This window comes from Ruditapes philippinarum, unplaced genomic scaffold (assembly GCF_026571515.1).
Source record: "Ruditapes philippinarum isolate M1 unplaced genomic scaffold, ASM2657151v2 ctg2444_1_1_1_1, whole genome shotgun sequence".
In the NCBI taxonomy this organism is placed as follows: Eukaryota; Metazoa; Mollusca; class Bivalvia; order Venerida; family Veneridae; genus Ruditapes; species Ruditapes philippinarum.
In genome coordinates this window covers 188,818-332,996 of record NW_026860393.1, presented here as the reverse complement: position 1 = coordinate 332,996, position 144,179 = coordinate 188,818, and the positions used below count along the sequence as shown (strand labels likewise).

The 144,179-nt window shown below is 33.2% G+C and overlaps 4 protein-coding genes across 4 annotated transcripts in view; all 4 read right to left on the bottom strand.

The window, feature by feature from the left end:
- LOC132759909 (sacsin-like) overlaps nt 1-13,387 on the bottom strand; it is a 14,716-nt gene extending 1,329 nt beyond the window's left edge. Inside the window, exons 1-3 of the mRNA XM_060751781.1 lie at nt 11,366-13,387; nt 11,021-11,128; nt 1-3,607 (exon numbers count right to left, since the gene is read on the bottom strand). The exon at nt 1-3,607 is cut by the window's left edge and continues 1,329 nt beyond it. Of these exons, the coding sequence (XP_060607764.1) occupies nt 3,446-3,607; nt 11,021-11,128; nt 11,366-13,387 (2,292 nt within the window). The 3' untranslated portion in view covers nt 1-3,445. The remainder of the gene's footprint in view (nt 3,608-11,020; nt 11,129-11,365) is intronic.
- A 239-nt stretch (nt 13,388-13,626) lies between these two features.
- LOC132759908 (sacsin-like) lies at nt 13,627-35,694 on the bottom strand. The gene is made up of 6 exons (XM_060751780.1): nt 35,466-35,694; nt 29,627-29,748; nt 26,237-26,353; nt 25,490-25,637; nt 23,709-25,265; nt 13,627-22,445 (listed from the first exon to the last, which is right to left on the bottom strand). The coding sequence occupies exons 1-6, from the start codon at nt 35,467-35,469 to the stop codon at nt 13,627-13,629; spliced, it is 10,767 nt and encodes a 3,588-aa protein (XP_060607763.1). The 5' UTR covers nt 35,470-35,694.
- Nucleotides 35,695-60,608: 24,914 nt separating this feature from the next.
- Nucleotides 60,609-99,560, bottom strand: LOC132759906 (sacsin-like). Its single transcript, XM_060751779.1, has 9 exons — nt 99,474-99,560; nt 98,280-98,339; nt 97,668-97,783; nt 95,007-95,129; nt 92,352-92,499; nt 84,506-86,083; nt 64,327-75,317; nt 63,961-64,080; nt 60,609-63,415 (listed from the first exon to the last, which is right to left on the bottom strand). The coding sequence occupies exons 1-9, from the start codon at nt 99,544-99,546 to the stop codon at nt 63,248-63,250; spliced, it is 13,377 nt and encodes a 4,458-aa protein (XP_060607762.1). The 5' UTR covers nt 99,547-99,560; the 3' UTR covers nt 60,609-63,247.
- Nucleotides 99,561-99,729: 169 nt separating this feature from the next.
- On the bottom strand, nt 99,730-134,897 carry LOC132759911 (uncharacterized). Its single transcript, XM_060751784.1, has 8 exons — nt 134,758-134,897; nt 115,021-115,639; nt 114,502-114,564; nt 112,167-112,574; nt 103,906-104,130; nt 101,065-101,154; nt 100,263-100,364; nt 99,730-99,755 (listed from the first exon to the last, which is right to left on the bottom strand). The coding sequence occupies exons 2-8, from the start codon at nt 115,607-115,609 to the stop codon at nt 99,730-99,732; spliced, it is 1,503 nt and encodes a 500-aa protein (XP_060607767.1). The 5' UTR covers nt 115,610-115,639; nt 134,758-134,897.
- Between the last annotated feature and the right edge of the window lie 9,282 nt (nt 134,898-144,179).

The following is a 144,179-nucleotide window of genomic DNA, read 5'->3' as shown; positions in this document are numbered from 1 at the left end:
TCTCAGTATAAAAAATGTTCAAAAAGCATCGATTTAAGCATAGCTTTAACCTAATGACATTATATAAATCATATATAAATCTATATACAGAGTTCAAGTCAACGTGATGCATGATTACAGAAGGTGTGCTTTTTACAAACATAGGTGTGTAAAAGAAAAAAATATCAAAATGAACAGTACCAACGAATTACAGACAAATCTAAAAACATTTAAAGTAAGGTTTTGGAATATGTTGAACTAACTTATATGTGCATAAAACGTGATAAAATGTATTTACATGCATGTCAATATTGATAAGAATAATTTGTTAACAATACTTAACAACAATATTTATCTACAGTAGTCATGTTGCATTAACAAATCTGTCTATCACACAATAGAAATATATGGTTACCTTCTCTTATACATAAATATTTAGCATACTTACTCAAACCCACTGCTATACTGAAGTCAATATAAAGTCGTATTGAAGTTATAAATAGTAAGAAAACTTGTCATATTGGCACATTGTCTATTGGGATTGACGGCTTTGTATTCAGTCAGAAAGAGAATAGCTGCATAAACATCATTTAAGTAATGAATAAGGTTCAACTCCTATTTACATTTTTATCTGTTTTTTTTTCTATTTTTAAAAAACATTTACGTTACCAGTTTTATTTTAAATACATTTGATATAATTAAATGACACAATGTGGTTTCTACCATTTGAGTATATATTTACAGTAAATATATATGTACAGTCACATGGAAGAACGCTGTGCCTGTATCCACGTGCTACTTGAAAATTATTATATATAGGATGATGTATTATGTACAAATCAAAAATAAAAGTTCTGTGCGTTCTGTTTATAACTATCTTCAAAATTTAACTTACACAATATTATCATATCATTATGAAGAAAACAACTGCAAAGCGGTGTATTACTATATAAATATTTGTTTAAACAAACAGATTGAAAATCAATTTCAAATCATATCAATATATGATGAAATTTATAGAATCGACTCTTGATGCAATCCTACATACACATTAATGATCACTATGTGTAAATAACATAAAAGATGATATGAAGGAGTCTCAATAATGAAATAAATCCTATGACATAATAATAAAATACCATGACATACAAAACAGCTACACCAAATAAATAATTGCAAAGCAAAACGCTCACATCTCTTACATATACGTATGATATGTACAATTGTACAATCAGTCATAAAAATATTACAAATAGGTACTGTCCTTCATAACAAATAAAGATACAATTCAATGCAAAACTGGTAAAATCAAACATTGTAGAACTATTTACATGATATATGGCATGTGAACATCGCTTAATATATAGTATTTAAAATAGTCAATAGAAAACTATTCTAAAGAAACAGCAAATCTTTCACTAACAAAATGTTTCCACAATTAAACAAACATAAAGATGTTCTATTTAGTAGTGTTCAACCTTGGCAAATTGTACACATAAAACAGGACTGTTTAAAAAACAACTAAAGTATGCGATTAATTGTGTCGGCTATCACTGACTCATTAGAGTTATCTGTAATATTCCGTGTGAGTTATCATTTATTTTCCGTGTAGGTTTTCTATGGTTACCAGTATGAGTTATCGGTAATAGATTTAACTTTACAAACTATGCAATTTTGATATTGGTTTAAAATTGTATAACTTATGCTAAAGTAGTTTGATTTGTTTTAAATAAATCATAGTGAATACATTTCATGCATTCAATGAATGTTAAACACAGACAATATAAATATGTCAAATTTATCAAGTGCCATCATGCGATTAAAAATCTATACATAAACATATGTGTAAAAAAAGATACTGCAAATAAATAGTAACCATTGTTTTTAAAACGGATGCTTTTTTAGATACTGCAAATAAATAGTAACCATTGTATTTAAAACAGATGCTTTTTTGTGTGTTTTAACTACTAAACTTTACAGTAAATAAATTATGATGAATTTCTTTCATAAATAAGACAATAATGAGCCTGAGAAGCGCATCATATGAATTGTTAATGATAGCAATATAACTAAAGTCACACACTAGAACAACATTATAACACTGGTCATATTGAAGCTATTTACACATTCAGTTGCAGAAAACGAAAAGGTTTTCTAAAGTATAAATAGTAAAATCCTATTACATTTAGAACAAAAACAAAAAATCCATTATTTGCAAAGTAAAACGCACACATCGTTTACAAATACGTGTGATATGCACAATCAATCAAAATAGTATATATAGTACAGTGTTTCTTTATTATAGCAAACATGGTGAAGTTACTAGTTGCTAATTCTCTTACAAATATTTATAAATATTATAATAGATGTACTCGTACTCATTTTATTTTAACTTTAAATATGCTCTTTACAATTACGAGTAAACCATGTATGTAAAATGAAGCCAAACTATAAATGAAATAAATATAAATATAATTCACCTTGAAAGCTAAATTATCATATTCTCCCCAATATATACAAGTAACCTAATAATCTATTAAAGATTTTCAAAAACATGTCTGAATGTAAAAACATATTATGTAATAAAAGCTTAGCTTTATATATGTAAAGTTGCAAAATTATAAATATTCATGGGGCACTTATTTCCGTCGTTTCCGTGGCTCACGGATTAAGATACAACGAAATGGCTTTATTTCATCTCATGTACAATAAATTTATTCAAATAAGTGATTTCATAGAATTCTTTTATGGTGTTCAGAGTATTGGAAATGAATCGTTTTCCAAACTCGTAAAGGACTCACATTTGCATCAAATTGTAACAAACTCAGATGGATTTATAAAAATGACTTATATATGTATTATATATAGGGGTAGTCTATATGTCAAAATGTAAGTAAGTATTCCGTTCTTGAATCAACACATTCAAAAATAGAATATACAAAAGTAACAAAATGTTTTCAAAACATAGTAAAAACATTATTGCAAAGTCATCAATAAAGCTATTTATACATTGCAGCAACAGTAAATATATACATAGAATTTGATGTACATTTATTGAATTATATAAGCATATATTTTATAACAAAAACTAAGTTGTGTTAAGCAAATATTGTTATGAAGTTAAGGACATAAAAATGTATCATTAAACTCTACGTACATGTTGTATTACATGTTTACATCAAACGTTTACAACCCATCAATATAACTCAATCTGAATATGAAAGAAGTGAGTGTAAATGAAAAAACAATTCATATGAACATTAAGGGAGTAACTTTCTTTTTTTTTTTTTTTTTTTTTTTTTAATGTTGATACATATCACATTGTAAAAAGCTTGTAATTGACATATCACTGGTGCCAATTAATATTGATCAAAGTCATTACTCTTAATCAGTTCAATCATATGCAAAACTAACATCGTATTAGTAATCCTCATATCTACTAAATACGATATATCAATGCTACAATTTAAATGTACTCCTCCACCATTTCCAGTATTTTCCGTGCTACTTCAATAGAAAACTCGGCATCGTCCATGCTGTAAATGTCTGAAGGTATTCTGGGACGCGAGAGCGCGTCCGGATATCTCAACCGGCCATGTGCTCCGAGTCGTGTCTCTAATAATGAAGCCTGTTTATAAAGGAAATATAAGAAATAATTATGTTAATGCCGTTGATTTAACCGCATATTACAATGCTACATACGTACTGTATCTTAATGATGTAAAATGTATAATACAGATGATTGAAAAAAACTGTCCATGCTTCGGTTTGTTTATACCAAGAGATATGTTACTGTGCACAGTAACGACTGTGCACGTTTTAAATTCGGGAATTGATAACCGTTATATTGTAGAGACAATTATTGACCATTGTCAAAGCCAGTACAGTGATATATGGAGCAGAAAAACGTGCGAAAGAGAAACTTCAGTAACTGTAAACAAGAGTGCTTATTTGTAACAAATAGTGAACTCTGTGTTTACATTGAATTCCAATAATTCGTGATGACTTAATGCTCAAATTTTCAATTTCTAATCTCTTTATGGACATGGATTTTTGCACTAAAAATGAATAAGATTAACAAGAGTACTCTACATTCTTATCTGCTTTATACATAAATAGCCAAATTATATGTGACAATGGTTATATATGTCTCTTATAAGTCTTAATTGATTGGTCGTTCATGGATTTTAAATGTTAAGAATTGTATGTACTGTATTTGTAAACGTAAGAAAGAGACTAAAAAACGAATAAACTAAAGTATGGATATGAATATTTTACATGTGTGTCAGATTTTATATAAAAGTCCCTATATGTATGTAGAAGTTTCACGGTTTAAAAAAATTGTGCAAGGAATACTAAGATCCCTTCCATTGTATGTAAACCAACTGTATCATCTTCCGGATATGGTGACGTCATTCCGTTATTTTGATACAGCACAATAAAAGTGTATACAATAATTGATGTTTACTGTAGTTTACTGGATTTTGTCTACAGAAATGATGAATTGTCTTTATAAATCAGCTTAAAAGCAATTTGACTTCTCTACTTTGGGGATAAAATTCCTCGTAAATAAAATAAAATCACATGTAAATAATCACAAAGTGCTATTGAAATCGGACTCAGCTGCGGGGTCAAATTATTTTACACATTTTATGTCATTTACAGGTACTGCAGGTATTATTAATTAAGGTAAATTAGGCCACTGAAAAGAACTAGTTAAATAAAAACCTTTCGAACATTGCCAATAAAATGTCAAAACCATGCTAGATTGTTTTTATGTTGACCCTTTCAATATCTGTAATGATCATGTATTATTTGAGTGATTACATATGAGCATTCTGTATGAACTTCTGCGGTAGCTCTGATTTGATTTTGCCAAATCTGTATCAAATTCTGTGATGTTATTTTATGAATAGTGTTACAGTTCCAATTTTTTTCTTAGGTCTAAGTAGGAGATAGTAAGTCATAATCAGGATTTTCTGTATCATCATTAGACTTTTGTTTATTTAAAAAACGTGTCACCTTGCGGCGAAATAAACAAACTGAAATTGTGAGTTCGTTCTCACAACACACATGTTTCTGAGCACATGCATGGCACATTACTTTTCCTTCCCAAATGTTATATTTTTTGTAAGTTAAATATTCATGAAAGGAAAAGAGACAAAATAATGCATGTTGGAGACACGTAAACTTGAATACACATCCTTTTTGTTTTTTTGTTTTGTATTGTTTTCTTTTAGGCAAATAATATTAGCAGCGTTGTTCAAAACAAATATTCTTATCACATTCAAAGCTATAAACACTGATTACTCGTATGCTAATAGTAAAAGTGAAATAATTTTACACGTTTTTCTTTCATCACGTCCTGTTTAATCAATGAGTTAACTAAATCACGACACAATATCCAAGAGATCATACAGTTGGTTTCCATACAGTGCCTTCGTACGTGTAGAAAATACAGTTCGGGCAAAATCTTTACATTCAATCTCCTCTAGTGACATTGTACTTACATATAAAGACCAGAATTATGCAGACCATACTTAGTCTCGTAATCAGATATGAGGTAAATGTAATCGTGTTAAAGTAATGCACCTATCAATATTTTGCCCGCCCGGGGGGGGGGCGGCGGGCTGACCCAGGGGAATTTGACATCTTAAAATGTTTGAAGTCTAAATCCCCACCCTAGAGACAACCAATTTTGTCTAAATCCCCACCCTTGAGCCTGCTTGGTGCATCAAATGCCCCGGGGGTAGGGGAGAGGGTAAATATGTAAGAGATCAATCAATAAATAAAACTGTTATCAGAAAAACAATGAAAAATATAAGTACAAAGGCTTATCATTAGGAAAATAATGAATCCAGATTAATGGGCATCTGAAGTAAGGTAGGTATAATCACTCCCAATGAGTATATATGTATCAATTTTAGTTTAATAACTTTGATAGTATCCAAATAATTAGACTTAGAAGAAACTTATAAAATGGGTATTTTCAAGTAATAAAGGGCATATGATTCTGAAAATAATGCATCCAGGTTACAGGCTTAGTATGGTAGTGGTAGTCCCACTAAATACCGTACCTAGTTTCAACTGAATATCTTTCATAGAATAGAATGTATGACTTAAAAAACTTAAACCAATGCGGGGACGGACACACAATCGATCGTATAAGCTCTTTAATATTTTACGTTATAGTTTAGCTACAAAATAAACCTACTACTCCACATGACCCGGTTTCTGTGGAGATGGTAAGCATGCTGAACAAGCTTAATTATAATTGAACCATATCTGTGGCCTCTTTGAGTGTTAAAACACTAAAAGTTGAGGACACCAGATTTGCAAAGACAGACATTCACCGATCATGATCACAATAGCTTCGTGCTCACAGCTCAGATGAGCTAAACACTTACAACACTTTACCTTCTTATTTTATTTTAACATTTAACACAAAAAGTCATTAAAAAGGACATTCTTCCTCCTCCTGCGGCCAAACCTGGACTCTTCCACATTTCTACCTGAAATAGAGGGCATTTTAATAATCTTTAAGGTTTCAAATTTATTAAGTTTCATTTAAATTGGACAAAAATGTTCTAAGATTTGACCTAGTGACTTAATTTTTGACCCCTCATGACCTAATTTTGAACATGTTCTAGATTTCATAGAGATGAGCCTTTACAATAAGTTTCATGAAGAATGGGCCAAAAATGTGGCCTCTAATGTGTTTGCATTCTTTTCTAAGACTTGACCTAGTGACATAGTTTTTGACCCCACATGACCCAGCCTTGAACTTTGCCGAGATTTCAGCCAAATAGTATGACCAAGTTTCATGGATAAACGGCAATTATAGCTCACCATGAAAACAAAGCTACAAAAAGAACTCACATAATTTTCTTAAGCTGGGTTGCATGGTATACTCACAATCTGGTGCAATCTCCTCAAGAGCCTGGATAGGAGCAGGAGCCTGGATGGGAGCTTGAGTCGGGATATATAGGAGCTTGAACTTTGATAGGAGCTTGAGCCTGGATAAGAACTTGAGCCTGGATTGTTTAAAAATGAATGGTTTAGTAGCACATCTTAACAAAGATTTCCAACATATATTTTTGATAGATAAAACAATAGGTTGTTTTTCATTCTATTGGAACAAAAATGGTACTGAATTTTGTTTTTTCGTTTTTGTTGAAAACACATTATTTTTTAAAAATTCCGCTAGTACTAAGTCTATCAAACTTATCTTGCAATTATGGTGGGGAATCACGTACGTGATATGGTAGTTCTGGCTTCCAAAACTTTATAAGCCGCTCTTTAACATTTTTGTTTTTTATCTGATGCGGCATTAAACACGTCATGTCATAGTATATAAACGGGTACGCTGAAGACCTTAAGCTAGTGATATGGAGACAACATGACATGGTATTGCAGCAATTAATAATCTTTCAGATTCAGGTGTCCATGTGAGAATTTTTTGTTTGGCAGAAAATATTTTGGAGTATGCGTAACTGACAGGACTTGCAGTAGCCCCCAGTGACATTATAAACAATATTGTGCTTTTTCAGGAGAATCCACCAATTCAAAATTTAAAGGAACATAATGCTTTTGTGAGTAAAATTTCAATTACTGAATAAACATATCATACTCATCCTCTTATTGAAGAAAATGGCTCATTTCCGCATTACTATTCTTCAGAAATTATTTTTTCATCCAAACATACCTCCAATTATTACATTTGCACTACATAAGCGCAATATATATTAGCGTATTTCGAAGATTTTCTTTCATGTCTTCAAGAAATCAAATGCAAATTTTTACATCAGAATTCTACTTGATGTCATTGGAGTGGGTAGTTTTTGATTTCAAATAAAGTTTACAAATGCATAATGGGACTTTAAGATACCATGTTACGTCAAAGGTCACCATATCAATGATTCCCCTCCTTATCAATGATAAAATACACATATTTAGACCACAGACGTGCAATACCCCTTATGTTTTGTATGGCTTTCAAAAAAAGATTTTTTTGGCCTCAGACTCATTTAATGTTGAGGCAATCATTTATGAAATTCAACTCATAATGTCATTGTGCCTGAATACCTTTTCAAAGACAGTGTCTCGGACGCCTTTGCCTTGCCCCTTTTTCTATTGGCAGCAACACTCGTCAAATGGTCCAACCAAATGTTCACCTGTTTAAATATAAATCAACATTTTAATACATTCATATTTATCAGATTAGAACATAGCCTTAACAATAGTTTCTGCAGATTCAATTTACTTTTTATTAGAGCAAGTCACGACCGTAAAGCAATTCAAGACCAATGAACTATGAAGATGAAACAGATAGCCAAGATTCAAAGCCTCGTTATGACAAGCAGTTAAAACAGTAAATGATAAAAAAACAATGATGGTAATACATCTGAAAAAAAGATATTATTTTATCTAGATCTGTTTTGACATATTTAAAATGCATTTTCTTACTTTATTAAAAATCATATTTTAACAAGGCTCACGGGAACTACTGACTTGGAGTCCCGTGACTTCAGCCTTTGGATTGGGACTCCCGTGCACGGATGTGCAGGGTGATCTGGATCTGCACTGGTCGCATAGGTGTTAAAATAATTAAAAAATGAATAATTAATAACATAATTCTGTGTGTATGTATTCAACATCCGTTTTGTGTCACTTGATCAGTTCATTCATACTGCAGTTAAAGGGATTATCTCAATCGATACAATATTTTCTTATGTAATCGTTTATATTCTACAGGCAAAGTGAACGTTCTTTTGTGGATTTAGTATTATTAATACGAGATATGTGTCAGTTTCAAGTGATGTCCAACGCCTTACAGACTCGCAAAATAAATGGATCTATTCGCGAAAACAGATGACAAACATGAATACCGCAGGCTCCACAAAGTGTCTGGGTATAGGTGAAAATAAATGAAGAATGCAATCCCTGTATACCTTTGCATATAAATCCAAATTCTGGGGCAACTTTCTCGCCTTATCCCACTATTTTCTCTACCGTAGAAAAATTTGGAAAGTCTGCAACTTCAAAAACACGAATAAAAATATCGCCGTGGTCTTTAGACGTTTCGCGGTTACTCCATTTTTATTTTGTGGCGTCGAAATTCCCGAGTCCCGGGATGTAAAAACCGGCCAAAGTCTATTACCCGGGACCCGGATTCCATAAGTTTGTCAAATTCCCGCCTGTCAGGAATGGTCTTCTGTCTTAAGCCCCGTGTATGCAAGCCGCCCCCCCCCCCCCCGGTAGGGCAACATATTGACAGGTGCATAATTGATTGTAATCAATTACAATTGGTGTGAGTAATCAATAGACATTGCTGACATGCTCGTAATGGTTTATCGCAATGCATTGGACATTAGTTAATAATATCCAGATAAAACGATACATAAACCAAACCTTTAATAGCTGCTATGAAATAACGTCACCATCTCAAAGTAGGGCCATTTTTGAACCCAGTAATATAATGTGCAAAAATCTTGGTAGAGGAACACTATACAATATTTCATGCCATATATCTTAGCTCTAGCCCTTAAAGTTTGAAAATATTCTACAGTAAAAACCCTCAATTAAAACCACCATTGGAACTGGACCAAAGTGGTCTTAATTGCGGGAGGTCTTAATTGTTGATATTCTTATCATTGCTTACATACATTATGACCATGGTGTATTTTTGTCATTTTGTTTGAGCAATAAAACAATATGTTTATTAACATACATAATACAATATAAGTTATAATATTTATTTATAACATTTTTATGAAGAAATTTAATATTAAATTCTCGTTGGTCTGGTGTCAATATTGATTATTTTATAATATACATCACCTATCATATGAGAAATTAATTCTTCACAAAATATAAAAGTGCTGAAAGCATCATTGAACCACAGTAACTCTAAAATTTATTTCCACACCTTATTTTATACAATAACAATTGATTAACAGTTATTGACACCTTGTAAAATCAAGTGTCATGCCTAAGAGCATTCAAGCAGATAATAACAACAAATCTGTAATCTTGGTAGGTGTTGACTTTTTAAATTTTTCCTATATACATGTTAAGAAAACACATAAAGCTCGGGCGGGGTCATTATTACTCAGGGCTATAATTTAAACGATCTTGGTAAAGGGTCACAAGATAATGGCTTGTGAAAACTATCTATATTCTAGGCCTTGTGGTTTTCTGGTAACTGTAAACGAAAACATTCTAAAGATACTGAAAGGACAATCTATTAATCCGCAAAATTTATCTTTGCCCTACAGATTGATAGGTGTTATTTGTAGAATATTAAGACACTAGATAAATGTATTCTCTTGTATCTGATCGGACAAAATTTGTGTGGTATGTATCAAATTAATATTGGCCAATATTCACCTAGAATATGATGGCAGAGTTAAAACATGTTTCATTTAACAATTGATCGGGCAAGAATTTGCAGTCAAGTTAACAGTGATATCCTTTTACCTACTGTTCTAAAAATTATTTTTGTCATCAAAAAGTCATGATTACCCATCTTACTTAATCTGGGAACTGTGTGCCAAACCGTGCTTTGTACGTTAATTGGAATTACCGTTAGAAGTCAGACAAGGTCTGGACAACGGAGCAACAATTATGTGAAATTCGGCATACGTTTAACCTCTCGGGAAATACTTAATTAAGTAACAAAATGATATGTATTTAAAACAATTTTAATGGACCTTTCCGGTTTTTCGTAGAGGAACATTTAGCCACACCTTTTCCATTCATTGCTAGGTCAACTGCTCACAAACAGTATCACAAACATAACCATGTGTTCTTTTGTGCAAACCAGGTCAACCAGTGACTATATCTTATCTCAGTGTAGCAATTGGATAACAAATTAGCCCTGTCAACACTGGAAAGGTCCATCATCAGATAACTATCAGATAACGGTTGATGTTCTTGGAACATACAACAATTTGTAAACTTACAAAAGGAATATGAAGAGGTAATGAAGCTTACTAAGGACTAGTTCAGTACAAAGCATTAATGATACAAAGAAATTTACCTGTTCCATCATATTAGATGTTATTGCTAATCTCGGAAGGAAAACCCCTTCAGGAACATTATTGGCATCTCTAGAATAATGCGCAGCTTTCAGAGCTTTCTCACAAACCTTAATTTAGAAGTTGAAACGTAGATACAACATTATTTTACAAACAACGTACGTTTTACTGGATTATACAGTATCAAATTAAAACTTCAATATAACAAACTGCTTTCATTTCCATTTCATTTGTTTAAGAAGGAAAATCTCTTTTCTTACTGTATTATGCGGAATATCATTATTCAGTTATTCTTTAATATCATTACTAGACTTACATATTTTGTTAGTTACATAACAGGTACTCACCTGATGACAAATATAACAAACCCAGTTATAAGAACTTGCGCCTGATGCAACAGGGAACATTTCTAAAGCGGCTTGAAAGTCATGTTTAGCCTGCCGTAACCACCGCTGTGCTTCTCCGTGGTCCTGTCGTTCTACAGTTGCTGAATTTGAATGGGTAAAATCCCCCGTCCTTTCCGACCTACTGTATGCTTCGAAATTATCATAATATGCTCTTGCATAGGTTCGAGCTCTCTTGAAAACGTTTTCATAAAATGCAGACGACGACTGTGAGAACTGTGATTTTCCTCGTCGCATTTCATCGTCTACATCATCCCCAAGTGGCTCGCCATTTTCAAGACGGCTTAGAATAACTTGGATATATTGAAATACTTTTGTACAATACTCTTCGTTGCCGCGATTTTTATCTGGATGCCATTCAAGGAGTATTCTTCTAACAATACGCTTTCGATCTTTTTCTGGCAGCTTCCATGCTTTTATCAACTTGTTTCTTATCTTTCTGCATTGCTCGTCGATTGGTATTTGTTGTTTTTGTTTCTTTCCTGTGTAAACTTCTATTTCATTCCCTGTGTCCCTGCGAACAAATCTATAAAGACGATAGATAGGAACTTTCTCAGTTTGAATATCGGACTTTCCCGTTTCTACAATATATATTCGCTCAAAGTTATCAGCTTCATGACCTTCATCGACATCTTTGACTTCCTCTCTTAATATTTTAACATAAATATACACTGGATTTTGTAAACCGTCGTCATCGTCTTCTAGTTCCATTGCAACGTGCTCAAACTCAAAATCTTGAAACGGAATGATTCCTTGCTCCAAGAAGGGGATGAATTGTTCCTCCACGTATGTCCCTGGTTTCGGAAAGTAATCTGGTAAAGTTGCTTGAGGACTTCCATATTGCTGTATGTGAAGGTCATCAAGAATACTATGTAATTTATATGGATATTCAAAGGATTGAATCAGCAATGTTAAATGAATAATTGAGTCTACATTTAGACAAGTTGTACATATTTTAAGCAAACTTATTATTCCATGTAAAATCTTTGGTATATCAACATTTTCTGATTTACTTTTATCGTTGAAAAAGAAAGTACACGGTCCAGATTGATTTCCGTTTTCTTTTTGAATATGGTGTTCTATTAACCTCTCAGATCCCTCAACAATTTTCCCTTTGTATTTCAAAACCGTTTTCAAAGCAGGATATTCAACAACAGTGACATTGCGTAAATTAGCAGCAATTTCAACTTCTGTTTTTTCGGGATCAAACTGATTTTGGGACGGTTTTCTTGCACTCTGGTGTTTTATTAATCGACACAATGCTGTTACCAATTCATTTGAATGCAAAAAACGCTCGAGTTTACGTGCTTTCTTGCTGTTTGTGATTCTTTGATGCAAAGAGTCTTCCATGCAAACTTCTTCTGTAACAACATCTGCCAATAGTACTGGTCTTAAATGATTGGGCCATTTAGTGCAAGCCTCTTCTAGTGACGGGCTTTGTATGTCTAAAAACGATAATTCGACACATAAGTCTAAATTAATTTTTCCCTTCAAGCGATGTTCGTACGTTTTCTTATTGGAAATAATTACTTGTTTTGAATCTTTAAGATACAGCTGTTGTGTAGGAATAAAAACGGATGATACCTCTTCTACGCTTGTATCTTCATCAAGTGGTAACTGTATCAGTCCCTTGAATGCACTCTTAACAATTGCCCTTTCCGGAACACTCATTTCGTTCTCTTTACATTGATGTTTTATTTTCTGAAGAATTGAAGCGTAGTGACAAAACATTACGGAACGCTTACAACCTATTTGCTGAAAAAGCTCATAAAATTGCCCATAGAACGAAGGTGACTTATATAAGAACGGTTTAATCTCTAATGAAGACGACAGTTCAATCACAATTTCGTTAACGCAAACAATGTCTTTTTCTTCTGGGAGATGTACGAATGGTTTTCCTTGCAGTGTAGAAACAAGGTGATCGTTTAATTCCTGGCTACTAAACCAGTCATAAATGCATGTCATTTTCTGTTTAACAAAACGGTCAGAAATATTGCCGTTCTTTAGCTTACTTTTAAAGCTTGGGATAATGTTTTGACAGTGCAAAAGAACCTTTTCTACAGGAGGTTTTTCTAGCACACCAAGCTGTTTTCTTATCTTACAATCAAGAGCATTGAAAAGATCCTTCGGACATAAATTGGAACTTGACCAACAAAGATCGGAATTGTTAGAAGAGATGGAGTCAAAGAAACAGATCGTTTTCCTCACATCACTGAACTGCGGATACACTTCATTAACGTGTCTTCTACAACAAACGGATATATAAACTTAACAGTTCGTAACTGAGCTAATGTTGCTGCATTCCAGTCATGTCCATTTCTTTCAACAAAACGAGCCAACAAAACTTCTGATTTCTTGCGAGTACTGTCTAAATAGCCATTTAAACTTAGTGACTCAACTTGTTTCGCAAATATTATCATCATTTCATTTGTGACATCCGTTTTTAGGCCAAGTTTCGTCAAAAAGGCTGTCCATTCAATAGATGACATATCTCTTGGAAGGCATTCGTTAGAATTCACCAAATATTCAAAGGTTCCGTTTGATGGATCATACAACTGGTTTGCCATCCTCATGTTACCGTCAACGCGTATAAAAGCAATGCTTTTTAGTTCTTTTATTATCTTAGACTGATTGTGCGTCATAGTGAACTGTTGTCCAAGTTTATCTCTAAGGTATTCAATATGTTTCATCCAATATTCTGATGGCATCGCTGTTAGCTGTGGTAAAATCTTTTGGCCATATACAAAATCTTCATCTGCCTTCTCTAATCCAAGGAAATCATACAAAGCAGAAAGGGGTTCTTTTTCTTGCAAAAGAATGATATTACAAGCATTTGCCCACTCTTGTATTCCACTAAAGGGCATACCTTTTGGCAGTACAAGGACATTTTTTGTTGTTGCTAGAGAAATCAATGTACCCTGCATTGTTAGATAAAATGGCAGCTTACAAAGTAAGGTAACAACTTCATGTTCAGAAGAGCATTTTATAAGTACACTGAGTTCCCTACCGAAATAGGACAGCAATTCAACTCCATCCTCGTTTGTCAAATTACTGGAAGCTTCCAGCTCAGATCTATGATGTGAAAGGCAACAAAGTAAATCATATGGCCGTTTCAGAGATGCTACTATATTTTCCATGGATTTTTTAATATCTTCCTTCGCATGACAATCATAAAATGCATTTGGATATAAGGTGGGAATGCGAAACTTTGCAAGGCAGCCGCCAGTTGTATTTCTCTTGTCATTATATGATAAATGAAGTATATTACAAATATCCTTCATTGGTATTAGCATATGTTTATTGTCAGTACCTATGCAAGGCAAAAAGGACCATCTATCAAGTAGTTTAATATTTTCTTGGAGTAAATCTGAATCGATGCTCCGCTTTTGGTAATCAGTGACTGAGGCATTTTGTAGCAACGTCTTGTCATCAATATTTGACGAGATGGAACATTCACCAAGGAAGTTATAAAACAAAGTGATCCACTCCATAGAAATTGAAGGACTAGTTTCATTTTCACTTTGTTCTTTGAATGCTATAGATAATCCGCTAGCATAAATATCTACGTCCATGCTGCTTGGAAGTAATCGTACAAAATCTTCAAATTTAAATCGTTTGAATATTGGTAAATCTAAATACTGTGAGCTTTGCAATAAGTTCAATAATTCCTCATGTATAAACATATGTGCACAATCCGGAAGTAGTTGTTTGTACGAAGAAATAAACACTGGGGAGTTTTCTGAATAAACTCGAAGAACTCCATCTGCTGTCAACTCAATTGGCAAACCTATCATTTTCTTACAAAATTCTTTGTCTTGCATTATGAAGTCCGTAAAAATATAAAGGTTTCGTGGTGTGATGAATTTTGTTTCAGAAATAATGCAACCTATAGGCCCAATCTCACAACTTTGAAATGCTTGGTCGTCAAATGATTTCAGAAATGAAATTACGAAAGGTGGACAGGAAGTTGGTATATTGTCAATGCCAGCTTTACACATTGCCAGTCTCACTTTATCCGGGGTTTCTACTAATTTCAGACCAAAAGCTTTAAGAAGTTTAACTATCAAACGAACGTCATTATATTTGTATACCATGCTTTTGTATACCATGCTTGCTAGTACAGTGTTAAATACTCCATAGTATCCGTCTTTGTTTGGTGCCTTTATTGGAACCCAAAGTACACTAAATCGCTCGTTTACAAATGTGCTTTGAGTGCTTATTTGTAAGTCTGACTTATTATCCAGTACGCATGGAAACAGTGCTGCGTGTATATCATGTACATGAATGTAGAATTGCTTTGAAACGTTTGTCCAAGTGTCCGATGTGCATTCTCCGGTAGGAAAGATGTTATGATATTCAAGAAGAGTCGTGTTTAACGCATGCCAGTTCTTAGCATTTTTAAGAAAAGGTGTTATCAAATCTGAAATATAGCACATACCCGATATCCATGCAGGAATTATAACACCGTTGAGTACGCAAGTATTCCATTTCATTCTATATCCGTCTTTCCAAAGATCCCTTCTAGCTTCGTGGTCAAGTGCGAAGTGTCCATTTATGTGAACTGGCAAACCAGTAGAAACAGGTAATGGTAGAAAACAGAATGCCCTTCCTTGAAATGCCACAGCGACCTCCTGCTCTCTCTTTTGTTTTTCACAAGTATCAAGGTATTGAGTCACATTTTTCAGATCATCTGACCGAATATATGATAATACGGTGTCATTCAAATGGATTGCTACACCTCCAGCTGGCAAAAGTCCAAGGTCGCCACTTCTGAATGACTCTTTTATTTCCTCAAAATAGTCCATGTCACCATGCATTCCAAACCTTTGAACTATTACCCAATGTTTTGCTTTATTCCGTGAGTCCTTAACGTTCATTTCATAAATGACTTCTTTCGGATCTCTCCCTAAATTGTGTTCCATGTTGCTTCTATTTGATTTATCTATATTAGAAACCTCTCTTTGAAAAGTCCATCGGTCTTTTTCCGATTTTTCTGACAGTTGAACTTCCACTGAATATTCTTCTATCATTTCATTAGTTGAAATATTTGATATTTTTATTCGATTGATATTTTTCAAGAATAAAACAGATTCAAACATTTCTAATTCAAATGATTTAAGAATGTCATCCATTTTAGAAACAGATATGATTTCGTCACTTATTTCGGATGACAATGATCGAAGTGGCAGACGAAAAACAGTACCATTGCCATCATTGATTAATTCACTGACTAGATATCCAAGCAAATGGTCAGAGAAATTTGGTTCAAGGTCAGATAATTTACACATCATTCCAGGTTCTAATGAAGTCGCTTGAGGAACATGCCTGCATAGTGGATCGAAAACAATCATCAACCCCTGGTCTTCGTCAAACGGTCCCTTTGTTATAAACGACGGTGTATCTGTTAAATGGTAAACTGCGTTGAAACCTACTCCATACTGTCCCGTTTTTGTAGGATCGTCATTTTTGCTTCCTTGTCCAAGATTATGAATTCCTTCAATGTCGTTTTTTGTGAAGTAACTGTTATTATAAACACATAATGATGGCCCTTGTAAAATCTCACAGGAGCTTTGAAAAAGCTTTTCTGTTGAATGTTGTCTATAATCTTTAATAAAATGAATTTCTGTTGCACCAGCATCATCTGCGTTTTGTAGTAGCTCTTTCATAATACTCGAGTCACATGGATATGCTTTAAGTAGGCCCTTTATTCTTGTAACAAGTTCTTCTCTTTGACCGAATGATATTCCAATTTTTATATCTTGATAGCAACGAAGTTGCTTCACTTTAGCTCCAAGTTTTTTAGCAACAGCTGGAAGTACCGACGGATGAAGGATTTTCATGGATGAAGTCGATGTATAGTTTTCATTCTCAATAACAAGCTGGTTAGTTGGCCAGAGAGTACAATTTGTATCTGGTGCAAGGATTTTGTTGTGGAATTTCGTTAAATCATCATAACACATTTCAAAATGTTGCATAGATTCGTCTAAATTGATAAGTAAGCTATTAAATGTTTCTACATTTACTACCTGCTCACCAACCTGACTCATTGATGTCATTACATTAACAATACGATCAATGCTAAAATACTGCTGAACACCAAGATAACTGTACACGAAACTTTTATTAATTTTGTCTATTTCGGGAAGGCGATACAAATGGGGTTTTACCTCATCTTTGATATTAAAAGCAACATTATTGGCTTTAAGAAGATTTTTTCCTATCAAAACAAATCTACAATTTTTTATCACATCTACTGCTTGTTTTGATACATTCTCTGTTTCAGGTTCTTTGATTTTCATCTCAAAATGTCTAAATATTTTGTCATGTATTCTTGCGACATCTTCAAATTGTTCTTCCGCATATACATATTCTTCTGAAATAGCATGCATCTGATTTGAAAGAATACTTAATGGCATTGTTTTGGGGCATTTGATACCAAACAATTGTAGAAGCTTTTCATTGTTTTTTCGGGTTTCCTTTAATGAAAATATATAACCTTCATCTAATATAGCACATACTATACCGGCTAAGTCAGCAGAACTTTGTCTAAATAAATATTTTGACTTTCCAAAAAGCACACTTTTACTGCTACCCGCATGCTTTTTGCAGCTTACGGTTGGACTAACAACCATAACATCAGCTGGTTCTGAATCTGCTTTCCATGAAAATGACCATCCAGTTGGTTTCGCCATTACAGGAAACATGAACAGGTCACTTATTGCGTCAATACATCTTTCATTTTTCTCAAACTCCTTTAAAACCTCTTCCTGTGCAAAATATCGCATCAAGTTTTCAAAACGATCTCTTGCACAGTTGCAGCATTTCTTTGCCAAAGTCAAAACAGTATGACATCTGCCGATGAGCAAAGAATCGGAAAGGAAAGCCGAATTCATTCCTAAATCTACAAGCTTTGCAAGACTATTTTCCTTACGAAATTCTTTAATTTTCACTGGAAATATTTCCTCATTGTCGCTAAAAAGAAGTGCTGAAAATGACGTTGGATGAATAAGATCACATGGTCTAGCTAGAGTGCTATTTGGCTCTGAAGGAATGCATTTAATAGTTCGCATTTTCTTTTTTACATTGGTACTTCGACATTTTAATGCAACATATATAACTTTGTTTCTTTCGCTTATGCGATTGACCCAGAAATCAGATGTAAGCGTTTCAAGAAAAGAAAGAAAGAATTCTTCATCAAACACCTGATTTGACTGAATATAATGTTCATGTTTTTTATTGCTTTGTTTAATATTTTCAAGAATATGCCTCGGCATTGCAATGAGAGATTTATTTCGCCTGGGAGGAAAATGAGACAAAACTTCGAAAGCCAATGCTCCAATATCACTTTCATGTAAATTTGGATCCAGAAACACTGTGTCTTCAAACGAAATCCACCTCTGATTGCTTTTAAATACTCGTACATTCTTTTTAATGATCGCCCTGTAAAATCCTTCTTTGAATGGCTGAACAATTGTAGCACATTTATCTGGCCACAAATCATAGTACTTATAATCCGCGTTCATGTTCAATTCCTCTTTAGCAAATGATTGAAGAAGGCGTAAAAACGCTATGACTAGTGCATCTTCCATCAAAGCAACATTCCAGGCGCTTCTTGAACTGCTTTTATCGTCTTCAGTAATCGAAGCAAGTTGTCGACGATCTGAGGTTACCGAAAAGCATCCATTTATATGTATCTGTAGTTTTGTTTTCAACGGCAGTGGTAAAAAACAAAATATATGTCCTTCATTGTAAAATCCACATGGAAGGGCATTTAATCCCTGTGAAGTAAAAACATTTGATTCGGAACATGGTACAGCAACTGCTGACAATGGTACAGCGCCTTCAGTAGACAACTGTTCATACATTTGTGAAGACTTGTCCATGCCAGTTGCCCATGACGTCATCCATTTTGATTCTATATTGTTGCAACTTATGTCGATTTCATTAAATAAATTTTGTGCATGATTTGTTGTATTTTGCTTAATAGATAACTTGTGTATTTCATTGAATTCCTGTTTACTTTTTAAGAGTTCTGGCATCCTTGCTAAGACATTGACATTTGTATGTGTAGAGAGTCCAACATCCCATTTAAAACTCGTTCTCTTTATACTGTAAATTAGTTTTTGATCAAGTGCAGATTTAGCGTTACCAGGAAGATGATGTAATTCTATTTCATGGACGTTTTGAGTAAAGAGGAGAAGGTTTCCCGCTGTTTTTAATAGCATATGTAGAAGTTTAATCATTTCATCGTGTGTGTATGACAATGATGATATGTGACTTTCTTTGGCCTGTTGCTCTGTTCGAAGAGGGAGTCTAAACAGCGATCCTTTATATTCTTTGAAATCATTTTGTTCAAGGTTGCATCCGAAAATACCAGAATAGGGCTTAAACTGGTCGATGTGCCTTGCCACAAGGGTCTTATTTGGAAGGCGATACTTTAGACCGGTACCTTTTCTCTGGAGCATGTTACCAAGATGTTTCTCGTGAGGATCAAAAAAGACTAATTCTGATCCAGACAAAAAGCTAGGTAAATCAGTCAAGTTATAAACAGAGCAAAAACCTAGACCAAATTTTCCTATCTTTTTTACGTCTGTCTGCTTTGTTGCTGCATTGAGTTTTGTTATGTTTTTCATGTCATCAGATGTAAACTGCGCATTGTTATAGATCCAAAGAGCTGGTCCTTGAAAATGCCTCATTCCTTTACTAAAAACTCTTTGTTTCATATCGGCGTTTTGTCTTTCGTCGTAAAGAAATTTCACAACTGAGGCCCCGGCATCATCAGCATTTTGAATCAGCTCTTTCGGAACAGAGAGGCCGTCGGTATATCCGTCACGAAGCAAGGCGTGTAATCGCGTTGTCAGCGGCTCTTGTTGGCCCCATTCCTCAATTCCTAATTCTTCAGCGTCCATTAATGCTTTTCTTGAAATAGATTTAACTCCAAGAGATTCAACGGTATTTGGTGAAATCAGTTCATGAACTAGATTAACATTCTCATCATTTTCAAAGTAAAAACTTGGATCGTCATCATATGTACATTCAGGAAGCGGGAGAAGATGTAAGCGGCTTGGATCACTGTCATATACCATCATCAGTATATCTGATTCTTTACAGGAACCTAAATACTGTTCGAAATTTGAACCTATCTTGCCTAATATTTTGCAAACAATGCTTCTGTCGCGTCGGACTGTCTCTTCATCCTGTATTACAATGTGAACTTCTTTAATTTGACCCAGAGTATCCAAGAGCACATCAATGTCCTGTCTGAGACGACAACCAAATGATGTGTATAACTGTTGCATTGTTTGAAATTCTGTCGGCACAAAGCAGAAATAGGGATATAAATCAAGATCGTTCGATTCATGAGCAACAATGACTTTACTGGCAGTGGCAAAGTCATACCCAGTCCAGACAATTTTTTCGTTTGTAAAAGAAATCTTGTTTTGCCACACTTCTCGATTGCGCGAGGACAAATGTTGATAAATTGATTTTATTAGTGGCAAAATCTCAAGTCGACTATGAACAGAGTAAGACTCACAAACAATTTTCAGTTGTGATAAAACATCTTGAATGGACGGAGCAGATTGCCATTTAAACAAGCTATTCATTTTAGACGAGGTACAAACAACAACTGGTTTTATTCCGCCAATAAGATGGCTATTACGTGATTCATTTGCCTCCAATGGAGTGCAGAGAATTTTGTGTTCAGGGTTCCACTTAACACACTCTGGATATGCTGGCACTCTCTTAACTTGCACAGGAATGCATGAGAGGTTTTCCAAACTATTTGCAAGAGTAAAACCATTTAGGCACTTTGCTTCAAGTAAAGTGTGTTGGGTCTGCAAAATATTCATCAAAACTGAGGCTTTTCTGAAGCTTTGTTCGCCACAAGTCTTTTCTCTTGACCAGGTATCGAGTGTTTTAGCTACCTTCAAAATAACATCTGCCGTTATATCCTTATAGCCTTTCAGACCTAAAAACCTTAGAATTCGAACTTTTTCGTCGCTCAATTTCTTCTTCGTCTCAGGTAAAAGAGCTTCCTCAAAAAGTAAATCTTGCAAATTTTGGTCTGACGGATCATATAAGTCGGACGCTTTAAATCTTTGTGTCCCAGCCCTAAGGAATTGAATTTTGGAAGCCAACTCTATAACATCATCATTTGTCTGAAATAAATGAAAGTTGCTGATAAAATAATCCATGAACTTTGGAATTTCAATTGTACTTGACGGTTTCTGAAAAAATGTCAGTTTTGCAACAACAAGATCTTCAAGTTCTAATTTTGATGCTCCCAAAGTTTCCAGCAAGCGTTCATATGAATGACTCGATTTTATGCACCGTTTAGTAAAACAGACATCATCTGGAAAGTGCAATTTTTCGTTTATATAGCAGTTAATTTCATCAACAGCAATATCAGTGCCTATGTCTGAGATTGAATTAACTGCTTTAAATATTTCAGCTTTCTTGAGAAACTGTACTCCTTCTTCAGTTAAGGCATGATGAAGTTTCGCAAAACAGGTAGTAAACACCGACTTGTCTTCCCATTGGCATCTTGAATTAAACAATTCAATGTGTTGATTTATGCATTCTCTACTTCCAATCTTTGTTAATAAAGACAAAATGCTTTTCTGGGAAGGCCAATAAAAATACGGTTTCGTTTTATCTCTTGGAATCCAGTCAGGTAAACTTTCTAATACTCTCACTCCCATATTTTCAAAACAGTTGCATAGTCCCTCTGGAAGTTTTTCGTTTTCAAAAGACTTAATTAAGACCATTTCTGAAAACGGTAAGAGATCGACGGATTCAGGTGCTATCCATGAACCTTTTGTCAACAAAGGAACGATATGGACATGTTTCAAATATGCTAAATAGTTCTTGTCAATGCAATACTTCCATGTCTTTTCCAGCCATTTGATTTGCAATTTAGAACGGTCTGTTATACAAGGGCTTGTTCCTAAGTTGTCCGTTACTGTTGATTCCAAAAAATGTCCAAATTCTACAGCCGTGAGTTTCTTAATTTGAAAAATACCTTTAAAATGAAAAAAAATATGCGTCATTGCAAATATTAAGAAAACACATAAAAGTAGAATACAAATTATATTAAAGGAAATTTCAAATATTTTGAGTCAGAACGAATGATTTAATATCTAGCACATCTTACTTACTGGTAAGCTAGTATTTGGCAATTTCATTTATCTGACCTGGCATTTGTACCAACAATTTACTATTCAATGAATCGAACTGTACTGGTCATTTAAGTGTATGTTACACGTCTCATAAACAGTCCTAAAATGTTTGAAAGGGCTTATATGACCATTAATGATTTGATTTATTAGAGATTCATCACAAATAGGAACCATTTCAACATTTACTGTATGAGACTCCAAATATTACATAGAAATGTTCTTTCTCAATAAACTATTTCTATCTTTGAAGATTCAAATTAATATTACTTACTTTTGGGGTTAATCACGGGAACTAAAAAAATCTAGCAGGAAATAACTCCAACCGCATTTTTTTTATAAATCAATGCTATCAAACTTTGTTATTTCAAGTTCAAGATACTACAAAATTATTCAGAAGAGATTTTTTATTCTAAAACATTGAACTTTTTCTCATGTGATATATTCATCTATGATGTTTCAATATGATATCTCTCATACTTTTTGAGTAACTCTTAGAATAAATGAAAATTACAAAGGATTCTAGTTGCATTTTTAAAAAAGATAAAACAAACATAAGGTTTATAGGCACTGGAATTTAGTTTTAATGCATGACTAGTTGTCTTCGTCTTAATAAGTTATACACGAGCAATGAAGGAAATCTTAAACCAGAAATGACAAAAGCAATACAGTTTATTCACATGGACAGCTATTTGACAAACAAAAACATAAGATCGGGGCCCCTATTTCGTTTTTATATAAATGTTTGCAAATATGATTTATTAAAAATTTGGGAAGGTTCTTTCCACGCTGAATGTTTACCCAAATCCGAACATCTATGCTGTTTGAGTTTGACAATTTGTTTTATTCTACGGGCATGAAAATTAAGTATGTAAGAGCAATAACTCCAAGATTTTACACAACAAGGGTTACAGTTATTTAATGCTGCACTTTCCTTAATAATGTTTCGAATATCTTTTGCCCCGTACAACAAGATGATTTCAGCATTCCACGCTAACAATTTTCTTGTACTGGAATATGAATACCTTAAAATGACTAGAGACAGTACAAGGCATGACAGACAAGGCAATATTTTGAGATAACTATATTGACACAAGTAAGAAACTCACCATTTGTACAGATTTCTTCAATATAGTGAGACAGCATAGACCCAGGTGATGTATATTTCTTAACAAATACTTTTTCCTGGCCCACTAGAATATCAACTTCTTCATCTGTTCCAATATAGATAACATCTGACTGTGATTTGAACGTCTTCCATCCACCATTCGCTAGTGGTAATAGTTCAAGGCCTTCGATCTTTTGATAATATCTTCCATCGGAGCAAAGATATAAAAGAACGTCCAATTTATCCGATTCCGACAGGTTTTTATATCCAGCATTGTGATGTAAAAGCTTTGCTAATGATTCCGGTGTCAGATCTTTTATACTCGCAAAGTGCTTTTGTAAATTGAGGAATACGTCCAAAGGCATATCTATGTGCATTTTGCCAGTCAGATAGAGGCAACGAATCACTGCTTTATGTACATGTTTATAATTCTCAGGCAGTTGATCAAATGATGCAAATGAAGCATCAGCAATGGTGACCCATGTTTTCTTGTGTTTTGAATAGAGGATTCGTAATTTCTTTATCTTTTTGTAAAGTTCAGATTCAAGAATTTTCCATCTGTTCTGAACTTTGTGTGACAGTGGTAAACATCTGTAAACGGCAGCAACAAGATCGTCCCTGTTTCCAGAACAAGTTGCCGTTTCTATGATTGACTGCACTAATCTACTGTATGCTTTCGGAAGTGCTTCTTTGATGAGACATTTGTTCCATAAGATATTTTTGTCATCTATCCTTTTACCTCTTTGTTCATCCGTTTCCCATTTCAAATGATGTCTATTTTGGCTTAATGCAAAAAAGCCATTGACATGCACCGGTAGTCCTGTCAGTTTTGAGCCTTCATGTGGTAACGGCAAGAAACAAAATACATGCCCTTCAAACTCATCATCGGGTTTACTTAAAGGTGAAGCTACGCCTACATATGGACTGTAACCCAGATCTTGATCCTGTATTAGCTTCTTAAAATCAGTGGAAGCGCTATTACCTATAAAGTAATTGACTATTTGCCATCTGGCACTCTCACAAATCCCATCTACAGTTGTCTTAATTGTCATTTGAAGGTCGACAGTAACGTCTTCACCTTTATAATCGCATGCCAATAGTTTTATTTTTTCCTTGAACTTAGATCTACTTTGCTTTAATTTACCAGTGTTGTCGTCAATTTCAGCTTTTGCCAATTCCTTAAACACTTCATCTAACCCAATTGTAGAGACAGAAATACATTCTAAATTCTTCAAAAATAGTAGTATACTTGATGCTTCTTTTTCAAATACGTCAAGTAAGTCTAGTACTTTTGCTTCATAATATAATGTTTCAGAAATTTCGGACTTTTTCTCTCTGAGAGGAAACCAAAATATTGTACCATTGAAATAAGCATTTTGTGCACAATCTCTATTGAAACCAAACATGCCATTGAAAGCAGTCCAAAATGATCCAGCATGTAACCCTTTGTCACCTAGTTTATCTATGTCTGCAATATTTATCATAGCATTTACCTTATCGGCAGGCTGCTGTGGATCTATCAGGAGCATTTTACTTCCACTGATAACACACGGGTAATCTGTTAAAAATGTACAGGACGGTAAAAGAATCGGTTTAAAGAGAATGAGTGTAAGATTAAAAGAGCTCATTATAATGTATACATTAACAATGTTATATGTTAAATAATCAGAATCATGCAAAACAAAGATAAATTTTGGACTTTTACATCATTTTTCAATTAACATTTATGCAAAAATGCATTTAGATTCAAAAGTTGAAATCAGATATGAAATTGTATTTTACCAGTGATATGAAAAACAGACTTGAAGCCAAGGCCAAATCTTCCAACTGTTAGAGGATCATCCTCTTTAACACTGCTGTAGATCATACGTATACCATCCCAATCTTTATCCTTAAATACTGCGTCATTGTAGATACAGAGTGATGGACCCTTTTTAAGTATGTAAAGAGTATATTATAAACAAGATATACAAGGTGTAAACGCTTGTCTGTTCTGATTAAAAAGGGCCATATTGCTTTCAGAATCATGCTCCTTTCATTTTCCTGATTAACCCTTACTCTGCTGTAACCGAAAGTAATTAGAATGTATTACCAGTATAGAGCCAGGCCAGCCTGTAGATACGTACGTTTCTGTTTGTAATCAAATAACCACCACGATAAATTGCAAGGTCATTTCTCATTATACCGTTAAGTATTGTCAAATACTAATGCCAAAAGTGTTGTATTTTCCCCGGTATCAATATGCATTGCTCAACTACCAACACAAACACAATAAAACGAAATGTCTGATTCCAAGAATTATGCTGATCCAATTAGTTAGAATATGGTACGTAAAGGATAACAAAAAAATCATTGGACTACCGCACAAAGAAATAAGATTAATATGGCCCTATTTTCTTCTGTATTAATTTGAATTTCGAACATGTCATCATACCACAATGCATTGAAATTACGAAATTTTCTATGCAAACAATAACGACTTTTACTTAGTTAAGTAACAAATATTTGCTAATTTCATTAGGAACTCACTTTAAAGAATTTGTTGTATACTGGCGTTTCAGCATCGATGGAATCGTTTATTCGTCTGTTATTGAACAAAATCTTTACTTCACTTGCTTCAGCATCTTCAGCATTTTGAATCAACTCCTGTGAAAGTATTGCTTTTGATGTATCTTTATCATAGTCTTTACATGTATGACAACTTTTCCTTCATAACAAATATATGGCGAATGCTAATGTTTTTTTTCTAATATGAAATTATTATAACTGAATAATTGCATTAAGATGGTCTCGATGATATTGATTATACAGTGTCAATGATATAATTTATATGGAATGGAAGAGAGCTAGCTAACATATACATAGTATAGAGTGTAATTGAGTTACGAAGAAATGAGGCAAAACAACGACTACTAGTATTCAATATTGTGTCCGACCTTACAATAAATAGAGAAAATTGAATAAATGTAAATTTAATACTTACTTTATTGAACGCGTTGAATAAAATCAAATTATGCGAGCCTCTGTCTAGCATAGTATTGTTATATTCAACGGGTTCAATAACTTTAGTATTGACTCTTGACTTTGCACGAAAACAATATTATATTTGTCACAAATCTAAAGTTAGAACGGTTTACAGCTTAAAAGAGTCATTTTTCGTTGACGCGCCTGTAATGTTACGCCATCATTAGTACGCTTACACGTCATGTTTGTATCAAACTCTTCGCAGTGGTTACTTCCCTTGATCAGAACTGTCACCGTGTCTGAGATAATGCACGGCAGCATTGTATATACACCGTTCTCTCAAATATAGACCTGTGTCGTACTACGCATCACTCACCCCAAATGAGGGTAAAAATGACTCCGACATAAAGATTTTATTTTATAAAACAATATATCTTTTCATGTAATTAAAAAAAATTATCACTGTTTTCCAGATTTTAATATTGCAAGTGCAATTGATAGTTCGACTGTGTTACTACTTATTCAAATATTCAAAACTACTTTCACTTTCGGTTTTAAACTAACAATGGACCAAATACTATCACTCGTGTTGAACGATATTGGGTTTGTAAAACCACTAAAGGATTGTCAGAAGGAGTGTTTGATGCAGGTCTTGAGTAAAAATGATGTAATGGCTATTTTGCCAACAGGGTATGGAAGAAGTTTAATTTTTCAAGTGGCCCCATATGCGTTGTGTTCTATCACTTCCGTGTTCAAGCCGTCATGTTAAAAGAAGTGCGTTCCCATCATGCTTAGAGTGGTTTCACACAGGTCATTAAGACCGGTTTCCACAATGTGCACGGCAGAGCATTCATTAATAAAGCTAGAAAGTCGTCATATAACCACCCAATGAAAGAAAAAACTGTCAGTATGAGAACAATGAAGCCAGTGTAGGATATCTACTTTACTGAACGTAAAGGTATATTTTTATTGGTATTCTGAATTGATTGGATGAACAAATGTTTATGGCTATAGTTCAATATATTTCAGTCTAACAATGATTGCAACCCATCTTTTGCATTTCTCTCTGGAGGTTTTTCTTGTGGTCTTGTAGCAAAAAAACATGTGTTTAAAATACATTATTTGTTACACTGTATAATCAGTTGTATCATAAGTGTTCTTTTTGTCCGAGTATGACTGTTGGATAGTACAACACGCAAACACAATTTAGGTCATATGTTGCAGAAAAAGGAAAGATAATGTTGGCTAACTTCAGGTGCTTTAAAGTTTAAGCGACATAAGGGGCCCAAACCACTTCATCTGTTGGAGCTAGGAGATTCATAAACTCATTCGAACCAATTAAGTCGCCTCTTACGATAACGCTGGGTTAAACGGTGGCTGCAATTCTGATGTCTCAACCCTTAAAGGCAAGCTCTCGGCCATAAGGAGGATAAACTCTTTACATTAATAAAAAATATCTTTTAGCAAATTTCAAAGATTAAATCTTTACTGTCATGGAAATAGGTTTATGTCAAAAGGGTTATTTTGTCCAAATATAAATAAAATCTGTGAATAAATATAAACAAAGTTATGACAGGCTAAGCGACATTTAATACCTTTCTGGTCAAGAACAATTATAGGTCAATGTCATATTTGAATTATTAAACATGTCAGTTTTCTTATAAGTGTTGGATTTTTTGTTCAAGTTTAAATCAAATTCGTTAATAAATGACAAGGCTATGTCAATTTTAGCAGAACTACTTATATGACCGGAAGTGTCAATGTCAAATTAAAGTCAAGGTCAACTTCAATTAAATCTTCTCTAATATTTTGTGACAAGGAAAAAGATTCATTTATTATAAAGTAAGCTAATAATAGCTAAAACCTGTGAAATTACATTAACCTGACAAGGGTAACAACTCCTATAGGCAGGTGCCTATATCTAGTCAGAGTTTTCGCCTCGTAGTGGGATAAATTAAGTCTTAGAGTAATTATGCTTTATATATCAAACCAGAGTGTAATTTCTGCTATCTCTCGTATACATAACGCGAACAGATTGCCAAAATCACACAACATTCTTCATTGATCGCAGGTACCGATCGAAATGCTACAAAAGCAATTGCAACAGATAATATTTCAAGTTTTATAGAGCTACATAAATTGAAACTACATAAAAAGTAATCAAAACACACTAAAAGAATGTAATGTGATATAAAGTCAAATTAATATTTTGTGAACATTCAATAAGCGGTACTCCTGTGCTCTCATGGCGGCATTACTTTTATCCAACGGGCATGATAACCAAACATTTTAATGAACCGTAAGGTTATGCTTCATATTCAATGTCTAAGCTCTGGTCATTACATGTTCTTTTTCTTGTATAAACTAAGTGACCGAATAGTTGGATACATTTTTTACGTCAAAGGCCTTATTCATAACTCTTGTAGTGGACCATGCTGCAACATACTAAGTCTCTAAGCTCTGGACATTGTTGTTTCAGGGGAAAGTTTGTTTTAGACATATTGCTATGCAAGTCTATGTAAACTAAATGATCCCCCGGGAAAGGCCGTATTTACCCATTACAGCATAATATTACTTTCCCGATTCAAATGTATAAATCTTTGTTTAAGTTGTAAGATCGTATACCTAAATTAGCATGGGGTCATGATAAGCTATTTACCGACTGCGTGAAGTTTACAAATACAGTACATTTATGTATTAATGCCAAGTTTAACATATCGTTTACCAATGTATCATTTTTTTTCAAATAATCTCTTGTAATAATGATTTAAATGTTTTACATGCACTCTGTGTATGCATGTGTCGGTTTGGTACATGCAACTCAAGGTCATCTTAAACTGATAACGCAGTTATACGTAAAGTGTGAAACACATTATAGATATATAAAAAAAAATGAAACAAACATGATTTACCTAGGGTAAACATTATGATAAACGTTTGTGGAAAATACACTACCTTCAAAATCTGTCCACCGTCCGGATACTCGGAGAGAATTCCTTTAAGTTGTTTGATTAATGGAGGTTGTTTCATGGACGAGAACTCAATCTCCGCATGACTTTCTCCACCACTCATTGATGCTGGAAAAATAAATTAAAAAAAGACTTGAATGACATAATCAATTACATGCATAAATATTTTTTTCTTTATAATAAAAAGAATACGTTGTTATAACCCGTCAGTTTTTTGTAATGTTAATATCCCAAAGGCCAACGAGAGTCATTCTAACTGTAAATGCATGTGTACCACGTTACTAAGTATATTTACTGTTACATAGTAACAGTACATTTTAACAATAAATATCTGGTAACGTGGGAATCAAATGGCCGCCATTTTTTCCCCGATTCAGTCTATAGTGTTTCGATGTCCACTACGAAGGGTAAATAGACAGCCAAATAATTCATTTGTTTGCAACCTATAGTGTTTTTCCCGCCTTAAATTTATTTTGGCTGAATAGTCAAAATGTAACCATCTGTTTTCATCGGGGGTTTACATGACTAAAAACATAAAAAGCAGACGATTAAAGCAGGAAGGAATATGAAGGGAATTTAATCAGTGAAACATGGAACGTGTGGTAGACAGATCTACAACACTATTTAGATGTAGGATATCGTTCACAATTGCACATTGTCAAAAATCATATTCTGGAATGGGTTATATATACACATATCATAACCATATAAATAGGTTTGTGTTTTGATTGTAAATAAAGCACAGCTTATTGTATGCCTGGTAGGTATCATCATTTGCTAAATGACTACAAGAAAAAGACACTTGTAGTACACTTACAACTTGCAAAATAAGCATAGTTGAGTGAGCTTGCATCAATGTTCAGACCAAAGGGAAAACGTGAGTGTTGCATGCGTCTTTTAAATGAATGAAATACACAACGTTACTGTTACATGCATATACAGAATTCACAAAATAGGTAACATGGATACTGTTATATATTAAGAGGTCTCCGCGAGACTGCGCACTCAACTATTTTTTATAAAAGGAACATAAAACAAGTTGACTCTGAGTTATGTAACATATGCTCATCGTGTTAAAAAATCAACACTTTAAGTGTGTGGAGTTTCCACCTAAATCCCGCATTAGTTTTTGGAGATGTCAACTTGCTAGCAGATTTTTTTTTTAAAAATGTGACGGTGGCGCCGATGCCTGGATGAGTACATAAGCTCTCCCTATTCTTCGAATAGTCGAACTAAAAATACATGTAGATAACCGCTACATAAACTTGCAGAAAATAGAACATATAATTGTCATAAAACGCATCAGTGACATTTAGAAAGTATTTTACTATTACATGTATTATTGGCATTAAGACATTAATATCAATTAGCCTTTTTAGAGGATTACTTTATGATGTTGCATGCCAAATATTAAAAGCATTTAAGCTCTAGGACTTGGGCTTGAGTGGTACTCAATTCTTAACACTTAATAGTGTTGACATCAATGATCCCATAGGACCAGAAAAATATAATAGCACTGAAGTGAAGTACAGGGCAACTTTTACAGCTGCCACACAGCACTTGACACCTGCTGTTGTGAAGTATAAAAATCTGGAAACAAAGTGATTCCTCGGAAGCAAAAATCACAACAAAATTACTTGAAAATTGCAGAGTCGGTTTGATTAAGTCTGTTACATGAGGTATAATGAATAAGTGCACCATCCCTCATGACCCCTAGCACCGGCTTGAGCGGTACTCAATTCTTAACGCTTAATAGTGCTGGCATCAATGATCTCGAAGGACCAGAAAAATATAACAACACTGTCATTTGTATGAAAAAGCTAACACACGGACGGACGAATGGACAGACGAAAGACAGACAACTTGGTGACAGGTGAGCTAAAAATCGAAAAGCCCCCTCGCAGGGCCCCTTCTTATCCTAGGGGCATAATTTGAACACTCTTTATAGAGGACCACTAGATCATGATTCATAACAAATTTCAAGGCGCTAGCCTTGTCGAACTGACAAGAAGATTTTCGCACGGACGTACGAACGACGGACGACAGACAACACGATGTCACAAAAGCTAACCTTGTCACTTTGTGACAGGTGAGCAATAAATTAAAAGCGAAAATAAATATAGACCAGATTTATATGTGGTGGAGATCGGGATTAGTATTTATTGTTCTTTTTCTTCTTTTTTAGAATGACAACTGTAGATATATTAAAGGGCATAATTTTCTTAAATATCACAGAACAGGATTATGCTAAAACGATATTTTTTCGTTTTGGGTGAAATATGGAATATATTTTCACGAAACATGATAAAATGCTGCATAATTTCAAGTGAAAATATATTCCATATTTCACGAAAAACGAAAAAAAAACCTTTTTATTTAATTTCATTATCAAAGAAAAATGGTGACGCGCAGTAATATATTGTGTTTTGACTGTTTTTGCACATGTTTTTTTTTTTCTCTGTGGCGTCACGTAAACAACGCTTTAAACGTCTGTACAGTGGTAATGACTGAATTAAAGATATTGGTGTTCGGATTTATTTTCTTAGACCATTTTTCTATCATTCTTGATAGTTTTCAAAGCAAAATTCAACAAAAAGTTGTTTTTTATTTATCTCTTTTTTTCAAACAAAATGGCGAAAAAGTCCCGTGTAATGAGTTTTGTCTCCTCCCACTTTCATATTTATATTTATATTTCATTTTTATTTGTAAAAAATATGAAATATATTTGACTGATATAGCACCATAATTCATGTGTAAAATTAAAAACACACTTGTTATTTAATTTATTATGTGGTTTATTTTTACATGTATTCACTTAATATGATATTAAAGTATTATTATGCCAAACAAAGGGTATACAGTGAGTGGGGTAGGTGAAAGTCAAAATAAAAATACATTTTGATAGAATTCCTTTTAATTTCATAACGTTATCTGAGCCGCGTCACGACAAAACCAACATAGTGCGTCTGCGACCAGCATGGATCCAGACCAGCCTGCGCATCCGCTCTATTACAAGTAGAAACACTGATAGCGAACAGCATGGATCCTGATCAGACTGTGCGGATGCGCAGGCTGATCTGGATCCATGCTGGTCGCAAACCCATTATGTTAGTTTTGTCGTGACGCGGCTCAATTTACTTCGCACGAACGTTAAATAACTCACAAAGTATAAAGGGATTTTTTTAGGCAGATGAATGATTTCTCCTAAACATTTTCCAATATCAACTTTGTCAATCACCATTCTTACATTCAATGTTTTGAAATAATCAGTAAATTTAGTTACACTTAACAATGAAAGAAAATGAACACAATGATACTTCAAACTATTTACATTAATGATAATTGGCAGCCGACCAACATTGATTACATTAAAGTTAATCTCTAAACAAATATCATGTGTGGTTAGTGTAGATAAATTTTCGAAAAATAAAGAAGCGGTTTTCTTAACCATTTTTTTTGGTAAGTTTCAATAGCAGGCAAATATGAATACAAACAACTTATTTTCTCCAATTATATTATGTTTATCTTAAAATGTAGATCTATAAAAGAGTCTCGTTTTACTTCGGTGACAATAATTTAACTTGCCAAAACAGAACCGCAGACATGCGAGGTTTTTGGCTAAATACATTTTTATTTTGATAGATAAAGGAACGAGATTTGATATTCTCGCGAGGAAATAATAGCGACATATAACATTTTTGTAGTATATTTAACTTTCATTCTCGCGAAAAACCAAACTATAGAATGGCGAATCTGCTCGAGGCCCTCGCGAGTACTAACTTTACTTGAGAGAGTTAGGTTTAATGGCCGTGATTTTTAACACAGGTGCAATGAATGGCAAGCTTTAAAACAGACACTTGAATATACATGATTACCAAGAACAGCAATTTAATGAAACGTAAAAATGTTATACATTATTGTCTTTTTTTCTTCACCAAATTTGACATGCAGTTAGTTAACAGTTGAAAATTGCGTCGTGATCCCATGTATTATCAGCGTATACGCTAGATTATCAGTTTAGCGTGTTTTAACATATTAAGAATTCAACAGGTTTCTTTGGTGGGAATGTTTGAAGATGTCATTTGCAAATCACTTAAAGAAAACGGGGACTTTTACCCTACACAGATAGCTGTATGGTAAACTCCAATCTACGAGTATTCCCGTTCGTTTTAGCGACAAAACAAAGATCACTGCGTTGATCCGTGGTGGAGGGGCAGTCGATCGTCGATTCAAACCACCACCCCAAGTCAAAATTGACTTTTGCATTACTTAGATTCAACAAAGAAGAGTAGCAAGGAGAAATATTTCACGTAGTAAATAGTACAAGAATCTAAACACTCGTTCAGCATTTCACTCGCCGAATTGCCTGAGCAGTCACTTTTAACCCCCTCAAAATATTTCAATGTTTGAAGAAACAAATCCAAAATTACCCGATTGTACTAGCTTTTCAATAATGTTTTCCTTATTTGCGTAACATCATTAAACCCACAGGGATTAGACGCTTTGATCTGCTATTATCCACTACTGATAAAAAAAAATAAAAAAATAAAAGACAATTCCAACATTTAGTATTCATAACAACAATAGCGTGACACTATTAGGCAATTTTCATAATACCTCTATAGTATTAGTTAAAAAAGGGTAGCATTTTCATGTTTACATTCAATGACATAACTCAGCCAAACTATATATTTAAAAAACACACTTGAACTCGATAAATGCAGTAAAGATATGCGCATGCAATGACGTCTTCCATGTTATGCAGTGTTTGATATTTTGTTTTATATGAACACCGTAACAGCCGGTTACTAGAAATAGGACACAATCTGATTCACGTGCATTGTGTACACCGGTCTTACCGATATTTGAGAGACCGGTGTGTATACAATGTATTCACGTAAACATTGATTTTCTACGACAGAATTGCTAAAAGGAGTCAAAGTTGTCTACGAAATGCCTTTTCATCTGCAAAACCTTTAACAATCGATGACACTCACCGTCCAAATATATTTGATATCGTACACCAAAAAAAAAAACGGATATTTTCTTCGTCATTTCCCATAAATTTACCCGGAATACTCTTTTTTTTTATCCTAGAACGACGATCTTTTAAAACGTTAAAGGTAGAGTATTCCGCGTAAGGTATTTGTGAGAAGAAGAAAATGTCCGTTTTATATTTCTTCGCGTAGCTGCGGTACAGAATAGATTTGAAGGCGAATTTCGTGGATGCCCATGAACATCTCCGAACTCACCATATGCATAAATATCTTCTAAATAAACACAATTAAATAATGATTTTAAGCGGAGAAAATACAACAAGGTTAACAAGTTTATTTATCTTTTCCCAGGAGGTCATAGACCCATGTGCTACAATATGCAAATGCAAAATATACAATATGGCAAACGTGCATCAATATCAAATTGACATGATCACATACATGCATTATAGTAGCACATTTTACATATGCACTGGAAACTATTTTCACCTATTATATGATGTTCATGCTTATAAAAGTTCACATTTTCGTCGTATGTGTCAATAGCATATATGCAGCATAAGATTTAAAAATAATGATAAGATGTGATGAAAATCCAATTGTAATGACTTTTGTTGTTATGTTTTAAATTACGTGTTTTTAATTGTTATGTTTTACTTAAATTTGATATACAATGAAACGCACATCACATATACATGTCTGTAAACAGAGCAAGTCATTTATTATTTAATATTTAACATATTAACCTTTTCTTTTTTGAAAAAAAAATAAACAACACCAACAACAACAATAAAAAAACAACAACAAACCAACAAAAATCAGACATACCCATGTCTATGTAAATAGAATCCTTCTTTACTTATTTCCTTTACATAATGCACGACTTTATCTATTTAAATATATAATTCCTTATAAAGAGATAACCCTTGCAACTTGCATAAAGTTACAACATAAAGTAATATAAGTAATAACCAGTAAATTGTGCAAAGTGCGCATTATTTTCCTTTTCGTTTTTCGAAAAAGACTGAATAATAAATTATGTTTTCCGAAAACGGTTGTATATTGCGCACGTGCATGAACTTATATGCTATAAATAGTTAACTTGTGGTCTACATTGCGTAAATCGATATGTAACTTATTTTATGGAACGCCTTAACTGCATCATTCTACTAGACGTTTTACTACATGCAGTTTTAGAAAAGGGAAAATATGCAACTATTTCATGCATCATTAGAATGGGGGAAAAACAAATTCACTTTTCCATGCATTTAAGAATAGAGCTATATGAACTCTATGTTTATTTAAAATGTTTCGTCATTAAAATGGACAAATACGGTAGTATAACACTCATCAATACTGTCACTAATACAAGCATTTGTAGAACAAAAAAGAAAGTTACTAAATAAACGTTACTGTGACATACATCATTAGAATGCAGACAATTGTAAGGGGGACACCCTGTTGCGTGCATCATTAGAAATACGGTTAAATGCATGATAAAATTTAGGGAAAAACATCTTGGATTCTAGAAAAGGCGAAAATGATAAGAAGGATATTTCAAATATTTGATTTGCATGGTGAATATTTTAATTGATAATTCAGAAAATAATAATAGATAACTGTCATGTGCATTGTAAAATAAACAATATAAACGAAAGGGCATTTCAGACACATACATTGATTACATTCGTCAGTAATAGCAGGGCGTAAACATTCTACTAATATGTAAGCGTATGTTGGTGGTGAAGATTCTTCTGATACTAATTTTCTTTGAACATCCGATGAAATCAAGTCAAACATTAATCAGAAAATTAACAGTCTGGTAGACAAAACTTACAAATTCTTCGCGTCGCACATGTAAGTTCTAACTTTTCTCATTTAATCAGTTACCAATAGTATGTTTAAATCATGGCGGCCATTTTTTACTGTGCAACAAAGTTTCGTTACTTTTACGAATTATTATTTGTATATAAAGCATAATATTTGGATGAAAAAAAACTGACGTAATAGAAAGTATAAACATTTAAAATGAAAAGCGAAATAATATACTCGGTACTTTACTCGTTATGGAATGGTGTCTGTATTGACTGATCATCAGGGGGAAGTAACCGCCATGGGGAGTTCAGATTAAACCAGTTTCAAAGAAAATAAAGGGGCATAACTTTGCGAAATAATATTGAATCGGATTATGGCACTTATAACTATGCATATCTCCTTTGTATTATTTGCTTTATTTATACATGTAAACAATATACATGTATAATATTATATTAAACTATTTACTTTCCTGATATGGTTTTAACATTACATTGCTCTTAACTTGATAGCCACTGTTACATCATAACATATCTCCTGACCAATATCATATACTGTTAAGTGTAGATAAAGTTTCGACAAATAAATTGGTAGGTGTTTTCAAGTGGCCAAAACATGATGCGATTGTAACTTAATCATTGAATATCTTGCTACATAAATGAGCGAGATAAACAACCTCCCGAAAATAAAATATGGCTATATTTATTGCTTTTTTATTTGTTGAGTGTGTGTGTGTGTGTGCGTGTGTTGGTGCGTACGTGTGTGCGTTGGTGTGTTTGTGTGTGTGTGTTTTATATTGTTTTTGTTTTGTTTTGTTTTTAGGTGGAGTGGGGATATTGTTTGCTTTGTTGTTGTTGTTGTTGTTTTATGGAAATTTATTAGATCAGTATTTTGCATAATATGAACTATGCTCACAGATAAGGTTAGAGTTGATAAAATTATTTAACATTCAAGAAAGATTGTTTTTCAAATCATTTAGTTTTAAATCATTTACTTGTTAACTTTATAATTCAAATTTTCTGCAAATTCCAAAGCTTCTCTTTGAGTATATTGTCTGCAAAACCATTCATAAACTTTGTTTAACCTGTCTTCAAACTGTCTACTTCATAGTTAAAGATATAAAGATGTTTTCTTCTTTTTTCTCTATTTTTAGATATCCTACTATATCCTACTAATAGACACTGGTTTTAGTTGTCAAAATATGTTATATGAGCCTGTAAAAAGGGGAGGTTATTTAACGTGCATGCATTTATCTATTTAAAGACGAAAAAATACACCATGATAATTTTTTTCTTAAAGTCACTTTCTTAATTGTTTAGGTCCAAAATTATAGTAAAAATACAAATAATTACGTCAAAAATACTTCTTTCTTATGCAAAAAATCATTCCTCTTTATATGTCATTTTGGCAATTTTGGCAAAAAAAGCAAAGAGGGGGTGTGCCACTAAAGATATTGTCTAATAATACCGTCTAGAAAAGAATAAAAGTTATAGTAATGAAAAGCTGATTCTTATTGGTCCCTATTGAGACTTTTTATCTTTAAATTGACTAGGTTTGTACGACATAGTGTCAATCATCATAGTTTAACCGAAATAGACTTTATTTTCCTTGGGATGCAAAACGTTTTCATTGGCTGTTTATTATCAAAGAGGACGCTTTCTGTTTTTGAGCCACGTCATGACAAAACCAACATAATGGGTTCGTTTTCAGTTTCACTACTTGTTAAAAAGTTTAGAACCGATCAGCATGGATCCTGATCAGACTGCACGGATGCGCAAGCTGGTCTTGATCCATGCTGGTCGCAAACCCATTATATTGGTTTTGTCGTGACACGGCTCATATAGAACTACTTTCACTCCGTAGTATGTCCGAGATTATAAAGAATAATAATTAAGCTGTTCCCGACTGATATGTTCTATCATTATTTGATGATATTTGAAATTTTCTATAACCGAAATTATTATTATGTTCAACTGCGTACTGTCTTTCACTCTTAGACTTTTTTTGAACGTATTAATGCTGAGATTTTGTCGTCTGTCACCAAAAAGTGCCTTCAAACTATAGGATTATATAACTTATATCTTGTCCTAGGATAATCTTTATTTACAAGGCAAAATGTATACCTTACATTCAGTGTTCTTTTATAGATGATTCACCATCAATTGACAAACAAATAAAATAAATTACCAAAATAAGCAAAAATGTATGTACCGACATAAATATGAATTTTATAGCAACTACAGGTACGCCTCGGAAAATCAGGCTTTATGTGACTATTTATGCGGGTATTGACAATCTGCCGGGTTTCCAGGTAGCTCCCCGGATACAGATACTCCTTGCAGCCAGTCCCGTGCATGTTTAGTGTTATAGATAAGGGGAAATGAACCTGTAATAATTAATGCTTGACTTTTTTTCTTATAAAAGTTATGTAACGTATCAATTTACAATTTACATCCAAATCCTTCCAAAAGCAAGTAACTCAATACTAAACGGAACTCTAAGCAGGAGCATCATCTAACGCAATGATAACAGTGTGTTTTTTTCTCTACATTTTAATGTATTTTCATTTCTTTTAAAAGTAAGTTTTGACTTTCTTTAGTTAGGCTGGTCAGTGTAAAAAAGATGCTACACATACAATTATGAGTAAGGATGTTTTCATAAAGTAATGTGACAGTGTATGACAAATAGTGTTATAATGAATACAAATATTTTTGCAAAATTACAACATTCTTTATATTTATCTTAAGTGAATAATTGTAAAGATATTTCCAAGTAGACTGATCAAAATGACAAACCTTAAAAATAACATGACCTAACAGTACCACTTTATAGTATGGGAATATCAATACATGTATATCCAAATAACCTGAAAAAAATATAACACTAAAATGAAACTAGTCCAACTAATTAGACTTGTCAAAGAGACACCGAGATAATTTTGGACGGGCGCTGTCTTTTTCCAAGTCCAACCACGAACTGCATTTTTATGCACGGACGCTTCCCAATTAGAAGTTGTTGGGAGCGAAAACTAGAAAAGTTTCAAAGAAACGGTCTACATTACCTGAAAGAGAATCGTTTTTTATGCAAGGTTCCAAATTATCATACTTCAAAGTCGAACAGAAGTCTAAATATTCCACTTTAATTTTTTAATCGTTGAAAATTATTGAAAGCGGCCATATTGGAAAGCGGTGTCATGGTAAAATTGTAAATTCCATGGTGTAACACAGGTATCGGCGGCAATCGATTGTATTTGCCAAGCTTTATTATACAATTTGTTTATGTTATTTATATGAATTATTGCAGGAATAACTCTTTTATTCACACACAAATATTTCAGCATTAAAAAGAGAATGTGAAAAGGAAATTCTGATAACCTTACTTAGAAATTAAATAGTTTATGATGTCCGATGTCAGATCATACTGCATTTAAGTCCGTTTAAATTGTCAAATTAGATATTATTAAGTTGGATTTTTTAACATCTGTGATCATTAGGTGAAATTTCTGAACTACCTTTTTATTTTATAGCCCTGACATGATTTCCCACATACGAAAATACAATGTAATTGTAGGTACATCTTAATGAATTATAATTATACTATACATGATGAAGCAAAGAAGAATTTCAATTTATATTACACTCCATATCAATTTCTAGTTGTTTTATCTTTAAAAGAAATTGAGGACGGTTGTGTAGGGGAAGAAGTTCAAAACAACCAAAATAACCTTAAAATTCTGAAGAAAAAAATCTTAAACTTTCAAACTATAAAATGGAATTTCAGACAGTCCTCAGTAAAATACAATTGTCGCACAGATATGACGGGGTTTATGATAAAAACGCAGCAAGCGGAAAATAAGTGACCGTTATTTAGACGTTGAATAGCATAACAATGTAAGACAGGTGGGAGAAATGTTAGAACGACTGTCGCAAAAGGACACCAAAACCTCTGATAAATTTAAAATTCCATGTTATCTAGTTCCCGCTTTTCATTGAACGGCACCTCGAATGTGTCACATTGAAAGTTCCATGATTACCGCCGTATTATGTACACATCTGTGGATGTTGATTAAAAATTTCAACATTATTATGTTTAAGTGATCAATTCTGTTTAAACCGGCGAAAGGGAGCACTTGCACCTACCAGAGCCGTCTTTGGCACTCATGTGTATTTATGTTTCGATTTTGCAGTTTCAGGCGTTTTTGGTGGGGGTTTTTTTTGGAGGGTGGATACATGTATGTGTTTTTTCTGTTTAATTTACATTTCTTTGCTTGCTTGCCGAACCTTGTATTGATAATCATTATCTGTTACGGTTCGGTATACATGTATACAATATGATAAACAAGATGAACAAGGAAAGGCGACGTTCAATGAACGCAACCCCAAACGACCCAGGAACAAGAACCATTGGCAAGGAACCCGGGAGAATCCTAAATTAAAACGGGACAGGGCGCAAGGGAGAGCACGGTCAGGCTTATCACTAAAATGTAACTGAGAAGGAAATCAAAGAAAATAAATAAATGAATGATTAATAGGACCACTAAGTTAACGGGCACAGGGGAAGGGGATAGGAAATTCGGGGAAGGGGGAGGGGGCGAAATAAAGAAATAAAACTAGGGGCAAAGGGAAGATACTTACCAAAGACGAGAAAACAACAAGGGACACAAAAAAAGTGTCACCAAAACAGTATGAAACAGGACCACTAAGTTAACGGGCGCGGGGAAAGGGGATAGGAAATTCGGGGGAAGGGGCGAAATAAAGAAATAAAACTAGGGGCAAAGGGAAGATACTTACCATAGACGAGAAAACAACAAGGGACACAAACAAAAGTGTCACCAAAACAGTATGAACAATAGCCATGTCAACATGGCCATCCCCCGCCGAATGTGTTTGCTCATTGGAAGAATGTATATGTAGTAGAGCAGAATAATTCTATTTTAAGAGGTCTTTTGGTAATGAAAACTGATGGCTATAGTGATTACAGATTTGAAACCTTTGTGAATACTGATGGCTGAAAATAACAAAGGGCAATTACTGAAAAATAATGCAGGGTAGGTTATCATTATTGTGTGCTGCATCCCTCCTCAGTAAAATCTATCCACCTATGAAGTTTCAAGTTGATACCTCAAATACTTTTTGAGAAAAAATTAAAGTATGAAAAAGAACAAAGGGCAATAACTCAAAAATTATAAAAGGTAGAGTTATCATTCTTGTGCAGTGCACACCTCCTGAGTCAGAGATCTATGCACCTATGAAGTTTCATTTTGATATCTCAAAGGCTTTTTGAGTTATGCTCTGGACAAAAATTAATTTTGAAAAATAACAAAGGGCAATAACTCAAAAATAATGCAGGGTAGAGTTATCATTATTAAGCACTGCACTTCTCCTCAATGAGATCCATCCACCTTTGAAGTTTAAAGTTGATACCTCAAATACTTTTTGAGATAAGCTCTGGACAAAATAGCATGAAAAAAAGGGCAATAACTCAAAAATTGTTAAGGGAAGAGTTATCATTCTTGCGCACAACATTCCTCCTCAATAAGATCTATCCACCTATGACATTTCATGTTGATATCTCAAACACTGTTTGAGTTATGCTCCACTCAGGTGAAAAATTAGGTATGAAAAATAACAAAGGGCAATAACTCAAAAATTATGAAAGGTAGAGTTATCATTCTTGTGCACTGCACACCTCCTGAGTGAGATCTATGCACCTATGAAGTTTCATGTTAATATCTCATAGGCTTTTGGAGTTATGCTCTGGACAAAAATCAATTTTGAAAAATAACAAAGGGCAATAACTCAAAAATCATGCAATGTAGAGTTATCATTCTTGTGCACTGCACTCCTCCTCAATGAGGTCTATCCACCTATGAAGTTTCAAGTTGATAACTCAAATACTTTTAGAGATATGCTCCGGACAAAAATGTCAGACGGAAGGACGGACGGACGGAAGGTCGGACGGACGGACGGAGACTATTTCTATATCCTCCGCCGAAATTTTTCGGCGGGGGATAACAAGACATACACCTTATACATTTATAAGTCTCTTAATCTGTTCATTTGAAAATTCTGATCTTCTCAATGACTTTTTTTTAATATCCTCTACTTAAAATTTATTTCAATTAAAACATGTGACCCTTCCTTTATAGTTACACAGCATATGGCTGGATCACAATAAAGTTCCTTTTTAGTAAATTAATAAAGTATGTCAAGAAGACATTTAACTTTATCAATAGGTTTAATATGGTATTAAATATCGGCAATCGGTGAAAAAGAGCTCTTGAAATATTATTTGTACAAATACTGAATAATTTGATTTGTATTTCAAATAGTTTCCTTCAATATTTCTTTTACGTTCTTAATTGTCATATAAATATGCATGTATAAATGAAGTCAGTATTTTATCCGAGAGTGACATTTGGCAGTCATTAGCAGTAAACAAGAAGGCAAACCACCAATTGATAAATGTTGAGTACATGTATTAAAATATTTAAAAAATATTAAACAACAGTACTTGTACGGAGCCTATTTGCGACCATTGCATTTTAGGTTAAATACAATGATACTTTTCAATAGTATTTAATAATGCACACATTTATTAAAAAATAATGAATAGATTTATTTCCCCCGATATTTTGTTTAATTTAATCTTCATGCGTAACCCACACTTACCTGCTAGACACACTGGTGGCTACTACCAGCTTTCACGGAATCGATTATTTACGATGACGTCATAACATGTCCGCCGAAGATAGAGTAGACAGTACAAATTTGAAATAAATCGCATGTATGCGTTAAGACAGGTACAATCTAATATTTTTTCTAGGAGAAGTTAGTACTAAAATTTATATTCTATTGATCTTTAGAGGTAATTGAAGTTACTTTCAGGTTTAAGCAGTAAAAATCAGTCCAAACTATCGATAGTGTTACCGGTAGATTTTCCGTGCGTAAAAATGACAGTTAAAATTAGGCGTAACGGTTTGACAGTAAGAAAAAAAAGTCTGTAAAATGGGTCAAACCGTTCACGCCAAATTAATTAGGCTAAAATGAAACATGCATCAGGCTTTGATGCTTTTAAAGATAAAAAATCCCTTCATAATCAGAACAACATTAATGTAATATAAATATACAAAATCGGGATTATGTGGGTTAAACCTAGAATCTTTTAAATTTTTATGAAGATGTTTATATTTGCTGCGCTTATATTACGCCTTCAAGCTCTACGGTACAATATAGATTTTTTTGTTGTTGTTCTTCTTTTTTTATAAAATAGAATCAGGCTTAGAAAGGTATAAACCATTAGAAAATGCTTTGTGATTGGATATTTAAACAGTCGCACATCAAATATATCTGATGTTTTAGATTGATAATGACAACTACCTGACATACTACCACGTGCTTCAGAGGATCACGTGATCGATACGCATGGTAGACGCCTGATTAAACTTGATTGTCAATATATCTGGTTACGTCATGGCACCTTGTTGCTTCCTTTATGTTTATGGTCAGGGATTATCATGATGTGGTTGCATCATGTTAATAGTATTTCATCTCTTTCTAGACTCTCATCATTATAAGTCATATATAAGTATCTCTAGTCTTAGTTTTGTATTTATAATTTAATTATAGTTTGTCTACTAGCTTTATTTACACAGTTGTATTATTGTGTTGTTAATGCTCATTTTTTGTGAAATTTGCTGTTCATAAAACTGACGCCCAAATGGACCTAGTTGAAAAATAAAAATTGAAACTTGGCAAACTGCCGTATTCAAAATTGTGGTGTACGGAAAAACGATCGAACGTCATTTCAGAGAATTGTAAGTATTGTTTATGATTTTATGTTGCACGAAGGGTAAGTTCTTATTACGGGTTGATATTTTTCTTCTACACCTTTTTTCATGAAATCCAAAGGGTGGAGCATTAAATTTTTTTTGGAAGTTCAACATTGAACAAATTGTCGATTTCCTCAGGGAAAAAGTTCTCCCGGGTTTAAAATATATATAATTATATTTTTGTAACAGCTTAGATCATTGTAAACCTGAAACAATCCTACACGAAACTACATTGTCCGATTAAAAAAACTTATCTGAATTACAAGAAAAAAACACAAACAATACTTACAATCAGCCGTTTACATTGGCCTTCCCCTCTATCTCGGAAATGCTCGTTCAGTCGTTTTTCCTTACACTTGTACACGGGTGATAGCTGTGTAATAAAAGTTATTAACTTTACTAAGACTTTCTCCATTGTGTTGTGTTATTATTGCGCAATTTATTGTATTCTTATATATAAAATATTGATGAAATTTGCGTATTTTCATTTTCCATATTTTCAATGTACACATTTATTTTTCACCGCAGTGAAACATAATTTCCGTATTTTCACTGATGTCTTGCCGAACAACTGTCTTCTAAATTCAGCCTATGCATAAACTATTAGGGGAAGTATTTCTAATTGTAGTGCAAAAAAAAAAAGGAAAAAATGTATGTAATAAACAGAAAATTCATTTTTTCCTCTAAACATCCACGATTTATTTTCATCCTGTTGAATATTTTAATGCTTCACGCGTACAACTGCCACTCTCAATATTTATTATCAAACCACTTAATGACCAAAGAAATGACGCAGTTTACATGATTAAATATTGATATTTTAAAGGAATAAATTAATATTTTGTAAATATAGATATCGATTATAAAATATTGTCGTTAAGGCTGTGGATTGACAATATACATATTGCATATCATGACGGGATATGTATTTTAGAATATTTCATAGCTGTTGATAAGGAATTATGTACAAATGTACGAATGCCTAGAGATAGAGACAAAATAGATGAAAAAACTTTGTATAAATAAGAAGGTAAGTTTATTTCAAATTCAAGTTTTTTATCTATCATTTTAGTGTGTATAACGTTGTGAGGCACATATCCAAGATGGCGGATAAAACTTTTCTGTGCGGCAATATCCTGATGATATGTCACAAATGTTTGTAAGCATATGGGGAGAAGGATAAGAGAAACATCTGAAATATATGTACCATACTATATGAATCGGCAAATGATTACCTTAAAATGGTATATGCTTATTATTCAAATATGAAAAAGATATAACGAAAAATTTGCAAAACCCATAAGCGATGATAAATGAACAAATATCACGTGATAATCCACACTGTAATATCATGCCAGGGACGGAATAGAATAATAATCTTGATAACGTACAGTAAATATTTATAACCTCCTTACTAAAGTTATTTTATATATACCCATATCATGATATAAACATGCATCTATAATTCCAAATATGATTTCATTTCATGAAAAAATGTAAATTATTATTGACAATATTCTCTGCATGCCTTGTTTTTTATGTAGTTAATACTGGCAAACGAAGGTATTAAAAAAATATTTTTCCAAACTGACAAAATTTTCTAATGGTTTTATCTATTTTTGCTCGTATGTCATTTACTAGTATATGGCTTTAAATCGGTGTTCAAAGTCGAAAATTTTAGCATGTTTCTGAAAAATTGAGGTGATAAATCGTAATTTTCCGAGAAAATTTACAAGACTAGAAGGTAATAGGGAGAGGGGATAAATGTCATTTTGACATTTCATGTTTATCAAAGCAGGGGAAAATAGTTTCAAATATATCAAGCAAATTGATTTATTACTGAAACTACAATGATGTTAATATAATACACATTTTATCTACAATTATTTTTGCTAACGCGAATGTGCGACAATGCATTTCAGCGGCAAAACTCAAATGCCTTTCTTTTCTCGTCCATTCGCGAAAAAGCTAAAATATGACATGGCGTTAATAATCCATCTGAACAACAGTGGCCTTGACCTTTGTCTTTCATATTTACACTAATCTTTCAGAGTATCAGAAGCTGAAAACGTTTTATTGTGTCGCCTTGAAAGAGGTAAACTTTTATGCAAATATTGGCGGCGTCCCAATAGGCTTGTCCAGAGCATAACTCAGTCACTATAAGTAGAATTGACTGTAAAATTGGTATGCATACTTCTTTCAATAAGCACAAGAATTGGTTCTCTGCACTTCTTATTTCTGATGTATTGCCCTGTTGATTTTCATACTAAATTTTGTCCGGGCCATTTCTCCTAATCTATGCAAGATATGGACTTGAAATTTCATAGGATGATAGATCTCGTTGAGAAAAGTGCAGTACACAAGAACTAGTACGTTGCACTTCGTGATTGTTTTAAGTTATTGCCCTTTGTTGATTTTCATACTTTTATTTTCCGGGCCATGTCTCCTAAACTATAAAAGCCATGGACTTGAATCTTCATAGGATGCTAGATCTCATTGAATAAAAGTGCATTGCACAATAACTAGCACTCTGTACTTCATGATGTTTTGAGTTATCGCCCTTTGTTAATTTTCATTCTTTCTTTTTGTCCACTTTTCCTAAGCTATGAACTGAAACTTCATAGTATGATAGATCTCATTGAGAAGAAGTGCAGTGCACAAGAACCGGTATTCAGTATTTCATGATTTTGGGTTATTGCCCTTTTTTATTATAACACTTTATTTTTATCCCGGCAAATTTTCCTACACTTTGATAGCTATTGACCTAAAACTTCATGGCATGATTGATCTCATTGAGAAGAAGTGCAGTGCACAAAAACTTGTACTCTGCACTTCATGTGTTTAGTTATTGCCCTTTGTTAATATTTATGCCTAATAGGCTCGACACTATAAGTTTGATTGACCTAAAATTTGATATGAAAGCTTTTTTCATTGACTTGAAGTGCAATCCTTATGAATCCATCACAGAGTCCTCCATTTGATATTTTACATGACATTTTGCTTTTGATAATATAACAATTTTATTAATCCTGACGTAACATTGTTACAATCAGTTCAAATGCCACTAAAGTTAAAGTTACATATACATTGCAAGGGCAGTGTTTTAAATAACCTATATTTAAAAATGAAAAAAACAACAAAAAACAACACTATCTGGCAGCTATACTGTTTACCAGGCAACACATCCGATTCTAGTAATCATTGTACCATTGTTATCAAATAGGACTTTTTAATCTTGGAAGTCTATTTCCCAATAAGTTCCAATGTATTTCCAGTATTGTTAGACTCTTTCCAGTTTGTTATCCCCCTGTAATGAAATCCGCTTGCGAGTATTGTTTGGAATTGTTCATCCGTCTGTCCTTATTTCCGGTCGTTCGTATTCGTTTTCGCAATAATTCTCGGCAACTACTGATTGGGATTTCATTGAAACCTTGATTAAAGATTTAATATTATTAGGAAATACGCACGTCATTTGCCTGTCCTGGTCGGACTATTCAACTTACAGTTTTCGCCCATGATCAGTTATGCAGTATGTATACATAGTCATATTTGGTTCCGGACTATTTCACTGCACCAGCTTCCTAGACTTCAACAAAACTTTATAGAAGCCATGAATGCCAAAAGGAGATGTATAAAATGATTATCTGTATGTCCTGAGCGGACAGTTCAATGCATAGCTATGGTCCCTGATTAATATGCCAAATAGTTCGTGTAAAAATAATAAAAAATGACCTTCCAATATACTCTATAACTGTATAAACGAGTTGTACAAAAAAGGACGTTTTTGAAAAGTTCGAAACTCAGGTTGCCGCGAGTGGGATACCCAACCCTACTCCGACATGGGAGGGGGAAGTATTGTTGAAGGATAAATCCAGGCTCAAGACCAGCCTACCTGGCATTAAACCCAAATTTAGCGGTCTAAAATTTTAAGTCATTTACGGATTTTGAAAATTATGAATGCAAAAAAGGCACAGATCTTTTCTAAAATAAACTCATTTCATATACATATATGCAAACAGAATGATAATATATAGTAAATTAAAACATCATTAAGTGAATGTGCTCATCGAGTTTTAAAAGTCCACGGATAATATTTATTTCGCTCATAAGACACATTTATACTTTTCTTCGGGCTGTTTATAACCCTGAAGAAGGAAACAATTGTAAAAAACATAAACCAAACTTTGTGTAAAATATAGTCAAAAATAATTCAATATTTTCTTAAATTTCGCATCTAAACGGCTTGACAAATAGACCTCGAATGCACGTTTAACTAATTACGAAAAACTGGTGCACTATTGCCGCCAAAACATAACTTCCAATAATTTCCTTATAAGGAAATGATAAGTTACGGTGTATGATTCCGACAATAAATACATTTTTCCTTGAAGTTTGCTATTATTGACTGTAACTATTTTGCAATCATTAAACTGATTGTTTTTTAATTGTAATTTTAATTGGCTATAACTATGTCATATATTTGTAGATTTCATTTTAACATTGAGAAGAGAAGGCTGAGCCTTGCAAATGATCGTGAGACAAGAGTGTTAGGATTGAAAACATTCATTAGATATAAAGGGCAAGCAATTAAGAAAAAACTTTTCCAATATACCGGCTGTATAGATTCAAGCTCAGACAACTGGAGGAGGTTAGAGAATTAGTTATGAATGACACTGAGCCTGTTGGTGGAATTCCTATTGACGAAAACTTTAGACATATCAGACAAATGTTAAAAGATGCTTGGACATTAGGTGAAACTGATCGGAAAAAGGTTATCAAACGTTTATGGCGGAAGTGGCATCCAGATAGAAACAGAGATCATCGAGAATATTGCGGCCGAGTGTTTAACTACATCCAAGAAATAGTGAACAGATTGGAGAATAAAGAGCAAATTGATGATGACAATTAAATGACACTGGTAAAATGCCTCCTGGTGTGTCGCGTTCAACATTTTGGTTTGGCAAATGAGGCACATTTTAACGATAACAAAGACAATTATAACACAAGTAGATGTAAACGTTCATGTAGGACTGATCTCTGGTCTTGCCATATTTGAATTCTTGGCAAACCAGGCTGCTTTCAAAGCCGTTTCAGTGACCTTCAAACAAATAAGCACAGAATTGTGTATGTACGAACAGATAAAAGTAATTAGGATTTCTTCTTAATGACTTAAGAAACAGAAATAGCAAAAGATAGAAGTTTATTTTCACATTTAAATTAGTTTTAGCATAAATTTATAGCCTTACTCTCAAAGAAATTAAATTTGTTATTTAAAGGAAAATTTATTTCAGCGATTTATTAACTAAAAGTTTGTCCTGATGTCACTTATATCACACTCATTTAAATTTTAAGTCATCGGCTATTGTTGTTTTATTAGTACTGGCATTTTCGTAGTTTTGAACAGCTTTTCATTGCCAGCGTTTAGCTTCCCCAGCTTGCTGTTCAATTATTTTCTCTGCTCTAGCATACTGGTAGGCAAAAAATATTGAAAATGATCTTCGTATTTTAGATGAAGTAAAATCAATTACTTTTGCTGTAATATATGTTGTGTTTTCTTTTTTTTGATTTCTAATCTGAACGTGTTCTTGATTTTTTACTGTTCAAAATTGTTGAGTGATTACGGCATTTCACATATAAATGTATGTATATAAACCAATTTTGTATGGAAACAAAATGAACATTTTTTTACGATGATGAAGAAAGAACAATTAATTTTTCTGTGATATTTATAAGTACTTTCTGTGAAGCAATGTGTTTCTGATATTTTTTATCTTGCTTATACAATAAATTAATTATTATATTTCATTTTTGTTATAAATTATATGTTTCACTATGAATAAGGTAAGTGCTGTCTCTTAATCTTTTACTGAATAAAAACATATTGATTTTAAAATGGCTATATATACAGAACTGTTTTTGACATTTTCTCACGTAGGGCACAAAATGGGCGCAATTTAACGAAACTATTGCCATTTGTTACAAGCGTAACACTAAGTAACACCTACGTAACGCATGTAAATTAAGTAACATTTGTAACAAGTGCTTGAATTTCTTCCCTTGCATATTGACACAATTTTGTGCCTTAATTTTTCATTTCAATCCAAACTCTCGTAACACTTGTAACAATCCTGTAACAACTATGTAACAACCTTGTAACATCTATGTAACCTTATTAATTCCGATTTCTGGCCATTTTCAAGGCTTTTGCTGTAACACATGTAACAACCTGTAACATTTGTAACAATTATCTGTGAAATTTTCATTTCATTCTCAACCTTCGTAACCTTTGTAACAATGCTGTAACAACTATGTAACGTCCTTGTAACATCTATGTAACCCTATTAATTCCGATTTCTGGCCATTTTCAAGGCTTGTTCTGTAACACTTGTAACAACATGTAACATTTGTAACAATTATCTGTGAAATTTTCATTTCATTCTCAACCCTGATAACATTTCTAACAATGCTGTAACAACTATGTAACAACCTTGTAACATCTATGTAACCATATTAATTCCGATTTCAGGCCATTTTCAAGGCTTGTATTGTAACACTTGTAACAACCTGTAACATTTGTAACAATTATCTGTGAAATTTTCATTTCATTCTCAACTCTCGTAACATTTGTAACAATGCTGTAACAACAATGTAACAACCTTGTAACATCTATGTATCCCTATTAATTCAAATTTTCTGGCCTTGTTCTGTAACACTTGTAACAACCTGTAACATTTGTAACAATTATCTGTGAAATTTTCATTTCATTCTCAATTCTCGAAACATTTGTAACAATGCTGTAACAATGCTGTAACAACCTTGTAACATCTATGTAACCTTATTAATTCCGATTTCTGACCATTTTTAAGGCTTGTGCTGTAACACTTGTAACAACCTGTAACATTTGTAACAATTATCTGTGAAATTTTCATTTCATTCTCAACCCTCGTAACATTTGTAACAATGCTGTAACAATGCTGTAACAACCTTGTAACATCTATGTAACCTTATTCATTCCGATTTCTGACTATTTTAAGGCTTGTGCTGTAACACTTGTAACAACCTGTAACATTTGTAACAATTATGTGTGAAATTTTCATTTCACTCTCAACTCTCGAAACATTTGTAACAATGCTGTAACAACTATGTAACAACCTTGTAACATCTATGTAACCTTATTAATTCCGATTTCTGACTATTTTTAAGGCTTGTGCTGTAACACTTGTAACAACCTGTAACATTTGTAACAATTATGTGTGAAATTTTCGTTTCACTCTCAACTCTCGAAACATTTGTAACAATGCTGTAACAATGCTGTAACAACCTTGTAACATCTATGTAACCTTATTAATTCCGATTTCTGGCCATTTTTAAGGCTTGTGCTGTAACACTTGTAACAACCTGTAACATTTGTAACAATTATCTGTGAAATTTTCATTTCATTCTCAATTCGCGAAACATTTGTAACAATGCTGTAACAAGTATGTAACAACATTGTAACATCTATGTAACCTTATTTATTCCGATTTCTGACCATTTTTAAGGCTTGTGCTGTAACACTTGTAACAACCTGTAACATTTGTAACAATTATCTGTGAAATTTTCATTTCACTCTCAACTCTCGAAAAATTTGTAACAATGCTGTAACAAGCCTTAAAAATGGTCAGAAATCGGAATGAATAAGGTTACATTGATGTAAGGTTACTTAGATGTTACAAGGTTGTTACATAGTTGTTACAGCATTGTAACAATTGTTACGCCAACTGGGATTGTAATGAACATTTCTACTTACTTTTTACGATTGATTACAAAACACATATAAGTAACGTTAAGGGTTACAGCCTTTATATGCGTTACATTGATGTTACTTACATGTTACTTAGAGTTATTCTTGTAACATATTAGAAGTGTTTCATTAAATTGCGCCCATTTTGTGCCCTATCTCTTTTAATATCAAACCGAGTATTTGACTTAATATCATTGCTCTCTCGACGGATCTCTTCTTTATCAGATTGCTGGGCTAAAAGCGGAATTTATGTTTCCTACTATGGCTGTTTGAAAACAATAATGATTTTCATGCTATAGTACACATTGTTTTGATATTGAGTTGTGATAGTTTAGTTTTTAATATACATTAAGTTTTTAATATACATTTATTTTTGATCATGTGTTTTAAAATATATAACAAAACCTGTTAAAGTGTGATAATTGTGTGTGTTGGTAAGGGAGACAACTCTTCGGTGCTTAGGACAGTAAATTGCTGTAATAATGTTGTGGAGTTGTCCTCCCTGAGAAATAAACAGGACCCTGTAATTCTGTTTTGAATGGGCTAGACATGTATTTTATGTTTGTATTTTATGTTTTACATATATATATTGATATAATGGTATCTTTCATTTCATACGTAACGAATTTTAAGAATTACTATTGCAACTTTTGCTAGTAGTGAGGTTTTGTTTGTTTGTTTATGACACCATATATTTGTGCCGCGTCACAACAAAACCAACATAGTGCGTTTGCGACCAGCATGGATCCAGACCAGCCTGCGCATCAGCGCAGTCTGATCAGGATCCATGCTGTTCGCTTACCAACTCTATAACAAGTAGAGAAACTGATAGCTGGTCGCAAACACACTATGTTTGTTTTGTCATGACGCGGCTCATTTTATATACAGAATATGACGGAAGGTCTTTGTATTTCGAGGATAATTCAGTAAGTTATGAACATTGTGTGATAATTTTTTTTTTCAATATCAGTCAATAGTTAGTTTTGAAGTCATAACTAAATATTTCTGTCTTTCTTTCTCATCATATAAATCCTTTTTATATTTCTTTTGTATTGCTGTAATTTCATCATGTATTTTCAGATATATTGTTAATATATTAATTTTTACACATTGATAATTTTCATTATACGTATTCATTTTTGTTGTTGTTGATTCTGTTGTTGTTCAATACAAAATTGTAAGGAAAAATTACTGTCTGATAATAAAATAATGTGTGAAGAAAAATGGAACAAATAAAATTTAGTATATTTCAAGGCTTCATGTCACTTGCTTTATAAAGGACTAGAGCATCATGAAATTTTAACTCAACTATTCGAAAAATAGTTGTGCTATCCTTCTCTGTTCGGTGTCAGTGTCCGAGTTGGTTTACCACTTAGGTTAAATATTTGGGGGCAAAGTCTAGCATGTACAGCTTTAAATTTCATGAGCAACTAAAATATTCACTTGTACCTTCACAAATGTTTTAAGATCCTTCGAAGTAGGAGATGTAAAAAGCAAATAAGTCTAGCATGGTTTTAGACAGAATCATAGACCATTTTGAACAACAAAATTTTGCTTTAATTTTTTCATGTAACATCATTGAAGATTAATAATCATGTGAATTGCAGGTATTCACTTGAAACTAAAAGCATGTCTTCGGGATCATAATTGGATGTCACTTTCCAAAACAAAGTTCCAGAACAAAATAAACATAACTATAAGGTAGGTTTTACTGAATCATGGCCCTTTTTAAACTTACTGAAGGTATTTACTTTAATCTTAATACTTATTTTAGTGACAATAAATGCAGGTCACTATCCATGAACCATTACGCTGACACTGATTTTGACTGATTATTAGCCCTTTGTGAGCTCGGAACATTCTTTGTCAAAGCAACTGTACTGCAGAAAAAAAGCCTAATAAAGCCTAATAATTAAAATTTGATTTTTAACATGGATTATTCACTTAAAACGGAAATAAAAGTCAAAACAATTAAGAATTATACTCGGAAATAAATTGAGAAGCATAATTTGTGCTATTCTAAGACTGATTTGAGTGAACAGCATTGTAATGCTTTTCACGTTTGCATAAGCTTTGCAGCTTTCTACCCGATCCCAAAAGGTACTTTGTAAGCATTGTTCACTTGTTTAGTGTTTTGTTGAATTCATATGTTTAAACCAAGTTTGGGTAATTTACCACAATTAGAACGATATGGGAAACAGAGAAAGTGAATTATTTGGGATTTTACGCATACATGTTATTAGCTAGACTAACAACTAATGGAACATTAATCTCGAAAAATTATTTGACAGTCTTTTATTGCTTAGTCTTCAGCACAATTGAAGGCATTGATTTGAAACCAAATACAAATGTATATGAGCCACGTCATGACAAAACCACCATAGTGCGTTTGCGGCCAACATGGATCCAGACCAGCCTGCGCATCCGCGCAGTCTGATCAGGTTCCATGCTGTTCGCTTTTCGGTTTCTCTACTTGTTATAGGGTTTGTAAGCGAACAGCATGGATCCTGATCAGACTGCGTGGATGCACAGGCTGGTCTGGATCCATGCTGGTCGCAAACCCATTGTGTTGGTTTTGTCGTGACTCGGTTCATATGTTTTCTGGATCATAAGGAGGTTATTCTCTGAATCTCATGAATCTAACATAGATTTAGACTGAGTAAATGGCATATAAGACTTTCCATACTTGAAAATAATCCGTGACCCATGATTTACAGGTAAAAGGACAACATTGGATAACAATAATGTAGAATTATGTAATAAAAAAAAGTTGAACTTGCTTAATTTCTATGTCTAATTTCTGAAGCTCATTTTTGTCGCGCTTCTATGCCCCCTTGTACCTTGTAGTAAACTTATATGCAATCGGTAATATCTTATAATTGTTTTTATGGTATGAGGATTTACCGAGCCCTAGTGGACAGAGGCAAAACGCCGTTTAAAATCTGTTTGATCTTCCTGTAAAATTAACAGGGGAAAACTATATACTTAAAACTAAATATAAGTGGAAATGTTATTGATAAATTTAACAATATAAACTGAAATCTAGGAATCTCATTGGCCATTCTAAAATAAGTGGCCTTTCTGAAAAGTTATAATTACTTTTGAGGAGTTCCAGAAACAAACTCTCAGATTGTTTAGTTTTCTCTTTCTAGTGAAGTTGCTCAGATATTAAAATTCTCTTTTCAGGCACTGTTTATATTTCTTCGTGAATACAAAAAAAATGAAATGATTTTTGCACGTTAAAGTAGTTCAACTCTGTCAAGTATCCTTTCTAAATACTTCTTGCTTAGGTTCAAATTATGTGATTTACGACATTTGATTTCAGTTGTTAATATTTTTCTAGGGGCCGTTCAGTATTTATGGGTACCAACGAGTACTCAGTTGTGGGCGAACAGTGTCGGGTATGACGGTTTTGACATAAATGTGCTTTTTGTCGTAGTATAAATCAATTTTGTAAAAAAATAATAAGACAGGTACCAATCGTTTAAGGGAAATTCAACAATAAAACATTGACAGTCTTTATCAAAAACCAAAGTCCAGGTTTTGTTATGTATGTTTCCTTGTCCAAGTTCAAATGAAATAATACTTAAACAAGAAGAATTTGTAATAGAGTTAACAAAATCTCTCCTGAGGAAATTTTACATGAAGCACACACAATTATTTTTTCAAAAATCTAAGATACGGATCTTGACTTTCAGAGAATACTAGATCTACACATGCAACAAATAAATTGGTTGTAGAAAAACATTAAGATTACTCGTGTGTATGTATCAATAGCGGCTATCATTTCAAAACGATATAATTGAGTATGATGGTATATTTCATAGTAAGGAGAAATAATTGAGGTATTTGATACTTCAAATGCCACCGGCAACCTGACATACATGTTAAAAGGAATACAATTACAGATGTACTGAAACAGATATTTGATTAGTTATAATACCCACATGTTAATTATTAATAGCAAAACTAATTGCAAGAATAAAATTATCAAATCATTTGTATATATCCCAAAAATTTTCGTATTTCATAATAAACGCATGATATTTTGTTTCGATAAACTAACTGTACGCAAGTTTTAGTTCCTTACGAAAACCCAAATGATGTCTGTTCTCTGATCATAAGCAATTAGTTACCAGTTAAGTGAAACGCAGTTTCATTTCATGAACAATTAACTATAACATACTTATAAAGATACGTATTGTTAAAGAATTCGAAAAAAGCCACACGGAAACTTTAGGACAGTTATGACCTGATTTGGAAAAACGCCTTGCCTGCTCTGATACAATGAATTACATTAGGTCTTTATAAGACTGAACCGGCATGTTTATGTTTCTTGTTTGTTTTTGTTTTCTTCTTCCTTAAAAATGATAGTGATGTATGTGTGGAAAATAACTTAGTTCTAGATAAAGCTTCATACTTAAGATTGTGAAATGTGTGTGACAAACCCTATTGAACGAAGGATTTGTTAGACAAAAGTATGGTTACGCACATGGGCCTTCTATTCTATTTTCCGTTACCAACAATAAATTCATTACAGAAATGGAATAAAAAAAACTCCAGTGCTTATGTCAACAGAAATTTTTTGTATAGTTTTGATCATTATTTCAAAACCACAAAACGTTCCCAATACAAAATCAATACAGGGCTTGCTATGTTACACGGTATATTTCGTGTCCGGTTCGTAATTTTTCATCAATCAAGGTATGTGGGCGCTTCTCGAATGACATTATATTTCCTTGGGCCTTGCTATGCTTTGACCTCAAAGTAAGGCCTCGTCCTTTGAGGTTTTGTGCCAGGTAATTTCAAATCCATTGAACAAGCAATTTCAAAATCCTTAGAAAGATAAAGATATTAAGGACTGGAAAGACCATGTTAAGCCTTGGTCTTAAAGGTAGGGATCCGGCTATTGCTCATGAAACATCGTGTTACTATCGTGAATATTTGTGCCAAGAAATTTCAAAATTCTTTAATACAAATTTTGATAAATTGAAGTAAAATTTTTGAAAAAAATATACCCTTTAACAGAAATGTAATAGTTTGACCCCAAAATGTGACCGTGACTTTGAATGTAGAGGCCCGGATGCAACGCATGACATGTCGTCCCATTACTGTGAACATTTGTGCCAAGTAATTTCATAATCCATTGAACGGTGATACAAGACATGCCCATGGGCTGAATGTCTAGCCCCCCCTATAAGCTTCAGATGAAGGAGAAAGATGTTTACATAGGTGAGATGTGCGAAACACATCCCCTTTATATCCACGTTAAAAAATATTGATATTGCATCAGCTTAGGTGATCTTTGTGTCTGATCCGGTGAAATGGTTCATGTGCATCACACGAAATCTCATAATGAAGATTTGTGCCTAAAAGCTCAATGTTATATGACAATTACTCCGTGCTCGAAGAAGTTAAGACATGGACAAGTTTGGACGCACGAGAGCACACGTAAACACGGAACAGCCATTGTGTCAACTATGTCGAGCTCAGCGCAAGCGGGCTCAAAAAACCTCTTATTACTAAGCAAAATACTTCAAAACAAGATACAGTGCGGACAAACAAATTTTGATATTTTTATTTAACATTTGACGTCTTGGGACTTTGATCTTCATTTTGCACAATACATCTAAACTCACCATAGAGAGTATTTGTTCTAAATAATATTAAAATTAATCCATGTAATTATATAAAAAATATACTCACATATAAATGTTCTATCTTGTTATTTGTGACATTTGACACTGAAGTAAGACCTTGACCTTTGCCACAAGCACTTGAATTTTCGCGCGACACTCCGCCTCACTATGGAAAACTCCGCCTCATTATGCATGTAGACGTTACGCTCCGAACTTTTTGGTATTGCTCACTTCTGAACTCTGGACAATATTTTTCTATTTAAGCTCTGGCAGTCATTATGTAAAGCTAGAAGGACATGCCAATGGTATGCACAACTTGGCATGGTCTGATCAATTTAGTAACGTTTCATCAAATCCCGCATGCAGCTTCATAGTGAATTTTGGGGGAAAATAGTCTATTGTAAGCCCTCATGGCCATTGTGCAGCAAAGCAGAACGTGCCTGCGATATAAACAAGCAGGTATGGTACTGATCACTCTTGTGAAGTTATGTCGAAATCCCAACAGCTGTTTGAACTGTGAAAGTAGATTTTTGCCACAGCCATTTTATGCAGCAGAACTGAACAAACAAGCGATACGCACAAATGGGGATGGTACTGATTACTCCTGAGGAGATTCAATAAAATCCCGCCAGCAGTTTGACCTTTGAAAGTGGAACAAGATGTTTCTATGTTAAGCTCTGTCAGCCACTTTGTACAGCGAAGCAGAACGTGCCCGCGATATATACAAATATGTATTGTACTGATCACTCCTGGGAAGTAATGACGAAATCCTGCCAGCAGTTTGGCCTACGAAAGCTGGACAATATTGTGTCTAAATACCAATTCCATTCATTAATAATTAAATTATAGCCGGTTAGAGAGAAGAAGACAAGAAAGGGTTTTTGTCGCAAAAACATGTCTACCCGTATGTACTCCAAGAATAAAATAGCGGCATGTAAATCCCACCAGCATTTTGAACAACTTTGATAGAGGACCTATAGATTATATCATATACCAAGTATCAAAGATCTAAGCCTTGTACCTTAAAACAAGAATATCTTTTAAGCTTTTACTATATATGAAAAAAATGAGAAAAGTAATGACCACCGGGCGGGCAATTTTGACCCCAGAGCTATAATTTGAATAGACTTAATAGTCTTCCAGACAACGCCTTATGCACAGTATCTATTCTCTAGGCCTTGTGGGTCTGTCTTTAGAAGAATTGTTTTAAATTTATTCTTATAATTCCTTTTGGTTACCATGGTAACCAGATTTCTGCATGGAATCAAAGTCTTTGAACAACTTTGAAAGTCCTTCACCCAAGAAACAATCCTTGTAAGTTTGGTTAAAATTAGTTTACTACATAATATAACACACACACACACAAATGAATCGGTACGGTGGCATAAAAATGACAAAGGTTAAAATTTTGGACGCCATCGGCAATGGTAACGTCAACGATAATGTGGCTGTAGCAATAACTTTTTTCTTCGAAAAAGGCGAGTTTAAAACATACTTCGCAAGCTGTCTACACCAAATCTGGCAATGGTACAAAGACATCTCACTTATATGATTAAGTGTTGTAGGTGGCCAGACATGTATATATATGGATATAACAAATAAACACATAGCTTACTTTTGTCAAACTTTTAATTTTGTAATATTGTCATAGATTCTAAACAACACAAAAGTAACTAAGTTTCAGAATGGGAAGTTAATTACATCTGTATGTATTTTAAAGACATTGTGAATTCAACTAAATAATTATTGTGATATTTTGTTTCATGGGTCGGCCTTTTAAATGATTATTTAAAAGTATATCCCTTGAAATAAAATTAATAACTTGAATGACAAAGCATGTCATAATGTTAAATGATTCGCATTAAAACAATTAAAGTATATCCCTTGAAAATATATCAATTTAAATGAATTATTATAATCAAAACGACATTTCGATGGACGAAAGGGCTCGCCGTGATTATGTTATATCGTAATCAAGTGTATCCCTCCGCATAGACATTAGTTAAATACAATTTTTAAGGATTCGCCTTTTTAAATAAAGTTTACCCCTCGTTTAGAAACAATTATAATAGATACAAATTATAAACTTAATACAAACATATCATTTGACTTATGAAAGGGCTCGCCTTTATTGTATTATGATATAATAAAGTGTATCCCTTGATATAACAACATTGATTTAGAATAATTCAGGCAAAGAAAATAAATCATTTACAATTTTCAAAGAACTCGACTTTGAATATAAACTACGTTTATCTTGAAGAAATAAAAAAGGATATGCCAGTGTTAACAACATGTTAATAAAACAAAGATTAAAGGTGTCACAAAACTAAGTCATAAATTGTCAGGAAATAATGTACCTTCTACAAGGAAATAATGTACCTCCTACAAGGAAATGATATACGTTTGTTAGAATATACTTGAAGTTTTGTTTAATCACATTTGACATACTGAAAGCGGTAATTGCATCTTCTTTTAGCTTTAATTGCATTAGTAGCAATTGCTTATTTCTAGATTTTATAACAAACGTATCATTTGTTATTGAACATAATTATAATAAAATACTACACATAATACATATAAAATATTTGTACATAGTATACAAGAAAATATATTTAGAGTAATGAACTCATGTCTTACATACACATTTAATTAATAAAGACGTTTTAAGACAATATTTTAAATGTGTATTGAAAAGGATAGGTGCTTCAAAATTTCAAGATGAGTAATGAGTAAATTTTGTCAATAAACATTTCAGAGTAGAATGTTTTCTTTTCGAAATGAGTGTTTATGATGGTCAGAAAAATAACAATCATAGATTCTAATCAATTTGTTTAGTAAAAATATCAATTGATATGAAAACTTTTATATAAATTCTCAATAATAGGAGACATACTTGTGTCAGAATATGACAGCCATCATAAACTCTGGCCTACAAGTGTATTTGACAATAAAAACACTTTAATGGGTGTAATGAAACTATGGCTGTACAATTATATTTCCCAATACATGATACTGGTGTAGACAAAGGCACAGGGCTAATAATTTTATCGTTTGCTTCAATGTTTTCCTTGGAATTCAAAGTTCAATTTATTTACAAAAATAGAACTTAAGCGTTAAAAATGCGCATGAAAGTAATTGATGAAGATAATTGGCCTAACTGTAGTGTTCAAAACAAAATTGTACATAATCGATATATGCAAAAGAATAAATATTAAAGAAAATCAATAATACATATAATGTACATTTAAGTTGAAACATTCAAGTCAATAAAAACTATACAGTAAAGCCAAATGCCTTTTCTCAACGCAAAGAAAAACAAGTACTTGACTATCAATACCACCATTGTTAGAGGACTAATCAATTAAACCATATGCATGTATATTCACAAACAACAAAGAAAGATAAAACAAATCATTACCTTTTGTGCAGTAATATAGGTGCATTTTTCCAAATCTATACTTTCTTCAGAAAAATGCCTTAATAAGAACAATTTAAACAATATTCCTGTACTTTTAACATGTTTTAGTCAATTTTAGAATATAAAAGTACAGCTATATCAACTCAAATATGAATTTCTTCTAAAAATGAAAATTATTTAATATACAATGTATACACATGAAGGAAAAACACTACAAAGATACACAGTATAAATATATAACTTACAGAGGATATAATTACAAAATAAATGGTTGTCTTCAAAATGGTAAAAAATCATCTGCTGAATGTATGAAGTGGTCAGTAAATAGAAACACCAATCAGCTTACTTTTAACCAATTTTAACTTCCCTTGGATAAAAAATAGTCCAATAGGTCACCTTAAATACAACCTAAAGACAACTCTTATCGCGTTTACATGTAAGCACACAAAATGTATATATATAGAAAATGCATCAATATTATGCTATGTAATATGCTGAATTTTACAAAAAAACATTTATTTATTATGTATCATCAGTATTATCAAAGTGTTAAAGCCAATATATCTACAATATATCTGAAGGCTCAACGAAGAACAAATAGCAATAAAAACATCTCGTGCGAAGCATGTTTATAATGAGAACAATAATACTATACAGCTTGGTAATGACCAAAAACCTGTCGAGTGATATTGATATGATATTTATCTACATAATGTTCAAAATTGACTAAACTTTCCCTAAAATGGAAAGCCATTCCGCCATATTCTGGTAATGAAATATAAGGTTTCATAAACAAATAAAAAAAACTTGCAACTACCAATGTGATGTAAGACATTTATGGTGTCATAATGACAAACAAAAAGCACTTCTTTATATTAACACTTAATAAAATATAACACATCAATATCAAAACAATGAGTGATGTAGCATGAAAAGAATCTTTACAAACAGCCAAAGTCAAATATATCAACGCTGCTTTAAGTACAGTAATCTGATAAAGGCATCCCTCGAGAGATCAATGATATCAAGTGACAAAGTAAAAATTGAAGACTTGATTTGATCTAATCAGACGTCTTCACATGTTTGACTGAGAAAATGTTTAAGTAAAATGTTTATCTACACGTGAAACAATATGCTGATGAAGAAATGTAGTAGAACAATTTTTATAGTGTACGTTTGTTACGTCGCTCGTAACCTTAATGTAATCTACAACACAGCAACTGTCAATTGAAAATGAAGTAATTTCCGTATTTTCTCAATTTAAGAAAATATGTTGTATACACAATTCGTTATAAAGATGTCTGAATGGTTTTATGGCCGTGCATAAATGGTTGTTTGCAATAAAACATGCATCAAGCAGCCTGGTAAATAAATGTAAACAACCGTTTAAGGTGAGCAATAAATAACTATCAAACATCTTGGTATTCAAACGTATATCAAATAGAAAATGTCAACAACAAAATTTTTTCTGTATAAAAAGCAATTTCAAAGTCATTTTAATTCAGCAAGAAATTAAAAGACAGTACTTGCCATATTCATAACGAAACACATAATTTATAACAAAAATAAAATAAGATAATTAGTCTACTATATAAACAAGATAAAACTATCAAAAACACATTGTTTTATCTTTTACAAAATATACAAATGTACTTGTAAACTATTACAACAAAATTGATTGCTCTCTTTTTCATCATCTAGATAATCAAGTTCTTTGCCGGTTTCCATACGATTAGGTTTCATACTTTATCAAGAAATACACATATTATGTGTGAAATGTCAAATGTCAATATTCACACAACACAACACTTTTTAAACAGCAAAAAACAAGACTTTCAGAAAAGCAATGTATACTATATGTACAGTCAATCTAAAGTCAACTCTAGTTCAATTCAATAAGACAGAACTTGACACATCCATCTTAAAATATCTCATAATTAAATGAAATGAAATGTTTACATTATAAACATGATGTTAATAACGAAAGACTGTAAAGAAATAATAATATATGTTACAGCAAAAGTGATTGCTTTTTTTCATTTAGATAACGAAGTACATTTTCCATTTTCATTCGATGTGGTTTAACAGACATACATTTATAGCCACCTTTTAACAGCATATTCAGTCAATTAACTCGGCTATTGTGTCAAGTATGCACTTTGTGATCTCAACAGCTTTCTCTGCCTTTTTACAATCAAACATTTCAGATGGTATTTGATGTCGTCCCAAAACAGCATCTGGATACCGCATGTAAGAATAGTCTCCAGTAATACGCTCCAAGGACGTAGCCTAAACGAATAAGGAATTGTGATGATAACAAAAAAAGTAAATAACTATGTTGTCACTATCTATGTGCACTTGTAAAATTATCATGCCAAGGGTTTGATAGCATATTTTTGATGTAGGTTGGCGGAATGTAAACAAATAAGATATCACATTAAATGTCTCAATTAATGCCATTAAAATCTCTACATCATTTTACATATAGGTAGATAACTCCTAAAGCATTATCTCAAAATTAAAAATTGACTATTCAAAAAGGCTAGCATTAATGTTATTTGCATGGAATTTAACGACTGTTGTTCAAATCCCGCTGCAGTCAACGTGCTTTTCTTTTTTTTTATTTCTTTGAACATTATTGTTTTATCTTTCAGATCTTACTAGGATAAGAAAAGGTGTTTAGTTGAAAGTATATGTATTTATTGGCAAAATGCTTAATCTTTTAACAAGAGTTGTTATGAAGGTAGCGCGCTCCTTTCTCACAAAACTTGATTACAGGTGTGATTTAAGGCAAACCATATTTCTTATGAAACTGTTAAAATATCTTAATTTACCTCGGTAAATAGTAATCCATCATCAAGACCATTGGCAATATTTCCCAATGAATGATCTTTTCGCCGAGCCATATTTGCATTTTTGGCAAACCAGGCTGCCTTTAAAGCCTTTTCAGCGGCCTTCAAATAAATAAGCACACATTTCAAACAACTATCAGTATGTACGTACAGATAAAAGTGATTGAGATTTTTTTCTTAATGACTTGAGAAACAGAAATAGCAGAAATGGTAATCAGTAAAATTGATTTGCACATTAGAATAAGTATTTGCATTTATTCCCTACTCTGTAAAAAAGTAAATTCATTTTTAAAGGCAAATTTATTTCAACGATTTATTCTACTACAAGTTTGTTTAGGAATAACATACCTGATGACACTTATAGCACACCCAGTTAAAGCTTAAGTCATCAGCTCCTGTTGTAATGTTACTTATGGCAGCTTTATAGTCCTGAACAGCTTGTCTGTGCCAGCGTTTTGCTTCTCCAACATGCCGTACAATTGCTTCCTCTGCTCTGTGATGGGCAAAATTGCCGGTACGTGTAGATCTATTATAATCGTCTCTGTTATCGTGAAAGTGTGCTGCAAGTGTACACCCTCTTCTATACACAGCATCACTTGCTGATCCAAATGTTGAACGCGACATGTCAGGGGGCATTCTTCCAGTGTCACTTGTAATTTCATCATCAATAATCTCTTTCTTCTCCAATTTTAGCACTATTTCATTGATGTAATTAAACACACGCCCGGCGTATTCTCGGTTGTCTCTGTTTCTGTCCGGATGCCACTGCATCCACAAACGACGGATAACCGCTTTTCGCCCAGTTTCATCCAATTTCCAGGCATCTTCTAGCATTTGTCTTACACGACGAAAGTTTTCGTCAATAGGAATTGAACCAATTGGCTCAATGTCATATGCAACTAAATCTTGAACAATCTCCTGTTCTTTTGGTTTGAATCTATACAAGCGGTATATAGGGACAGTAATTATCTCATCTTTACGACCAACGTTAACATCGTATGTAATATCGAGAACAGAAGCCCCGTGAAACCTTTTGTTTTCTTTCCAAATGTCAGCATACATGTAAACTGGATCAGTTAAATCGGTCGAGTCTTCAACTTCAAGTGCAACATACATATATTCATATACCTTAAATGGAGAAATGCTTTGTTCCAAGAAAGCGTGGAATTTCTCTTCCACATAAGTTCCAGGTCGAGGGAAAATCGAAACATTCCACGATGCCGGGAGGTCGTAGGCATCGATTTGTAAATTATCAAGCCTCCGACTTATTTCGGATGAATTTTCTAATAATCGAAGAATTTGCGACAGACAGATAGTCATTCGTTTACCAAGCCTGTTCTCAGTACATAAGTCAACCAATGTCAAGAGACCATGATTATCATTTATTAAGTCAGTCAAAGTCTGTTCACCTGCTTCTTTTTGGAAGCACAGTTCATACCCTGTGAAATTTACTTCATCTGCTGTATCATTTTCAAAAGATTTTATGAAACAGGACGCATTCAATTCTGTCCCTTCTATTTTTTGCCCTTTATATTTCAGGAATGTTTTCAGTCCTGATACTTTTGTTACTTTTACGCTTCTTAGGCGCTGCATGATTGCATTTTCAATACTGTAATGAAAGCTTTCGCCATCACATTTAAACTGATGCTTGACTAGGCGTATAATCCCTTCAACAACAGGGGCAGAACGAAGAGAATATTCTATTCGTTGTGCTTCTATACAGTCTTCCTCTTGAATATTGTCAGTTGAAATTTCTTCAACAATTTCTCTTGTCAAAACATCTGGCTGCAATAGTTTAGGCCATTGTTCGAATGGTAAAGCAGGATCCCTAACACAGTCTATTTTCAATTCCTTAAATCCTATGAAGAAATCTATATCTATCTTTCCTTCAAGTCGTTTCTCGATTTCATTGTTGTTTGAAACTGTCAATTTTTTTGATGGAACGAGAACTTTATTTCGATCAGGAATGAATACTTGTGCAACATTCTGCAAAGGCTCTTTTTCCATGTCTATCAATTTAATAATATTTTCAAGAGCTTTCTGCACAAAGAGTAATGTATTATAAGGAAGGGGTTTTTCCTTGTACTGTTGTTTTATCTCTGCTAAAACTGCTGAGTAATCGGAACACAGTGGGACTCTGTGTGAACCCAATTTCTGAAACAAATTTTCATAAGGCCCGAAACAGTTTGGAAGCTTGTACAAATATGGTCTTATTTCATCAACTTCGTTAAGGTTGACAACCACTTGGCGAACCAGTAACATTTTATTATCTTCTGGATGGAAAACGATCGGAGTAACTTTAAATTTTTGTTGCATTGATTCCTCATAGGACTTCTGAAACGCTGAATAAAGCAGTTCCATTTGAGATTTCACAAAAAAAGGTAAACTTGAAATATTGTTCTTTTCAAGTTCTCTTTTGAAGACTTCAGTCACGTTCTGACAATGTTGAACAATCCGATCCATTGGTGGATATTCATATATTCCAAGAAACATTCTCATGTTCTCAGAAAATGGTAAGTAGAAAATGAGATTTTGACTTGACCAGCAGAGATCCATATGTTTGTCTGATACTGCCCCGGCAAAACATATTAACAACTCTGCATTACCTGGCTGTTTTGCAAGAAATGTCCTTTTCTCATCAACTTTTCGAGGCACAACAAAGCGTATATTTTTCATTTTCGCAAGTGTCTGCTCTGACCAATCTCCATTAAAAAGACAATCGACAAGAGCACCAGACTGTTTTTTAGTTTCTTCATTTATGCGATTGTTGATCTTAGCTTCAAGGCTCTGTGCAAAGTCAATCAGCATTTTCTCAGTAGGTTTCATTATCATCCCTAGAATTTCTAAAAACTCGCGCCACTCGTGCCCTCTATATTCCTTTGGGAGAAAATAATCTTCAGACAGCATGCAAGAAAAGACGGGGTGACAACAGTCATATAGTTGGTCCACTCGTTTATCCTTCCCAATGACATGGATAAAAGGAATGGCTTTTAGTTGTTGAATGACATTTAACTGATGGTGATCAAACTTTTGACCAAGTGATCTCATTAAGAGTGTATTCTTTATATATTCAATATGTACTTTCCATACACTTCTTGGAACGAGATCAAATGTGGGCAATATCTTTTCAATGTACACTTCAATTACAGACTTCGTAGGAAAATTTAAAAACTTGTATAAATTTCGAAGTTTTTCAGTGTCTTTTAGAAGTAATATTCCAGTGTTTTGCGCCCAATCATTTATACCATCAGACGGTATGCCAGTTAGCAACACAATAACATGAACAAAATTGTCTATACTCACAATTTCTTTCTGGTGAGAAACAAATAGTGGAAGTTTTTTAAACATATTTTGCAAAGTAAGAGCATCACAATTCTTTTTCATCTGATCTATTGCACCATCAAAAAGGTTGAGAACTGAAACACATTCATCATGTGTTATTTTGCTCATTTGAAATTTGGGTCTGTAATAAGATAAACATTCAAGTAACTGCACTGGTCGCTCATATGATGGCAGCATCCTGCGTAAGTGAGAGGCTATTCTTTTATCAGGTTTCAAAAAACATGATTCATCTAGACATGGCACATTCAATTTTTTCGCAACCTTATTTAAAGTGTCATGTTGGGGCAAGTAACTTTTGTTATATAAACGATTTGAGTTGCAAAAAGGGACAAGCTGAAATACTTTTGCGGACCCAACATAGTGAAATGTTGGCAGGAAAGACCAATCGTTGAACATGCAAATATTTCTTTGAAACAGATTCTCGTCTAAACTTTCATGCATTGTGGTATTATTTATTTTGACTGATTTACTGTAAATAAAAAACAATATTCTTTCAATAATATTTGGTTTTATTGGAACACCAGCATCTTTATTCCAATCAACACACATTCCGGAAGCAAAATCTGCTGGATCAAATGTGTCAGCGAGTATTGAAAGTAAATTGTCTACTTCAAATGTTTTAATAACTTTTGATGTATGGTATTCATTCCGATTTACCATATAAATGATTTCGCTATGTACAAACTGGTCAGCTGATCCGATCAAAATATCACACATATCTGAACAAAACAATGGGGCATGTTTGCTGAAGGCCTTTAACAAACCATTGTTTGCGAGACATAGCGGCAAACCATCAATTTTGTCAGTAAAATTTTCATCGCGAATTATGTAATTCAACAAGCTCTGAAGGGCCTCGACATTTGATATCATTGTTTCTTCTAACCGACTGTTCATTTTCCCAATACGACAATGTGCTGCATTTTCGTCATCAAATGTTTTTAAAAATTTGATCACTGATTTGGGTGTGCATGATGGAATATATTTAATACCAGACTGACTTATAGATTTGCTAACCCAATGAGGTGTTTCAATGACTTTCATCCCAATTGTTCTTAACGTGTATAGGACGGAATGTGCATCTTTGTCTGTAAAGATTGGATGGCTAAATGTAACATGTTTTGATACAACATTAAAAGTGCCATCGAAATCATCATCTGATTTAGAAAGAGACACCCAATCCAAACCTATTTCATGGGTATTTTCTTCCGGTTGACTGTTGTCAATGTATGTTCTTCCAGTCGATGGAAATATATTGACTTCCTCTTCAATAACAATTTTATAAAAGTTACTTACAAACAATTTCCAGTTATTGTCAGAACTCTTTTCCCACTTTGGAAAGTATTCGTGATATCTTTCAAGGGTCTGGGCTATTAGAATTTTATCAAATATTTCAGTAGAATGTCTACAGACAAAGTTTTCCTTCAAATACTGTAAAGCTGTTATGCATGTCCGACTTAATAGTTCAGCTAATACAAAATCATTCCACGACTTTCGATCTCCTTCACTCCATAGCTTTGTTCTAGCTTTATCTAAGGCAAAATGCCCATTTACGTGAAATGGTAATCCTGTTGTTATAGGAAGGGGAAGAAAACAGAAAGCTTTTCCTGTGATTTTCTTCTCCATTATTTTTCTCATTTTATCTGTGGCAGGAAGGGAAGTATGTGTTTCATTTTCAGGCCAAGGCAAAGCTATAGCAGTCACAGGTGTTAGACCAATCGCCTTTGCCTTTAATGCTAACATAACACTAGATTTTTTTTCACAAGTTTGTTCAATTCCAAAGCTATTAACAATTAACCAGTTTTCATTATGGCCAGTGTTGTCTTCAATGTTGATCTTATAAAATGTCTCTATAGGCTGCATGCACAAATTTTGATGAGGGACATGGAGGTTACCTTTAGCAACTTCTTTAATACTTGAAAAATATTTTTTACGACATATATCATCTTCTTCAGATAGTTTTCTTTCCACTGAAAATTCTTCAAATAAATCACCATTGCTTACATTAAAAACTTTTATGCATTTAATGTTCTTCAAAAACAGAAGAGATTCAAACATGTCTTTCTTAAAGGACTCAATCACTTTATCCATTTTATCAGGTGTCATTACATTGCTACTGATAGGAGACCTATATCTTCGTAATGGAAGTCTAAATATAGTACCCTGTCCAGATGCCTCAATACTCGGGATAACTGGATATCCAAGAAGCATATTGGGAAAAGATTCTTTCATAAAATAAGCATCACATTTTATTCCTGGGTTTTCAGATGTAGCATGACCTTCTAAACAAGACAGCATAGGATCAAATATACAAATTTGGCCATCTTTTCCTAACCCTGGTCCTTTAGTGAGAAAAGATGGTGTATCTGTTAAGTGATATACAGCGTTAAATCCAATGCCATACTGACCTGTTTTGGATGGATCTTCACGCTTACTACCTACTCCAAGATTTCTAATACCATTAAAGTCATCTTCTGTGAAATAACTGTTGTTAAATACACAAAGCGAAGGTCCTTGAAGATCTTCTTTTCCAAATATCTTTTCATTATCGTAGGTAACATAGTTCTTTATAAAGAATATTTCAGTTGCGCTTGCATCATCTGCATTTTGTAATAGTTCTTTCATGATACTTGAATCACACGGATAGTCTTCAAGAATTCCAGTAAGTCTAGTTATCAAACTTTCGTTTTGTCCAAATGGTTCAAAAAATCCGGTAGAAAAACATTCAACTATTTTCCGCTGTTTAGATTTGACACCAAGTGCTCTTCCTGTATCTGGTGGTATATTTCCATGTAGAATATGAAGAGAAGCAGATGATTTGTATGCTGGATCTTCTATGACCAATTCGTGCGTTGGTCGTAAAAATCCATCTACATCTGGAGCTACAATTATCGCTTCAGTTTCTTTCAAATCTGAATAATGTATATTTTCAATTTTCATGCTTTCACAAAGATTCACCAGCAAGCATGACACAGTGTCTATATCAATGCATTTGCGGTATAAACAGTCTGTGTATATTCTTTGTAACACTGATAGAAGAAATTCCACCGTAAAATGGTCTTTTACTCCAAGTGCTTTAAAAACTTTTTTCTTCTTATAGTCAAATTCTCGCAAACAATATAGTTCAGGAATACACTCCGATTTCACCTGAAATGCAATCTTACTAGAACATACAAGTTCCTTTCCCATTATAATCAGCGGCTTATCACCTATTTTCTGGAAACATTCCATTTCTAAAATTTCTATTTCAGATTTATCAACAATAAGCCTTTCAAGCCCTTCATATACAGCTTTTGAAATCTTATCTAAACTTCTTAACTGCTGCTCTGGACAACGGTATTCATCTGATAAATGATTTAGCTGTTGCAAAAGTAATTCTAATGAGGGTTGTTTTTCCACACCTAGTAATTCAAACAAATTTTCGGGCAGAGCACATTTCCGTCTTAAAAGGTTTTCATGCACGAATAGCCCTACACTACCGATACATGTACTTAGACTTTCCCGAAACAAACATGTTGGTTTTCCAAATCGTACAGAATTCTCCTTCTGTTTTGAATGGTCGGTGCAATATGAATTTGAGACATCATCTAGTTTATCTGCTTTCCATGTGAATCGCCAATTAGGAGGTGAGTGTAGCACGGGCATCAAAAGAGTCTGTCGAAGCTCCCTTATGAATGCAATGTCGTTTTGTAGTTCTTGAATTACATCTAATCTTCCACAGTATTTGATTATTTGAACTGATCTTTCCAGAGCACAATTGCCACAATCTGTTATTAATTGATGTATTGTCTTGCACCTTTGCAAAAGCATGGCTTGTGTAAGATACTTATTGTTCATGCCTAGCGTGTTAAGTTTGGCCAATGTTTTACTTGTACAAAAGCCTTCTGATTTCAAAGGAAATTTCTCATCAGTGACATTAAACATTCCTGCAATCTCTGATTTGGGGCAAACCAATTCATTTGGTCTATGAAGCACATTGTTTGGTTCAGTAGGGATACATTTTGTAGCTTGCAATTTCTGAATTACCTTTTTACTTTTACATTGCATAGCATGCAGTAACATTTGGTTCCTTTGTGGCAATTTATTGTGCCAAAATACTGAGTCTATTGAGTTTAACAAATGAATCATAAGTTCTTCTTCATCTACCATAGATTTTTTGAAAAATGAATTGCGTTCAGGGTTCCAATTTTGGAGTAATGACAGAATTTGACCAGGCATTTCAATAATATGCTTACCAGTACTTATTGGCACAGACCCCAGAAAGTCAAAAGCAATATCTCCAATCATTTTAGTGTGTCTAATAGCAGGATCAAGATAAACTACTTCATCAAATGATACCCACACATGTTCTCCTTTGAAAAGTTTAATGTTATCTGAGATAAGCTTCTTATAAAAGCTGTGTAAAAACGCCTTGACATCAATACATCCGCTTAATGGCCATAACGAGTGATAAATGTAACCTTTAGGATTTCTTTCAGACAGATATGACAAGAGGTTAACAAAACTCTGAACAACAGAGTCTTCCATTAATGCCTGGTTCCAAGTGATGCCATCCCTGCTTCTTTTATCATCTTCTGAAAACCATGCAAGACCTCTTCTATCTGACCTGACACTAAAACAACCATTTATGTGCATATGCAAATCTGTTTGTACTGGCAGAGGCAAGAAACAAAACAAATGACCAACTCTGTAAAATCCTATTGGAACATCTTTAAGCACAAGAGGACAATTGTCTGTTTTATTTGTAAGTGGTATAGCAATAGCTGAAAGAGGAACTGCCCCTTCTTTAGACATTCTCTTTGAAAGCATTAATGACCCTTTTGTTCCCAGCGCCCATGAAACAATCCAGTTTGTTGCAGATGATCCTAAATGCTCAATGCTTTGTAATTTTAGCAGTACACTTTCATACAATTTTTGACTGATTTCAACATTATGGATTTCAGTAAAATTTCCATCATTTTCTAAGACTGCGGGCATGCGTTTTAATACGCTCTGTGCTGGCATAGCATCCGTTCCATTGGAATATTGAGTACATGTAGTTGTCTTTTCAACACTGAAGAGTAGTTTTGCTTGAGAAGGGTCAGTTGCATTTTCTGGCAGATAATATATTTGTAAAACCTTTACATTTTGTGTAAAAAGTAGTATATTTCCAGCGTTTTCTATTAATTGCTTTAATAATATTACCACTTCATCTTTTGAGTATGGTTTACTGCAAATCTCGCTTCTTGCAGCTTGAGAATCAGTTCTTAGAGGGAGTCTGAACAAAGTACCGCTGTATCCTGTAAAGATTTTATCAGGTAAATCACAACCAAAGACTGACTTATATGGTTTGAACTGATCTACATTGCGCCGAATTATGTTTTGTTTCGAAAGCCTGACTCTTAATCCAGTTCCGCGTGACTGTCTTGCCTCATCTAAATATGTCTCGTGTGGATCAAAAATGATCATATCCTTACCAGATATAAAGCAAGGGACATCTGTTAAATTGTAAACAGAACAAAATCCTAAACCAAATTTACCGATTTTGTCCTTACTTTCCGCCTTTGTAGCTCCGTTTAGTTTAGTGATATTTTGAAGATCCTTCTCTGTGAACAAGGAGTCATTAAACACCCAAAGAGCAGGGCCTTGGCAAAACCTTAAGTCAGAACTCAATAACTTTTCCGTCCGCTTTGCATCGTCATTCTTCCTTTCATCGTATAGGAACTTAACAATGGTTGCTCCCGAGTCATCTGCGTTTTGCACCAGTTCTTTTGGAACAGATAACCCATCTGTATATCCGTCTTCCAGTAGAGTCCTTATCCTGGTTGTAAGTGATTCATGAACACCCCATTCTTCTACCCCGAATTCTTCAGTAGCTCCAATTATCGTTTTCCTTTTCATAGATTTTACTCCAAGGTCTTTGGCAACAATTGCTGGTACAATTCGATTAACAATATACAGACTTTTCTCCTCCTCTTCATCAAGTTCATCTTGGTCTTCATCTAATATGCAGACAGATACAGGTTGTAAGGAAAGTCTTTCTGACAATGGACTTTCAACTAACATAAGCATTTTTGATTCTTCTACATTAAAACTTCCATCATTCTGTTTTCGTGCAAGACATTTTAAAATCCTTAAAGCAATATCTGTGTCATTTGATAATGATGAAGTGTTTATTGTCTCGGCAGACTCGTGCTTAAATTTTATATCCTGTAATGTGGTCAGTAGTAATTCATTGTTTTGTTCTAAATTACACCCAAGTTGCAGAAACAGCTCATTCATGTTATAAAACTCTTCAGGCACATAATAAAAGTAAGGTTTTAGATCTAGATCCCCTTCCCGGTTCGTAATTATTACGCTGCTTGGTTTCACAAAGCTATTACCAGTCCATAAAATATTTTCATCTTTCAGCTTATCGTGTAGTATTAAATACTTGCCTTTACTTTCATGTAAGTAATTGTAGATTTGCTGCGTAGCTTTCACATAATCTGGTTTGTAGTTGACTTTGTAATGCTGTCGAATATATGCTAATTGGTTCAATACTATTTCCAATGATGGATATTCTTCCCATTTGAAATATTTTATTACTTTTTGTGATGAACAATCAACAATCGGTACTGTAGCTCCTGCAAAGAGACTCAATTTACTATGTTTAGCTTCTCCAGGCTTACAAAGTTTCACATTTTTAGAAAACCACGGCATTCCATTTGGATAATTTTCAGGTGGAGTTTGAACCACTGGAATACACTGAATTGACATCAGAGCATTTCCTAAAGTAGTTGATCCGTTGCAATAATGGTCCAACAAACTAGGATTGTCAACTAAAACTTCCATGAATGCATCTGCTTTCTTTGACAAGTCGTCAGACTTTTGTGCATCTCCCATCCACAATTTTAATGAATTTGCAACTTTCAGCATGATACTACCGTTTATATTTTCTTTACTTTTCAGACCAAGCCTTCTCAGTGCTTCTAACTCTCTACCACTAAACTCAATAGATCTTTCAGGAAATAATGATTCCCCAATAAGTAATCTTTGAAGCAATGAACATGAAGGATCAAATAGATCCGATGGTACGTGCAACATTGTGCCCATTGTCAGAAAAGGTAGCTTTGCAGCATAATTACATATTGAGCTTTTATTTTCGAACAATTTAAAATTGACCAGGAAAAATGTCATAAAGGTTGTAACCTGATCATTACTTTTTGACACTTGTAATTTTTTAATGGTACTCAAAATCAAAGCTTCTAATGTTACAATGTCCATGTCGAGTAACTTTATCAAATGTTGATCTTCAGTGTCTACTTTTATACACAAGAATGGCAAATCGACCCCTACAGGGAAATTGATGTTTCCAGGAATAACTTTCTTAACTTTAACAACTGAACTATACTGACCCTCATCTTTCAATGAACGCACAGCTCGAAACAAGTGAAGCTTTCGGAACATTTCTACAAGCTCTGGTTCTAAACAGACCAAGGAAGATGCAAACTGGATTAATACTTTTCTTATCTGACCATCTATTTCGAAAGCTTGGTTCAATTTGAACACGGCATTTTCTCCAATCTTATTGTACACTTCACCAAACAGATAAATAATTTCTTCTTTTGTTGGTCGCTTGACAAAGTTTTGAATTGATTCAAACTGTATCCATTCTGGAAGGCTTGGAAGTACCTTTACATTTAATGCTTTAAGACATTTAACTAATCCATCATTTAGACTGCATTCTTTGGTATGTTCAATTTCTTTTATGATAATAAAATCTGACAGTCTTACCAGCTCAATAACATCTGGATCAGTCCAGCTTCCTTGAATCAGGATCGGCACTAGAGGTATATCTTTGAAATACTTAACCATGTCTTTTTTGACGAGTACACGCCATAAGTGTTCCAGCCATTGACTTGGTAGACTAGAAGTTTTTGTCCATCGGATATTTTCATTAGAAGCAAAGTGAAAGCGTATTGTTTCAGTAAGTAACATCTTCGCCAACTTAACATCTAATCTTTGAATTTGGTAGATTTCTAAAATGCATATTTACGGTGCATATAATTAGCAAACAGTGTCTTTATTCTAACAAGATATTATCATAGTATTACAAGCAATCCATAAGTCCCCTAACGGTAAGAACCCCAGCAACATTCTGACGGGCCATTGGTTGTTGAATTATGTCATCGAATAAATTAATGACATAAATGAACCTAAATTTTTTGAGTTCTTAGTTGGTTTATATCTTAGTAATGTGTTTAGTGTTCCTGCCAAGTAATGAAATTGTGTTTTTACAAGAAAAAGTTAGAAGATCCAATTTTCTCAGTATGGTTAAGCTAGAGTACTGAACCTTTTCCAAATGATTTGAGTGATAAAAAGAAATGTATATATGAAGTTTGAAGTAGATACATTAAGAAATGAATAAGTTATAAAAACCAAAATTTGATATGAAAATTGTAATGTCAAGGGTGGTAATTCTGATATTTTTGTGTTTGGGTTTTAAACCTTGCCGCCACATATGATGTGGTTGATGATCAGAAACGTATTTGAAATTTAAAGTAAATACATTAAAATACAAAGAACATATAGTGGAAAAGCTTAAAAACTTGAATCAGAAATCTAGAGGAGATTGCTGACCCTTTGCGAGTAGGACAGCTTTCAATATACACCCTAAAATCAAGATTAAGATGATGTGTATAATCACCATACTGCAATCTATCCATATTCTAAGTTTCATAAACATATTTTTACTGCTTTTTGAGTAATCAAAACTATTGTTACATTTGCCTTATTTTAAAGTTATTTGTTGCCATAGCAACATAATTTTTGAACATAGAAAAGAAAAAGACGTGCATATTTTCAAGACTGCCATCTTCCAATATTTCAAGATTCATAAAAATATTTTCAGTGCTTTTTGCGTTATTACTGGATCCAGTTTATGAGTTAAATTAGCAATATTTTCAGTCTATTTGTTGCCATAGGAACCAAACATTTCAACATAGGAAAAAAAGAAGATGGCGTGCATAATCTCCAGACTGCCATCTTTCCATATATTTAGTTTGATAAAAATATTTTCAGTACTTTTGCGCTATCGTGGAATCCAGTTTTTTTTAACAGACGGACGGAGGGTACACCTAAAGTCCCCATCCGATTAAACCAGTAGGGGTCTAAAATATAATCAAAGTGCTGCAGCACTGAATGCGACGGACATGCAACCGGAGAGACATTAAGGCTTTTTTTTTTAGAAAAAAAAACAACACAAAAGATATAACAGAGAAAATTTGTTCCATACAAGTTCGAGATTTGTAGAGCAATATATTTTATGTGTCCTAATCTGATATTCTACTTTCAATCAGAACAAGTCCAATTTTTTAAATACAGAATGAAATTTATGCCTCAAAAACTTTGGTCAAACTTGTAAGTGTCCTTATCGATTTATATTAAGAAATGATATGTAAATAGAAAAAAAACTGTCAACGAAATATTTCTAAAATAAAAACATGCAAATAAACTTCAATCATAATACATAATACATAAGAGAATTTTATTAAAATTGCTTCGTGTTATATCATAGTGGGCATATAGACAATAAAATATAAGTCATTTGTATTTTTATTTCTCTTGGATATGTTCCATTAAAAATATTTTTGGTTAAAATCATCAGCAATTAATGGTGTATTTTTTTAGATTTTAGTGTTCAGTTTCACACTAAATTCCATTTTCAACTTGTTTGCTTACAGAATTTCTTAAAGTATTGCATGTAAACAAAATAAGTATCCGCTGGTTTATTACATGTATAATGTGTACTCGTCTGAAAGTCAGCACAGATGATGCAGAATCTATTTTTAGAATAGTGTTATCTTCTGGTCGAAGGCTATTATAATCTCAAAACAGGTTAACTCATATCGTGACCTAGAAAACTATGTAAACAAAACACAAGAATCGGAAGTAGAACTCATATTATAACTTCCTTCAATAAAGATTGTCATGAAAGACTACATGGTGGTAAAGTGTTGAAAAACTCCCTTGTTACATGCATTATTTATAACACTAACCATTGTACTGTAGTCTAATTTATTAATAACTGCTGGATATTCAGCTAAACCCGCGGTATGAGTCACGAAAAGAGTTCTTCTTTTATTAATGCGCGAGTTATTCTAAAGTCACGAAAAACTTTTGATCTGTTAATAAAAATGTTTTGTTTAATGGGGAAATATTTATTTCCTGCTTATAATTTCTATGAAATATTGAGCTTACTCCTTAATTATAGCATAATTTGCTGTCCTACTTTCGACAGCGGTAAATAGTTTCAGCAGTTATTTGCATAATGGCGCAATAATACTACGGGGCTACAGCGTTTTTATCAATCAAATACGTTTATATTTTAACTTGGATAACTTAATTTGAAATTGAAAAGGCTAAATATGGAAATTTTTAAGATATCCCGACGAAGTATGGGAGTTTCATAGGATCAAATTCATGTACTATTTCGTGGGCGGTTTTTCGGTTGAGGACACATTGCGCGATTGTATCCGACGAAATCCCATGTGTAGATGACATAGCTCTGAACGCTCCTGAGGGCGCGTCCGTCGCAAAAATACAACTACAGGTATCGCTAAGGTGGTTCATACCCGCCACTTATGTGACGTCTTAGTGATCTGAGGTAAAATTTGAACTCGACTTATATTTGGAAATGTTATATCAGTCTTTTGTTAAAATATTTATTAAATCCATAGCCAAAAATTCACTACAGTAATTGATTTTAAGCATCAGCGACATTGACTCTAGAAGTCCTAAACGCAATCCAAACTAAGTCTACAAATAAGCTTTATAAATACTAAATTCGATTACATTATTCTTGACTGTAGTGTCCGGAAAACATTTTGTCTATATTCATTGAAATCGACATAGACCATAGAGGATCAAAAAGCATTCTCAAGCAAGGTCTTCAGAGGAACTAACTTTATATCATGTTTGATTAAATATATCGTTCCTAAATATAGAATTAAACCCTGGTTTTTATCCGGAATCAATTCTTATCAAGAGCTGTCACGCAAAAGTGACAAATGCCCCCGAAAAGGTTTCTTCAGCATTGCAGAAAGGTATTGTGAAAAAAAGATAATGAAAGTAACTAATTGCTTAATATTGTGAAATGAAGTGCTGTTTATTACAAACTTACAACCTTTGAAACTGGCTCTTGGATTCGACACATTTTCTTGATATTTTAGACATGTATGTTTTTTTAAAAATCTTTTATGCATGACAATGTAACAGTTTGGAAACTAATGTATACATTGTAACTCTTTTTATGAGCATAAGTACACTCAAATTTTAAACGTGACCTTGACCTTGGAGGCAGGAACATGGATCTCACACACAACACGTCGACCTGATGTGTTAGACTTTTGTGCACAGTAATTTCAAAATCCTTCCATGCATGACAAAGCTTCAGTTTGGACACAAATGTGTACATTCAACCTCTAACTTTGACCTTTAACTTTCAGGTAGTGATATAGGCGTTAGCCGCTACACATTGTCTGGATGCGGTGGACACATGTGCCAAGTTATTTAAAAAAAACCTTCAGTAACAACAAAGTAACAGTCCAGACAAAAACGCGTACATCCTTCAAATTATGAGTAAGACTTTGACCTTGGAGGTTAGGACATGGATCTTGGACCCGACATATATCTTTATGTAGTAGACATTTCTGATAAGTTATTTTAAAATATTTTTATACATTAAAAAGTAACAGTCAGAGCACAAATGTGTGTACCTATAGTCTGTTGTTGTGATAGCATGGACTTTCAAAATGTAAGTGTGTCCTTGACCTTGAAGAAGGGACGTGGTTCTTGTACGCGACACAACGAAGTGATGTGGTAGAAATTTGTGCCCAGTTATTTCAAAATCCATCCATGCATGACAAAGTTACAGTCTTGATATGCTTGTTGTGTTGACGCAAGGAGGACAAACGGACATGAGTTTTAGCCGCAAAACATCGTCTTGATGTGGTAGACATTTGCGCCAAGTTGTTTTAAAATCCTTCAATGCATGACAAAGTTTCAGTCCAAACATGAATTTGTATCTTCAAACTCTACGCGAGATAATGAGTTCTATCACACAAGTAGTGTGACCTTGACCGTTGAGGAAGGGATATGGGTCATAGACGCCACATTTCGTCTTGATATGGTAGACATTTATGACAAGTAACCTTAAAATCAAGTAACAGTCCGGACACAAATGTAAGTAACTATAAACTGTTATTGTAATAAAGTGAGACTTCAAAAATATCTCAACGCGACATATTGTCTTGATGTGGTAGACATTTATGCCAGGCAAGTTATTGTAAAATCTTTCGATGCATGACAAATTTACAGTTCGGACACGAAAGTTTTTACCTATTAACTCTAATTGTGATAATATAAAACTTCAAAATGTTAGTGTGACCTTGACCTTTGAGGTAGGAACGTCGTTCTACGACGCGACACATTGTCTTGATGTGGTAGACATTTGTGCCAAGCTATTTCAAAATTAAATCAGTGACAATTACCAATCACCTAGGGGCAAATCAATCCCCAGCAAAGTTTGATTTAAAAATCTCATTTCTAACGTGTATTTGCACATGGTAACCAAAAGAAATACAAGCTTTCTTTTGTTGCAAAGACCTCGCTCACCCTTAAAACTTTGGGATACGAACAACATATTAATAGTTGAACAAGAGAGCCATGATGGCCCATTATCGCCCACCAGAGGATATAGTCAACATGGTTAAGATGTCAATTCAATGACATTCCCTTTTCAATTGCAATAAACTTAAGTTGAGCCAGTTTTGTGAAGTGTTACCAAATTAATACTAGTATTGTTGTATATTTTCATCAAAGTCAACCATGTTGTTGAGAAGGCATTTAAGATGTATAGATGACATTTAAGGGTTCATCTTTTTTAACATCTGGTAGCCGTTTTGTTTAGCTAATCTAAAATTGCTATTTCAGTACACGACCTCGGTGATGAGTAGATGTCTTTTAACATTTTATACTAATTTATAACTCTGATAGATATCATAATCATTCGACATGAACCAATTCAGGAATATTAGAAAAGGACCACAAAGCGATCATTGTGTATAATTTTATCCAAATTCAACAAGTGACTGAGAAGTGCATGCCATTTAAATCATGTTCGTATTTTAAGCTCTAGTCACTATATTGTTCAACTGACCGAAACCATAATGAGCAAGTATTGGAAAGGACTATCTAACTACCTAATGATTAAAGGTGCAGTATATATTATGGCCAAGAAGACCCTATATTGCTTATCTGAGTAGCAATGTACACGAAATATAATGCTCTGGTGATTTAAAAATAATGTTACTGGACAAAACAAGAACTGTCTTTGGTAACAGATAAATGACCCAAAGCAGGGCCCCATGGTGGAACGTTGACGTTTGATTAGTATTAAAGGCATGGTTGCTATAAAAAGAGTAACAATTTATATAGAACAAGAACCTCCGCCGGGCGGGGGCAACGTTAAACTTTTTTTTACTTTTTATCAAAACAAACAAATAAACAATTTAAACAAATCGTTAAGAAAAAAATTAAAGAAAAACAGGAAATGTGTCCATAGGACACGGGTGCCCCCACACTCCACCGATTTGTCAATCTTATGTCTCTAGGTCAAATTTTTTTTTTGGCTACATGTGCCCAAGTTGAAAACTAAAAAATTTTTATTAAGTAAATGGCAAATACTACAAATACTGGGTAAAGCCACAAGAAAACCACAAAGTACACATGCTGACCAACATTCTTGTAAACTTTCAGGCCTACAGGTCACAAACTTTTTGAGTTACGTGCAACACAAGCTACATGTTGTAAATTTTTAATAAGTCAAGGGAAATTACTCTAAAATTACTAAATATATCCACACAAAAATACCCAGATGCACAACTACACATGCTGATCAACATTTCAGTAAGGTTTCATGACTCTAGGTCAAATATGTTTTGAGTTACGTGCGACACAAGTTGAAAATTGTAAATTTTACTAAGTCAAGGGCAATGACTCTAAAAATACTAAAAATATTCACCCGAAAATAACCAAGTGCACAACTACACATGCTGAGCAACATTCTTGTAAGGTTTCATGAATCTAGGTAAAATACTTTTTTAGTTGCGAGCGACACAAGTTGAAAATTAGAAACTTTTACTAAGTCAAGGGCAATAACTCTAAAAATCCTAAAAATATCCACACAAAAATATCCAGGTGTACAACACACATGCTGAGCAACATTCTTGTAAGGTTTCAAGACTTAAGGTTAAATACTTTTTAGTTTTGTGAGACACAAGTTGAAAATTAGAAATTTTTACTAATTCAAGGGCAATAACTCTAAAAATACTAAATATATCCACATGAAAATACCCAAGTGCACAACTTCGCACGCTGATCAACATTCCTGGAAGGTTTCATGACTCTAGGTCAAATATTTTTTGAGTTACGTGCGACACAAGTTGAAAAACAAAAAGGGAACAGACGGACAGACTGACGGACGAACGGACGGACAAGGATAAATCGAAATGCCCCCCCCCCCTATAGTCGGAGCACAAAAAAGAGCTTTTGTTTTTGTATTTTTTTAATTTTAATAGGTCTGTCTAGTCACGCTTGTTTTGTCCAAGTATGATTTTTTTCCATAAATAAAAAGTAAGATTAAGAAAATATAATCAAAATTCAATCATTTATCAATTAAGGTTTTGTAAAGGTCAATGTCATATCTAAATTATTCTACATGTCTGTTTGGTCACAAGTGTTGTTTCGTCAACTTATGAATCAAATCCGTACATAAATAACACAATCTGACAACTTAACCAAATTCAAAACTTTGACCTTGACAGTCGTCATTTAAAGCTCAAAGTCAATGTCAGTTTAACCTTTAGAGAGGTCTTGTCCAAACAGTTTTGTCAAAGCATGAAAAATGAAAACAGTCCAATGAACAGCCAATTTTAGCGATAATCAGTGAAAGTAAATTAATTTTAAAAGGCGTTCACTTTTTCTATTGTTGTTGGTTGGTTTGAGATTTACGGTGCTGTGATGTATAAAAAGTCATTGTGAACTTAAAGTTAAAAACTATAATTTATAAAGAAAATAAAAGCTATGAATATATCTGTTGTTTCAACTTATTTATTCAACATTAAACATCCGATGTAATGGAGATAAAAGATAAAATAATATAAAGGTTTAAAAGTTGTTATATATCTTCACTACAGACCTTTAACTTGAACAAACTAGGAAATGGTCCACGAAACAATGTTTGATTAAGCTCTAAAATTTGCAGAGCGGACAGTTTTAAGTGTTTACTCTATATACATACAGAAAAAAGCATGACACCCCCAGGGACAGAACTTAATTAAATCAAAACAGCTATTATTGTATGACAATCCTAATACATAAATTACCAATGCTTTAAAGAGTAATCAAATGTGCTACAAATACTGTAAACTGTGTTATGGGTTCAAACGCCAGAAGAGTCGAATTTTGTCCTTTTTTCCTTCATCATTATTTGTGTTTCATTCAGATCTCTTCTTGAAAACAAAGTGTTTAATTTTATTTATATAATTTTTATCGGTACTGACTGCCAAACTAATGCTATATTCATTTACAACTTTGGTACCTTATATTTCCAATTAAGTCTAAACAATAATAAGCAAGCAATTATCAAAGTATTGCAAACATTATACAAAAGCCCCCTACCAGTTAGAACCCCAGCAATATTCTGAAGGGCCATACTCATTTAATTATGCCATTCTGGAAGACATGAAAGAAATTCAATCTTCTTTGTTTGTCTATATCAAAGTTATGTGTTAAGTTTCCCTGCCTAATAAGGAAATAATGTTTATATAACAGATAATCAAAAGATGCAATTTTCTCAGGATAAATATGTATGACTAATGTTTCAACTTTTCTCTATTTTAAGTAAATTTATTTTTAAGTTCTTTAAAAGTGATCTAATGAAACATTTTAAGGGACAGAAAGACAAACGAACTGACAGACAGAGGGTATATCTTTAAACATCCCTTACTGTAAGAAGAATATAACACTTTTAAAAGCAAAAGTCTAAAACTAAAGAGGACATAACTCTGAAATAAAGAACAATTTCATACATGATGTGACTGATGACAAAGAACAATTATCTTAAGTCGAAAGTAGATACCATTTATATTAACAAAGAAGAAAATTAAAGAAATAAATATATAAATATAACAATTTTCTCAAGTTCAAAATTTAAAAAAGTCATGGAAACCAAGGCACTAGACTTATCAATCTAACCACATATGATGTAGGTATTGATAATTAACATATTTTTGAAATTTCAGGTAAATCCATGAAGAAATAAGCAAGTTATAGAATATATAAGGAAAGTTCAAAGTTTAAGGAAGAAGATAATTCTGGAAATATGGACGCAAAATTTATAAACCTTGTCATATCATTATAATAAGGGAGAAAATCCTTTAAGAAATGAAAACCGTTGAGTGAGATTTTCAACATAGGAATATTTAAGGATCCAGTTTCTGCGCTATGTTTGCCATATTTTAAGGTTGTTTGTAGCCATAGCAACCAAATTTTTCAACATAGGAAAAAAACAAAAAACAAAAGCATATTTTCCACCCTGCAATTAACCCATAGTTCAAGTTTCATAACAATATTTTGAGTACTGCTTGTGTTACAACGGGATCCAGTCTTGTGGACAGACGGGTGAACTTGCTTAAAGTTTTGTATTTAAGTGGCTACTGTTTTGTTCTCTCTTTTGTGTTTTAGCCACATAAGAGAAGGAAGTATCCACATATGAGCTAACTAAATGGAAATTTACTCTTTGGTCCCCCAAGTATCTATATGTTTGTACGAACGGACAGACGGACAAAGGGTAAACCTAAAATCCCCTGCGGTTAAACCGGAAGAGGACTACTTAAAACTGCATGGATAAAACCATTTAAATTTTGACAAGATAAACAAATATACTTCTGTAAATAATTAAGGCAATCTTTGAAAACGGCTTATCAATTGAGTAAATTTTAGGGATATTTAAAATAAGGCTCTCAATGTGTCCTTCAAGGTGTATAACAGACTTTATGTTGTTTTTTTCTATTTCAGTTCCTTATAGGGTCCATTAGGGTGGTCAAACCTTTAAAGCACTTTATAGTTAGTTATAATAATAATGAGTATTAAAACGTGACATTACCTGAATTACATATTTTTTCAATGAATTCTGTAAGCTGTGGTCCAAGTTTTGAGGATTCCATTACAATTCTATTCTCTTGGCCTGGAAACATCTTTACTTCTGCATCAGAGCAAAGGTAAACGGGTTGACTACCTTTTCTGAATTCAACCCACTTGTCAGAAGCCAGCGGTAATAACTCAAGGTCTTGAAGATGGGCAAAAGTGTCCTCATTTTTTAGTAAATAAACTAAGATATTCATTTTGTCCATGCCTGTCAATTCCTTATATTGTTGCTGTTGTTTCAGTTGAAAACACAATGTTTTTGGAGTCTGATCCTTAATGTATGGAAAATGTGCTTGCAAGGTATCAAACAAGGAAAATGGCACATCAACATACTGGACACTTATTTTCTGAAAACATCTCACAACAGATTCCTGCAGTGAAACATCACCTTCACTACTGGACAATGTCCTAAATGTTGCAAAGAAAGCTTTTCTTAAGCCGATCCATTCCCTTGTGTGCATTGCATATACCATTTCTCTTTTATCAAGATATTCATAAAGTTTATTTTCCAACTCCATCCATCTCTTGTGGGTCTTTCTTGGTGATGATTTACACGTTGGCAATGTATTATATACGGCCCTTATAGATATTTTATCATTTGAATTCTTCTTTGAAACTTCTATAATTTCCAAAACAAGTAATTCATATGCTTTTGGAAGGGCTTCCTCGATAAGTGCTTTGTTCCAAAGAATTGACTTGTCATCTATTGGCTTTCCCTCTTGTTCCTCGGTCTCCCATTTCATATGGTGTCTGTTTTGGCTCAATGCAAAGAAACCATTTACATGCACAGGTAACCCAGTCAACCGCTCACCTTCCTTTGGCAACGGCAGGAAGCAAAAAACGTGTCCCTCAAAGTCGTCTTCAATTTCTTTAAGAGGTGTTGCAACGCCAACATATGGGCTGTATCCTAGATTTTTATCTTGTATCAATTTTCTGAAACCAGCTGATGCACTTTCGTTTACAAAGTAGTTCACAACCAGCCATTCCTGACGCTCTTCTTTATCACCAGACAGCATATATATTACAAGGTGTATTGTAGAATGTATATCTGGACATTCAGAAGATATATTTTGGTTCTGAATTCGGTCCTTAAAAGCTTGCCGGGAAAGTCTTACAGAACCATTTTTATCCTCAATTTTAAGTTGGAATGTTTCACTGATTTTTCTGCTCTCGTCCCTTTTATTCAATGATATTTGCTCAATGCTTTTCAAAAAAACCAAAACGTTTGATGCGTCAGATTTAAATAAATTAAGCAGATTTTCTACTTTGGTTTCACTGTACAACGTTTCTGAGAGACGTGTCGGTTTCTCACGAAGCGGAAACCAAAAGAGTGTACCTTTAAAACCTTCGTCGTTCTGCAAAGTTTGTTTTCTAAAACAAAATGTATTCTCCAAGGCTAACCAAAATGTTTCTACATCGAATCCATCTTCCTCATACTCATCAAGGTCACACAAGTCTAGTGTAGCATTTACCTTCTCTGTTGGTTGTTGAGGATCTATCAGAAGTACTCTGGTACCGCTAATGACGCAAGGATGGTCTGCAAGTAAGTTTGAAATCTATCTTTAATCCGGAAATGAAATTGAAGCATATAACAGAATAAGGTTGCCAGTGTTTTACAAAATACGACCGTCATAACTTCTAAGTCTAAAAATAGTAAACAATTGTATTATATTTCAACATTTTATGACGACATAAATGATCATCACTCATATTTTTTTGTATATGGCCTTAGACATCTGCATATAACTTATATATATGACCCTTGTGCACAAGAAAATGTCTTACAATGTGCATTACATAACAATAATGTTTTGCATGTAGAAAATTTACTATGGACAATTGCACATCAGCGTTGTTTGTGCCGTGTGGAGGATGTAAAAAGTCGCCCCGTACATTCAATCAGAGATGTTATATTTCCGATCCTTAAAGATCGTTCAGCACGACATTATTGTTGTGCTTGTGGTAATTTAGATCATTCTATTCGGTTATTTTCTTGTTTGGTGGTTCCAGTATTCCTCACTTGAATACTGTTGAATCACCCTTAGGAAATGTGGCCTGCTTTTTGAATTTGTCTTTAGACGTCTTATCTGTGTTATGCATGTTTCATAACCTCTGATCCCCTTTCAAAATTTAATTTTATTTAGTACCGCACATTGTTTTGTCGTTTAGGGCACACGCATATTTTTACTTGGGGACCATATGCCGCTTTTCATGGAATGGCACTTACGTGTCACATTGCAGGTTCCATGATAACCGCCATATGAACACATCTGCGGATGTTACAAAACTCAAAATTGTACCAGTTCATGTTAAATGTTGAATTCTGCTTAAGCCGGTCCTAGGGGCGAGGACGGTAGTTTGCACTTGACAGTACCGTCCATGAACAGGCTCTATCAAACCGAGCCTGCAACATTTTCAATTTTGCCGTGTTGGGCTTTCTTTAGGGATTCTTAGTTTCGTTTCTCTATTTCTATTGGCCATTAATAGCCCAGTCAATTTGTAACAAAATATGCTTAAGTACTTCATAAAATGGGAAAAGCATGAAACTTGGCACAGATGTTAATAAAGGCAAGAGAAACATTTTGGGCATGGGACCTAATTTATATATGCCAAGATGGTTGCCATGGCAGCCATTTTTGAAAATGGCCGCCATTACATGGAATGATCACCTTTCTTTTCCAGTAGAGGCTATTTATAGTTACAATTATACTGGAAATTAACCCAGTTTACACTTAACATGAGAGATTTGTATTACTAATAATCAAAGATACTAGTTTACAATTATAATGCTATTAATTGTTTCTTTTTCTATGGTAACAAATTACTGAAATTACAAAACAGTCTATTTCAGTACTTCGAAATATTTTTTTTTTTTATTATTTTCTCATATTCAATTTATTTGTTGTAATCCTAAATAGACGATCATGTCAAATAAATATGAGATATAATGCTTTAAATGCTTTATGTGTAGATTGTGAGCAATTTACCATATAAGAAGTATTCAAATTGTAATGTCTGAATTTACATAATTTACAAACAGAATAGGATGTCTTAACATATTTCATTCCTGTAAATGCAAAGAAAGCTGGAAGTATTTATATTTCCTTCAGCTCAATCAACAATATTTTGCTAGCACCAAATATTACCTAAATTCCATGTTAAACAAATCTTATGATACTTTGAAAATGAAAGAACAAAAGCGTATGTATCCAAGGTGCTATATAGTGACCCTCATTAGGCACAGAATACACACACGGTCCTGTAGCCATTGAGCTCTCAGATCTATTAAATGTAACACCACTTTCATGTTGGATTATTCATAATTCAGTTTGAGAGTGATTACAACGTTAAAGATATAACCCAAATATTTATTTTCATGTTTTAAATGGAGACACAGGCAACATTTTCATTTCTTCGTTTTGAACTTTTCATTCATTAATCTGTGAATGTCCTCAAAATATATACACTTGACAGTCATTGGTGATTCTGTAGGCGGCTAAATTTCGTTTATATTTACGCTTCAAACTCAAAATATATAGAATTGATACCAAAATTCATGCTTGGACTTTTACAAATGTCATTTAGCGTGATTTAAGTACATCAGATAACTTGGTATTATCATTAATTTGCCTGCGCATTCCTCCTAAAGTTTTTTTTTTAAATTTCATCATTTACGTTCAATGTTAAATCTTAGATACGAGGATATTTAAAGAGTGTGTAGTTTTGCGCTTTTCAAGCTCTACGCATATTGAAATTCTTGGGGTGATGCTGAGTGTCCTATTTCATGAATTATAATGATATCAAGTATCTCTCTAGTTGACGGAATTCTATCTGAGGTAAGACTTTCATCTGAAGTTTATGTTAAACATAGTCCTGAAATGATTGACAGCCTTAGACAGAGATTTGATAACAATAACAACCGTGAATTAGCATACTTAATCAATCACAGGAATCTCAAAATATGAACACAACAGAGACCAACGTTCATGGAATGCAGTCCTGAAAATGTTAAGTCATATAAATTTGTTAATCAGGTTTCAACGAAAACCGTAATTGTTATGCTGAAGTCTAAAAATAGAAATTCAGTTTTCGCTCAATAGTTCGAGTTTGCTTTGGCCTATTGACAACAAACTTGGTGTATGGGTAGCTTTATCAAGAGGCATCTTGGGGTTGCTACCTTGGTGTTTGTGATTAAGATTAAGATCAAGGCCACTGTTGCACAAAAATAGAAATTCAGTTTCCGCTCAATCACTTGAGTTTGTTTCGGCCTATTGGCATCAAATTTAGTATGTGGGTAGCTAATATCAAGATGCAACTTTGTATTGCTACCAAGGTATATGTGCACAAGGTCAAGATCACTGTCGCTTAAAAAAAGAAACTCAGTTTTCACGTAATAATTTGAGTTTGCTTTCACCTACTGACTCTAAACTTGCTGTGTGGGTAGCTTATTTAGATATCTTGGAGCAAGGTCATTGTCACTTTTTTTGTTGTAGAACAAAAGTACAAAACTGGGATTGGTAGCAAAGAGCCTTAGTTAGGATATTTGCTCTTTATCTTTGTAAAGTTGCTCTTTGGGACATTTTTAACTGCAAAGAAGATAACCATTTTGTTTATCCTATTTGAGATTCGAAACTGTACTTAATCTCAATCATCATTCTCATTCTATTGAATTGTTCGTAATTACGTCAAATATCATAAAAAGAATTGCACATGTCTGATCAAATCTGTCGCAAAGGAACAAAACCTGCTTTTATAGCCTATTTTGGAATTCACGTTCTTGATCTTGATGATGAAAATCAATATCTTTTACTTTTGTCTTGTTTAAGCATGTCAACGAAAATTTGGAATTTGTTGTCAAGTCTGGAAACTGCTGAGCTATAACAACAAAATCAAGCACAAAATACTGACTGAGACTCTCAATAATTACAAACAACAAATTAATCACAAAGTCTGTTCTCATTAGCATGATCAAGAGCTGTCAGAATTAAGAGAGAAATACCCTAGGTATCTGATGTTTTATGGGCAGCAAGGCGTACTTATATTATTTTCAATGTCGCATTCGTTCTAAACCTTAGACTTGGTGACGTATCTTGAATCTTACAAACATTTGAGTCCCTCAGAAGAAAAACAGTGCCAAGATATGGCAAATTATCTAGCACGTTTTCCTTGCTCTGATTATAGCGCGGAAATGCCGAGTCTTCATATAAAGGGCTGTTGACTTTGTAATGTCTAAAATAAAAACTTTATGTTTATGTTATTTACAATAATGAGTTAGTGTAACTTCGAACTAAATTAGTCTTAAAAGTTGGCGTCAAGTTAGTAGTTAATCAATCGACAACCAATGTGTAGTGTTATTTAAAAGCAGTTATTTCATCAAAGGTGTGTCGAAATCTGAGTCTGTAAACTGCAAATTTCTACAAAATTATCATTCCATTTTTACACAACAAATGGACAGTTATGTACTTTCATATGAAGAAAAGGGATAGTTTAGAATGAATTTATTTTCTGTAACGCATACTTGACCGGAGACATAGATAACATCTACATATCTGCTTTGGAAAAATGTAAATAATATATGTCTGCCAGGTTTTCATTTGTTTTCTTTCACATATTCTAAAAAATGCACTTTTATAAAGTTTCATATTTTTATGATATGACAATTTAAATACCAAATGACTGTTAAAATTTAACACATGTTAGCTTATAATTCTGTTACTCACACGTTTTTTGCTTTATTCTTTTCACAGCGATCAACAAGATAAAATTGCAAGGCGTACACCTAACTTGACGGGCAGATGTTTAATTTCCGTTTGCTTGAGTTATGCTAGAATTTTTAAATACTTTTGTTTAATCTGTTTGATAAGTATTTCCTTGTGATAAATTAACATTGTAAACAAAAAGGAATGTTGTAAAAAATGATGTCTTAACATCTCTAGAAGACAGCGATGACAGACCTCTACAATATTTTCTTTCATCTGATTTCCAGGGTCGTGAAAACTAATGACAAACAGAAATAATAAAAAATGCTAAGTGTCATAGCTTTAAAAAGACAAAGCAATGTTTAAATACTAATTACAACTATTTTTCTGATGACAATACCCTAATACGCAGCTATCTATCAAGTTCTCTTAATAAAAACAGGCGTTTTGGAAAATTTTTAACACGTATGGCGGCCATTTTGGATTATCCCGCCATATTGGATTTTAAAAAAAAGGGTCCCATCCTCAATTTTTCTTATATATATCAAAGTTCATTTGTACCATGTTTGGTGCTTTTTCCCATTTTCTGAAGTATTTTTTCACAAATTGATTGGACTATAAGTGTTACTTTAAGCATTGACCCTATGTAAAATAGTATGCTCATGTCGGTATACGTTTACGTTTAGTAATGTTTAAAATCTGTAACTATGACAAGAGCGATCAATAATCTCATGTGTCGCCTTATGACAGCCAAATGAATGTTGAAGCTACTGTGAAGAGCAAAACACGATTCAAGGGCCATGAAATCATTCAAAAGAGAATTCCGTTTAATATTCACGAGAACCTGAGCTACCGATCAGTTCTACAAAGATACATTAAAATTCCATAATAAGGAGTAGCCCGGACAAATTCAAAAAATAAAAAATAAACATTACTTGTCCATAACTCTGACAAAAATCATTGAAACAAAAATGCCGATGATATGCACAACTAATTTTGAGAATGATCATATCTACAATTTGGGTGAAATTGCACCAGTAGTTTCTAAAATAAAAGATGTCCAAACAAGCTTCTGTGTAGCTGGCAACAAAAAAAAACACCTTTAACGCGTTAAATTATTCATGCAAAAACGAAATGCTTTCGTGTAATATGCACACCGATTAATCTTGTAAAGTTTCATTAAAATTGCTAAGTGGTATAAGAGGAGTAGTCCGAACAAACTAAAAAAAACATAAAAAGGGTCGTAACTTTTGCAGAAATCGTAATACCGGGAAATACCAATTATAGACACAATTACACTTTGTACTGATCATTCCAGCACAGATTTGATGAAATTACACTAGTAGTTTTTGTGCAGTTGTCCTGTATGCATGATTTTAAGTTCATTATAAAAGGTTTTCATTTTCTGAACATTTTTAAAGCACACACAAACACGCACGCACGCACCAACGCACCAACGCACGCACGCACACACACACACACACACACACACACAGAAAATATATATAACATAATAACTTTAATATTATATGGCTTTAAAATGCTTGTTGATTTATTAAAACACTAGCTGATGTAGGTAAATGTTCGAGCCGCGCAAGCATCTTTGAATTTTTTTGTCAAAACATTACCCAGCTAGCTTAAGGAACGTCGCTTGTTCTACTCAGGTGCTCGTTTGTAACGAAAATAAAGTACAAAAAAAACGAGGGTTTTCTTCAAAAAGTAACGCTGGGCAGTCGCCATATGTTTTATACTGGGAAAGTCGCTATATGACCTATACTTTTTGGGTGCAACGTTAAACCAAAAATACTTAAGTCCCATTAGTTTTTCTGATCTAGCACTTTTTATATTGTATTTTAAAGTCAAATTATTACGCATATCAATTGTTTTTAAAGCACAGTCTTCAATTTATGGACAGTCAAATTAAGTAACTGAGAATTTTCTAAGAAAAAAATTGTATAAGCTACGAATGTAAAACATGTCCCACAGAATATTCATAAATCACGTGTAATCATTAATGTAACATACATAATGTATGATAATGAGAGCATAACAAACATTGTAAGCATTCATTGTACGTTCCTGATATACAACAACATTATGTTTTACCTGTCATGTGAAAGACAGACTTGAATCCAAGTCCAAACCTTCCAACCGTTTTGGGATCCTTTTCCTTTTCACTACTGTATATCATCTGTATACCTTCCCAATCCTTATCCGTGAAAACTGTGTCATTATACACGCACAGTGCTGGACCCTGTATGTCACAAACAGAAAACGTTATGAATATATAGAATATAAATGTCTGGAAAAATAAATCCGTAAATAAAGCACATGTAAGTCACTGTAATGACCAATTTCACCAATTATTTAGATAGCTAGATACTAATAAAATAACATAGAACCTTCAATGTGACACGTTAGTGTATTTCCGTGAAAAGCATATGGTCCACAAGTATAAGAATGCGTGTGCTCTAAACGAGAAAACAATGGGCGTAACTAAATCCTAACATTGTGATACTAGTAATCCAATAAATCATCATTCTCATTATGGTCATCAGTTTTTCGGCTTTTCTATTTTTGACTGAAATATCAGTAGGGTGATGAATTTGATAAGACTTTTTGTTATATAATAAATATGTCTATACAAAAAGCACTCTCTCTAAGATTCCTTACTGCCAATTGACACGTCACAGATGGGCCCTTACACTCAAAAACAAGTACCTGTCAACGATACACGACACGGCAATGCGGAAAATTTACCAGGTTTTTATTGTAAATGAATGCTGTTGTGACCGGAACAACATTTATGCAAAGTTGAAGTGTCTCACTTTAGATATTAGTTAGTCACATTGAAGGTCACATGGGTTTTAAAGCACAGAGTATGTCAACGTTCGCCGTTTATCATAGAAAATACTCTTCAGTGTCGTCTTTGATATATTTATTCATATATCTATATATATACATGTATTTAAATTGACAATTTTAATAACACCTCACGTAATTTTTATTAGCTCATTATCATTGCAATTTGACATGCCTTCGACGGATAACAATAAAATTCACAGATTGAATTTCAAGAAAAGCTACCAACGATGAAGTCTTTATTGATAACAGTTACTCTTAGTTGTTTAGAAAACAAATGTCACATAACATCATCTAGCTAAGTCTTATCTGTGCACTTGTAGCGTACAAAAACGTATTTACTTATTTCGGCAAAGTGTCAAAAAATGAACGTAACGGAAAAAGCCAACTTCAAATGTTTTTTGTATTCCACTTTACTTACGGTGTGTATAAATGGCCATTTTATAATCGGTTAAATCAAGGCCTGGAAGTATTTTGCCAAGGTCCTATTAGCGCATGCATTACATAATTCCGTGTAACTGGTGTTAAAAAAATTATAGAAATAATTCAATATCTTTCGGACGCTTCATACATTATACATATTCATACATATTTGTGCTTATCTCCCCTCAACACGAGGGCATGGATTTTACAGCTCGTGCAGAAATAGAGATTAAATGCAAATTTAAAACGATTTATAGATATTTTTTGGATATATATATTTATAAAGGTAATTTCTCTATGCCGGCGAAGAAAAATAAACAAAACAAAGATTCCAAACGGAAAGAGAAGAGAAAAGAAATTTCTCCATTGTTTGAAGATACAATTACACACGAATCGAGCAGTATAAAACACAGTAAAACTGGTTTAACAGGTGTCTCATCACATGGCAATACGAGTACAAGCAACGATAACGGTAACGGTACAAAACGACAAAGAAACCTACAATCGGATTATTTTGTGTTTGATACACCAAATATTTCGGGCATCAATAATATGAATAATATGAGTTATTCACAATCATTTTAAGGACAGTACGTTCAGTCTCCATCGGGACAATTCCAGTTCCCGCAACAAAATCAACCACCGCAATGGTATAGAATAGCCTTAATTATTCAGAACATCGTCTCATAATTTAGCTATTGAATATGGAAGATATCATAATATTCCAAGAAATGAACGTTTTTGTGAAAATTGCCAATTTAATCAAATAGAGAATGAATATCATTTTTTAATTATTTGCCCGAAGTTCTCCGATTTGAGAAAAAAGTATCTTAAACGGTATAACTTCAAATGGCCGACTAAGCAAAGGTTTATCAATTTATTGTCTGAATCATCGTTAACTGTAATTAATGGTTTAAGCAAATTTATATATAATGCTAACATTTTAAGAAATTAATCCTATCAAATGTGATCTGTATTTTATTCATATGATTGTAAGGTTCTTCTGAAAAATCCATGTACTTGTGTGTTGTTTGTGTTTATATATTTCTTACTTGCTATAAACATGTATTTGTTTAATGCAATAAAGTTTTGAAGTTGAATTAAAAAACCCATAAATTTGATGACAATTCTTTACCTTTTATTTATTTCCAACATTTGAAAACTAAAACATTTGAAAACGAGGTAATTATGAATAACAAAGCTAAACAAACTTGTACATATTTTCACGGGACAGTTAGCATATAGTTGGATACCTTGTAATAATATAAAGTATGTTTAATGATATATCCAGTAAGGTAGATTATTTTATTGTTTTGTGATATTTCAAAGATAATTATCGTGTTTGAGACTATTTCATGTATTTAAAGTTATATAAACATATGCGTGGGGTTGAACAGACTCGCTACGCGCCGTACAACTGTAGACGGAATCTTAGATTAAAAGTTGTATTTTTAATTATTCCTCTACGTTTCATACCTTAAAGAATTTTGTATAATCAGGAGCTGTTCCTCTTTGTTCACTGACAAGATTTATTCTCCGTTTATCATGAAGAATTTTTACCACTGTTGCTCCAGCGTCCTCTGCATTTTGAATAAGCTCCTGAAAATGATTTTTTTATTTGTGAAATTAATATAAATATTTCTTTTATAAAACTATCGAGAAAGTAAATAATCAGGCACATAAAAAAAACCTACAATAAAGTGTGTTTTCTTTTGTTTGATATGGGTTATTTAATTTAGATTATAATCATAAATGCATTACTGTAAGATATTAGCCGATAAGTATTTCAAGGGAAAAAGTGAACTGTACAGTAATCATTTTGATAATATCAAATGAAAACTAGCATATACAGCCCCGCTTGTGTTTAAGTCTGAAATTTATTTTCTTGGAAAATTTAGACACATGTACTTCGACATTTGCTCAAAGTCACATAATAAATGAATATTCATTTTTTTCGGGAGAGGACAAACAAAATTTATTCTTTTGCCAAATGTACCTTAAATTAGCCCTAAAGTCACATAATAAAAGAATATTCATTTATTTTTCGGGGTAGGATACAAAATGTTAGACCCTTTAGGCCCACATATGAAATAAGATGATGAATAAGTTTGGTCTTGAAAACATATTATATGAAGAATCTTTAAGATGGCGACAATAGCATCCACGAGACAGTTTGCTTAAAACCGTTGTTTCGTTTATGAGCCATCTGACTAGTCTTTAAAATATATAGGTTATCAAATGACATTTTTATCTGTTTTGATTGCACGACGAAGAAAATAAAACAAGAACTATCACTAAATGTGATTAATACCCCCGCAAGACTGCTTCGGAAATGAGGAATTTACTAGTAACAGAATACCTTGCAAAAGAATTGAAATAGAGTTATGGTTGTGGGCAATTAAAGATAGTTGTGGTTCTTGTATGTTGCATTTCCTTTTAATGTGGTTGACCAATGATGAAGTTTTATTGAACTACTCTGTAATAAGGCCAGAAAGAGTTACGCTTCTTGAGCACTGCACTTCCTCTCATTGCGCTTGACCATTGTATGAAGTTAATGCATTGAATTCTAAACATTAGTTTTTAAGTTATGCACCAGACAAGAAAAGGAACAAAGGGCAATAACTCTACTGAAAAATACTGAAGATGGAGTTATGGTTATTGTACACTGCACTTCCTTTCATTGCCCTTGGTCATTGTATTAAGTTGTATTTAATTCCAACTACTAGTTTTCAAGTTATGCACTGGATAAAAAAAAGTAACAAAGAGTAATAACTGTAATTTGTCCAAATAGAGTTATGGTTCTTGTGCACTGCACTTCATCGCTCTGCCCTTGACCATTGTATGAAGTTTCATTGAATTTCAACCATTAATTTTCAAGTTATGCACTGGACAATGAAAAGTAATAAAGGACATAAACTCTTAAATGAGTCAAGAAAGAGTTATGGTTTCTGTGCACTGCGCTTCCTCTCAATATACTTGACCATTGTATGAAATTGTATTGAATTCCAACAAATAGTTTTCAAGTTATGCTCTGGTTAAGAAAAAGCAATGGAAAAGTAACAAAGGGCAATAACTCTATAATTACTCTGGACAGAGTTATGGTTCATGTGCACTGCATTTCCTCTTATTGTGCTTGACCATTGTATGAAGTTGTTTTGAATTCCAACCAGTACTTTTCAAATTATGCTCCGGACAAGGAAAATAACAAAGGGCAATAACTCTGTAATTAGTCAAGATATAGTTATGGCTCTTGCACACTGCACTTTCTCTTAATGTGCTTTATGATTGTATGAAGATATTTTGAATTCCAACCAGTAGTTTTCAAGTTATGCTCCAGACAAGGAAAAGTAACAAGGGCAATAACTCTGTAATTAGTCAAGATGGAGTTATGATTCTTATGCACTGCACTTCCTCTTGATGTGCTTGATCATTGTATAAAGTTGTATTGAATTCCAATCATTAGTCTTCAAGTTATGCTCCGGACAAGGAAAATGCAACGGACCGCTGGACCGACCGACCAACCTACCGACCCACCAACCGACCGACCACCGAGTGACTCCTATATACCCCCAAACTTCGTTTCGGGGTAATAATTATATGAAGGAGAAATGCTCTTAGATATTAACAACTTAATAATATAAAGACGTTCTGGTTGGTGTTTCGTATGAAGGGAATGTATGGATGAAAGTGAAATATAGTCTGGTATACCTAAAAGTCTTGTTTCAAGGGCTGTTGTGGCCAAGTATGAAGACAATACACCAAGAATTTAGAGTTTTGATCAAGGTCCAAGTTTGCGGAAGGCAACGGCAACGCCGACATGACTTCTAAAATACCTCTATTTTACTTTTTTATAAAATAAAGTCGAGCTAAAATGATTAAAAGATGAAAAGCGTTGCAAAAGTGGAAAGCGCTGCAACGCGTTTCACTTATATCAGATTAAGCATAGCACAAAAATACGATTTTTTTTATTTCTGAGGCTGTTGCTCATTTATCTTTTTCATATCTTCCTGTTTCAGTGCCCTAGTTGGTTTGTGGTAGAATTTAAGATTTAATGATTTTAGGTTTTTGGATCTCAGTGGAGTTCCTTTAATTTGATATTTTTTATATCTAAAATGTTTTAAATATGCATAATTTTACTTTTATAATTTGGTCATTATCAGGATATTCAGATAAAATTCCCTTCAGCTGTTTAATAAGCGGAGGTTGTTGCATTGATGAAAACTGGATTCCCTTCTTCCGCTTGGTGGTCGTCACTATAACGAAAATATAACAAAGTCATGTTAGCATAGCAAAAACACTCCGATCTTACTAAAAATGTATCATTTATAGTTCACTTATGAAAAGATAGCAAGTTAAACAGAGCGACCTTTCTTTTACACCAAAAATATTCGTAAAAGTTTATTGGCTCTGAAATTGACTTAGCTAAGAAATGCATGTGCCTTAATGGATATGTACTTGCTTAAGATTATCTAATTATGTCTTTATTACTGTTTAATATTATGCTACCATTAGCAAATAGTGCTTCACTTGTTTTTTTGTTGTTATTTTTGGGGTTTTTTTTGTCGTTATATCTTTACAAAGTATAAGTAATATTTCATATAAGAAGAATCAAAGACATTGGTATTATCTAACTGTTTTTATCTGTTAAGGCCTTGACACTGTCGTAAACTGTTACCTTTATTTCAGTCTGAAATATTTGTAAGATGAGAATGTATAAATGCATTCAAATTCATATTAAGTTCAACTTACACCGTTCTCCAGATGTATTGTACTTATACTTCTTTGCTGGACTAGCTGTATTCTTCACTTCTTCATTTTTAAAAACATAAAATGTATAGAATTAGAAATCGACTCTATGTTATATAAGCTTCTCTGTTCGTTAAAATGATAATTTATACACTAATGTCACTAACACATGGTAAATCTTCGATATGGCAGTTCACTTGAGGAATAATTGTGTGTATATGTAAAATTCATTAAGTCTCAGACATATAACTTGTTGGTCATGTTAAAATTATGGATTTAGAATATGTGAGATGCATATCACCTGATGACAATAGTGCTGAATGCGGCATTTTGTCATAAGGAAGCAACTGTTACAGTAACAAAGTAGCTTTTTGGCTCCCATACACATTTTAATTACTATAACAGTACAACCTGTCAAAACGTGAATTAAACAAAAGATTGTCTAGCTATATTACCAATGATTATTTTTTGGACACTGTTACAGGACACTAAAAAGAATGTTCTTGAGAAAGTCTTTTTAGTCTTAACGGGCCTTTAAACATAGTAAATATGAACGATGACGAATACACTATTAACAAATTTGATTTAAATTTTAGAATTCGGGATAGTATAATGGCGTTTATCAGAATTATCGCATAGATAGCGGTCAAGATTCGTCCACATCAATATTATTCCGTTTGAAGATCGAAACTGTCCTAGCAGTTGGAAGTTTGAGGATGCAGTTCCTGTTTGTATTAAATGTCTTGACATTATGACATTTGGTATTAATTTCTGGTATTTTGTATTTATTTCAGATATTAATTAACCCAGAAAGTATTTTTGTTGTATTTTTAAGCACCCGAACTATTTCAAATTATTGCAATAATATTCAAGCAAAACAATGAAATTGTTCGAAATGAAATATTGGAATACTTTTTGTATATGCATTTAAAGCTTCTGTTAAAAAAGAAAACAAAGAAAAGTGTATTCAGCATCATACATTTATACCATATGTAATACAATTACCTTTGAATATCTATATTTCTTTCCCAAAATAAATAGAATTTAACAAACTGTTTGAGTATTAAAAGTGCAACATAATAAAAATAATTGAAAGTTATTATTCTTTTTTTTTACTTCTTTAATAACGATTTTACAAAACATAATATATTTTAAATGGGAACGAACTTACAAAAGATAATATCTTAAGTATTTTACCTTCATCAGTGTATCTGCCAAATAAGCGCTTTCTTGAATGACTAGATTCATATTCAGTCATTTCCTGTGGCATGGTTGTAATATCTGCTTCTTAAACAGCAAAATCAATTAGGAACTATCAAAGTGTAAAGATGATACTATAATTATAATAGCCAATATTTTTTAATCTGATAATGATAGTCAATATAGCATTTAGTCCTCTAACAAAAGCATTTATAAATATATTTTAAATTTATTTCTATAACAGGAATATACCTTATTGAATATGTAAATTAGCAAATGCTGAAAAATTACACCAATATCAGCATATCAGAATATGTTTAATTTTAGACTATCTTTTGAATTGTTTAAAAACAACCTTTCCAATTGCCTTTCTGAACATATCCTCTTCTATAGCATGAGTCATTAAACAATGTGCAAATGTAAACACGGCATTTCCTTATTTGCACTAAGTTACCTGGCTTTTGGCCAAAGATGATCCACATTATAGCAACCAATTAAAAACCTTGCTGAACTATTGCGTCAGGATATTAGACTGAAAATACTACTTTTATCGTGTTAACAAGGTTTTCCATGTATGGTCCTAGTTTGTAACCCTATATGTCCAACATTTTAAATTCATAACAACCTTTCAAATGCGATGTAGAATTTGACCCAAGATAACCCATAATAGTACTTGACCTAGATTTAGGAGCAAAATGTCTGACATTTTATGCAGCATGTGTCATTAAACGAATACCATACACTGTAAAATGATCTTACTTAATCAATACAGAAAATCATTCATACCTTTTTCTTGATATTTGTCCTCTTCAGCAACCGGAATGATATGCTCCACTTTAACATCCGAGACATCCATTAATGGTTTTAAATGTTCATCTGAAATGAAATCTGAAATTTATATTACATTCCATCTGGGTTTTTTTTATATGTCATTGATCTAAATGGAAACTTTTCCGGTGGTTGGTATGTTGCGATTCGATTAGTCCACTTAAATGCATGGGGGAAAAGAGAGGGTCACGATATATCTCTCACTTGATTATTAAAGCTCTTAATGACAATGAACAGTTTGTATAATTAGATATGAATGAAAAGCACATTGTGGAAATATGAAACTGATATCATAACGTTTATATTTTAATCTGAACTAGTGCAAATGTAAACACGGCATTTCCTTATTAAGGCTAAGCGACCTGGCTTTTGGCCCAAGATGACCCATATTTAAACTTGATATAACAATCAATTTAACAACCTTGCTGTAAAATTATCCTGGAAATTAGTCTGAAAATACTACATTTATATTGTTAACAAGGTTTTCCAATATATGGTCCTAGTTTTTAACACTAAATGGCCAACCTTTTTGACCAATATTTAGAGTATTTGAGCTAACAATATTGCCTCTAGAGTGTTATCTAAGTGTTTCCATAACTTGGGTTGCGTGACGTTAGTATTTGACCCAGGATTACCCATAATTGAACTTGACCTAGAAATCATAGAAGCAAAATGTTTGCTATCTTATGTATCGTAAGTCATAAAAGCACCATACACTGTAATATAATTTTACTTAATCGATACAGAAAATTATTCACACCTTTTTCTTGATATCTGTCCTCTTCAGCAACTGGAATGACATGCTCCACTTTAACGGCCGAAACATTCGTTAATCGTTTTAAATGATCGTCTGAAATGATTTTTGTCAAATTATATGAATACTTATGAGTTGTTATAAATATTTTATTGATCTAAATTGAAACTGTTTCGGCTGTTGGTATGTTGTAAGACGTTAAGTCCACATAAATAAATGGGGGAAAAGATGGGTTATGATATATCTTTCACTTGATTATTAAAGCTCTAAATTACAAGGAACAAATGAAATAATTAGATATGAATTAAAATCAGATATATTGTAGAAATATTAAATTGCTATCATAACGTTCATATTTGAACCTGAACTAGTGCAAATGTAAACACGACATTTTCTTATTGAGGCTAAGCGACCTGGCTTTTGGCCCAAGATGACCAACATTCAAACCTGATATAACAATCAATTAAACAACGTTGCTGAAAAATTGCCAGGAAATTAGATTGAAAATACTACATTTATATTTTTGTATTATATGGTCCTAGTTTTGGAACCCTAAATGACCAATATTTGAAGCTCATAACAACCTTTCTGACCAATGTTTAGGGTATTTCATCTGACAATATTGCCTCTAGAGTGTTATCTAAGTGTTTTCAATAATTTGGATTGTGTGACGTAGTATTTGACCTCAGATGACCCATAATCGAACTTGACCTAGAAATCATAGACGCAAAATTTCTGATTCATTACATGATATTTCTACTGTAAATGTAATCTCTAGGGTTTTAAGAATATTATTCCATATTTTGGATGTCTGACCCTGTTTATTACCCAAAGTAATTACCCAAAAATAGCTTGAAATCCTTGCATCGACCATTCTGACATATTTCAAGGATATTTTGTCTAAAAATCTTACCTTAATAGTGTTAACAAATTTGTTCAATAAATTGAGTGACGTAGTTCTTTACCCCATATGATCTACAGTCAAACTTAAGCTTGAAATCATGCAATCAACCTTTTTAAACAACTTCAAAGAAACTTAAGCAGAAAATATTACCTCTTAGGTGTTAAGAGTTTTCAATATTAGGTTTGTTTGACCCTAGGTGACGTATGTTCGAACGTGAGCTAAAATATCATTGCAACAACTTTCTGACACATTTCCCAGATATTTGGGCTGAAAATTTTACATCAAGGGTGTTGACAAGGTTTTCTTAATATTTCGGCGGTGTGATCTATGATGAACCATTTTCCATTTTAAGCTAGGAATAATCTGAACAATTTTCTAGATATTTAGGCTCTTGAGTGTAAACAATGTTTTTACATGATTGATTAATGTGACCTAGTTTTTAATCCCAAGTGGTCAACATTCGATCTTGATCTAGAAATAATGGAGTAACATTTCTAAAAAAAATTCAGGATATTTGATCTGAAAATCTTTCTACTAAATAGTAAACAAGGGCTAAAAAAACATCTAAACAATCTTTCTGCAAAATCTCTAAGATATATGGGCTGAACTATGCCCTTTTGAGTGTTAACAAGATTTTTCCATATTTGGTAAGAACCAGTTTTTAATCTCAAGTGGCCAATATTCGATTTTGACCTAGAAATCATGGAAGCAACTTTTTAGACAAATTTTCAGAATATTTGATCTAAAAAAACTTTCTTCTAGATAGTTAACAAGAGCTTGAAAACATCTAAACAATCGTTCCGTCAAATTTTCAAGATTTAGACCGAAGGAGAAGCCACATGTGTTTATTGCCTATCGTAACCTAGTTTTTCATCAGCACTGGCCCATGTTTGAACTCCACTCAGCAAATCAATAGGATAAAACTCATGACTAATATGTTCTTATTTTATTTCAAATATAAAACTTAACCTAAATGAATTATGTGAAATAGCAAATATTGAAAATTTGCACCAGTATCACCAGCGCAAACGCTAATTGAATATGCTGATTTAAAATTATCTTTTGTAAAGTTTAAAAATATAGCCTTTCCAGTTGCCTTACTGAACATATCTTCTTCTACAGCATGAGTCATGAAACAAATACCATACACTGTAATATAATTTGTAATCGATACAGAAATTCATTCAACCATTCTGACATATTTACTTGATATTTTATTTGAAAATCTTACCTAAAGAATGTAAGTAAAGGTTTGGAATAAATTGGCTGAGAGACATAGTTTTTAACCCCAGATGACGTATATTCGAACTTGAACTAGAAATTATGCAATTAATTTTTCTGAACAATTTCAAGAAAACTTATGATGAAAATGTTTGGGCTGAAAATATTACATTTTGACTATTGATTTAAGAAGGTTTTTCTATATTTCGTAAGTGCTACCTAGTTTGATCCCAAGTGACACATATTCGATCAAAGCTACTTTTCTAACAATTATTTAGCATCCTTGAATTTTCTTCTAAATAGTAAACAAGAGCGAGCAAACATCTAAACAATCTTTTTTCTGACCGCTTTCCAAGATATTTAGACAAAAAGGTGTTATCAAAAATGTTTATTGGCTAATGTGACCTAATTTTTCATCCGAAATGACCCATGTTCAAATTCTGCTGAGCTATTAATAGGACAAAAAGTCCTGACTAAGTATGGTAACAAATGAAGCAAAAATTATGACCACTAGAGTGTTTACGAACCAAATTGTGACCGAAGATAAACGACTTACGCAGAACATTCAACGATCCTTAACTGAGCTAACATAGGTGAGCTAAATAAGCAAACTTAAGAATGTAAACTCATTGCCTAGACAGCCTGAGTTTTATGTTGGTCAGGTCTATGACACAATGAGTAACATTACAGTGGTTCATGTCATAAAATATAAAGAATTGCACCTGATTGTCTTATTTCATCTTGAACCCCACTCAATCCGATTGATGGTGTCACTGTAATTTTTGTATTTAATTCATCAAAAACGGCTTCTGAGAGTTCATTTAATCTGTTTGTAGCCCCGCCATCTTCAAACATTGACCATAACCGCTTCATTCCATCTGTAGTTTTAACCTCTATCGGCATTCTAATAGTTCTTTTATAAACATTTTCATCTGATGTGCCAGAGCCTAAAATAGTTAATGGTGATCATTGTATTCCAAAGTTGACTTATATGACTTATTTTTTTTAAACAATGCCGTTCTAAATGTCAACAAATAATTTGTTTTGTCGTTTCAACTTTGTTTATCTTGCCATACTTTCTCACTTGATTGACGAAAATTCCGTCAACCAAAAATATGCGTCAAATTATTCTGGTATTTTACGTTATGAGAAATATCACTATTTAAAAATAATATACAACAAGTTTGAGTAACATAACGAACACACAACTTATTAGCTAACATAGAAAAAAGTACATTTGACTTCTATGCACTTTTCAAAATATACAGAAGACCTCAATGTGATTCTTAAAGAAGAAACTGATTGCGATTTGAAAGAAACGTGTCGAGTTGGTCAAATAAAATTGCTTCATGCGTATTCATTTTTGAAGACAATTTGCAATACAAGTAAAAATAATTGCCTGATCTTTATTGTTAAGTTAAAATCAAGTTCATTGTTGACAATAAATAGATTTAACAAGAAGATTTACCATATATGAACTGACTAATGACTGAAGAAGAATAAATTTGATATAAACCGCGATTTATAAATAGGAAGGTGCCTCATGAGAAATGTTCAAACTTTAAACGCAAATAAGCTTTTTTTACTCCATAACTAAAAGAGATATTTGTAAAACAATATATGCCATCCTCCATTATCGTCAGCATGTCAAAAAGTGTATGCAATTTTGCTTGGAAATCGTTTTGCCATGCAAGGTCAAAGTCACCTTGACATTTGAGTCCTCGACCCAAAATTTAAAACGGATTTTCTACTGCCAAAGACAAATGCATAAGTAAACTTTGAGCAGCAAATACCCTTTGGTAAAGAACCGTTATAACAGTCAAGAGAACCGTTATGACAGTCAAAGTCATTATTTGACACTGCAACACTAAGATCAATAAAGGTCATCTACTGGCCAAAGCCAATGCACCTTTGAAGTTTGAGAGCCGAGGGGCGATGGGATGTTGAGACAAGAGAAATGTGACCTTGACCTTCGACCCTTTGACCCAAAAATAAAAAGAGGTCATTTACTGGCCGAAACACATGCATCTGTGAAGATTCAGAGCCAAGGGCATTTGTGTTACTTGTCGGAAGCTATTTTTACGCACAAAATCAATGTGACCATGACCTTTGACACAAAAAACAATAAGCGTCACAAATGCGCCTGTGAAGTTTGGGGAAAAAATGACCAATGTGTTATTGACTTTTCAAGTGATTTTCCGGATAACGTTTTAACATACACGAGCAATGTGGCCTTGACCTTTAACCTGTTGACTCCAAAATAAATACGATTGATTAACTAAAAAATGCAGATTTGAAGTTTGAGGAAAAGGACGAAATTATTCCCTGAAAAACATTTTGTTATGTAAGGTGAATGTATCCTTTACATTGACCCTTTGACCCAAAAATTGAATAGTGCGTATTTACTGGCCAATACCAACATAAATGTTAAGTCTTAGAGCTAAGGGCCCATGGGTTGTCCAGTTATTGGTCGAAAACCGTTTCTACATACAAGGTCAAAATGACCTTGATTCTTGACATTTTGACCATAAAATCATTAAAAGTTATCTACTGGTCAAGTACAAATGCACCTGTGAAACTTGACGGCCAGGGTCATATGGTTTTTGAATTTCAAATCGGAAATTGTTTAAACATACAAGATCGAATGACCTTTACCTTTGACTCTTTGACATCACAGTTAAGGGCCTAAGGCTTAAAGGCTGATGATTGTCTAGTTTTGAACCTGTTTTCACATACATATTGACCTATGAATCATTGGCCAAATTATCAAAAGGGTTCAAGACCAAGGCACCTGTGAAAGCTGAGGGCAAAAGCCAATGAGTTGTGCAGTTATTGAACGAAAGCCCTTTTTACATACAAGGTCAATCTCACCTTGACCTTTGACACATTGATGCCAAAATCGATAGAGATCATTAACTGGCCGCCTAGACCAGTGCAATGATAAAGTTTGATAGAAAGTGGCCTATTAGTTGCTGATTATTTTCCTGAAACTGGTAAGACATACAAGGTAAATGTGAATTTTACTTTTGACCCCTTTTTGACCTTTGATCAAAGAATCAAAAGGGGTCATATACTAGCCAAAGCCAATCTACCTTTGAATGTGAAAGGTCTATTGCTTAATGGGTTATCCATTTTCGGAATCTGTATTGACATAAATGGCAAAAATAACCTTGATCTTGTATCATGACCAGTACCCATACCATGTTTGAAGTTCCGAGGTACATGCGTTCTTGTACTACTTCACAACAGCAGGTGTCAAGTGCTGTGTGGCAGCTGTAAAAAGTTGCCACTTCAATGTTGTTGTTTATTTGTATTTGTATTTGCAAATTTTGTACCGCTCAAGCTGATGCTAGCGGACGTTAGGGACAAAGCACTTTTCTTCATCCCTCATGTGCAGACTTAATGAAACCGAATCAACAGTTTTCATGTAATTTTGTTGTGCTTTCGAGAGATCACATATCATCCAGATTTTTATGTTATTCGTCGGAAACGGTTTGGTGTACGGACTGCCCAACCGACTGATCGACATAAGCAAAGCAATAAACCCTCTTCTTTGAAATTCACTTCGCATTAGACTTTCAGCTATTATGATTACATTTTAAAATAAGTACAATATATAAGAGACCACTGTGCCTTATAGATTTACAGTGTACAATGCTATAAACTAATGTAACAAATGTAATTCTAAGAAGTGCAAATATTGTAACTGTTTATTCCAAAGGTATACTTGTATTCCTGTAGGTAATATACGAAGAGTTTAAACAATTTTTAATACGGATATAGGTTAAAAGTCATCTCATTTTATTTATGTGTTATCATAAAATGCTCCAGTTGTGACATTCAGTATGTTCTCTAAAAATTAGAAAATATTTCTGTAAAGTGATATTTGAAGCAAATGTATTATTCTGTTGTATCAACAATTTAGAAAACATGGCCATTCGTTTAAAAATTTACTATTAAGCCAGTAGAACAAATTATTTAAGAGTCTTTCAGATTGTCTAGTTTTAAATAGAAAAGAAAACTTGGCCCCTCTCCCATTTTTACTGCACCCCTTCACCCTTACAGCCCGTATCCCTTTAACTCCAATCAAGGCCCGTTTTGGTTTTTGTTATTTCACACATTACGTGTCCCTCACCTTTTGTCGCCATTGTGTCAACTCCCGGTTTTTGGTTTTGTTCCTTCTGGGTGCCCTTCTTGGTTGTGTCGGGGGCTGCGAGCTGTGAACGTTGCGTTTGCCTTGTTGATCTTTATTCTTGTTTTTATTTGTTTGCCTCTTAAATCTTAAGATAAACAACGGCAACATTGTCGCTAAATACGCCCGTCACAAAAGCTTTTGACAGAGATGTGGGCATTATAGATATGCAAATAGAAGATATGCTATGAGCAATATCCGCACAATATATGGGTATATTATCATCTCTAGTGACCTTGACCTTTCGAAGATTAACCTAAATTACATGTGCCACACTGATAGTAATGGAAATTATCATTTGTGTTACAATTCATCAATAAATATTGACTAAATGGTCCCTGTATACGTCTTTTGTTTTTATCCCAGTTTTGACCGTTCTGTGTGACTTTGGTATTAGGGACCTGGATTTTGGGCGCAATACTCAGCATCACAATGGTGAACATATCTTATATGCAAAGTTAAATTAAAATCCCCCAATGAATGATGAACTTTGCTCCGAACAATTTTTTTGATGACCTTTAAGTGTGAACGTAATCTTTAACCTAGAGATATGGTTAATGCACGTGACACTGCTTCTAAAAGTGAAAAAAAACATTTCTATGAAGTTTCATTAGAATACCGCCATGCGTGTAAGAGATATGCTCCGGACAAATCTGTATATTTCATCATCTTTTTATGACCTTGACCATGCATATATTGACCTATATTACAAATATCACAGCCGTAATCATAATAATCACCATGTGCTATATAATCCCTCATTAAATGATGATTAAGTGGTCCAAATACACATTTTCATATTTTTATTTTAAATTTGACCCCTATGTGTGACCTTGACCTTGGCTAAAGGGGCTTGAATTTTACATGCAACATTCTGCCTTACAGTGATAAAAAATTGTGTCAAGTTATATCGAATCCATTTATGCTTGTAGAAGTTTTAATCCGAACAAGCATTTTTCAATGAGCTGTAAGTGTGACCTGGATCTTTGACCTTGAGACCTGGTTTATACACTGCTTCTTATAGCAGTGGACATTTATATGAAGTTTCATTAGAATCCCTCCATGCATGTAGGTTATATGCCCTGGACAATATCTCTTTCAATCATCTTTAGTGGTGATCCTTACCTTGCATATATTAATTTAAATTACATGTTTCAATACACACGTCGTGATGATAATGACCATTTGTGTTTCAATCCCTCAATAAATGATGACTTAATGGTCCGAATACACATTTTAATACTTTTATCTAAACTTTGAACCATATGTGGGACCTTGACCTTGGCCGCAAGGACGTGAAATTTGCTTGTGACACTCCGACTCACAATGGTAAACATTTGTGCTCAGTTATATTTAAATTCCTTTATGAATGTACAGATTTTGCTCCTGACAAGCGTTTTTAATGATCTGTAAGTGTCACTTTGACCTTTTACCTAGAGACCTGGTTTATGCGCATGACACTGCTTCTCATAGTGGTAAACATGTATATGAAGTTTCATTAGAAACCCTTTATGCGTGTAGAAGATATGCTCTGGACAAAATCTCTACAGTTTATCATCTTAAGTGACCTCGATCTTGCATATACGTATTAACCTGTTTCACATCCCGTAGTGATGATAATGACACTTTGTGTTCAATCCCTCCATAAATTATGACTAAATGGTCCGAATAACATTTTCATATTTTTATCTGAACTTTGACCCCTATGCACGCAACACTGCCTTACATGTGTGCCAAGTTATATCAAAATAGACTTGGTTCATGCACGCGATACAGCTTGTCCTATTGGTAGACATTTACATAAAGTTTCATTAAAATACCTACATGCGTATAGGAGATAGGTTCCGAACAAAATTGACCGGGATTTGATTTAATGCTTGTCGTTGTCGGATTGCTGAATCAATAGATGACTTAACGGTTAAATGGTGTCGGTGCAAACATGCTGATATTAGTGCACTTTATCATGGTAGCATTGAAGTATTTATCATGTATAATATTCTATGTGGGATACAAAGTTCTTCCAACTAGAAATTATATATTAGCATTACACTCGCAATTAGTTTTAGTTCCGGTTGAACAGGCGGCCAGTATCATAGTCATTGCATTATGTATCCATTATTGAAATGTTTTAGGAAATAAGCTTAACAGTACATTAATAGTCCAACCCTGCCCGATGATTTATTTTTATATTGCTATGTGAGGGATTCCATTTTACTCGCTAGTATCACAAGAAATTATACATGGATTTAATAACACTGCCAGATGATACTCTTCATGTAAATTACCCTTCTTTTGATCAAATGTATATACATAATCAGGTTGAATGAAATAAACACTTAACTGCATCATTTTGGATTTAAACATTTCTATCCTTAACATTTCTATAGTAACTAAAACCTGTGATAAAATTGGTGATTTTTATTTTAATATCGTTAACGTTAACCATCCACATTAATATAGAGATGTTCCTCATACATCATATTTTTTATACATGTATTTCTAAGTGAATTAGATTTGCAAGGACGTGCAGTCAAGAGGATGATTTTGATATTCACAATCCATTTCTTACAAGATAAATTCTTCAACAAAGCCATCGCTGTCATAAATTTTGTAAATATTTAACTAAGAAATATCATCGTAATCCAGATATAATTTTAAAATAAATTTAAAATTATTTTATAACAAGGTATAAGGAAACCTAATTTCTTGGGCGGCGTGGTTTATAAACTTGCTAGGGTCATAGATAATAGCATTATTTCTACTGTCTTCACCAAAATTTATCACATGCTTGTTGAACCATTTTATACTTGAGCCATAAAATTTCCTCTTTTTTATCTGGCGGATGAAGTGGAACTGTGGTAAAACGTTCTTAATGAAAGCTTTTCGGTCTAAATTAATTTACCTTTTGCCTTCTGTTTTGCTTTTGCAGGTCCTTATAGGTAATTTTCTTGTCGCTTTGCCTACTTTTAAGACAGCGAGTGATTTTGTTATGGTTTTTGGGCTATTCATTTCTGTTTATATTTTCATGGTCATTTTAACTATGATTTACCCATGGCAATTGTTTCGTCATATAGGTACATATTGAAATCAAGACTCATGAAACTACTTAGTAGTGTTATTGCTTATGATCATTCCAAAGCGGTACTCCTCTCCTCAATATTCCTTTACATGTATGTCTTGTGTTTTGTTACATGTGTTGTTTGTTGACATGTTCTTTGGTGTCTTATATGCTTACCGCTAACGAAACGTTTACAAGAGTAAAAGTTTCGTTGGCGGTAAGCATTATCTTCCCATTCTCCCTATTATCCAATTTAAAGTCCCCTATTTTAAACCTCAACAATGTTCCTTTGATTCCTGTATCAATTCTTTACATTCTTATCATTTCACATATCAGTGACATGTCTCTCCCCTCCTTTGTCCACTTATTGCCCTCTCCCGTTTTTGATCCAGTGGCGTCTTGGTGCCCTCCTTTTGTGGCTATGCTGTGTGCAGGACCATGATTTATATAATTTCTGTAGAGGCTTGGCAATGCTACATGTCAGTGTCATAGAAGACGACTTAAATTCATTATCCTACGATAAATTACAACTTATCCAATCAGTATAATTAAATTTAAATTCTCATTTTGAATGCCTATTTTAAATTCAAGGAAAACAATAACTTAAAAAGCAACTTGAAGATTCAATTTTGAAAGTTTTTCATAAACATTCGTTGTATTCTTTTATTATTGTATACATGCAGGCTAAGGTGATGGTTGTATTTTGCAGAAAATATGTTTCATCTTGTCTTTTATATGATGCAATATTCATGTATTGAAAGATTTAAACTTAACAAAAAATGTTATCATAATACTAGCAAGGTAAGCAACATTTAAGAAAGAACATTTTGGTGTCATTCTTGGCAAATCCTAATTTAACCTTTTACCGCATAAGCATATTATGAAAAATGGCCGTTTTCATTGAAAAGCCTCCTGTAACAAGTTCAAACTGCTATGAAACTATGAAAAAGCTTCAATACTGATGAAACTTGGCACAAATGTTGACGTGACCAGGGCCTCATTAACAGCATGCTAATTCGTAGATTTCCTGTTAAGATGTCAATGGGGACGCCTCAAAATTTGCGAAAAATCTCTATTATGCATTGTTTTTTTCCATCAAAAAAGATTTTAAAGTGCTGCAAATTCTCAATGGATTGAGATAGAGTAAAAGGCTTTTCAGCGTTGGTTACTGGTTACCCTAGGATCGTCCTGATGCCATTTTTAGCCTGTCACATGTCCAAAAAATGTTTGTACCATTTTGATATGGGCGGCGCCGAAAAAATGATCACTTTTTAACAACATTTCTCAAACGAAAAACAGTGTTTGGGGCCTAAATGGGCATTTTTTGAGGCTTCAAAAAGTGGGGGCAAAAAGCCGTCAATACACGTTTATATGAGGTAAAAGGTTAAGCTTAAGAGACACAAGTGAAGGCCGAACCAAGCGATCAATATGGTCTGAAAGATCAGATCATTATGACATGCGTAGTGTTACCTGGTATTTGCACTTGAATGTAAACTCAAATGAACACAATTGTGGTCAATATATATTTATGTTCATGTTACCTTTCAAAAAAGATCATCCAACCCTGGCATTTTATGATACATGTATTTATCATGCCAAAGGACAGACAGATAGAGGAACGATAAGACTTTTGTCTGTTTAATATCCCCTCATTTTGAGTTTATCGGCGAAAATAGTAAATTTGTATTCTAATTTAAGCATCTCAAAAAAATAGTATAAAGGTGCAGACTTACTTAGTGTATCTAAGATAACCTTCAAGCATTCCAAGGTCACTTCCGCATTAATATTGATGTGTTCGCTCTTAATTCGATGAATTGTTTTTAGAGAGATGGCAAGCTCTTGAAGAATTTTCTTAAAAGTATCACTGTGCAAATATATCAGGATTGTTTGCAAACCGAGATAAGAACTACATTTGAATTTCAATATGATGCATTTATGCTCTGCTGGAAGAACTTCTACGTCAGGCAAGTTTCCAATATCTTCAAGCATCTTGTCAACAACTTTGCGAATCTTTGGATGATCTGTATCTCCACCTGCTCTTTTAATTGCTTTGTTTAAAACTTTTGTGAGTATATCCTCAGCAAAGTCTATGTCGGATTTTTCATTAATAGCTCCACTCAAAGTTAACTTTGCATCTATCACTGAAAGAAGATGTTCAAATATTGAAATAAATAATATAAGAGTAAAAAACATTTACAGAAAAATCTCAAGATCTTTCAAAATACTCTAGTAGGTTGTCTTTTGGTTCTAGAATTAGTCGCTCTCATTGTGTAAAAAGATATGCATTTATTACATGCTTTCCGGTGTTTTTTAGAAATATATCAGTGAAATACAAAACTGATAATTTCACTGTTTGAAACATTGAAATTATCAATTTGATAATTTCAATGTTTAGAATTTAAGCCCATTACGTTGTTTCAGTGAAATACCAGCATGCACAGTACTGGAAACCAACTTAATATTCCAAGGGATCACTTTGTTTCCAGATTTTTAATAACATGACGTCGTAACTGAAGTCACGTTGTATTATTATTTGGGGCTTTTCATTTAGTATTAGGTTATAATGTCTTTTTAAACGTTTCTTTGCATATATTAAAAATAAAATTTGTTTAGTTTAGTGTAAGATCGAAAAATGTTTCACCTCGTGAACACCAAATTTTCATATTTCACTAGTGGCGCAATATGCCTTTTGGTGCTCACTCGGTGAAATATATTCCGATCTTATACTGAACTAAACAAATATCCTCTCTATAAACAACCGAAAGGAGCATTACAATATTTACCAGTTTTAATTTCCCGTTTAATATCGTTAACATACTGTCAAAATTTAACAAGAGCACCGCTAGGCGGAGCATTATATGCCCAAAAGTGTTTTTTAGTAAGGATGAAGCATTTGTAAGACATGGGAATTAGCTGTTTATCCTGTAAAATTTTACAACTGTAGGTTGATTGATACTTAAGTTATTAATAATGACCTAAACCTTTGACCTTGTGACCCTTTAAATCAATAGGGTTCTTCTACCTTATATGGACAATCATCTTAAGAAGTTTGAATATTGTGGGCTAAATGGAACTTTAGTTCTGCTCCGGAAACTGTTTTCAATTTTAAGGTAATACTGACCTTGACCTTTGAGCTTGTGACCCAAAAATCAATAGGGGTCTTCTATCTAATATGCGCAATCATACTATGAAGTTTGAATATTGTGGGCCAAATGGAACTTAAGTTATGCTCGAGAAACTGTTTTCAGTATAAAGGTAAAAGTGACTTTGACCTTTGACCTCGTGACCCCAAAATCAAAAGGGGTCTTCTACCCAATATGGACAATCATCCTATGAAGTTTGAATATAGAGGGCCAAATGAAACTTACGTTATGCTACGGAAACTGTTTTTGGTTTTAAGGTAATTGTGACCTTAACCTTTGACCTAGTGACCCCAAAATCAATAGAGGTCTTTTGCCCAATATGAACAATCATCCTTTGAAGTTTGAATATTGTTGGTCTTATGAAACTGAAGTTATGCTCCGGAAACTGTTTTAAATTTTAAGGTAATATTGACCTTGACCATTGACCTTTTGACCCCAAAATCAATAGGGGTCTTTTACCCAATACGGATAATCATCGTATGAGTTTGAACATTGTTGGCCAAATGGAATTTAAGTTATGCTCCGGAAACCAAATTGCTAACGGACGGACGGACGGAAGTTCTTACCAGAGCTACATTATGGGGTTTTCTTTTGTTATTTCTTTTGTTCTTTTTAATCCCACAATGCAGAAAATAACCCCACAAGAGAAACGGAAGGAATGACATCATAGACATCTATTGTTATGAGTACAATAGACCAAACCCCATAATGTAGCTCTGTAGCTAATGTAGCTCTTTGTACGGACAGACAGACAGACGGACGCCAGGGGGTATAACATAATATGCCTTTTCGGGCATATAAAAAAGATAGAAGTCAAAACAATACTGAGAATGTAACTATGTAATCAGTAATAAAAATCTATTAGGAAATAATCTATTCCAGAATTGTCATTTTCATTTACCGTGATATTATTATCTTCTCATACCTGTAATAGTTTTTGTACTTTGATCCTCTTTTTTGAAAATAGAGTCCAGTCTAGCCATGATTACTGTAAAATATGACGACATATAAGATTAAATAGAATTTTATTGTGTGTGATTTTCTTCCAAAAGAGAACATAAAAGATTATTGTAGAAGCTTTAAGGAAACTTGAACGATAGTTCAAAAGATTACATAATCTAATGATCGCTAGCCGCATGGGTTCAAACCCCGTCAGGGGCAAGTCGTTGTTTCCTTGAGCAAGAAACTTTACACACATTGCTCAGTACTGGTTCAATGAATGGATTCGAAAGTGTGTCTATAAGCTTGTAGCTTCCTACACAATCGAACTAAAATAAATTCTGTATTAATCAAGATAACAATATTTCATATACAGATACTGTTTCATAACTGTTGAAAAAATGTAATATTTTTCCTGTGAATTCTTTAACCTTAATGTTGAAGATAAAATTTTACAAAATGTGCTCGAAAAAATAACGAAAAAAGTAGGGATAAAAGGTACTACCATTCCTCGTTTCGAGTATACACTTTTGAGTGTCGTTCAATTTATCAAGAACCACTTGGAAAAGGTCCTCTTGATTTTCTAATTGTCTCTTAAGTTCTTCCGGATTGATAGGATCTACTGTGCATTCTTGTATAATGGCGTCACATTCATCTTTCTTGTCATTCCCTATCGAACTTGACAAAGATATGTAAGCTTGCTCTAACCTTTGGCGTATATCATCGTAATCATCGTTGTTTAGTGATGAGGATGCAGTATGAGCATAAACCTCATCTCTTATATTCTTAATTGTCTTTAAATGATCTTTCTGGTCATCATCAAGTGTTTGTTTGAAGATTGTTAGTAGAACTGTGATAAGCATTGCAATGTCCCATACTTCAATATCTGTCCCAACACCTCCTTGAGGAAATAACTTTTCTCTCTGCCTTTTCACAAATTTATGATGAAGTTTCTTTTCCTTATTTTTTAGAAGAAGGTCAATGCCATTGCCAGTCTTCTTCACTTCTATTTTCAGTGTTTCTTTCGACATCAATGCACCCCCTTTAAGCAGCAGTAATGACGCTCTTATAAAGTTTTCGTCTTCTTTCTTCATTATTCTGCTGTCGTAGGCCCACGAGTCAATCTTAAATACACGAATGAGAGCATAGTGACATACCGGTGCATTATATAATCTAAATAGAAGCGAAAACTATACTAAATCAAACTTCGGAAAAAAAGATAATCATAAACAAAATAAAATATAAAAGCAAACAAAAATATTTTACAGTATGTATAATTTTAAAGTTGATTGTTCATTAATTTTTGTGATAAAACTTTGAAATTTTGTATAAAATATGCATAATTAATTTATTCATTCAAAACCAAAAAATACGTAAACTTATTGAATTGAAGCATAAGAATTATATGCATGTATCACTCAAATGCATTGACATTTATGTTTTAACTTTTAAGTAAATTAAATATGAAACCCTTGTCGGCGTAAATTTGTAATTTTGTAGTCTCAGTAACTTCTAAGGAGGTCACCTATAGTGAATTAAAAATGAAAATGAAATTGCTTCAAGAATGATTTTTCCAGCTCCAAAAACCTAATAGTACTCTAATGCTGCTGAATATACAATAACACTAATTACATACTGTACACTGAGACAAACCAGGCGTAGAAGAAAAAACATATTTCTTATAAATAAAAGTAAGGTCTTAAGAAAGTTTTAAGTTTGTAATACGTATCTTTAACAGTATAGTAGCCAAAAAACATAAAAGATCAATATGAACTATATTAATAACTTTTAAAAAACCATTACGAACTATGTTGGTATCATGCATCGTCCTATTTTTAACAGGCATATAAAATATATAAGGGGGGTCAGTATACTCTTCCGTAGCTTCCTTTATCAAATACAAATGTCTTGACTTTTCTCGTGTCACTACGGAAACGTATAGCGACCACCCCTACATGTTAGTTAAAACAGATATTTTTACAATTTATTTAATACATATTATATACCTAACCAATTTTTACAAACTTATTTGATCTGAAATATTTATCTAGTTATATCTACCGCCCCTGCATTTTGGTAAGAACAGAATTTGAGACAATTTATAGAACACACGATATATATCTGACCAATATTTACATTGTTATTTGATCATGAATATATATCATTTACTCAATCTGCTGTTAATATTGCTGGATTAAAATTTATGTGAAATTCTTCAGTTCATTTATATGTTTTAGTTATAAATACTTGAGGTTTTTTATTCGCATACCTCTATCATTATGAAATATAATTTAACATATTTTACAATTTATATTTGATAATGAGGACAGAAAAATCCTGCACAACACAAAGCTTTTTTAAAGATTATATATGAACCATTTGAATGAGGCTTTCTGTATTTCAAAGATTAAGGAATGTGACTCCTCCATTACGCGCGCAAATATGGCAGGTCGGTTGTCTTATCAGAAATCTAACCGAAATATTTCTCTCCATCACCAGCATAATTATATTATCTTTATTATCAACTGGTTGGTTAAGCCTTTTTTACATAATCTTTATCATGTAACATCCTCTGTACACGACAATTTTAAATCAATGAGTAGCAAAATTGGTGGAAATTATCATTTTAACTGCATATTATATATTTTGCAAAAAAAGAATTTTTTTTCCTAAAAAAAAATTTAATTTATCGTGCGCTTCATCACCATAACATTTGATTTTGACCGCATTTTTGTAGGTTTCTATAAATGGATAGACTTATGTGATGTGTGACATATGGAAACGTATAGCGACCACCCTTATATGATATATATCAAATGACTTTTTTATAGTTTTATAATATGTTTGTTAAATGTAAACATGCTTTGAGGAAAGAAATACACAAATGTACATATTTAAAAAGATGTAAGTGTTGTTTTTTTTTCATTTTGTCTAAAAGTTAAAAGTAGTTTATCTGGCATTATAAGATACAAAACGTACGTTAGATTACGAAAAATTTACGTATTTTATATGATTTACAACATAACTTGATTCAATTGCTTCCTTTATCAAATACAAATGTCTTGACTTTTCTCGTGTCACACATCATATAAGACTATCCATTTATAGAAACTTACAAAAGAAATCATCATAGTATTGCAAGCAATACATAAGTACGGAAACGTATAGCGACCATCCATATATGATATATATCAAATGACTTTTTTTTACAGTTTTATAGTATGTTTGTTATATGCAAATATAATTTGAGGAAAGAATTACATATTTAAAAAGATGTAACTGTTTTATTTTTTTAATTTTGTCAAAAAGTTAAAAGTAGTTTACCTTGAATTATAAGATAAAAACGTACGATAGATTACAAAAAAATACGTATTATATATGATTTACAATATAACTTGATTTAATTGCTTCCTTTATCAAATACAAATGTCTTGACTTTTCTCGTGTCACACATCATATAAGACGAAATATCGCTTAAGCTTTGGGATCTATGTTCCTATAATAACATCAAGTGGTCGAATATTCCTTTTTATATAATATTTATCATGTACCATCCTCTGTACATACATTTAAAATGGTAAATTTGTCGGAAGTTATCGTTTTAAGCTATATATATTATATATCTTACAAAAATATAATGATTTCTATGATAACTAATTTACATCAGGTACTACTTCACTGGCTTATTTTATGCTTATTAACAACTAACAGAGTTTGTCTTTTTTTATAATCGTTATCATGTAACACTATCTGAAGCACAATTATTTAAACATTCCTTAATCTTTGGAATACAAAGAGCCTCAACAAAAAGCCAATCAAATTTTTAAAAAGCTTTCTAATGTGCGAAATTTTTTCTGTCCTCATTATCAAATATAAATTGTAAAATATGTTATATTATATTTTATAATGATAGAGGTATGCGAATTAAAAACCTCAATATATAAAACTAATACATATAAATGAACAGGAAAATGTCACATAAATTTGAATCCAGCAATATTAACAGCAGATTGAGTAAAAGATATATATTCAAGATCAAATAACAAAGTAAATATTGGTTAAATATATATCGTGTGTTAAATAAATTGTCTTAAATTATGTTTTACCAACATGCAGGGGCTGTAGATATTATTAGATAAATATTTCAGATCAAGTAAGTTTATAAAAATTGGTTAGGTATATAGTATGTATTAAATAAATTGTCAAAACTTCTGTTTTAACTAACATATAGGGGTGGTCGCTATACGTTTCCGTACATAAGTCCCCTACCTGTTAGAACCCCAGTAACATTCTGATGGGCCACTGGGCCATCTCTTTTTTGCAAAATATATAATATGCAGTTAAAATGATAATTTCCAATTTTGCTACTCATTGATTTAAAATTGGCGTGTACAGAGGATGTTACATGATAAAGATTATGTAAAAAAGGCTTAACCAACCAGTTGATAATAAAGATAATATATGCTGGTGATGGACAGAAATATTTCGGTTAGATTTCTTATACTAAGGATAAATCAAAGTGCTGAAAGCACTGGGTGCGAAGGACATGTAAAGGGAATTGCATAAATGCTGTCAAAAAAGGACCAAGGTTTTTTTATTATTTACAAAGGGCAGCAAAATTCTATGCCTGAGTTTTATGGAGCTTAAATAGTAACTTCTAATTATGACTAAAGACATGTAAAGGTTTCATATGAATATCTTCTGTTTTCTTTTGAAATTTGATGTTATATGTTTAAATGAATACCACAAGTATATATTTGTTGTTCTAAAGATTGATTTTCTTGCAAGTTTTAAATTAAGATTTTTTTACTGACCTAAAAAAGGACTATTACTCTGTTAAAATGATTGTTAGATTTATGGGGTTCAGAGAGTAACCTCCATTTATAATCCTGAAAACATATACAATAAAATTGAAAGAAATAAGCAAGATTAATTTGTTTCAAAATTGTCAATTTGTTCTGTCAAAAGACTATGCTAGAGTTATTGGCTTTGCAAATTTTATTACGGACGATCTCAATAATATTTGTGAAGTTACAAGTAAATATTTTAATTGTTTATGAAGTTCTATGCTTTATAAGCTGAACGTTGCCCCAAAACCTGTAACAAAAATGGTATGCCAACGCGGACACTCATGACACCAAGATGAGAAGGATAGAAGGACAGTTGGGCTAATGTTTCCATCAGGCTCCAGTCTTTTTTTCATATACAAGTGACATGAGACCTTGCAATATTTTAAATTTTATTTGTTCCGTGTTTGGTAACACAGAACATTAATAAGGAAGTAATATTTTCCTCAAGAGGCAAGGCATTTATAACAGTGCACACATATTATGCAGGGTATGAAATAGGTCAAGATTTGTGAAGGGAGAGAATATCATTCGAATAGACTTACTCTGTTATTACAGGGCCGGGCCATAAGAATTCGTAGGGGGGGGGGGTATGTTTGAAATGACCAAACTCCCCCTTTTGATGAGGGAGGGTCTGGCGGTTCTCCCAGGAAAATAATGATATTCATATGTTACCTTATGGCGTTTGGTGCATTTTATTAGCACATTTTGAAACTGAAGTGTCTACATAATTTTCACAGAAATGATCTTTCTGCAAAACTGGAAGAAAAAAACTTAATCTACATGTATGGGAAAGCTATGACTTTTAATGAACTTTCCAGAGGGTAAGGTATGCTTAACATTAACCCTAAAAAGCGTGCTTTAAGATTAAAATAATTTAAATTTACATCACTTGCGCTTCAGTATTAAAAAAATTGCTGAATATATATACGAAAAAATCATCATCACATTCAATATCCAATAGGGGGCTATTTATAGTTCAAAAGTAAATGTATTGAGATGTACTACGAATAGGTTGCTCTTTCATTTAGTATTATCAAGGCGCATAAACTGCATCTACACTGACCAAGAGAACTAATTAGTGTCTGCATGTATGTATTTAGTCTAAGCCATAGTATTTAGTCTCGACTAATTGTAAAATGGACAGGAAACTCAGCTGGGGTCCAGGTTCAAATAAAAAAGGACTTAGATTTATATCATATTTTACTCTCAATGCGCTTTGTTTTTTTATAGGAAAACAATTCAGGCCAGGGTGTCTGGGAAGGGGGCTTCAGCCCTTCAGCTCCCTGCCGTGTATCCGTGCCTGATATTATCACATAAGTCTATTTAATATGGAAAAATATCATAAATAAATGGTCAATTCAATTTAAATTTTCCATAAAAATGTTCAATTTAGTCTTATAGCTGAACCGTACTTTAATATCTTGGTTACAAACTAGTACGTATCGTATTTGTCTAGAATATAGATCGAGGTCCAGTATGACTTACTCCATGATGCTGGAGGAAACATACTTTCGATTCTTTTCTTTCGCTAATAAAGTTTCTTTTTAATGTCAGTCTACCGACTACGGTTTAAAATAATAAAAAAATAAACAATATCCGATTTCAATGTTTTAATAATTTGTATGGGTCGTATTTCTATAGTTAATAAATAATAGTTCGCTGAATAAATGGTTTATGCATGTTATAAAGAAGTGTGCCACCCGTGAAAAAAGAACTGTCTTTGAAACCAAATCTCAGGAAAATGTACAACGACTGTTTTGTCTTACTGCCTGGATAATTGTTCTCTTTCATGTTTTTTTTTCTTCAGAATTTATATTTTTCCGCTAATCTCTACTGTTTACATTAATATATTCACTTATTCGAAAACCTAGAAATAACTCTGTTTATAATGGAAGATGCTACGACTGTTTAATTTTATTGATTTTCATTATAAACAATTGTTAAAAAATTTGCGATAGATACCGTATAAAAGAAATATTAATAATTTATAAACACATCAATTATTTTCACATTAAACGGTAAAGTAATGATAGAAAAATAGAAATATCATGTTATTGTGTTATGTTCATCGATTAAGTGTAAATTTCCCGCAGCTAAATCCGTAACGTGCCGGAATCCGGTGTTTAGCTAGGTTTTCCGAAAGTAAAGGGATATAACTCGGTCGTAACATTAACCGTAGTACGTACTTCTACACAGTATACACTACTTTTAGTTGTTTTAACACATGCGTAATCGTATAATTTACACATTTTTTGCAAATGAAGGAAATTAATATCTAAACACATTTTACATGAAAATACTGCAGTTTGATGCTTGATCTGATCGTCGATAAACTAGGTCAGATTAATGGGAAAAAGACACTTAATCACCCGGACAATTCAAGCCACACCCAACCCTCAAGATACTTCAATATTGAATATTTTTATCGCTTCTAACATTATTTATCGTTCAACACAAAAAAATAAAAATTGAAAATGTGTCTCAATCAAATTTCTTAAAAAGATGAGTGAACTGTCTGAGGGTTAAGTGTCTGCAAAATGGCCAAAGTTAAAATGTCTGAGGAGTGACGTGTCTGTACAATCTCATTGATAAAAATAGTGCTTCTAAGCGGAGGAATCGTTATTTAGAAAATTATTTCAGTCACCACAAAAAGATATTTTGGCACATATTTTTCACATAATAGTTACTTCCTAATGTTTTTACTAACATTTTTGCTCTATATTAAAATGTACTATTACTATTTTCTATATAACTTGTCGTTCTACTTTTTCTGCTTACGACTTTCATTCATAAAACCGTGTTTGGCTGTAAATCGGATTGGACAAATTAGGTCAAAGTAGTGCAATTATTACGATATTTTCTCGTTTATATGATATTCATTTGTTTATCTTTTAAGTCAGATAACTAACGGTCTTTGCAATCAAACTGGAACATAAACGCTTTTCGCATATTTCGACATAATGGGTGTGCTTTAAATGATTAAATCGTGCACTATTTGTTAGATGTTATTCAGTTCGGGACACTTTTTTTATTGTAGACGTCGAAATTCCATGTGTAGATGACATAGCTCTGAACGCGCCTGAGGGCGCGTCCGTCGCAAAAAGACAACCGATCTGCCATATTTGGGTGCGTGATGGAGGAGTCACATTCCTTAATCTTTGAAATGCAGAAAGCCTTATTCAAATGCTGAATATATAATCTTTAATAAAGCTCTGTACTGTGCAGGATTTTTCTGTCCTCATTATCAAACATAAATTGTAAAATATGTTATATTATATTTCATAATGATAGAGGTATGCGAATAAAATACCTCAAGTATATATAACTAATACATATAAATGAACTGAAAAATTTCACATAAATTTTAATCCAGCAATATAAACAGCAGATTGAGTAAATGATATCTATTCAAGATCAAATAACAGTGTAAATATTGGTCAGGTTCAAGAAATTGTCTTAAATTCTGTTTTTACCAAAATGCAGGGGCGATAGAGGTAACTAGATAAATATTTCAGATCAAGTAAGTTTGTAAAAATTGGTTAGGTATATAATATGTATTAAATAATTTGTCAAAAATCTGTTTTAACTAACATGTAGGGGTGGTCGCTATACGTTTCCGTAGCATTTAAACAGAAAATATGTATACATGTTATCATAAATAAGTAAATATGTTCAGAAGTTGCAATATATATTGTATACGTTTCATTTATTTTATCTGTTTTAATCTAAATAACAAATATATATCAGTCGTTTTGTAATTCACACTTTTCTAAATTTTTCATGTGCACTTGTCAGTTTCTATAAATCGAAATTCTTATATCAGGAAATCTTAAGTTTATTGGCTCTTTAAATACTTTATTCAATGAAAACACATGGATATGCATTGTTACACATGAAATAAAAATATATTTTCATGACCATCAGAAACTATCAGAAACTGAATTTCTTACATCATATTTGTATACACAATATCCAATTTTCAGAGTAAAACTTTAACAACTGGTGTGTATATTGCATGCGTATTCACTATCATTAACTACGGATTTATTAGTCCACATTAAAGTCAACATGTTATATCACCGCAGTCTCAGCAGATGTCTTTTATGCAAGCCTTGAATCAGCGGCCACACCAGGTATGTCAACGATATATATATAACGACCATCCCTATATGATATATATCAAATGACTTTTTTACAGTTTTATAGTATGTTTGTTTTATGCAAATATGATTTGAGGAAATAATTACATATTTAAAATGATGTGTTTTATTTTTTCATTTTGTCAAAAAGTTAAAAGTAGTTTATCTTGCATTATAAGATAAAAACGTACGATAAATTACAAAAAATACGTATTATATATGATTTACAATATTACTTGATTTAATTGCTTCCTTTATCAAATACAAATGTCTTGACTTTTCTCGTGTCACACATTATATAAGACGAATATTGATCTATGTTCCTATAATAACATCAACTGGTCGAATATGCCTTTTTATTTAATATTTATCATGTACCCTTCTCTGTACATACATTTAAAATGGTAAATTTGTCGGAAGTTATCGTTTTAAGCTCTATATATTAATATATATCTTACAAAAATATAATGTTTTTTATGATAACTAATTTACATCAGGTACTACTTCACTAGCTTATTTTATGCTTATTAACGACTAACGGAGTTTGTCTTTTTTATATAATCTTTATCTTGTAACACTATCTGAAGCACAATTATTTAAACATTCCTTAATCTTTGGAATACAAAAAGCCTCATTCAAATGTTTCATATATGATCTTTAAAAAAGCTTTCTATTGAGCGAGATTTTTCTGTCCTCGTTATCAAATATAAATTGTAAAATATGTTATATTATATTTTATAATGATAGAGGTATGCGAATAAAAAAAACTCAATATATATAAAACTAATACATATAAATAAACAGAGAAATGTCACATAAATTTGAATCTAGCAATATTAACAGCAGATTGAGTAAATGATATACATGTATATTGAAGATCAAATAACAAAGTAAATATTGGTTAAATATATATCGTGTGTTAAATAAATTGTCTTAAATTCTGTTTTTACCAACATGCAGGGGCTGTAGATATTACTAGATAAATATTTCAGATCAAGTAAGTTTGTAAAAATTGGTTAGGTATATAATATGCATTAAATAAATTGTCAAAAATTTTGTTTTAACTAACATATAAGGGTGGTCGCTATACGTTTCCGTAGTCAAATTATATAACATTGCCTTATTAAATATCAACAAATACAGTGACTAGTGATCAGTTTTCCCGGCTTGATAATATTGACAAAAAACTGTCCACACTTAATTCTATTCAAGCGACAATAGACAATTTTACCGTTCATTTGGACAACTTAGATCAAAAGGTCATCGCCATTGAAACAAAAATGCCAGATATGGAGCAAAGTTGGGCTTTTGAATCGAAACGTGTCGATGATATTTGCCAGAAACAAAAAGAACTAGATGATTAAGCATTTAAAATGAAAAGGCTTGAAAAAGAACAAAAAGAAAAAGAGAGAGAAATGCAAGCAGATATTCAATATTTATGAGAAATAACTTGTTATTTTACGGTATTCCAGAAGAGAAAGATGAAACAAATTCCAGCTGTGTAGATAAAGTTCTGGAGGTGATAGCGATAGAATGAAAATTGCAGATGCAAAAGATAATATCAAATTACACCGCGCCCATAGAATAGGCAAATAAAGGTTGGACAAAACTCGACCGATAGTCGCAAAAATTGCATTTTTCCCTGACAGAGAAAAAGTACGCATAAACTCAAAATCACTTGAAAAACATACGGGGTGAGTGAACAATACCCGAAGGAAGTCTTGGAAAATAGGAGACGACTTTTTTCCGATCATGAAAAAAGCCAGGAAAGAAAAAAGGAAGCATTTCTGAGGGGAGACACATTATACATAGATGGCATGCTGCACAGAGGAGAGAATGCGCCGGTCAAGAAATAGGACAATCGTGAGAGTGACCTTAAGCACCGTGTATATCCAGTAACGCAGGAATGTGCAAATAATGCAGAAATTGTGCAAAGGTAACGCAGAAATTGTGCACTTTAGGGGCTAAAACGAGCATCGCGATAAGTAAATGGACTAATACTTTTTACTGTACACCAAATTGGAAGAAATAAATAAGCGCATACAGTTGCTGAGACATTATACTTTAAACCTCATCAAAATTATTTTCATGAAAATGTTTATTTTTCAAGATCATTCGTGAAAATGACGACCTGACAAGCGTTTTGATGGCGATTTTTAGTTTCGTTGATATCTTTAAATACAATAACGTACATATAACTTTCTGATTTTTTTTATATTTGGTGTACCTGAGACATTTTCCAATCTACTTAAATCCACTTTTACAAGGTAACGCCGAATTCGTGAATTAAGCACTGAAGCAACGGCGGTTATCTCATTAAAAGTAGCTAAATTTTATTTTACCAGCTTCCTTCTATTATTATATCACACTTGTAGTGTGACAAATGTCTTAGGCATGCAGAATTAAAAAAATGTTTTAGATGTGTTAAATGTACATATTTATTTGACGAAAACACAAAAGTCACCTTCAAAACGGTGATCATGTTGTCTTTCTCACGAATGGTCATATTCCTGATAAAAATTGTAATGCTGGTTAAAGTATTATGTCGTAGCAACCGTATGTGCTTATTCATTTCTTTAAATTTGATTTAGAATACAAAATTCTGGTTCGTTTACTTACTGTGTTATTCGTTTTGGCAAAAGCGTTGCACAGATTCGGCGTTACTTTTACGATAATTGTATATTCCTGCGTAACTGGATATGCACGGTGTTAAGTGTCTTTTTTGAAGGTTAAACGAATGATAAGCGATCAAGTAGTAATTTTAGTGCCTTTATTGGAAATTATGACTTAATAGTTTTAAATGAGACTTGGTCTAATAAGAATTCTGTTCTTGATCTAAATGGATATAAATTATATCGTTCATATCGTAAATACCAAAACAAAAGAGCCAAAAGATGTAGTGGTGGTTTTTTTAATTTATCTAAAAAAACTCATTAGCTAATTAAAATGAAGTTGGCTGTATTTTGTGGGTTAAACTTGACAAAATACATTTTCGTTTAACAGACGACATTTATTTATGCTCAACTTATATTGCACCTAAAAATTCGCCAATACACAATATTTACGATTTTGATATAGAGGCGCTAGAGGCGGATATTCAGTGTTACAAAGAACAGAACAGAAAAGAATATTGGCAGGCATTAAATGCAAACAATATTTATAGCCATGCAAATATAAACATGTAAAATGGTGCATACAAACTTTACAAGAAGGAAAATAATTAACAATTTCGATTTAACAAATATTTTCAATTTGTTTATAGATATTCTAATTCCTTAATGGGAGTGATATCATTGTCTTTCTCTGAAAGCCAAATATAAAAATCGATCTAATTTGTAAATAGATCTTACAGAATCTGTTGAAGTAATAAACTTTTGAATAGATGGCCATCTGCAAAAATACGTGGTGAAAGTTTTGATTCGTAACTGTCTGTATTTAGGACAAACAAATAAAAAATGATAAGGATCTTCAACCATATTCATATTACATTGAGTACAGTATCGTTGTTGTCGGTCAGTATTGTTATATCGTCCAGTTCCAATGGATATAATCTAAACTTTGCAATTGTAGTTTTATATTTAGTGTCCATGTTTAACTGCAGGTACTTCTCTGTTTCAAATTCGTGTTTAAATAAACAGTAGTGAGATAACCTATTAGAATTATTAATTGTAGTATACCAAGATTGCTTAAGGATATCTAATATTCGCTGCTTAATAATTACATAACTGATATCATTGGGATTCTGACAAAGCCAAAATTTCCTAATCCTATTTTTTTCTTGCAAAGCTTTAATATGATGTGCCCAATTAAGACTGTTGTATGAATTTCCATTGTTTGCTTCGTTTTTCAACATTTCATATATATTTATAATTAATGGGTTGTTTGATTTTAAAACTTTTATCCAATATTTGATAATTATCAATTGCCGTGCTGTTTTCATGGGATATCGCCAAAGTTCACCATACAAGCCGAATAGATTTGTCGATCGTTTTACACATAATAATTTTCGAAGGAATTTACAATGTACTTGTTCAATGTGGTTGCCATCATGATACCCCCAGACTGATGCATTGTAATTTTATATATAACCTACTAAACTGTCAAAGAGACGAACTTTTTCTTTCACCGGTAATTCAATTTGATTAAAAACTATAAATAGGTTATGTAGCGCAAATGATGAATGTTTTGATATTCTAATTTGTGTTCTGTACCGAGATCCGTTTTTCCTAAATGCTTAAATGATGGGACTACTTCTAACTGTGCATTATTAAGAAATATATTACACTGAGTATGTCGACCACGTTCAAATACCATAATTAACTTTTGTTTGATTCGTATAGATTGTTAGTCCCCACGTTTGACAGTACTGGTTAAGGTCATTTAGCATAGACTGCAGTGTTTCGGGTGAGTGCGCAAATAATGCCGCGTCATTAGCGAACATCAAGAGGAAAAACTTGAGTTCATTTATTGTAAATATTCCTTTTAAATTGGTATCAATATTTTGTAATACATCATTAACGAATAGTAGAAACATCAGGCTTGAACTTGGGTCTCCTTGTTTCAATCCTATAAACGAGTTGAAAAATTCCGACATTTTGCCATTATATCTTATACATTGTTTAACGATATTATACATTCACTCTAGAGCTGCAACAAATTTTGAACTGACTTGATAACTTAAAATTTTTTCCATAAGAAACTTCTATCTATACGATCAAAACATTTTTCAAAGTCTATAAAGACGCTATAAAGTTTTTGCTTAGAATTTAAGGTTTTTGCAATAATAGAGTGAAACAAAAATATACAATCAGTAGTGGATTTTCCTTTTTGATGTTTAATATTCAAGTTTTTTCCTGTGTCCAACTTGTAAGTCTATTCATCAAAACTTGCGAGTATATTTTAGCTATCATAAAAATGAGAGTTAACCCCCTATAATTTTTTGGGTCCTCAATATTATCTCCCTTGAAAATTGGTGAAATGATACCCACTCCCCATGTTGCTGGATATTCTCCAGTAGAAAATAAACGATTGAATAATTTAAGTGTAAATGATGATGTTATTTCAAACGAATGTTTATATATTTCAGCAATAATTTCATCAAGGCCTGCACTTTATTAATATTTGAGAAAAGAAGCATTTCTTAATTCATCATAAGTTATTTCTTTGTCTAGAAACTGGTCGAAATTATTTGTATTTACATTTTCTTTTTGCTTTTTATTTTTATTTGAGTCCAATAATTCTTTAAATTGACTGTAAAGGTCGTCTACAGTTAAAGTTTGCGCTTTGCTAGTGGGTTTTTTATATTGTCGTTTAATATTTGACCAGAATTTCTTTAGATTTTTTCTTGCGATCTCCGAAATTTGATGTCTTTGCAAATTTTGAAACTTTCGCTTTTCCGTCTTTTTCACCTTCCAGTAATTAATTTTGGCTGATAGAAAAGACATTTTGTATTCATTCGTTTTACGTGTTTAAGATAGTTATTCCTCGCGTTATTTAAAGCCTTACGTGCACTATAGCAGACGCCATTAAACCAATCTTGCTTCTTTCGAAACGAAATACATGTATGCAAACTTTCAGTTGGCACGAAATACTCGTACACTGCACAAATATTATGACTACTGCATACTTCACACTATACAAGTTTAAACTATTATTACCAGTATATTTAAATTATTAGATATTATTAAAACAACTACCATTTTTATAATTAATTTGGATCTTCAGTAAAATTGAAAAAAGGAAACAAAAAAGGGGGAAAAATAGACAACTTGTGAGGCTCGAAATCGTGAAAACATTTTAACTTGTATTGCATCCCAATGACTTTACTAACTATGCAATCAAGACAATTAAAATTCTATTGTTTATCTAGTACTATATTCGCTTCTAAAAACCATGTTTTACCTATTCAGACTTTTGTGTACACAGAAACTGCAACGTCACTCTCACGTTATCATAGCGGCACAGTGCGGTTTGTTTCTTTACTAGATTGCATATCACACCGTATTACCGGCGGCAGTGATGGCAGATCACTGCAGTGATGGCAGATATCTGAAAATAACCGATCGATACAGGTAGGTTATAAATTTGGTTGGTTTAATTATATTACACAAATACGGCCCATTTCATTGCTATAAAACTATTGTCCATTGAATGGAGAGACTGTAAGGTAATTTTGGACTCGTTTTTTTCCTGTTTTCAGACTATTTTGAGCAGGTTAAAAGTGAAAACCTTAGAAAAATCCGTGAAAATGTCTGTTTTCTGTTCAAAATATCTCAAGTTTTAAGTAAATGGCAGTATTTCCTGTTATCAATATAGACGTTCATCCATTGGGGTCACGCAAGCCAAATATCTACCCCGTGAGTCTTTTCTTGAAAGTTTTACAGACGCTCAATCTTGTCCGGTCGAAGAAAAAATGCTGCCGTTGTAGGCAGATACATATTATAAATGCTGCCGTCGATGGCAGAAATACCATGAAAGTGGCTAACATTCTGACAGAAAATCAAGTTCAATCTTTTATCAATTCCTCTTTTCTTTGCGTCCTTTTAGTCAGAATTGAGACGTTAAACTATCATTTCTAATATTTTCTCAAGATAGAAAAGTTATTAACCCATTACCCCATGAGCATGTTGTGAAAAATGGCTGTTTTCATTGAAAGGTCTCCAGTAACAAGTTCAAGTTGCTATAAAACTATAAAAACTGCTTCAATACTAATCAAACTTGGCACAAATGTTGACTGGACCATTGCCTTTGTAACAACATGTTCAGTCTGAAATTTCCTGTTACCATAGCAACTAGGGGACATCTCAAAATTGCCAAAAATCACTATTTTGCGTTTATTTTTTCCATCAAAATTGATTTCAAAGTGCTGCCACTTCTCAATGGATTGAGATAGAGTCAAAGGCTTTTCAGCATTGGTTACACGTTACCTTATGATCGACCTGGGGCCATTTTTAGCCTCCCACAAGTCCAAAGTTTTCTTGGAGATGAGGGGGACTCAGCCCCCCTTCAAACCCCCCGAACAGAAGGGGGCACATCCCCCTTCTGGCAACCCCCTGATGTATCTTTTGGATGGGGGTGGGGGGGCGCCGAAAAAGTGGTCAATTTTTTTAACAACATTTATCAAACAAAAACAAGCGTTTGGGGGCCTAAATAAGGCATTTTTTCACCATTTGAGAAAGCAAAACAATGGGGGGGGTGAAAAAGGCGTAGAAAGGCGTATATATCTGGTAATGGGTTAACAGAAAATGATGAAAAGAAAACGAAATTACCCAAAAACGCGTTTTTCCATGTTAAAACATGGACTCACATATAATTTTGAAGAAAAACTGCTGTTTTGTAGATTTTTTGAATTTTTTCATTAATGCGGTATGTGCATCGAAAAAAAGCTTATTAGCAACATGCAGTTACAATACAAAAAGTTATGATTTAGTACCACAAAATTTCACTATAAATAGAGAAATGAACATGAAAAACTTCATTTTTCTATATTCATGCATGTGTGCTTGATCTGTTGTGTCTGTCAGTTACATGCATACAATACTATATGTATCTTAAGTTTAGCAGCGCACTCCCTTTTTAAGACATAACGCCAATTGCATATTACAGCAAGTAACTTCTGTAATTGGATATTCATTTGCTAGCATATGACATTATTTTCTCGAGATTATAATGTTCATCGCTTTATGACAAATAAAGGCTGAAATTTACTTAATCGGCGCAGATTATAAATTATTAAATTGATATGTAATAAAGGGGAGACTATTTACCTCGCAACTGGCATCAGTGTATCATAAAACAATGTATGTTTATGTAAAATGGAAAGATAATATTATTGATAGTTCAAATATTTTCCTATATTATCAAGTTCTTGAAAAACACGACAACGTGGATTCATTTCTTTAAATTTTCATGTTTGTAATAGCGTTGTAGTTTGCCTTTGAATTACATTTACTATGCTAAACTATTTACAACAGTTCTAACATCACGTGCTCCCATTTAACTATATATTATTTCATTCATTTTAGTTGTTACCATGACAACTTATAAAGATGAACCTTTCGATGATTCATATCACAAGATGAAAATAAATCCTGTATTTATAGGAAAAAAACTAGAATTTTTGATTTGTTATATTCTTTTTCTCTTTTTTGACCTTTCAATTCATATGAACAGATCAAGCACACATGCATGAATATAGAAAAATGAAGTTTTTCATGTTCATTTCTCTATTTATAGTGAAATTTTGTGGTACTAAATCATAACTTTTTGTATTGTAACTGCATGTTGCTAAAAAGCTTTTTTCGATGCACACACCGCATTAATAACTTTTCTATCTTGAGAAAATATTAGAAATGATAGTTTAACGTCTCAATTCCGACTAAAAGGACGCAAAGAAAAGAGGAATTGATAAAAGATTGAACTTTATTTTCTGTCAGAATGTTAGCCACTTTCGTGGTATTTCTGCCATCGACGGCAGCATTTATAATATGTATCTGCCTACAACGGCAGCATTTTTTCTTCGACCGGACAAGATTGAGCGTCTGTAAAACTTTCAAGAAAAGACTCACGGGGTAGATATTTGGCTTGTGTGACCCCAATGGATGAACGTCTATATTGATAACAGGAAATCCTGCCATTTACTTAAAACTTGAGATATTTTGAACAGAAAACAGACATTTTCACGGATTTTTTCTAAGGCTTTCACTTTTAACCTGCTCAAAATAGTCTTAAAACAGGAAAAAACGAGTTCAAAATTATCTTACAGTATCTCCATTCAATGGACAATAGTTTTATAGCAATGATATGGGCCGTATTTGTGTAATATAATTAAACCAACAAAATTTATAACCTACCTGTACCGATCGGTAATTTTCAGATATCTGCCATCACTGCAGTGATCTGCCATCACTGCCGCCGGTAATACGGTGTGATATGCATTGCGAGATCATTTAAGTAAACAAATATTGTTTCCACGCATAATTATCAAAACGCTATCATTGTCATTATCGAAAATGTCAATTTACACAATATAGGGACAAAGAAAATATCGCTCAATAATCAAGATATTCTGATAAAGACTTTTGTTGTGTTTGTAAACAAACTGGCGTAATATTTGCACAAGAACGCAAGTATTGCATCTATTCGCTCTTTTGTGTTCAATATAGTTTCATATACAGACGTACTCCTATATCAAGACAATTATAAACACTATTTTAACAGACTCTGTTAACAAATTGTATCTGACTGTCGTAAATGATTGTTTTTATAAAAGCGTATTCAATAAGAGGTAAAAAGATTAAACAATTAAACATAATATAGAGCATTCAATTTTACAAATGGAACAGAACGAATACATGTACTTTGTAATATCTAATTTAATATCAACTCCCATTGTAAAGCAAAGAAAAGTTAGGTTTATGGTAAACAATACCCGTCTTCTATTTTTTTCTTTATCGTTTTTTTTTTTTTTTTTGTCTTTCAATTAAATTTTTTTTTAATGAATGCATATAGTTCTTGTACAAACATTTTGTTTTGTTCCCCGTTAAATAGTTATACTTAATTAAAAACCGCTGTGTGTAATGGTGTCTTGCGCAATCATTCTGTGTGGTGTAGACGTACAAGATTGAGGATGAATAAGGCACGTTCAGGCCAAATATCCCATTTTTAGCCTTTTTCATTTAGAGGAGAAGACCCTCAGACTGGGCATTTGTTCATATTTCCTTGTACATTTAATGATTTTGACCATAGGGTCATGATTTTAGCATCTTTGGAACATTTCGGTTTTGAAAACATTTTCATAGTCAAATTCAGGCCAAATATCTATAACTTTTAGCCATTTGCATCTAGAGTAGAAGACCGTCAGACCGATGGAAACTTGACCAGCCTTTGTTATAATATTTTCTTGTACATCAATCGATGAAAAAAAAAAGATAAAACCAGCTGATCATTAGATTAGAAAATTTGTCAGCTTGGAAAAAAGGTTTGGAATGCCTTCGTTTACCTACGGTGGCATAGAGGGGACATCAGAAATATTTTATCTATCACATGCGCACGCGATGGGGGACATCAGAAATATTGTATCTATCACGTGCACACGCGATGGGGGACATCAGAAATATTTTATCTATCCCGTGCGCACGCGATGGGGACACCAGAAATATTTTATCTATCACGTGCGCACACGATGGGGACATCAGAAATATTTTATCTATCACGTGCGCACGCGATAGCTACTACGTGCGCACGCGATAGCTACTACGTGCGCACGCTACTACTAATACGTGCGCACGCGACAGCTACTACGTGCGCACGCGATAACTACTACGTGCGCACGCGATAACTACTACGTGCGCACGTAATACCTTCCATTTCTAAAATGGACAGGGAAGTGCTTATTCATGACTTGTTTGAAATTAAAAGCTATCCCGTGCGCACGTAATAAATTGTACGTGCGCACGTAGTAGCTATCGCGTGCGCACGTAGTAGTCATAGCGTGCGCACGTGGTAGCTATCGCGTGCGCACGTGGTATTTAAATATTTTTTTTAAATATTGACAGATAAAATATTACTGATGTCCTCCATCGCGTGCGCACGTGATAGATAAAACTATTTCTGACGTGCCCCATCGCGTGCGCACGTGATAGATAAAATATTTCTGATGTCCCCCATCGCGTGCGCATGTGATAGATAAAATATTTCTGATGTCCCCCATCGCGTGCGCACGTGATAGATAAAATATTTCTGATGTCCCCTCTATGCCACCGTATTTACCAGTAGAGAATACTGTCAATGTTTATGTATTTTTTTTCATTAAATGAAATCATATTTGAAATTAATATAATATAGATGCATGTTTATATCATGATATGGGTATATATAATATAACTTTAGTAAGGAGGTTATATTTACTGTGCGTTAACAAGTCGTAACACATGATTACAGTGTGGATCACGTAATATTTGTTCATTTATCATTTGATCACCGCTTATGGGATTTTTTATAACTTTTTCATATTTGAATAATTAACATATACTATGTTTAAGGTAATCATTTGTCGATATATAGTATGGTACATATATTTCAGATGTTTCTTTTATACTTTTCCTGATATGCTTGCAAAACTTTGTGACATATATTTTCATCAGAATATTGCCGCACAGACAAAAAAAAGTATCCGCCATCTTGGATATGTGCCTCAAATGTTAAACACACTAAAATGATAGATAAAAGAACTGGAATTTGAAATAAACCTACCTTCTAATATATACAATGCATTCCCATCTCTTTTGTCTCTATCTCTAGGCATTCGGTTATTTGTACATAATTCTTGATCAACCACTAACAATACTTTAAAAATACATATACCCCGTCATGTTATGCAATATGCACAATTGTCAATCCATAGAGTTTACAACAATATTTTATAATCGATATCTATTTTTAAAACGGGTCGATCTACTCCTAATCGTTTTCAAAAAAGCAACGTTTAAATAATGTGTATTGCCTAATTTGTTTTGTATGGTATGCAATATGAAACATAACATTCAACGCCGTTGTCTTCAAGTAATATATAGATCTCTGTCTTCAAGTAATATATAGAGAGGATAATCAAGTTGTTTTTTTTATATAAATACAGGATTTATTTTTTTATCAAGTGGTATGAAAATAAAGATTTCATGACTGGCGGTTGTACGAGTGAAACATGATAATTTTCATACAACAAGATGAAAATAAATCCTGAATTTTTAGTGAAAAACTGAATTTTCTGCTTATTATACATACAGTTTTTCCTTTTTTTTTCACTACAGTTAGAAACACTTCCACTAATATTTTGTGCATATGGTGAATTTAGAAGAAAGTAGTCCGGTAAGACATAGTGAAAATACGAAAAATATGTTTCACTGCAGTGAAAATTAAATTTGTACGGTGAAAATATGGAAAATGAAAATACGCATATTTCATCAATATTTTATTTATAAGAATACAATAAATTGCGCTGTAATGCTATACCTATTAATAACACAACACAATTGAGGAAGTCTTAGTTAAGTTAACTTTTAATTAACCGAGTTAAATATGAAATGATCAATACTTAAACATGGAATATTACTTATACATCAAAATAAGTGTATGTTCTATACATCTCACACACAAAAAAATGTTTATCTTTATTTTCTTTCACTAAATGTCAAAATAACTTGTAGCTTACATCAGAAATATTGCTTATAATCTGTATCAACAATTCTTCAAATGTTGCTTTAAACCTTGAATTGATTTAAATCATATACTGCTTTATTAAGCGACAACTTTCCTAACTAACGGCGTAAACTACGGAATGCCGTTAGGGCCATCGCCTATGAATGGTTTGATCTGAAACGCGATACTCGAAAGTACGATGATGAAAACGCGAAATAACGAAACTACGATGGTGAAAACGCGACAGTTCGATGATGAAAACACGACAGTACGATAACGAAAACGCAATAATACGACAGTACGATGATGTTAATACAATAAACTATCGTGTTTACATCATCGTACTTTCGCGTTTTCACCATCGTAATATTGTGATTAAGCGTTTTCATCATCGTACTGTCGCGTTTTCACCATCGTACTATCGTTTTCATCATCGTACTGTCTTGTTTTCATCATCGTACTATCGCGTTTTCATCATCGTACTATCGCGTTTTCATCATCGTACTGTCGCGTTTTCATCATCGTACTATCGCGTTTTCATCATCGTACTATCGCGTTTTCATCATCGTACTATCGTGTTTTCACCATCGTAGTTTCGTGATTTCGCGTTTTCACCAACGTACTATCGACTATCGCGTTACAGATCAACACATTCAAAGGCGATTGCCCTAACGGCATTCCGGAATGCCGTTAGGGCCATCGCCTATGAATGGTTTGATCTGATTAAACAGCTTTATAACGGTGCAAACGACTATCCATAGTTAAGAAAACGCCTACAGGTAAACCATGACAAAAAAGTAGCAAAAATGTTTATCACTGTCAATTTTACTTTTCAATGAATAAAACAGCATATCAAAACAAAAGATAAATAGATATTCACACGTAGAAAAAATATCCGTTTACTGTTTGTGTAAACGAAACCCCACCAACAGTATAAGACAACCACCAATAATCGGGATTTGTTAAAGGAAAATGGTCATGAACCAAAATCCACACGCGAATCAATGCATGGGAACCCGGAAAGTGTAACAGGGCCAAAAACGAAAACTTCACAAAAATATAAAATGAGCCGCGTCACGACAAAACCAACATGATGGGTTTGCGACCAGCATGGATCCAGACCAGCCTACGCATCCGCACAGTCTGATCAGGATACATGCTGTTCGCTATCGGTTTGTTTACTTGTTATAGGGTCTGAAAGCGAACAGCATGGATCCTGATCAGACTGCGTGGATGCGCAGGCTGGTCTGGATCCATGCTGGTCGCTAACACATTATGTTGGTTTTGTCGTGACGCGGCACAAATGTAAGTAAATTAAAACAGTAATGTAATGCACCTCAAAATTTATAATGGGATAACGGTATCCTGTCTGGGCCAGTTAAAAGACACCTGATGACATGCAAGATTTGTTCTAAAAGTCTTGTGCCGCCCTTTCGTATTTTTATAGATAAAGTAGCAAGATTTTACATACTCGAATGAAACTTGACGCTATTTAATGTTGAATTTGTTGCATATGCCCATTTAATCAGTGTAACGCTGTAAAGTGACCCCCATAGAATAATGACCCCCGGTCATTATTTTATAGAAAATAGTGACCCCCTTCTATAAAATACTGACCACTTATAAATGTATATAAAATAATGACCCCCTATTTTATCTGTAAAATATTGACCCCCACCTAACATACTCTTTAACGTCAACGACAACATTGCAATTCATATACTTGTTGTTGTGCCTGTGGCTGCTTCTGGTACTGCTACTGCTGCGACAACAGCTAATAAAACAACGGCAAAACTTAGAGGTCCCGCTAAGAATAAGCGTACATTTTATAAAAATGAAAATAAAGTATTAAAGGCTTAATGCAAATTCTCCTACATTTTTAGTGAGAACACATAGTTTGGGTAAGGTGTGAGTTCAAAGCCCAGAGGAGACTATCTTATTTTTATTTATTTTATTTTATATATCTATATACTTTGCCATCATTTATACAAAATCAGCTATATAGGCCTTCATTGTTTTATAGGTAATTAGGTATTTTTACTGAGAAAAAAACCTCAGTTCTTTATCACTTTACTTTTAGTACTTTAAGGGGGCGGTGGCCTAGTTGTTAAGGACTGTATCTGCCTCTCAACCCAGAGATCATGGGTTCGAGCCCTACTCAGGTCAATACCATGTTTCTTCATACGACACCAGTACTGGTTGGTTCCAGGAAGCAGACTCGAAAGTGATTAATATAAGTTGCAAGAACTTGTTTCACAATCGAGCTTAAATAAATATGTTTAAACCAAGTACTTTAATTTTAGTACTAAAAGTAACATATAAAGCATACATCTATCACCTGACTTTTTACGAGCTGCACACTTAGTCAATTAAATATGCTTAGTGCGTAATTGCGCAGTGATATAGCATTCGTTTCCCCGGAAAAGCAGTTCGATCAAATATTTACTTGTTGTTCTTAGTTACTTTTAATTTAATGAATGTTATATTTCATTAACACCATGTTCATTTGAGAACATGAACTTTTACACTGATTTGTTTGTATTCAGCATAATGCAAGTCAGCTAAAGGTGATTAATGACTGATAGTTAGCGATGACAGAATTTTTAGAAATACATTATGTGTAGATACAAACTTACTACAAATGTGCAAACATAGCTGCAATTCAAATAAGCAAAGAATAAACATTTGTGAAACTCTTAATACATGAACACATATTGTTTCATCCCCCACCCCCCCCCCACCCCCCCAAAAAAAACTGCTTAAGTTGTGTGTAGTTCATCATCGATAAATCGTCTATGGTACTTCTCTTAACTTAGAAGAATCACACAAGTCTAAAAGCATTTTACATGTCCACCTTACAAGACAATCAGGTTACTTTATACTTCAATGTGTCATAACGTGTACAGAAAGCCATTTGCTATTAAAAGAAAAAGAAAATATCTGAGTCGCACAAAATGTAGGAAAGTTCTCTCTGTTTATGAATACTACCAGTGTAATATATTATTATCCCCCACCGAAAGGCGGCGGGGGATATAGAAATAGTCTCCGTCCGTCTGTCCTTCCGTCCGTCCTTCCGTCCGACCGTCCGTCCGTCCTTCCGTCCGACATTTTTGTCCGAAGCATATCTCAAAAAGTATTTGAGGTATCAACTTGAAACTTCATAGGTTGATAGACCTCATTGAGGAGGAGTGCAGTGCACAAGAATGATAACTCTACCCTGCATAATTTTTGAGTTATTGCCCTTTGTTATTTTTCAAAATTAATTTTTGTCCAGAGCATAACTCAAAAAGCCTTTCAGATATCAACATGAAACTTCATAGGTGCATAGATCTCACTCAGGAGGTGTGCAGTGCACAATAATGGTAACTCTACCTTTCGTAATTTTTGAGTTATTGCCCTTTGTTATTTTTCATACTTAATTTTTCACCTAAGTGGAGCATAACTCAAAAAGTGTTTGAGATGTCAACATGAAATGTCATAGGTGGAAAGATCTTATTGAAGAGGAATGCTTTGGGCAAGAATGGTAAGTCTTCGCTACATAATTTTTGAGTTATTGCCCTTTGTTCTTTTTCATACTATTTTGTCCGGAGCTTATCTCAAAAAGTATTTGAGGTATCAACTTGAAACTTCATGGGTGGATGGATCTCATTGAGGAGGAGTGCAGTGCACAAGAATGATAACTCTACCCTGCATAACTTTTGAGTTATTGCCCTTTGTTATTTTTCAAAATTAATTTTTGTCTAGAGCATAACTCAAAAAGCCTTTGAGATATTAACATAAAACTTCATAGGTGCATAGATCTCACTCAGGAGGCGTGCAGTGCACAAGAATGATAACTCTACCTTTCATAATTTTTGAGTTATCTCAAAAAGTATTTGAGGTATCAACTTGAAACTTCATAGGTTGATAGATTTTACTGAGGAGGGGTGCAGCACACAAGAATGATAACCTACCCTGCATTATTTTTTCAGTTATTGCCCTTTGTTATTTTCAGCCATCAGTATTCATATAGGTTTCAAATCTGTAATCACTTCAGCCATCAGTTTTCATTCCCAAAAGGCCTCTTAAAATTGATTTATCTGCTCTACTACATATACATTCTTCTAATGAGCAAACCCATTCGGCGGGGATGGCCATGTTGACATGGCTCTTGTATATATAATTTTTATTTTTTCAATTATTAAACGTCGGTGTGGCAAAATACCTTAATACTTGCGGTAACATAACGCATCTTTTAAAAATGCAGCTAAACTGCCTTCGGTTGATGTTAACGTTGTTGTTGATATTTCGAAGTTTTTCCCTTCATCCTCATTAAGAGGGTATATAAGCCTTATATGTATACCATGTGTGCAGTGTAATGTAGCATTCTGAAACTGGAAACGGCGAACTGGTCCGAATTTTTTTTTATAAAAGTGGCTCATGGTCGCATTTAAACTATTTCATTTTCTGGATTGTAAAAGACGATTGAGGCATGGAAAAGGACTTTCTTTAATGTCCTTTATGTTTTGTGACCAATAGGATTCATGTGTGCAGACAATTGTAGACAATTCTATAACTCTTTATGTATACATCAAATCTATCTATATTTTCCTTCAAACTGAGGCTAGGCTTAATAGCTTTCGGTTATAATAGCTATCCCCGAGAATTTGAAACAAGTCCGTCCAATAGTAGGGAAAATATTTGGTCAAACTATTGCACAGACGCACGGACACACGCAAAGACAAGTGACATTACCATATTTCTCATCTGAGGATAATTATATTGACAGTGTATCTTTGAGAGTGTCCAGTAAGGGCTTTTTATAGTTTAGGTTGGGGTGTCTTTATTCTACAGGGGTCACTATTCTATGTGAAGGTCATTTTTACGTGTAGGGGAGACATAATATTATAACTCCACGGTATTAATACTTCCATTATGACATTATATTTAATATATAGAATATTTTTAGTTTGATAATTGTGATTTATAAACATTCATTGTGTTCTTTAAACAAAATTATCTCCGTTGCGCTGAAATCCGAATAAGTCCATTTTGCAGAAATGTTTAGCCCTCAAAAACATTAAATTGATTTTTTCTATTGAAATTAACAACAGACTTTTATATTGATACTACATTTAATAAATATAATTTAGTTTACTTTTTAATTGTTATTTATAACCAATTCTAACACGACCCGCATTTTTCCCTATTGAACATAGAAGAACCGAAAGTGTGTGTTATTATGCTATAAAATCACTGTTTGACGTTCTATATTTAGACATGTGACGTAATCATTATACAAGTGACGTAACCACTAAAAATGTGACGCGCTGACAATAAGTACGGAAACAAATCAGGCGCAATTAAGCTAGTTATAATGTACGGCAGCATTTATTTGTTGATGTCGTGTTAGAATCGAAATAATATATCCAAATCGGTGATTTTATTGCTATATAACATCACTGTTTGTCGTTCGGATGCGCATCATTATATCACTCGGGCTACGCCCTCGTGATATAATTCCCCGCATCCGAACTCCAAACAGTGATGTTATTGAGCAACAAAATCACAGTTTGGGATATATTATTTCTTAAACATTGTTCCCTTTATAGAAAATTGTCTACGTTGCACCAAGAATATGTCCACTTTTTCACTCAGTTTATTTTTTTTTATTTATTAACATGAATAAGCATACGTTGTGCCTTTTTTGCAAAACAATGGCCGTGGCGCCTGTTGCGCAAAAAATATCTCCGTTGCTATTGCCTGTCCAAATTTGGATCCCGTCATTAGTATATAGACTGGCTCATTGACAAGTTATTTATTAGATAAATAAAAAAAGATAAAAATAAAAAGAATATGATACTCAGACATGGCACTTTTACTTGAGATAATGTTAATTTAATTCCTTTAAACTCGGTGACATGTTCTTCATCAGAAAAATTATTTTTGTTAGAGAATCTGAAAGCAGTGAAATGTTGCTAAAACAAAATAAATAAACATAAGCAAGACTAAAATTTTCCACGAATGCATATCTACTGGCCGCACTAGCGTGCACGCGGCATCTAATAAAGGGATTTTTTCAGTCATAAATACGGAAACAAGGACTGTATTAACCCATTACTTCATATACACGCCTTTTAACGCCTTTTTCAACCCCCCCCCCCTTTTTGTTGTCTCAAATGGTGAAAAAAATGCCTTATTTAGACCCCAACACTTGTTTTTGTTTGAGAAATGTTGTTAAAAAAAGTGACCACTTTTTCGGCGCGGCTCCCCTTCCAAAAGATACATCAGGGGGTTGCCAGAAGGGGGATGTGCCCCCTTTTGTTTGGGGGGTTTGAAGGGGGGCGGAGTCGCCCTCATCGCCAAGAAAAAAATTTTGGACTTGTGAGAGGCTATAATGACCTCAGATTGATATAAGGAACGTGTACCACGTGAAGCATTTGCTCTATTCAAACCATGAGAAGTTGCAGCACTTTTAAATCAAATTTTGATGGAAAAAAAACAAACCAAAAAAGTGATTTTTGGGAATTTTGAGATGTCCCCCCCCTTTCCATGGGAAAAGAAAATTTTTAAACCGAGCATGTTGTTTAAGGCAAGGTTCCCGTCAAAATTTGTGCCCAAATTTGATTAGTGTTGAAGGGAGTTTTTATAGTATTAAGCAATTTTAACTTGTAAGGGGGACTTTTCAAAGAAAAAAAGCCATTTTTTACAAAATCTCATGAAGTAAAGGTTAATGAAAAAAATAAAAAAATCTACAAAACAAAAAATTTTCTTCAAATTTATATACAGGCCTGTTAAACAATGGAAAAACGCGATAAGGTAATTTCAAGTATTTTCATCATTTTCTGTTAACCCATTACTTCATATTACACGCCTTTTAACGCCTTTTTCACCCCCCCCCTTTTTGTTGTCTCAAATGGTGAAAAAAATGCCTTATTTTAGACCCCAACACTTGTTTTTGTTTTGAGAAATGTTGTTAAAAAAAAGTGACCACTTTTTTCGGCGCGGCTCCCCAACCAAAATATACATCAGGGGGTTGCCAGAAGGGGGATGTGCCCCCTTTTGTTTGGGGGTTTGAAGGGGGCGGAGTCGCCCTCATCGCCAAGAAAATTTGGACTTGTGAGAGGCTATAAATGACCTCAGATTGATCATAAGGTAACGTGTAACCAACTCTGAAAAGCATTTGACTCTATCTCAATCCATTGAGAAGTTGCAGCACTTTGAAATCAATTATGATGGAAAAAATCAACGCAAAATAGTGATTTTTGGCAATTTTGAGATGTCCCCTCGTTGCCATGGTAACAGAAAATTTAAGCCTGAGCATGTTGTTGCAAGGGCAATGGTCCAGTCAACATTTGTGCCAAGTTTGATTAGTGTTGAAGCAGTTTTTATAGTATTATAGCAATTTGAACTTGTAACGGGAGACTTTTCAATGAAAACAGCCATTTTTCACAAAATGCTCATGAAGTAATGGGTTAAAAGGTGGATTTACAATTTACAGTCCTCCTTTAAACCAATTCATCAGCATAAACCAGACAGGAGTATTGATCTGATATAAAACATTTTTTTATGGAAAATTATTTCATTTTATCTGTAACTATTTTCTTAAAACAGCGTATGAAATAATATAACGGCGGAATGACGCTATCCTAAGCATGCAGTTTCATTCTAAAAAATGACGAAATTGCGTCATTTTAACGCGGTATATTTTATAAAATGCGCTAAATTGTATAGCACGCGACTCATTTGGCACCTTCCATGACAGATGACATTTCCGGCAAGGTTAATCTAACCGAAACAGCATTCTTATATCCAAAGATGGGAGGTCTGTAATACAATTATAATGTTGTTGTTGATAATAATCATTATCACATATCACGACAAACCATGGAAGAATTATACATGGATGCTGTTGGCATGTTTGAGATAAATGATCATATATTTCATATAATTATTTAGCATATAATAATTTCTTCTAGAACAAAAAGCATTATCCATCTTAAAAATGTCCAGATTAAATCATTAAGAACAGATTCAACATTATTTCGTGCTATCAAGCAATAGTCTCTTTGAATATTCTAATGATACCATTATTTAGTGTTTCCTCCATATTTGAAATATGTTTGGAAAACTTGCCTACTGCAGACCACTTCACAAAATATATGCATTAACAATGTCAATACCATATGAATTGTAATTTATAATAACTTTCAGAAGTTTACTTAGCGGAATTCATTTCATTTAGACTGTTTGATATAACAGGAACATGTTGGGGCCTAGGGTAAGGTTTAATACATCTTTACTAAGTGTGCCTTCTCCTGTTTTTGATTGGTGCCTAGCTGAGCTTCATGCCGATGGCGCTTTGTTGATGGCTTTGTAAGAGGAAGCGTTCATTGAATGTCGCTCTTTGATTGATGATTTTATTAGAATATAAAATACATTTATTTTGGGTGTGTGATACAAATTGTTTTACGAGAAACTGTGAAAACTGTGTTGTCCCC

Bases quoted from the DNA above. Each gene is read 5' to 3' on its own strand.
- LOC132759908 (XM_060751780.1), bottom strand. The intron at 26,354-29,626 runs GTAGTGTATTTT...ATACTTTCACAG, and splicing joins ACGGTGGACAGATTTTGAAG to GAGTTGATTCAAAATGCTGA. The intron at 25,638-26,236 runs GTGAGTTCCTAA...ATACTTAAAAAG, and splicing joins TATACAACAAATTCTTTAAA to GGTCCATCACTCTGTATCTA.
- LOC132759906 (XM_060751779.1), bottom strand. From the start codon at position 99,546: ATGCCACAGGAAATGACTGAATATGAATCTAGTCATTCAAGAAAGCGC. The intron at 98,340-99,473 runs GTAAAATACTTA...TTAAAAATGAAG, and splicing joins TGGCAGATACACTGATGAAG to AAGTGAAGAATACAGCTAGT. The intron at 75,318-84,505 runs GTAATGTCACGT...TATGCATTTTAG, and splicing joins TGAAAAAATATGTAATTCAG to AAATCTACCAAATTCAAAGA.
- LOC132759911 (XM_060751784.1), bottom strand. From the start codon at position 115,609: ATGAAGAAAGAAGACGAAAACTTTATAAGAGCGTCATTACTGCTGCTT. The intron at 104,131-112,166 runs GTAAGTCTGCAC...TAACTATTTTAG, and splicing joins GGTTATCTTAGATACACTAA to GCTCTGGCACATCAGATGAA. The intron at 99,756-100,262 runs GTATGAATGATT...GTAATTTTTCAG, and splicing joins GGACAAATATCAAGAAAAAG to CATTTGCTAATTTACATATT.